Below are 144179 nucleotides of genomic sequence, written 5' to 3' on the forward strand. Positions count from 1 at the left end.
GGCTACCAGGTGACCCTGCTTCAGTCTGGACCTGTATTAAAATAGAGCTATACTTGCCGTTCTTCCACCACGGGATCTAGTGCTGTAGCCCCACTCTGCTCCTGGCATCACAGGAAATCAGGGGACCACTGCAGCCAATCAGAGGCTGCAGCATTACCAATTGCTCTCCTGGCATGGGCGCTCACATCCTGAGCACCATGATGCCAGGAGTTCAGGGACGTTGGTTAGGGCAGGTGTCAGCTGTGAGAACCAACCCGCGATCCTCCTCCATGGACATCCTGAATGCACAGGATGTAACTGCACACCCTGTGGTGGTAAGGGGTTAATGTTTTAGATCTGATCATATGGTTCTAATGTTCTGTGGAGGGGGTTTGTATTTGCATACAGGTACAAGAAAACATAAGTGAACCATTTGGAATTCTGCATTGATTGCTAATCTGGTCATCTAGGCCAGATCCAGACAAAATTATAATGAAGGCTAAAAAAACGGACCAAGGAGAGCCGGCAGAACCTAAGGCAAGTACATGCAAAGATCTGACCTACTGGTCTGCTGGATAGCATATCCCATACGGTCATCAGGATACGCTGGTGACATTTATTTTAGTCGCTGTAAAACAAGTGTCAGCGCTGGCCGCGCCCCTCCGTCCAGATGCAAGAACGCTGTGCGTAGTCGCATGTGAACAGTTCACAAATAGGAGGAGCGTGGCTAGTGGATAGGCATGCACACCCATTAGCCCCGTCACATCTGCACTCAAAGCCGCAGTAAACAATTGATGTGCTGAGGATTTATAATCTGCTGTATAGGTCAGTTCCATGGGTGCCGCACGGAATCTTTCTGCACCGCGTGGATGAGCTTTCTTTACATCCCATCCACATGAATGTTCAGATGGCGGAATTCACCATAAAAACACATGAAAACCCTTGACATTCTGCTGTGGTTTGTAGCACTGGTTTAACCCCATCAATGAGCAAAATCCACATCAGGAATTTCAAAGCAAAAACAAGTATTTCCATGTCAAGCAGTGGCATGCCACTGCTTGACGTGGCAATGCGATTCTTCGCATCGGGGTTCCACATGTGGATTTTGCCCATTACCAGGGTTAAGTCTGCGGCAGAATGCTGTGGGTGGAGGCACAATTGAAGCGGAAAATCCACAGTGAATGCGGCCATCTCAGCATACCCTAAATAGTGCAGATTTTCCATGCAAAAATGCCTCCATTTCTACCCCATGTGAACATATGCGCTGAGGCTGGCTTCACATGGGCGAGAAAATCGCGTTGAGACGCACAAATCTTGCTCAACTATGAACCCCATTCTTTTGAATGGGGTCATACACACGAGTGAAGTTCGCGACATGTTCTATCTTTGTGCGTGCTCTTTGTTGCATCGCATATTCCATGCCGGTGGCAGCATCGCATCACGTGTTAGTTGCACACAACGTGACTCGAGGTCTCCCCATTGAAAACAATAGGGGACACTAATACCCATGGCAGAGGATCGCTTCTTCCCTGAGGTAATGCAGGGCGGTTTTCTTACAAAAACGCTTTGCATCCGTAGGGAATTCACATGTTGGGGAGCGCAATATTGGGCTATGACTCACGGTCCAATATTGTACTCGCCTGTGTGAAGGTAACCATGGAAAGGGTCTAGTCCTGGAGTTCATGGAGAGAATACAGCCAGAGATAGAGACTGGGGAATTACAAGGAGAACACCTTTAACAAAGTCTTCTAAAGAGAACATCTACCAGAGCCAGTGTGGTGGGAATCTAGAACATCTAAGTGTGAGTACCTGCATATCAAGAATGGTCATAGAAGAAAAATGTACAGCAGAGAGTTAATAGAGAGGGGAGGAAAGGAAGAAATCAAGATTATGTTGATGTGGGAGTAGGGGAGAGCAACAGTAGCAGACAGTCTTTCTAGTTCCCACTTACTAAGTCCATAGTGAATGATGCACGTAACATCTGTCATCTAAACAGGGTCACTGATGTGGTTGATGTAACTGTGGAAATAAGATGAAGATTCTTTGCTTAATAAAGTTTGGAAATGTTTTCATCTAAAGTCATTCAACTCTACAGGAGAACCAAGACTACTACCCCCATTTTTTTTTATCTAGTTCTCCAAATTTTATATTTATTATTTCTGCCCGAAATGAGTCCCTACCCCTATACGGACTAGCATCATGACAAATCCCCGTCTTACCCTATCCAACTCTGTGGATAGCAGTTTTCAACAACCACCTATTTTTATTTCATTGTTACCATTCTATTTATTATTTTTACCACTGGCTGTAGTTTGGCCCAACAGACCACCATTTTTGCTATCTCCCAGGAGGAGCAGTAGAGGCACCGTAACTACCATCTCATTTCTGCCCCACTGCTTAAACTCCTCGTAGTTCTGCATCACTGCAGACAATGTCTTTTCACTGGGTTGATTCTTGAAACTTAACTTTTATTTCTTTAGATAAAATTATAAACTCCAAAGACAAACAAACCTAACACAGCGTATCTATACAAGTGAGTAAAATCCCCACCACCCCTATCTGGATTCTGTAGTCCCTGAGTATCCAAGGGGGTAATATTCCCCAGAACCGGATAGAAACACCCAAAAATGTGTTATGGTTTCTTAGATTAGATTCCTATCCTTTTAATGGTTCAACAGGATGGAAGTTTATTTAGAAAAGCGTGCAGCCAAGTGCCGCAGGTTTTTAAGCAGCGCTTTACCAGCAGAAATCTTGCGGTTTTTCGCTGCGGCCAAACCGCAAGATTTCTGGTGGGATACCGCCATGTGAGAACCCAGCCTGAAAGGTTAAGAATGTTTCACAAAGAGATGGAAAAATACACTCTAATAGGACAATGGACAAACTACAAATAGCTAAACTCTTTCGCCATTGGTTAGACCTGGACCACATGTGTCAAACTCAACCAGCTATCATTCCTTTTCTTCCACCTGTACGACTGCTCCTAGACTCATGGACAGAGGTTATAATAGACGCTATAATATAGTTATAACCTCTGCCCATGACCCAAGGAGCAGTCGTACCATGCACAGGTGGAAGAAATGATATTCGGCCTTTGGGGTCATGAGTTTGACACTCCTGGTTAAGACCAAATAGTTACATTATACTGGACAAGCAAGACTTAGATCCTAAAATTGCAATATAGAGAGAATATTTTTAGAGGGAAGAGCTGTGCACCATCACAGCAGAGAGGAACAGCCGGTCTGACGTGATGTGTAGGATGCTGAAGGTTCCCACAGACAGTTCATCAGATGTTCTCAATCATTCTGCTGTAAGGAGGAGGATGCATCCTCTAGAGCAGGGGTCCCCAACCGCCGGGCCGCGGACCGGGGCCGGGCCGTTGGGTGTTTAGCGCCGGTCCGCGGCACCGCCGGGAACTTTTACTCTAAACACAAGGCCCGCGGGCCGAATCCGGCCCGCTGCCTTGTGCTATGTGGCCCGCGGCGTGCCGACGCCGCTGACCACCGAAGCGATTACCAGCGAGGGCGCCGCAGCTCCCCGCTGGTAATCGCGCTGATGCCGGCGAACACTGACGTCTGTGCAGCCAGGATACTCTTCCCCGAGTCCCCTGCTCATTAGTTCCGCAGGAGAGGACTCGGGGAGTAAGCGTTCCGGGCTGACGTCAGGGCAAGCAGACAGAGAGCGACAACAGGGAGGAGGTAAGTATATGGGTTGGGGGGCTGCCTATTACGGGGGGGGGGGGGGCTGCCTATTACAGGGGAAGGGGCTGCCAATTACTGGGAGGGCTGGTTATTACTGGGGGCTACTTATTACAGGGGAAGGGGCTGCCTATTACTGGGGGGGGGGGGGGGGGCTGGTTATTACTGGGGGCTACTTATTACAGGGGAAGGGGCTGCCTATTACTGGGGGGCTGGTTATTACTGGGGGGTGGGGGCTACTTATTACAGGGGAAGGGGCTGCCTATTACCGGGGGGGCTACTTACTACTGGGGGACCTGCTTATTACAGGGGGGTTGCTTACTGGGGGGGGGGGGGGGTGCTTATTACTGGGGGGAGGGCTACTTATTACAGGGGAAGGGGCTGCCGATTACTGGGGGGGGCTGCCTATTACGGGGGGGCTGCCTATTACTGGGGGGGGACCTGCTTATTACTGGAGGGGTTGCTTACTGGGGGGGCTGCTTATTACAGGGGAAGGGGCTGCCTATTACTGGGGGGGGGGGGTGCCTATTACTGGCTGGGGGGACCTGCTTATTACTGGGGGGAACCTGCTTATTACTGGGGGGGGGGCTGCTTATTACTGGGGGGGGGGTGTTCTTATTACAGGGGAATGGGGTTGCTTATTACTGGGGGGGCTGGTTATTACTGGGGGGGGACCTGCTTATTACTGGGGGGGGGGGATTGCTTACTGGGGGGGCTGCTTATTACTGGGGTGGGCTGGGGGCTACTTATTACAGGGGAAGGGGCTGCTTATTACTGGGGAGGCTGCCTATTACTGGGGAGGCTGCCTATTACTGGGGGGGGGGGCTGCCGCCTAGTACTTGGGGGGGGGGGGCTGCCTATTACTTGGGGGGGGGGCGCTGCCTATTACTGGGGGTGGGGCGCTGCCTATTACTGGGGGGGGGGACCTGCTTATTACTGGGGGGGGACCTGCTTATTACTGGGGGGGGACCTGCTTATTACTGGGGGGGGGACCTGCTTATTACTGGGGGGGGGACCTGCTTTTTACTGGGAGGGGACCTGCTTATTACTGGGGGGGGGACCTGCTTATTACAGGGGGAGGGGCTGCTAATTACTGAGAGGTGGGGGCTGTCTATTACTGAGGGGTGGAGGCTGTCTATTACTGGGGGGGGAGATAAATTATATGCTGCCCTATGTGTGTGCTGGGGGGGGGGGGGAGATTATACACTGCCCTATGTGTGTACTGCCAGGACATTCTAATGTCATAACTAAATAAGAATGCACTAAACTCCAACCCCCTTCATAACCCCGCCCCCTATAACCAAAACCCCGCCCATGTCCCGCCCAACCCTGCCGGGCCTTGTAAAAATGGTCTTGCTTGAAGCCGGTCCCTGGTGCCAAAAAGGTTGGGGACCACTGCTCTAGAGCCAACTAGTTAGATGCATATAAAGCTCTCTTGTGTCCACCACCATGATGATCGGGGAAGGTCACCGCTATCTGATTGGTCTGCCAAGGGGATGAAGAAAAGTTAACTTTGTGTAGTTGAGTAAATGCTGCAGGGGGTTATTTAGAGAGAGATTGGCAAATGTTATAAATATTTGTTATGCAAATGCTGGTTTATTAGGAGAATTGTGTCCTAATTATTTGAAAATAATTAGGAGCAGTAATGATGACTAATGGTAACCATATAAAGCCGGCTTCACAAGACCGGATTTTTACTGTGGAATCCACGGTCGGTGTCCACACAGAGGATCCATCAGCAGATAGCATGCTTTGAAAGGTATCTAAACTCGCTTTTTCTTTCACACTTGCAGAAACAATTTGCGTATTCCGCAAGCGGAGGAAAAATCGCAGCGTGCTTTATTTTGCTGCCGACGGCCTCCATTAAAGTCAATGGAAGCCGTTCGACCCACATCCCGTCCGCAGTTGACATTACGGATAGGCTGCGTGTATTTGTGTCATCGCCTAGCGATGGCGTGGGGGAAAACAAATATTGAGGAAAAAAAAATCTGTACTGCACATGACCGATAGCGGATTTCACTGCTGGCTGTGGTTGTGCCTTGCTGCAGTAGTGGAGTCAGCAGGACATAGGAGAGGTTCCTGCAAGGGTGGATGTGGTCCGAGCCAGGAGAGAAGCTCTGGAAGCCTGCAGTAAGAGAGGGCAGGGTAAAGCCCTGGGACCTAGGAGAGGTTCCTGCAAGGGTGGGTGTGGTCCGAGCCAGGAGAGAAGCTCTGGAAGCCTGCAGTAAGAGAGGGCAGGGTACAGCTCTGGGACCTAGGAGAGGTTCCTGCAAGGGTGGATGTGGTCCTAGCCAGGAGAGAAGCTCTGGAAGCCTGCAGAAAGAGAGGGCAGGGTAAAGCCTTGGAACCTAGGAGAGGTTCCTGCAAGGTTGGATGTGGTCCTAGCCAGGAGAGAAGCTCTGGAAGCCTGGAGTAAGAGAGGGCAGGGTAAAGCCTTGGAACCTAGGAGAGGTTCCTGCAAGGTTGGATGTGGTCCTAGCCAGGAGAGAAGCTCTGGAAGCCTGGAGTAAGAGAGGGCAGGGTAAAGCCCTGGGACCTAGGAGAGGTTCCTGCAAGGTTGGATGTGGTCCGAGCCAGGAGAGAAGCTCTGGAAGCCTGCAGTAAGAGGGGGCAGGGTACAGCCCTGGGACCTCCTGGTAGGATATTTAGAGACTTTGAGTAGCTAACAGTTATCTAAATTGTTCTCCCCAGCACCACTCCTCTCGTGGCACTGGAGGTCACTTCAATAAGGCCATGTTGTAATGCAGTAGAGTAACTGGTTGGAGGCAGCTCTATACTAGGAAAGGCCTTTGGATTGATGGAGGTCCCGGGATTGGGCTCTTACTGATCAAATTGTGATGGCATATTGTTAGTCTTGTTGGAAAAACTCTTCAGCTGTATTGGACATTTTCTTTTACACTTTTGACCTACACAAATAAAACCTGTACTATAAAGTAAAAAAAATCTCTCATGGGTGCCTTCAGGCAATTTGGTATTAAAACATAATATTTAGAGATGAGCGAGCATACTCGTTAAGGGACAATACTTGAGGGAGTATAGTCCTTTTCGCATACCTGCCTACTCGTCAGAAAAGATTCGGGTATGGGGGGGGATCTCTCTCCCCTCCCCATCCCCCCCGCTTACTTCCACAACCCACCGCTCACCCCTGCCGGCACCTGAATCTTTTCTGACGAGCAGGCAGGTACTCGAAAAGGACGATACTCGCTCGAGTATTGTCCCTTAACGAGTATGCTCGCTCATCTCTAATAATATTTAGTAAGAAATGTATAAAAATTCCTGTTTGTCCCACATAAAATAATGCAACATATTTAGGCCTCATGCACATGGGGCAAATTGAGCAGCGGATCCCGCGCTTTCCAACAGGCATGGGAGATCCGCTACTTAATGTGCCCATAGATGTGTGTAGATTCCTCTCTCCATGCACACAAGCGGATTTTATTTGCGACCACTACGTGCCAAAAATAAAATCGCAGCATGTTCTATTTTAGATCGGATACGCAGGGACTGCTTCTATTGAAGTCAATGGAAGCCGTCCATGCCACGGCATTTTCTTAATGAGCATTGCAGAAGTGTCGCGGATCCTCGTGATCGCCTAGGCGACGGCGCGGGGAAATCTCTACTGCCTATGTGCATTTAGCCTCAAAGTTTATATCTGCCTAGCGTTTATGTCTATGACATGCTCATATCTTCAAGACGATCAAAAGTGAAAAGACCCCCAAATCTCTGAAATAATGTAGCTATCTATATGTGTTGTACTTCCTGGGGGGTGACTATATTGGAGGCACACACTTCCTTCCTGTATTGTCTGCATAGACATTATAACAGAGTTTAAGCGTTCTAAAGCAGCTGTAATGAATGGGAAGTAACGGACAGAAAAGTGTCCATAACCTCATAGAGTTTGGAGTTTACAGCCCCCCACCCCTGAGGCCAGGGAGTGGAGGTTACTGTTGGATGAAGCAATCCGGTTCTGAGGCCTAATGTAAACAGAGCTAAATGGAGAAGAGTTAAAATAAGAAGTGTCTGTCTAAAAAGATGTGTTTTCTGGCATGCTTAAAACTGGATATTAGTGATTAACCTGATTACCCAGGATAGCACATTCCAGAGAACTGGTGCAGCTCAGGAAAACACTTGGAGATGGGTGGTGTTGATTATTTATTAATTCCTACTCGCAAATGTGGCAGAACTGCTTATGGCAAGGCATTTGATTGCCTGAGAATTACCAAGTGCACGTGCAACACATGCATGACACGTAGTAATCATACGCTCGTGTGAGCCCGACTAAGGGTCTCTAAACAAATTTTCACGTAGTCCAGAAAATGAGTTATGTTTGGAAAGCTTATGCCGAGGGGCTAAATCATGTATGCAAATTTGTTTTGCAGCTGTATAATGCACAATTTAATTATGGGTACGAGGAGGGCTGAGCTGAACATTTGCACCCGGGCCCCAGAGCCTTTAGTTATGCTCCTGTCTGAGACCATAAGCAGAATGGAGAGCATGGGTAGGATGGTAGACAGACGTGAGAGAAGATATATAGTGTGGTGAAGCGCTGTGGAGAGCTTTATGTATGAGAGTGAGGGCTCTTTCCCACGAGCGTATATGGGCCCGCCATTTTCATAGCCGGCCTATATACACTGTGATCTGATGCATTGGATTCCAATCTTTACTTGAAATAATAAGAAGTTGTCTCACCTTCTTAGCTGTTTGCGGTGCTTGTAGTCTGTGCATGCAGAGAAAATCATACTCACGTCCGTTCTGCCAGTCGGTCCTATGGCTTGTTCAAATGATAGTGGATACATGGGAATACGGACACATCAGATGATTTTTCTTTGCTTTATTCTTTCATTATGCTCGTACAATCAGGTACATGATACAAACAAGAACGCGTTTCGGCGCAATGCCTTGTTTATTGGAGGTGAACAAGGCATTGCGCCGAAACGCGTTCTTGTTTGTATCATGTACCTGATTGTACGAGCATAAGGAAAGAATAAAGCAAAGAAAAATCATCTGATGTGTCCGTATTCCCATGTATCCACTATCATTGGATTCCAATGCATCAGATCACATGGCCGTATTCCTGAGACGTAAAAGCGCCCAGCCAGGCCAATTTAGCGCCATACATTTTTACGTCAGGCTCAAAAAATAGTCCTGGAACTATCTTTTGGGCCAGAATACGTGTACAGCTGCATGGGCTCCTATGAGAGCCCATGGCAGCGGCCGGAGGGAGTTTAGCAGTGTGGCTGCTAAACTCCCTCCCTCTACTCTCCTCCCTGCTCGTTCTTTGCAATGGGAGGGGGTGGGACGAGGCAGAGCTAAGTGCCATTCCGCCTCCTCCCATTGTTGGCTCCGGACAAGGGGCAGGACATGGGTGAAGCTAAGCTTCCGCCCTCTCACCACCCCTTGTTCATAGCCATCAATGGGAGGAGGCTGGATGGCACTTAGCTCCGCCCCCACCCCTCCCATTGCAAGGAACACCCCAGATGATAGCGTATTTTGGCCGGCCATGAAAACGCTGGCCGATATACACTCGTGGGAAAGAGTCCTGAGGAGTATAAATTGTATTCTATAGTGGATGCGCAACCAGTGTAGTGAGTGGCACAGGGTGGAGGCATCGATGCAGTGACTGGCACAGGGTCAAAGCATCGGTGCAGTGACTGGCACAGGGTAGAGGCATCGGTGCAGTGACTGGCACAGGGTAGAGGCATCGGTGCAGTGACTGGCACAGGGTAGAGGCATCGGTGCAGTGACTGGCACAGGGTAGAGGCATCGGTGCAGTGACTGGCACAGGGTAGAGGCATCGGTGCACTGACTGGCACAGGGTAGAGGCATCGGTGCACTGACTGGCACAGGGTAGAGGCATCGGTGCACTGAATGGCACAGGTTGGAAGCATGGGTGTATTGACTGGCACACGTTGGAAGCCTCGGTGTAGTGACTGGCACAAGGTGGAGGCACTGGAGCAGTGACTAGCACAGGGTGAAAGCATCGATGTAGTGACTGGCACAGGATGGAGGCATTGGCGTAGTGACTGGCACAGGGTAGAGGAATTAGTATAATGCTTTGGCAGAAATAAACGTTTGGCTGCTGTGTTTCACATAGATTGGAGATGGGAGAGTTTAGTGAGGATAAGACTTATTAGAAGTAAGTTGCAGGTGACACGCTTGTGCAAGAATATATGGAGTAAAGGAAAGATGTGTGAAACATAACCCCAAAACAAGGGGCATGCTGCCTAGTAGCTCAAAGATATGGAAATATCAAGATTACATTAATTAAGTAGATGAAAAGACAAGAAGTTCCACTGTTGAAAGATTCAGTTTCAGGCAGATAAGAAGACATGATTTTAGGTCGATTTCACACCTGCGCTGGGGATCCCGCTTTCCTGTTCTGTTTGGGGAGCAGGAAAGGGAAATCCCCGCAGCCGAACGGTTAATCTCTGGACGGAACTGATCAGCAACGGGCAGACCTCATTGACTATAACGAGGTCCAACTACTTTCCAGCTTTGGGACGCATGCAGTGCTTTTTCTTCCAGTTTTTTCAGTCGCATGGTCCATGCCTTGTGTGCAAATACAGGCTGCGGATAGAGCAGTCCGCAATATGAGGAGTAATGTGAATTGAGCCAAGTGCGAGAGAAGCCAGAGCATCATTTTCAAAGTTAACCCCATTAAGAAAAGTCATTTCTGACGTCTACATCAACTCTAAAAACTCTTCTATCAGATGTAAATAAAATCATAGGAAGTCTACTTGTGGCCTTATATACGATAGAAGTATGTGGACACCTGTGCAGGACACTAATGACTTTATTGGACTTCCCATTCCAAAACTATGGGAAATATTTTTGGGTTGGACTTCTCTTTTGAAGCTCTAAGAGCCTCCATTCTTCTAGCGAGGCTTTCTACAAGATCTTGGAGTATTGTCAGTAGTCATTTACTAAATGTAACCGATGGCCACATTTGAGGCCCTTTGTTGTGGCAGGTCAGAGATGGGATTTGTTATGTAATGTGACAGGATGAGACTGGAGTTATGGACATGTCTGATATTTTGACTACACGTCTAGATGTGGTCAGGATCTTCAGGTAGGGCAGGAATATCTAGTAACATCTGCTAGTCCTTCACCCAGAACAAAGGAAGACAATTAGAGAAAGCAGAACTAATTATAGTTTCTCTCCACTTTGTGCAGCTTCCCAATCTATACAATTATTGCTTCTTCCATAGCTTGCTGCAGGCATCCTTCTACGTTTCACCTTCCATGCCAGAGATGATGTTGGTTTGCATTACTAGTCTCATCATTTAGTACTTGTGACATAGTGCTGTAGATGCTATCTGTACAGGATTTACCTGGCAGGAGCCTGTAGGCACATACTTTTCTGGTAATGTTCCAATGAGCCAGCTGACTCTACATACGACACCCCAGCTTTTATTGATAGGGACCTCTTGTGCCTAATAGTTAATACTGCCCAGGATGTCATAATGCCAATGGAGAGGTTCCTTCAAATGATCACTTTTGAGCCTGCAACATCCACAGAATTTAAGTTTACATCCTGTTGCATTAATTACCGGCAGCCAGGATGAAAATTTACATCCTGTTGCGTTATGCGGCTAATAATAGCTGCGTCTGCAATTGAAAATGAGGTTTTGCACCCCAAAATGGATACCCCTGTTTGTCCTGTGTTCAGAAACATACCCGTACGGGCACTAATCTTATGTCTGTATGCACAACAGGGCCCAAAAAGAAAGGAGCAGCCGGTGGCTTTCAGAACAGAAAGTTTGATTGTAGGCGATTTAGGCCCCATTTGTAAATTCCACAAATGACCCCATTTTGAAAACTAGACCCCTTTAATTAATTCATCTAGGGGTTACAGCATATTTTGACCCCACAGTTTTTGAATGAATCTAAGCAAAGCAAAAGGAAAAAATACGATTTTCATTTTTTTGGCAATTATGTCATTTTAAAAACATTTTTTTGTACAGCACTCCTATGACTTGCACCCCAAAGTGGATCCCCCTGCTTGTCCTGTGTTCAGAAACATACCCATTGTGGCCCCAGTCTGCTTACTGGGCACATGGCTAGGCCTATAATGGAGAGAACACCCTTGTCTTTCAGGGCACAACTGAATAAATTCCAGGCCCCATTGCACACTAGTAGAGCCATCTAGGTGCCAAAATGATACACTGTCCCCCACAAGTGATCCCATTTTGAAATCTAGACCCCTTAGCCCATTTACATATGTGTGTACTGAGCATTCGGACCCCACAGTTTTTTGCAAACGTTATTATAAAGCAAGTGAAAAATATATAAAATGTTATTTTTTTTCCACAAATGTCACTTTCATGAGTTTTCTTTGCAGGAAAAACTGGACTCACCCCAAATTTTATAGCACTAGTTGTGTCCAGCAATACCCCCACTGTAGCTCCAATGTGTTTACTGGACACATGGCTAGGCCTATAATAGAAGCAACACCCATTGTCTTTCAGGGCACAACGGAATTAATTACAGGCCCCATGGCACACTCGTGCAGAAAAAAAAAATGACTTCCTAAAAAGAATCCCCCATCCCCCTTTTTGGCATTCCCTAAATCTTAGATAAACTTAATAATGTAAAACTGTGTATGTCTCAAAACAGCGGTAATTACGGAAGCCTGGTTTAGATGGACACATGGCACAATAAAACCGGGTATCCCTCCTCCTCCCATGCTTGCTTCAAACCCCACACTTTTTGGGGGGGATTTCTTGACCTCAGTGGCAGGGATGGGGTGTAAAAAGTGGCGCTCTGTGAGCCTTTGCACCTCGTCAGACTCATAAGGTTGCTGAGGTGCGGGGGTCTCAAAGGCGCTTACAGAGCTGCTCCTGGGACTGCAGGAAAGTGACCGTTCCCGGGGCTTCTGCACGCAGGCATTAGAAGTATCAATGTGAATAAGGTAGATCGCCACCTGCTTATACCAGGCCCGGGTCTTTAGCTTCACCAGGTGTGGTTGGAGCACCTGGTCGGACAGGTCTACACCCACCAGAAAGTTGTAGCCTGTGAGGCAAACATGTTTATTTTGCCCATGGCAGCCCCCCTCCCTCTTACTGCCACGGAGGTATCTGTGTGCACAGTCTACAGCATATAGACATCCTTCTTGTCATGCCACTTGACTGCAAGCAGCGGGTCACTTGGAGGCACGTATGACACTCTTTTTCAGCCACCTAAACACCAGGGATTGTAGAAATCCCACTTTCCCCTTATTGTCCCATAGGCCCCTGTATGTGCAACATGGAGAGATTTGGATAGTGGGACACTCGCGTAGTAATTGTCCGTGTATACATGGTGCCCCTTCTTGTCAACTGACAGGTTTTTCTCAGGGTGTGTGTGTGTATATATATATATATGTGTGTGTGTATGTATATATGTTTTTTTTTAAGGATTCGGTCAGCAGGGAGATGAGGGGCCTCCATTTATACAATATGTGGTACACAGGTTCATCTCTTGGGGGTGTTTAACGGAGAAATGGAGGAAACACAAGCATACCACTAGTAGACCAGTACGAGCGGATGGAGGATTTTTTTAAATAAACCTATTAACAATACGATTCCCCAAAATTTGAGGAACACTTGTGGGGGTCTATAGTCTGGAATAGACAGAGGTGCATGCGCAGGTCAGCGGAGGGGCCCGGGACTGAAGACATGGCTGGAGGCCTCAATTACGAAGTCTCATCTCCCCTCACCAACCAGAGCCGAAACGTTAACTTTTCCGTGATTGTTGTCATCCATTGGATACTGTAGGTCACATGACCGCTCGCCAAGGCCTCCGCTCACATTTCGCCGGCGGGTACATGCACAGAAGCCGGGAAAGGCCTGTGGAAGATGATTGCGTCAGGGGACATGGAGGAGCCGCGCACAGTAAGGCGGTTCCTCTCCCCTCACTGCTTGGTTTATAATACACTTTAACGTGATCGTCGCTGTTTGTTAGATAACGGACTGCGGCCCCCGGTGACGGCTCCACGGGCACACATGGCACGGGCACAGAGCTGCCCACGTTACACAAGGAGCTTCACATGACACACAGCTCCACCAGTTACAGAGAGAGCTCCAGCACAATATGCAGTTCTACATACGACACGCAACATGACGCGCAAGGTTCCTCACGCACACACAATGCGCACGGTTACACACACACGCACGACGCGCAGTTCTACATACGACATGCAACATGACACACACGGTTCTAACAGTTACATATACCGCTGTTACACAGCGCTCCCCACACTACACATAGCACACAGCGCTCCCCACACTACACATAGCACACAGAGCTCCCCACACTACACATAGCACACAGAGCTCCCCACACTACACATAGCACACAGCGCTCCCCACACTACACATAGCACACAGAGCTCCCCACACGTTGCACTCCATCACTCAGAGCTCCCCACACGTTGCACTCCATCACCCGCCGCTCCCGAGGACATTTCCACCCCAACAAGCACAGCCGCAGAGTGCAGCAGCCGGCTCCATCCTCACAGTCCAGCGCGGACTCCTCCCACACACGTGACCGGTCACATGGTCATGACATCATCAAAGGTCCTGTAGCCTCTCGGATCCTCATCTCTTCCATTCGCCGCCTCCAGTTCCATGTTACTTCCTGCTGCCCCGGGGGCATATTAACACATTCTGCCGCAGTTCTACAGCGCGGCCGATTCAGCCAATCAGCTGGCTGGAATCGGCACCACGTGACACAGCGGCGTGCCCGCGCATTGCCGTGCACGATGAGCTGTGCCCGCGCGTCACGTGGGCTGTGACGTCACCGGGCCTTGCATTTGCCCGCGGATTTTGAACAGTATTGATCTACGGAGGAAGCAAGCTGATGGTTGGAGCCTTTTCCCCAATTTACAAGAGATGGGAGAGTAAGATTTGTGCTCTACGTGTGGTGAGTACCCACCTGAGATTTGTGCGCTGTGCGCTACGCTGTGCGCTACGTGTGGAGACGCGGTTACCTGAGATTTGTGCGCCGTGCGCTACGCTGTGCGCTACGTGTGGAGACGCGGTTACCTGAGATTTGTGCGCCGTGCGCTACGCTGTGCGCTACGTGTGGAGACGCGGTTACCTGAGATTTGTGCGCCGTGCGCTACGCTGTGCGCTACGTGTGGAGACGCGGTTACCTGAGATTTGTGCGCCGTGCGCTACGTGTGGAGACGCGGTTACCTGAGATTTGTGCGCTACGCTGTGCGCTACGTGTGGAGACGCGTTTACCTGAGATTAATGCGCCGTGCGCTACGCTGTGCGCTACGTGTGGAGACGCGGTTACCTGAGATTTGTGCGCCGTGCGCTACGCTGTGCGCTACGTGTGGAGACGCGGTTACCTGAGATTAATGCGCCGTGCGCTACGCTGTGCGCTACGTGTGGAGATGCGGTTACCTGAGATTAATGCGCCGTGCGCTACGCTGTGCGCTACGTGTGGAGACGCGGTTACCTGAGATTTGTGCGCTACGCTGTGCGCTACGTGTGGAGACGCGGTTACCTGAGATTAATGCGCTGTGCGCTACGCTGTGCGCTACGTGTGGAGACGCGGTCACCTGAGATTTGTGCGCCGTGCGCTACGCTGTGCGCTACGTGTGGAGACGCGGTTACCTGAGATTTGTGCGCCGTGCGCTACGCTGTGCGCTACATGTGGAGACGCGGTTACCTGAGATTTGTGCGCTGTGCGCTACGCTGTGCGCTACGTGTGGAGACGCGGTCACCTGAGATTTGTGCGCCGTGCGCTACGTGTGGAGACGCGGTCACCTGAGATTTGTGCGCTACGCTGTGCGCTACGTGTGGAGACGCGGTTACCTGAGATTTGTGCGCTGTGCGCTACGCTGTGCGCTACGTGTGGAGACGCGGTTACCTGAGATTTGTGCGCTGTGCGCTACGCTGTGCGCTACGTGTGGAGACGCGGTTACCTGAGATTTGTGCGCTGTGCGCTACGTGTGGAGACAACACCCAAGATTTGTGCGCTACGTGTGGTGAGTACGTCATCTGAGATTTGCGCGACGCCACCTGGCGCAACCTGTCTTTTTTTGCAGATTTGTGTGCCTTATTGCAAAATTACGTGTGGAGAGGATCCTGACGTTTGGATGCGTTTCGAGAAGAATTTCGCTTCGCTCGGACCCCACCTGACATCACTCAGCGAGGTAAGCTGCTGCATCTGCCCAAATTTTCATCGCGTGCATCTGCTCATATGCGCATATTTGGCGCATATTTGCAGGTTTTCGCTTGCATCTGCTGATATGCGCATATTTGGCGCATATTTGCAGGTTTTCGCTTGCATCTGCTGATATGCGCATACTTGGCGCATATTTGCAGGTTTTCGCTTGCATCTGCTGATATGTGCATATTTGCTGGTTTTTGCTTGCATGTGGTGATATGCTCTCCGTTTTCCACAGGACGACTCGTGTGGAGAGGAACCTGACATTTGGCTGCGTTTTGTACAACGTACGGAACCGGAGATTGGCGTTTTAGGTGCTGATCTCACATTTGCCCCCCGCCTTTTGGAGAGGACGACTCTTCTGGAGAGGAATTTCGCTTCGCTAGGACACCACCTGACGTCACTCGGCAAGGTAAGCTGCTGCATCTGCCAAATTTTTCATTGCTTGCATCTGCTCATATGTACATGCATGCCTGTATGCGTACACGCATGCCTGTATGCGTACACGCATGCCTGTATGCGTACACGCATGCCTGTATGCGTACATGCATGCATGCCTGTATGCGTACATGCATGCCTGTATGCGTACATGCATGCATGCCTGTATGCGTACATGCATGCCTGTATGCGTACATGCATGCATGCCTGTATGCGTACATGCATGCCTGTATGCGTACATGCATGCATGCCTGTATGCGTACATGCACGCATGCCTGTATGCGTACATGCACGCATGCCTGTATGCGTACATGCACGCATGCCTGTATGCGTACATGCACGCATGCCTGTATGCGTACATGCATGCATGCCTGTATGCGTACATGCATGCATGCCTGTATGCGTACATGCATGCCTGTATGCGTAATGCATGCATGCCTGTATGCGTACATGCGTGCGTGCCTGTATGCGTACATGCGTGCGTGCCTGTGTGCGTACATGCGTATATGCCTGTATGCATGCCTGTATGCGTACATGCATGCATGCCTGTATGCGTACATGCATGCCTGTATGCGTACATGCATGCCTGTATGCGTACATGCATGCATGCCTGTATGCGTACATGCATGCATGCCTGTATGCGTACATGCATGCATGCCTGTATGCGTACATGCATGCATGCCTGTATGCGTACATGCATGCCTGTATGCGTACATGCATGCCTGTATGCGTACATGCATGCGTAATGCATGCATGCCTGTATGCGTACATGCCTATATGCGTGCATGCCTGTATGCGTATATGCGTGCATGTATGCGTACATGCGTGCGTGCCTGTGTGCGTGCCTGTATGCGTGCGTGCCTGTATGCGTACATGTCTGTATGCGTACATGTCTGTATGCGTAGATGCGTGCGTGCCTGTATGCGTACATGCGTGCATGCCTGTGTGCGTGCCTGTATGCGTACATGCCTGTATGCGTGCGTGCGTGCCTGTATGCGTACATGCATGTATGCTCACCCACTTACTCAGCCACCCCCTCTCTCTCACACACACACACTTGCTGTGTTAAATTCGTCTTATTGGCCGAAAGACATTACATTAGATTTGAGCATTTAATTCCTTTTTTTAGCACTCGTACAGGTTCCATCCCAATACTGCACCTAATCTGCACTAACTGAACAAACCTTCGGAGAACCATACCAATTGTCCAAATACGATGTCTATCTATTAAAGTAGGAGTGAAGAAAAGCAGGGACAGTGCAATAACTATGAAAACCCACGGAATTAAGCCAATTGCAGGCAGGGTCAATTTTTTTTCTCTTCCTCGTTATAGGTCAGCTGATACGTTTTGGTCAGAATACTGCACTGTGGTAACCGTTTCCGCTGCTCGCAACCACAGAGTTGAATCACCAGAGAGCCAGAAGTTCCCAGATGTTGGCTCAGGAGGACGCTTAAAAGCTGGAAATGGCCCATCACCTGCTATGGAAGTACATCAGGATCTGATGGAGCAGTACGATGAGGATTGTCAGGTTGCATGTGATGCTGCTCACTGTCCCTCGTTAGTCGGTTCACAGTTTATACACTAAGCTATTTATCCCCTTAGAGAACAAGCCTGTTTGCGCCTCAGTGACAGACCGAAAATTTGGAACTTTACATGTGTCACTTGACATATCATAAGTCCGTAAAGGTTTTGCATATCCAAGTGACTGACATTGTTTTCTTCCCCTTGTTGTACTTCTGTTAGGTAGTAAAAAAGGACTGTTAAAAGTTGTGTATATTTATTAAAATTGCTACTTTGCACAATTTTGAATTTTCATTTTTTCACATTGTCAAATGTCATAAAATAAGTGCAAACATACTGTACAAATCTGTGCGAACATATAGATTTCCATCTGTTCACTTTATTCTGGATGCACGGTTTAAAACTTTTGTAAATTTATTTTTTCCATTTAGGAGACGTACAAATTTAACATTTCTTTTCGGAATTTAGAGGAACACTTAGGCCTCATGTCCACGGGGAAAATCAGGCCCGCTCCGGATTCTCCATGTAGAATCTGCAGCGGGTCCCTCCTGCCCCGCGGACATGAGCGCTGAAAATAGGAATAAATCAGAATTAACTTACCTCTCACACGCTCCGGATACTTCCTTCGCTGCGGCGTCATCTTCTCTCGTCGCGGACGGATCTTCTTTCTTCGGCTCGGCGGATGTGCATGATGACGTCGGTGACGTGCCCCGCACATGCGCCATGCCGAAGCAAAATGATCCGGCCGCGAATGAGAGAAGATGGCGCCGCGGCGAAGAGAAGAACCGGAGCGTGTGAGTAAAATCTGATTTTTGTGTCCCGCGGATCCGGACGGCTTCCATAGGCTTCAATAGAAGCCCGCGGGAGCCGTCCCCGCGGGAGACCCGCATGAAAATGGAGCATGGTCCAGATTTTTTTCATGCTCCATTTTTTTTTTAAATCACTTTTATTGACGATCCGTGGGTATTTATCTACCCCGCGGGTGGTCAATGCATCCCTACGGGGTGCGGATCCGCGCGCGGGAGAAGAGTTAAAATCCGCTGCAGATTTTAATTCTTATTTTGCCCGTGGACATGAGCCCTTAGTTTTCCTACACCAATCCAAGTTTGCAAAGGCTGCTAGGTGTCATAATTAAGGATGAGCGAGTATACTCGCTAAGGCACTACTCGTTCAAGTAATGTGCCTTAGACAAGTATCTCCCTGCTCGTCCTTAAAGATTCGGGGTCCGCTGCGGCTGACAGGTGAGTCGCAGGGGAGAGAGAGATCTCCCCTCCGTTCCTCCCCGCTCTCCCCCGCGGCGGCCCCCAAATCTTTAAGGACGAGCAGGGAGATACTCGTTTAAGGCACATTACTCGAACGAGTAGTGCCTTACCGAGTATACTCGCTCATCCTTAGTCATAATGATAGATACTTACAAATTACCACATTTTAAAAACTGCACCCCTTAATGTATTCTCTGAGAGGGTCAGGAGTATTTTGACCCCACATTTATTTTTAGGAATTAATGCAATTTAGGAGACCAAATAATATTTAATTTTTAGAAAACATGTCCTTTTCAAGACCTTTTTTTTTCTATATTGCACATCAAAAGGATTGAACCTCCGAAATGGATACCCCTGTTTTGTCTCGTGTTCACAAGTATACACAGCGTGGCCCTAATGTTATGTCTGTATGCACCACTGGGCCCAAAAAGAAAGGAGTAGTCAGTGGCTTTCTGAAGAGACTGTTACAATCGTGTGAGCAGATAAAGCAGAGGGCCCACACGATCGTGACTAAAGGAGTGGTAGTCTAGTAGTATACATGCACACAGGGAACACAGGAGAGTCACACAGAATCCAGGCAACCAAGCCTGTGATACAGGGAGGATGACAGTGGCCCTACCTAAGCGGGGACATCAGCCGAGTAAGAGGGCGGCCCAGCGATCTTAAGAACTGGGCCATAGCAGATCCGAGGAGCCACACCACAGAACAGGAGTCATACACATGCCACATAACAGACACCGCCAACTGCATCAGGAGCAGGACAGGGCACACCGCCAACTGCATCAGGAGCAGGACAGGGCACGCCGCCAACTGCATCAGGAGCAGGACAGGGCACGCCGCCAACTGCATCAGGAGCAGGACAGGGCACGCCGCCAACTGCATCAGGAGCAGGACAGGGCACGCCGCCAACTGCATCAGGAGCAGGACAGGGCACGCCGCCAACTGCATCAGGACAGGGCACACCGCCAACTGCATCAGGAGCAGGACAGGGCACACCGCCAACTGCAACGTATAGTGAAAACACGACAGACTCCACCCAATTCAGATTTTATAATTTATTGCTAGTGTGGATGTTACAACAAGGTTCATTCCGTGATATAGACCAAAGGCCGCTGTGTTTGTGGGTCTTTTCTGTTTAATGCATTGCAGTAAAATATTGCGCAGTTTTTCAGGATCCTGCGTCATAATTCTTTTAAAGAAAAAGCGTATCTAAAAAAAGGGAGTCACTGGGAAAAAAACAGTTCATAAAAAGAAGGGTTTCAAGATTGCTGAACGTTGAGGGTCTCTTCACTGTCTGCCAGCCTTCCCGTTCTCAAGGACGTCAGATCTGCAGTAAATGACGAGAAAACAGCAGGTTAACAGTCACATCCCACCAGTATTACTGATTCCTAGATCCGCTCAACCCACTTACAATGACCACTACTCCCCCAACCTGGACAGAAGAATTAGACATACATACATACAGGCATGCACGCATGTATACACACAGGCATGCACGCACGCACGTATACACACAGGCAGGCATGCACGCACGCACGCACGTATACACACAGGCAGGCATGCACGCACGCACGTATACACACAGGCATGCACGCCCGCACGTATACACACAGGCATGCACGCCCGCACGTATACATACAGGCATGCACGCCCGCACACACGCATGCGTGCACGCACGTATGCACGCATACACACACGCACGTATACACGCACGCATGCACGCACACACGCACGTATACACGCATACACGCACATATACACGCATACAGGCACGCACGCACGCAGGCACGCACGCACGCATACAGACACGCACGTACGCGTACAGGCACGCATACAGGCATGCACGCATACAGGCACGTACGCATACAGGCACGCACGTACGCATACAGGCACGCACGTACGCATACAGGCACGCACGCATATACGCATACAGACACGCACGCATATACGCATACAGACATGTACGCATACAGGCACGCACACAGGCACGCACACAGGCATGCACGCATACAGGCACGCACGCATATACGCATACAGGCATGCACGCATGTACGCATACAGGCATGCATACAGGCATATACGCATACACGCATGTACGCACACAGGCACGCACGCATGTACGCATACAGGCACGCATGCATGTACGCATACAGGCATGCGTGTACGCATACAGGCATGCGTGTACGCATACAGGCATGCATGTACATATGAGCAGATGCAAGCAATGAAAAATTTGGCAGATGCAGCAGCTTACCTTGCCGAGTGACGTCAGGTGGTGTCCTAGCGAAGCGAAATTCCTCTCCAGAAGAGTCGTCCTCTCCCAAAGGCGGGGGGCAAATGTGAGATCAGCACCTAAAACGCCAATCTCCGGTTCCGTACGTTGTACAAAACGCAGCCAAATGTCAGGTTCCTCTCCACACGAGTCGTCCTGTGGAAAACGGAGAGCATATCACCACATGCAAGCGAAAACCTGCAAATATGCACATATCAGGTGATGCAGGAGAAAACCTGCAAATATGCACCAAGTATGCGCATATCAGCAGATGCAAGCGAAAACCTGCAAATATGCGCCAAGTATGCGCATATCAGCAGATGCAAGCGAAAACCTGCAAATATGCGCCAAATATGCGCATATGAGCAGATGCACGCGATGAAAATTTGGGCAGATGCAGCAGCTTACCTCGCTGAGTGATGTCAGGTGGGGTCCGAGCGAAGCGAAATTCTTCTCGAAACGCATCCAAACGTCAGGATCCTCTCCACACGTAATTTTGCAATAAGGCGCACAAATCTGCAAAAAAAGACAGGTTGCGCCAGGTGGCGTCGCGCAAATCTCAGATGACGTACTCACCACACGTAGCGCACAAATCTTGGGTGTTGTCTCCACACGTAGCGCACAGCGCACAAATCTCAGGTAACCGCGTCTCCACACGTAGCGCACAGCGTAGCGCACAGCGCATTAATCTCAGGTAACCGCGTCTCCACACGTAGCGCACAGCGTAGCGCACGGCGCACAAATCTCAGGTGACCGCGTCTCCACACGTAGCGCACAGCGTAGCGCACGGCGCATTAATCTCAGGTAACCGCGTCTCCACACGTAGCGCACAGCGTAGCGCACGGCGCATTAATCTCAGGTAACCGCATCTCCACACGTAGCGCACAGCGTAGCGCACGGCGCATTAATCTCAGGTAACCGCGTCTCCACACGTAGCGCACAGCGTAGCGCACGGCGCATTAATCTCAGGTAAACGCGTCTCCACACGTAGCGCACAGATCTCAGGTAACCGCGTCTCCACACGTAGCGCACAGCGTAGCGCACGGCGCACAAATCTCAGGTAACCGCGTCTCCACACGTAGCGCACAGCGTAGCGCACAGCGCATTAATCTCAGGTAACCGCGTCTCCACACGTAGCGCACAGCGTAGCGCACAAATCTCAGGTAACCGCGTCTCCACACGTAGCGCACGGCGCACAAATCTCAGGTAACCGCGTCTCCACACGTAGCGCACAGCGTAGCGCACGGCGCACAAATCTCAGGTAACCGCGTCTCCACACGTAGCGCACAGCGTAGCGCACGGCGCATTAATCTCAGGTAAACGCGTCTCCACACGTAGCGCACAGCGTAGCGCACAAATCTCAGGTAACCGCGTCTCCACACGTAGCGCACGGCGCACAAATCTCAGGTAACCGCGTCTCCACACGTAGCGCACAGCGTAGCGCACGGCGCACAAATCTCAGGTAACCGCGTCTCCACACGTAGCGCACAGCGTAGCGCACGGCGCACAAATCTCAGGTAACCGCGTCTCCACACGTAGCGCACAGCGTAGCGCACGGCGCACAAATCTCAGGTAACCGCGTCTCCACACGTAGCGCACAGCGTAGCGCACAGCGCACAAATCTCAGGTGGGTACTCACCACACGTAGAGCACAAATCTTACTCTCCCATCTCTTGTAAATTGGGGAAAAGGCTCCAACCATCAGCTTGCTTCCTCCGTAGATCAATACTGTTCAAAATCCGCGGGCAAATGCAAGGCCCGGTGACGTCACAGCCCACGTGACGCGCGGGCACAGCTCATCGTGCACGGCAATGCGCGGGCACGCCGCTGTGTCACGTGGTGCCGATTCCAGCCAGCTGATTGGCTGAATCGGCCGCGCTGTAGAACTGCGGCAGAATGTGTTAATATGCGCCCCGGGGACCCGCACCCCCCGGACCGGGACCAGCGCCGGGGCGGAGCCGGTGTGTCGCCGATAGATGGGGCTCCCCGCATCCTACAAGTTGTCTCTCTAGGACCCCCATCCCCCGCAGTGGGGGCACGCCGCGCTCGTCCAGCTGGAGACAGTTGGAGGACCGATGTGATTGGCGGAGCAGCTGCTCTTCTTGGGCTCCTTATTGCCTCTACTGATCATTCCAGCTCGCAGGGGGTTAATCTGGCTGTCTAGGACCCCGGTTCATGCCTCGGCTGCGGACTCCACGCTTCTCGGGTCAGATCGCTGTCTAATTGCTCCCAATGAGAATCTCCGCGTCCGTTGAATGACCGCCGCGCCGTAAACCAGGATAGGATGGAACTGGAAAACATTGTGGCGAATACGGTGCTGCTAAAAGCCCGAGAAGGTAAGAAAAGTCTGCAGAATCCGTATTTATTGCGTCGTTATCTGTAATTAGCGCTAATTTGTTACTTTTTGATTGTTTGTTGTTTTTTACGGTGATAATCGTATCCGAAAAAACGTAAAAAATAATCCCGAAGATGTACGAGCGAGCGGGATCCTGGGGCTGCTGCTACACCGCCGTATTCATGTGCGCAAAACACAGAATAGAAGCCATTGGTTTCAATGGGCTCGCTCACATTTACGTATTCTGCGGTGCGTTTTGGTTGCGCAAATAAAAATGGAACATGTTCAATTTTAATGTATATTTGTGCACCAAAGGTCCTTATAGAAGCCAATGGGGGCGGGGCACGAAACGTGAAATGCGCAAGGAGATGCGTGAAAATTCGCTAAATTGTGCCGGTAAAAGAATACGTCTGGAAGTAATTAGCCATTTAAATCTCAGCGACCTACGGCGATGTGCGCACGGAAAAGCATCGCTCATTCCTCAACTACGCAGCGCTCAGGCGTGTACGAATACGCGTACGCCGGCGTAAAAATAGTAATATCCATATGAAAAGCCGTAAAAAGCAAAAAAAAAAATCCCCAATGATGTAGAATAGAGTATAAAGGGGATGTCCGGGCACAGGGCAGCTTCCCTTTAATAGTCCTACAAGTTATCCCCAATCCACAGGATAAGGGATGACCTGCTGATCGGTGGGGGTCTCGCCGCTGAGCCCCTCGGCCAATCCAGGGAACGGGACTCCCGTGTCCCGCTGTGCTGTCACTTCCCGCAGTGACGTCACTCTGGCGGAGCGTGCGCGGTCAGCGCTCCATTCATTTCAATGGGAGCGCCGAGTGCTCCGAGCACTGCACGCTATCTAAAAGCGCTTCCACCGCCCATGAGCAGAAATCAATTGCGATTCTCCGCTCATAGGGTAAAAAATCGCAGCATGTCTATTTTTAGGCGGATTCCGTGCGGATGGCCTCCATTGAAGTCAGTGGAAGCCGTCCGACGTGTGGCCCTTCTATAATCATCATTGCAGAAATGTCGTGGAATTCGCGTCCTCGCCTAGCGACGGCATAATCCGTACTGCGCAGGTGCATCGGTCGGCACAGCCGCAGTGCAGAATTTGAAGAATCCGGTATGCGGGGTCACCGGCCGGGCACAGGGTCGGATTCTGCTGTGGGATGCCCCATAGGGGATCCGACCCGGTCGTGTGCAGGCGGCCATATTGCTAGTGAATGGTGCGCCTGCGCGACCAGCGTTGCATTCAGTCCTCTCCTCATTGTGGGGGTGCAGTAACCCCGCAGTGAGGAAGACAGGGGACCCCTGTTCTTGAAATTGGCAGTGGGACTTCCCTCATCGATCAGCCTATCCCCTCTCCCATGGATGAGGGATAACGTGCTCTTTGGGTACAACCCCTATAAAATAACAAGTAGAGCTATAGTTGCCTCTCTTCCGCCGCGGGGATCTAGAGAGAGAGAGAGAGAGAGAGAGAGAGAGAAAAAAGGTTTGGGTCCTTAAGGGGTTAACATAATTTGATATTAATAGTCCGTCTGTACTTTATTATTAGTCTGTGTTCGCGACTGCGTTGGAGCTTGACAGGAAGAATAGTCTCTGTAGCGCCGTACCACGGAACCGCAGAGACCCTTAGGCTGGGTTCACACAGCGCCGAATCCTGATGTAAATCTCGCGGTTTTGCCGCAGCGAAAAACCGTGAGATTTCCTCCGGGAAAGCGCTGCTTCAAAACCCGCGGCACTAAGCCACAGGTTTTGGATCGGCATGGCTGCATGCTTTTCCGACGCTCCCATAGAGAGGAACCCAACCATATAGTGGCGTCATATAGTGTTCTTCTTACAGAGTCCTACTCCGGTAGAGAATAGTGCGGTCATACTAATGGGACGTGACACCATTAGTTATCGAGGTATGATAGGGGGCCCTAGAAGTCCTCTTGCCACCCTGCACAACGCGGAGCTGTCCTACGGCATCGCCATGTGCAGGCGGCTTTTCTTACTACTCTTCATTCTGGTGATTCATTCTAATAAAAGGTGATGCAACCTGATATTAGTGATGACGAGGTGAGCCTGCTCTCTGTAGTGCTCCAACATGCGGAACTGCAACTCCCATGGAAGTCTGAAAGATGGAGTCTCACCGCTGTCCCTAGTTTTGGTCCCCGCTGCCCCTGGAATGTAGTAGCTTGGACTCAAGTGGACGGACTGCGATATACTGTTTCCGAAACTCCCATAGAAGTGAATGAGGGTTACATGAGCGGCGTAATACAGCGAGCTACGTTGGAGCTGCAGAAATGTCTGGGCTCCATGTACTCCGCTGCCTATATAACGCACATTCACTTCTATGGGAGTAACACAGATGGTGTAGTGACGTCTGCTTGGCTTTTTCCATAATTTCATGCGGATTTCCGCAGCTGATGCACTGCGGGTTATCTTAAAGTTTTTTTTTTTTCCCTTTGCTTTTAACCTTCAAATCCGCAGCGGATCCGCAAATGCGTTTAAATGTATCTGCGGATGCACTGTGGATCCTAAGCTCCCATAGAGATGAATGGAGCCAGATTTGCGGTAAAATGGAGCGTGCTGCGATTTATTATCCGCGCGTGGCATCCGCAAATCATTTACAATCAAATCCGAAGGACTTAAGTACAGTGCGGATGCCCAATGCTTCTCTCTGGGCGGCTGGAGCTGCGGATGACCCGCGCACACTTAATAAATAAAATCTGCCCGTTTGACATTGGGCCTTTGTCTCCACCAGCCTCGGACACTGTATTCAGACGCGTCCCTTCGGGGGGCAGTGAGGACCATCATTGGTGGGACCTGCATCCATCAGACTTTCGTGGCATATACTTTGGATATGCAATGAATGTCTCGGGTTGCCATACCCCTGTAACCTCTTAAGGACCGGGCTGTTTTAGCCCTAAAGAACCAGACACTTTTTAGGGATTTTAACCATGTTGTGGTTTAACTGCCCAATATTTTTTTTCCCTTCAGTCATCAAAATTATTTTTGCAGTGTCCCCCCCCCCCCCCCCCCCCCCCCGTGACACATAGGGTGATTTCATTTTTTAATTTTTTTACCTCACTGACTTTTTTTCATTTTATTGGGGGTAAAAAGCTTTACAAAAAATTTAAATCAAAATTTCAAGACCATTGGGGTGGACATTCGCGTGTTTTGTTTTTTTTTTGTTGTTTTTTTTTTTTTTACACTTTTCCACTGTAGCTGGGGCATCCATAGGAGCCCCAGTTACAGGAAAAAACATCTCCTATAGTGACAATACCATAGTCACTGGCAGAACTAATCGGGGTCTCCTACGACGATGCAGCTCTGCTGTAGCAGGGGATCCCGGCTGTCACATGACTGCTGGCTTGCATAGTGGAAGTTATACTCCCACTTGCACTTTTTAGTAGATAGCGCTGATTGAGTTAGAAGGTGTTAAAAAACACTCTTGCCTTCACCTTTAGGGTCTCAGCTGTGACTTAACAGCTGACAATCAGACCTGCTTCTGATTGCAGAAACAAGGGCTTTAATTCTTCCACCAACCCCCTGCTGTACTTTTACCCTCGGTTGGTATTAAAGCCTAGGATCAAGCGCTGTAAATTTACAGTGCTTGATCCTTGATTGGTTAAACCACTTTAACACATCATATTGGAAGACCCAATGCTTTTCTATATGACAGATGCCTGACAAACCACATTGATAATTGGGTCTGTCTGTTTCCAACATGATGCCTTTTGTTTTAGTGGGGCAAGGATGCCTTTGTGCCATAATGGGACATATGAAAAAAGCTGATCTTTGTAAAATCCTGGCACTGTACACTGTAACTTGTTCAACCCCTTAGCACCCTAGGTACATGTGTGCGGGATTAATATAGCACAGGCTTGGAAGCTCTAGCTTAGGCCGGTTTCACACGGGCGAAAAATACCGCAATTTTTTAATTTTTTTTTTTTTGTGATGCGACAGCCCTACAAATCGCATGTATGTGAAGCCCAGGCTTTTTCAATGGGTTCCTTCACATTAGTGATGATTTGAAAGCCTGCAACATTGCGAGGGGAAAAAAAAATAGTTGGTTGCTAAATATTTTGTAGGCCATGTTTTTCTATGGATACTTCCTTTCTGTTGCTTCGCATCTCATGAAAACGTAATGCAATTTTTACAGTAGGAAATGCTACTGTAAAAGCCCTAAAATAAGCCCTATCTGCATAGAAAAGCAAATGCATCAACTAACAGCGGCTGTTCACTCTGACGCATCTTCTTTGCAGGTCCCTGGCACTTGCGTTCAGTTTTCTCTCAGCTCTTTCTGGTCAGGGATTCAAACTCCCCCCCACTAGGAAGCGCTGGCTTTGATTGGCTGAGCCGCGCCACTCAAGAACCAATCAGAGCCAGCGTTTGATGAACCAACCACAGCCACCCATTGAATAGCAGTGATTGGCAGCCATTTCAGAAAAAAAAAACACAACGCCAGAATGCTTTTTTTTTGGTCACCCATGACTCTAAGAAAAAAATTAATAAAAAGCAATTGAAAAAACATTTGTGCTCTTAAATGGTACTGCAAAAAAACGAGCCCTCACACAGCCCAATTGCCTGGAAAAAAACCTGAAAAACCACATCCCATAGGAAAGCATTGACCATCCACGCTCATTAAGTAGGCACAGATAGTATTTTAAGTCTATTTGCGGATTTCACGCATGGGGAAAAAAAACGCAACATGCTCCTTTTTCGGCCCCCTTCACACGGAAATTCTGCTGCAGGACTTCCCGCACAATTTCCGCCTGTGCTCGCCTGCATGGGGTTGCATTGCAAAACACAATCCTATGCTGCCGGGCATGGGCGGAAAGCGCGATTTTTCTGCGTGGAAACACGTGGAAAACAAATCGCGGCATGTTCTATTTCTGTGTTAAAACTGGGTTAAGAAATCAGTCTTCAGCCGATTTCGTAGCAGAAGGGGGCGCTCCAGCTGTGTCTGCACCAGCTGCAGACAGCCCTTTCCATATACAGTAGCGGTTTATTACCAAATATATCATGTGTTTTACTTCCAGTCATCCTGTGCCCCTCCACTGTGGTAGTTCTATAAATCCCTATCCCGCTCCTGCCGCTATCCTTGGCTGTGCTCTGTGTCAGGGGAAGCCTTTCTGTGTTGCAGACAGCTTCTCCTCTACACAGTGCATATGCTCCCCGCTTGACCCGATTCACTGTGTGTTGGGTGTATAGTGGACCATGTCACAACCCGATGCATCAGATCTGGCGGGGAGCGGGCACGCTGTTTAGTGGAGAAGCTGTCTGCAACACAGAACAGCTTCTCCTGCCAGGGACAGCAGCAGGATGGGGATTTATAGAACACCCGGGGATACATTGGGGCTTAGTAGGACTGAAAGTAATAAACCGGTACTGTATATGGGAAGAGACGTCTGTGCAGGCACGGTTGGATGGAGCTCTGTCTACTGCTATGCAGTGAGGTGAAGACTGCTTTCTCAGTCCCGTCCCGATCTAGCTGAAGAGGGGTTAATGTAAGAAAAATATACCGAATGGGCTCCTGACACATAGTGTATAAAATGCTTAGAATCCCCTATTCAATCCGTATTAAGGAGTAGCCACACTTTTGTTTTTATAATTTGACCTTTTTTGCTTGAAATTCTCTCATTCTGGGGAATGTTGGCATTGGCAGGGGAGCAGCTGGCACGAGGAGGCCTCTGCGTCTTGTCGTAGGCTCATTACAGGTGGAAATTGAAGGTTACGTCTCCGAGCCCAGATAATTGTATATTACAGCTTTAATAACATGTTCACTCAGTTATATGGGAGTTTGAGGATGTAGAAGATTTCCTTGAGGGATGGACCCGGTCGTGTCTGGCGTTCTCCAGACTGGAATGTATGCGGAATATTAAAGGGTTTAGATGAGATTAGGAAAAAAAAAACAAGAAATAGCGCCACTCTTGTTCATAGGCACTGTCTGGTATTGCGGCTACACTGCGGTACTTGTGTTATTGCACCTACATGAATAACCGAGGTGCTAAGAATAATGGGGAATTGATCAATTCACCAAAAGACTGATTGTAGCTTCACTTTCTCGCAACATTTTTCAGTTGCACATAATCGTTATGGAAGTTCAGTCATGTATACAAAAAGTTACTGATACTGCATTGAGTTACAGCTGGTATTATAGTCCACAGCAGCATTCACAATTCTACCGGCTTCAGAGCTGAGATCCATCAACTTTCTTCATTCAGTAATTACTGGTGCAGAAAAACTAAATGAAATGCTGCCATGTAAGGCCGGGTTCACACGGGGCGGAATTGCCGTGGAATTTCCGTGCGGAGAGTCCACACGGCAATTCCGCCCGCGGCTCCTAATCCCGGAATTAGCCAGCAAAGTGCATGACATTTTGCAAAAATCTCACCTGCACGCCGTGGCCAAGCCGCGTGGAAACGGACATGTGGCGCTGAAACATCAGCATGCGATTCTGTCAATTCTTTTTTCATTTCCGCAGCAGCCTCTCTTCTCTTTGTGGGGAGAGATGGCCGCAGCGAAATGCCGACGGCAAAACTTTTATGAAAAGGCCGCGGGTTTTGAAGCTGCGCTTTTCCAGCTTAATTCTCCCGGTTTTTCGGTGGGGACATTCCGCACCTCACTGGTTGTGTCTGTTCCTGAGATCACTAATGCTAAATGTATGTTTGATGTGATCTATATGGTGGCCTCAAAACTCGCAATATTTAGTAGCGCAATACTCAGAGAATAGAGCCCATAGATTTCAATGCATTTGTTCACAGGCACATATTTTTCTTGCATATTTCAGTAATGCAAGAAAGACGCAGGAAGGCAATGGAGATGTGCATGCGCAATACGTTAGATGCGTGAAACGCTACGTAAAGAACTCCTTAAGAGTAATTAGCCATCTCAATTGTAGCATCTTTGTTTGCAACCCGTAAATGAACATGCCTTGCGGGCGCAAAAAGTCCAGTAAAATACGCCAATGCGCGCGCAAAAAAAAAAAAAAGGGCATTGTTCATTCTGCAAATACGCATATGCTTGTGTGAAGGGGGCCGATCGGGGGGCATATTCATCCTAGCATGGAAAACATGGAAAGTGAGATGGGAAGAAGCGGAATACAGGCAGGAACGGGAGGGAGCGGACCATGCTCCGAGCATGCTCAGAGTGCAATGATGAATATGGCCAGTAAGACTGTCCTCGCTGCCCATAGCAACCAGTCAGAGCTCAACTTTCATTTGTGGTAAAGTGATAACTGCGCTGTTATTGGTTGCTACGGGCAGCGGGCTCCCTTTATGAAGTAATGATGAGGCCTCGTTTATCAGACTGTTTAATAGTAAGATTGTCCTTGTTGCCGATAGCAACCACTGTTAAGCAGTTGGTTAAGGCCGGCCTCACAGAAGCGTTGGTGTATTTGCGTGCCTGAGCGCTGCTGTTTTGCGGAATGAATAATGCTTTTTTTGCGCACGCATGAACGCATTTTACAGTACTTTTTGCGCCTGCAAGGCATGTTCATTTGCACGCAGCAAGCAAAGACTCACGGATTGAAAACGCTAATTAGTCTTAATGAGGTCCAGATGTGTTCTTTTTATCTGCAGAATTACGCAGTGTTTCACGCATCTCCTGTTGTATTACGTACGCATTTGCTCACCCCTCATTAACTTCTATGGGGACTTTTGGTGCGCAAATACGCTGAAAAATAGAGCATGTTCCCTTTTTTTTTTTTTTCTGCGTGACCGAAAAATATGGGAAAAATACAGAGATGTGAATTCAATGGGTTCTGTTCTCTGCGTATTGCGTGCACATATGCCTTTTGTGAAGCCGGCCTAAATAAGGCCTCATCACTGCAGTCTAAAAGGGAATCTGTTGCCCATAGCAACCAATCACAGTGCAGCGCTCATTTTACCTCAGCAGTCATTTCTTATACCACTGTGGTAAAATGAAAGCTGGGCTGTGATTGGTTGCTATGGGCAACAAAGACTGCTTTGATGAGAGTGTGGTGCCCATAGCAACCAATCACAGCGCAGCTTTCATTTTACCACATCAGTATAAGAAATGAAACTACGCTGTGGTTGCTATGGGCAACAAAGGGTTTTACTGTTAAACACTAGAGATAAATGAGGCCCCGTATCGCTAGGGAACCTGAAAGAGGACGACTCGTGGCCTGAAATGTCCTCCTGATGTTATGAAGAAGTTCTCTGTAAAGCAGTGTTCCCCAACTGCAGTCCTCAGGGACCCCAACAGGTCATGTTTTCAGGATTTCCTCACAGGTGATGTAATTATGGTCAAGGCCACAAGGGTTCTTACTATAGGATATCCTCAAAACATGACCTGTAGGGGGCGCCGCGGACAGGAAACGCTGGTCTAATGAATGTAGAGGATGTATGGATGACATTCATGTGACGTGGTGAGGGGCGATATGTTGGCTGTAATATATAGTAATTATGTCAGAAGGGGAGCGCCATATCAGGCGTGAAACTTGGACCGATATCGCGCTTGTGAATGTGCAATTCACCCGCGAATGACAGGCTTTTCAGGCAAATACACCTTAAATCGAATTTGTGAGGTTTCGATCCGATAGAGGATTGAAAGTGTTTCCCATCGACTTCAATGGGAGACCTACATCACACGGCATGCGAGGCATTCTGAGGAACGCAAAAAGCTAGTGTGCCACGACTCTTCTTCCTGCACCTCATTGCTGGTGTATATGACTCCATTCGAAAGATCTTTTGCGTTTTTTCTCGGCCGCGTGAAACCGTCCTGAAGGAACAAGGTGATTTGTGCCTGGACTGGATGCCTCATGTATGAGGGGGAACCAGGAAGAAGCCGGGTCAGTCTCCTGGCGGGTGCGGGTTTACTAATACCGGCTTCTGTACTCGGTGAGTGTCTGTGGACCCTTCTGAGGCGGAGTACCGGCCGATGTTGTTAGGGAAGGTCACCAGTGTTTTCCCCTATTTTGTAATGGCGCAGCACTGAGTGTTAAGCAATTTTTGATGACAAACGTCATAACTAGAGATGAGCGAGCGTACTCGGATAAGCACTACTCGCTCGAGTAATTTGCTTTATCCGAGTATCGCTGTGCTCGTCCCTGAAGATTCGGGTGCTGCTGTGGCTGACAGGTGAGTCGCAGCGGGGAGCAGGGGAGAGCGGGCGGGAGAGAGGGAGAGAAAGATCTCCCCGCTCTCCCCTGCAGCTCCCCGCTCCGTGCCGGCACCCGAATCTTCAGGGACGAGCACAGCGATACTCGGATAAAGCAAATTACTCGAGCGAGTAGTGCTTATCCGAGTACGCTCGCTCATCTCTAGTCATAACCCCCTTCGGCCATCACAAAATGTGCGAAAAACTGTTGTTCAAAAAAAGTGGTATACCGCCTCAGAAGGGTCCGCAGACATTCACCTAGCAACAGAAGTCGGTACTAGTAACCCCCCGCGAACCAGGAGACTAATCCTGCTTCTTCTGGGTACCCCTCATAGTAATAGCTCTGTCAGGGCTCTTTCATGGGTTTTGCACACAATTTACCTTTTTGCTATTTTGCTTTTTAGAAAAACTTTCCAGTTTTGAAATGAACAGGCCGGAAAAAAAAAAAAGTCAGCTTTTTTTCTAAAATGGGCGCTTTGATTTACGTACTGCAGGCATCTGAATCATGGCCCTCAAACTAACTTTTGGGGTGCTGTTCAGCCGTTTGTATTAGCACCCCTGATGGTATTTAGAGGGAACATCTTGGCTCAGACAGGCGTATTTCTGAGTGTAATATGCAGATAATAGAACCCCTTCATTCAATGGGTTAATTTACATTTTTGGATTTTGTGTGCGCATTTCGTTCGTGCCAAAAAAATAGACCATATTCTATCTTCTACATATTTGCACCCTCATTGACATAGGAGTCAATGGGGGGGGTGCAAATACAATACTCAAGGAGATATGTGAAACACTACGTTGTTGCATAAGAAAAGGAACACATCTGGAACATTTTAGCCATTACAATCCGTGATGCTTGCAAATGGACATGCCTCGTAGGTGCAAAAAGTAGAGTAAAACATGCCGATTCGCCCAAAAATACATAGTTCAGTGAGCAGATATGCATACGCTCGTGTGAAGGGGCCTTGGGCTGTGTTGCTTTGCAGCAAAAGCCACTTCCAGCTGAAATGTCGGCCACCCGCGGGATCTAGTGGCCACATGATCTCGCCGCCATTATCGGCATCATCTTGCAACCGTTGACTGCCACGGTTGGGTAACGTTTAGGCCACAAGCTTGGTTCTCACAAGGGGCTGAATTTTCGCCCCTCCGCAGCAGTCAGTGGTTGCTAGATGTTGCCGATAATGCTGGCGATATATTGTGTGCCCGCTGGATGTCGCAGGCGGGCGAAGTTTCAGCCGCGAGTGGTTTTTACAATGTGGGGACACAACCGAGGGTGCCCTAACTGCAGCAGAGCCCTATAATGAGACTCCAGCTGCTGTAGAACCTCTTTAATATAAAGCCTTTCTTCTCTTTTTGACCTGAATCTGCTAGTATAAACTTGACACAAAACCTGAAACAAGTTCTGATAGATGACAGTAATCACATTTCGGGACAAAAAAAAAAGTATATGCAAAACTCTGCATTTCCTGTGCTGGTTGGTGAATGACGTAGGTCGGATGGCTTGTGTACTCTACTTTTTCATTTCCATCCCCTCCCACTGTCTGCAGCTGTATCTGATAAACTGTGTATTGGAGCAGGATTTGTATTATTTATATATTATTCTTCTGTTTTTACTACGATTTCAGCCTCATCAACCGTAGAGGGGAGGATAAGCAGCTGCCAGGCACCGCTGCTGCAGCTTATCTCCGAGTTGGATCAGTCCAATTCAAGCTGTTTGGCATTAATCAGAGATTTGTTATGTCAGATGTGTCCCAATTGCCGGCTGAATGTGGGCTAATAACGATTACAGACAAAGCAATAGTTTGTATCTGCTACGGAGCAACTGCTAAAAGGGTTATACGATGTTACCGGAAATGTTGCATTTTGAAGAATAGCTTCTGGATTTTTCAGACTTTACCCACATGACATCAGAAATGCTCAAAATCTAAAGGCTCATTTACACGCAAGATTTATCACTCAAAATTCGTTCAGACGACCGCACACGGGCGAAAATCCATCATTCAGAAGCAGAGAGACAAAGTATCTCTCAACAGACTGCATACTGTTGTCTCGGCGGGAGCTGGGAGATTATATTGTATTCTGCTTGCAGCCCATGTGAGAACAGGACAGCTGTTTACAGAGCCCAGCCCACACGCTGGGTTCTGCAAACAGCTGCCAAAGGCCCTTTTACATGCAAATGAAGATAGTGTTAATGGACATTAGTGCCCATTAACACTTTATGCAAAATGATAGCTGAAACTTTAAATCTTTTGAAAGATTGTCTTTGCGTGTAAACGGGCCTTAAGGCTGGTTTTACAAGGGTGGTGATATACTCATTAAAGAGCACCGGCTGTTATTTGTTCTAATGAAGTCATTTACAGATGAGTGCAGGTATAGGAATAAATGATCGTTCATTCCCATATAGACTCAATTTGTCAACAGACAATCTATTTTTGTGAGGGGGGATATGCTGCCCAAAAGTAAGTATTTTTATTTGTGCGTAAAAGATCCAGTGTGGTTTGCCATCTGTGCTTGGTGTTCTGCTTTCCTGCTCAGTTTGGAGAGCAGGAAAGGGGAATCCCCATGGCCGAATGGCTCCGTCTGTGGATGGAACTTAACAGCGCCAGACGGACCCCCCATTGACTATAATGGGGTCTGTCCACTTTCCGCCTGGCTTTTGTACAGAAAGGGCACTGTACACAACGCTCTTTCTTCTGGAATTTGTAGTCGGATCTGTGACTGAATCTCCGGCCAGGGGGTTCCGATGCAGATGTGAAACTAGTCTAACAGAAATGGGCACCTCCGCATTCATAAAACTTTTAATATCTGAATAACATTGCGCAGGTGATTACACTAACTGCATAAAAAGGCAAGGTACTTAGTGCGGCGGATGGGCCCACGTGCTTTGATCGAAATATGTGCTAACCATCTTCAATTAGTCTGTGGTTCATATAAACACTTGTGCAATTCTATTCAGATAGTAAATGTGTTTGTGTGCTGAGGCATGTGTTTCTGTTACTGTAAGGCTGGGTTTACATGGGGCGTATTCCCGTCGGAAATCTTGCGGTTTGGCTGCAGCAAAAAACGCAAGATTTCCGCCGAGAGAACCGCCGCGGCGGCTTTGAAGCGGCCCGGCTGCTTGCTTTTCCATAGAGGAGAGCGCGGCCGCGACGAAAATAAACAAAAAAACCAGAAAGTAAATAGACATGCTGCATCTTCTGAAACCGCGGATTTACGGCATCGGATTGGCCGTCCCGTGTGGACGAGGTTTCTGAGAAATCTCGTCCACATGGCTGGCTAATCCCGAGATTAGCGGGCGGATTTGCCGCGGCCAAATGCCGCGCGGCAGATCCGCCCTGTGTGAACCCAGCCTATTTGTTGCAGCCATGGCTTGCACGCACCTTCACATTTAATTTATTTTTTTTTTTTTATACAAAATAGATCCAATCAACCGACAAACGAGAGTTGGTTTATTCAGCGACTGATTGCACTTCTATTCAGATGGACCGGTAATCGGGCAAACGAACATTCATGCCTGATCATTGGCTCATGTAAAAGGATTTTAACACTAATTACAGGGGAGCTGGAATCTATAGTCCTGCATTAAAGGGGTGTTTGCATGTCCTACATTTACGGCCTTTCCATAGTATAGGATACACCATGAATGTATGACACAGGCGGGTCCCACCTCTTGAGTCCGGCTTCTATCTCCCAGATAAGAGGTCCTCCAACCCTATTCCTGCCCACCTTCATGGCCATCAGGGACCAGGATCTACGGAAGCGGACGCATTGGCAGTTCTACGATGTTGTCGGAACTTTTTAATTCCTATGGGAGTTATGGGAGTAGTGTATCACAAGGTGCTCGGATGTTTCCGTGAAGTCATCTCTCACAGGCAGGATGTGAGTGTCAGGATGGGCTAAGGCTCTCTTCAGACTTCAGTTGGACTTTTCTGTCATGGGCTCCTTCTAAAGTTTTGGAAAATAGAGTGCAGCAAGCTATTTCTTCTAGTAAAGTGGCAGAAACTCGATGGAACCCATGATGATCAAAGGATTGTCAGGCGCTGCTGGTTTCTGCCATAACGGAACGGAGGAATGGAAATCAGAACTAAGCCTTAGGCCACTCTCACACATGCGCTAGGCAAAACATTTTAGCGCACCCCATCATTGTGATGGGTGATGAGGTGCACTAAACGTGCAAAAATAGAGCAGACCACGCTCGAAAATTAAGTGGATGTCTACGAGGTCCCATTGAAATCAATGGAAGCGTCATACTGCAGTGTTCAAAACTGATGTGCGAGAGCGGCCTTAGGGTTCTTTTACATGGGCTGACCATCGGGCGCTGAAGTCGTTCCAGCGATGATCGTTCCGGCCGCCCACCTCCATGTACAATAAACGGGCCGTCATTCATAGGTGGACAGCCTATTTACAGCCGATCGTCGTTTGATTTTTATGCCTGCAGAAACTGAAGCGAATTATCATTCTTCATTCAATTGTTGCCAACATTTACACCGAATGGTAATCTCTCAGCTTTCCACGATCCACCAAGAATCTAAACATTGAGCGGTCCGTGTGAAAGAGCCCTCAGATGGAAATGCCTGTTTATGGAGGCTCTTCAGGACTTGTGGTGGCCATACACATTAGCTGAACCTGCAGATTATGGGGGGGGGGGGGGGGGGGGGGGGGGGTCGGCTGACCATCTAATCTGTATTGGGGTATTCTGCCTTTTCCCCCACTGCAGGTTATCAGATGAAAGAAGGACCTTCCATGTTGGTTTTCAACTTGCCAAGGGTGCATATGTATGGAGGGGAGGGAGTACCTGATATGGGGGAGGGAGTACCTGGTCATTCGATCAATAGTTATCTAAAGTGTTTGGCCACCTTTAGGACAGGCCATCAATGTTTGGTGTGCGCCTGACCTCTGGGACCATATATGACACTAAGGACCCTTTTACACAAAGTGCCCAACAGTCGTTCCTGTAGTGACCATTCCTGTGCTTTTACACAACCATGCACAGGCAGTCATTGATGGAGGATTGACTGCCTATTTGCACGGGCCGATCGTCGCCCAGTTTTTATACATGCAGAAACTGAAGATCAGCAAACAAATCATCGTCCATCGTTCAGTCAAGGCATGCATCTACACTGAATGGTGATCATTCAGGTTATTGCTGGATTGCGGAAAGCTGAATGATTATTAACATCTGTAAAAGGGCCTTAAGGCAATCCTTTACCCCATGTCTTCCACTGTTTATTTACATAGGCACTGCAGTCAGTCCCATGCAGAGGTGCCCCACAGCTACATCACTGTGCCTAAGGATAGACCATCCATGTTAAAGGCACTGTTTTTTTTTTCCAGAAACAGCACCACCCCTGTCCACAGCTTGTGTCTGGTATTACAGCTTGGCTCCATTGATGAGCTGCAATACCAAACGGGTGTGGGGCTGTTTGGTGAAGAAAGTAGCAATGTTTTTGTTTATTCTGGATAAACACTTTAAAGTCTGTAACCTATTTGATGAAAGTTGGAGTCTCCCTTATACTCTCTCCTGTTGGCCGTCTGTTTCTTCTAAGGCAAAGAGTGAAAGTTGGTGAATTTTGAAGCAGGTTTTATGACCCCACACATCTAAAGTCCAGAGGGTTGTCGTCTTGTCTATACTTTGTGTTACTATTGAGTGGTTGGCAGTGAAAGGGCTTTCTGACATTGGAACCACCTCGTATGTGTGTTCAGCTATGATCCGGCTTCCATAGTCTTCCGACTTCTTCTTTCCTTGATGTACACCAGTGTTCCTCCAGTCCTCAAGGACCCCCATCAGGCCATGTTTGCAGGATATCCTGTAGTAAGAATACCTGTGGCAGTGTCACCAGAGCTCTCATTAAGGCCTCATGTCCATGGAGAATCCGTAGCGGGTCCCTCCTGCCCCGCGGACATGAGCGCTGAAAAGGAGAATTAACTTACCCGCAGCGGACCGGGCAGGTCTTCTCTTCTTCACGACTGGATCTTCTTTCTTCGGCCGGCGGATGTACTCGGCACGCCGGCAGTGTGCCGCGCGCATGCGTCGGGCCGAAGCAAGAAGATCCGGCCGTGAAGAAGAGAAGACCTGCCCGGTCCGCTGCGGGTAAGTTATTCTTATTTTAGGTCTCCCGGACGGCTTCCATAGGCTTCAATAGAAGCCTGCGGGAGCTGTCCCCGCGGGAGACCCGCACAAAAGTGGAGCATGTCACGTTTTTTTTTTTTTCATGCTCCATTTTTTTTAAATTTATTTATTTTTTATTCACTTTTATTGACCATCCGCGGGTATTAATCTACCCGCGGGTGGTCGGATCCGCATGCGGGTGATCCGCTGCGGATTTAAAATCTTATTTTGCCCGTGGACATGAGGCCTAAGGCCGGCTTCACGCGACCGGATTCCTATTGCGGAATCCACGATCAGCGCCTGCAGCAGATCACACGCATTGAAAGGCTTGTACTTTCGCTTTTTCCTTCACACTTAGGAATGCAAATTGCATATTCCACGAGCGAAGAAAAATCGCAGTATGCTCTATTTTGCCAGAGAATACACACGGGCGGCCTCCATTGATGTCAGCAGAGGCCATCCAACCTGCAGCCCATACGCAATTAACATTGGGCTGCAGGTACCCGCTTGATGACCGTCGGACAGCCGCCAGAGTCATTTGCAATACAGTGATAGCCGGTACGCAGGGTCGCCGGTCGGGCTCACAGCTGGGATCTGGTGCAGACCTCCTAAATACGGAATCCGGTCCGTCCGTGTGAGCCCGCCCTTATTTATTTACAGCATTAGGCCGGGCTCGGACGGTCGTAATTCGCTGTATGTGGCACGCAGCATCTACGCTATCACATTGCATACTTGATGTGTGCCGCCAATCGCCATGCACTGCCCTGCATAATACGCACCAAGATAGAAGCTGTAACGATTTATCTTGGGTATTTCGGCCAGCCCATGGGAGATCGGGGCAACGTCTTAATCATACAAAACCCGTGTGCATAGTACGCTGTGAGCCGGGCTTGGGGGCATGGCTGCCCGTTGATGAACTAAAAGGCCCAGAATGATATGCAATGGAGGTCCAGGGTAATATCGGCATTTTCCCGCTGGCACATACCGGTAGCTATATTACTACTCTGTGGTACAGATCCATATTCCGCAGGGTAAGGGATAAGTGCCGGATCAGTGGGCTTTAGGACCGCCACCATTCCCAAGAACGGGATCCCATGTCACCCTGAAGAAATGGCGCGGCAGCATACTATTGTCGAGCATGCATACTATTTTTTATTTATTTCAATAGGACTGCCGGTCTAGTATGTAATTGATGGGGTCTGCAGTTCAGGGCAATCAAAACACGTCGGGGAATTTGGGGAAATATGTCCTATGGGGATTTCCCCTTAGTCTGAGCCTACAGCAGCTTCAAAGACCGTCCCATTGGAGGACTCAGTACATTAATTCTTTATACCGACAGTCCATTGATGTAATTGGGCACTGTGTAGTGCTTCATTTCTCCTGCAGGGGTGCCGCACTAAAACTCAACACTTGCTGTTGTAATCCATCACATACTATGGCCTCTTTCACACGAGCGTGTGCGTTTTTACATTCTCTCGTCCATGCTGTAAAATCGCATGAATGGGCGATTTTCCGCTATCGCGACCAGAGATAATGAGTGTTTCCTCATCCATTCACACAACTTTGAGTGTCGTTTTTAGCAAAAACATCGCACCCTGGAAAACCCTCGCTTGGCATAAATCCTCAGGATGCCTTCAAATGCCTACATAGAGGCACCTGTAAGCTTTTCGCAGCATTGGACGCTGCTAAAAGGCCTCCCCCCCCCCCCCCCTTTTTTTTTTTCAAGCTCTCATATGAGTCTATGGGAGCCGCCACCGTATATCAGTCAGAAGCTAGATCTACAACTATCTTTTTAGCCATCGTAGAAGCGTCTGTGCGTATTTAGGTTGCGTATATTCCATTTTTTACGGTGCAACGTTTTTACACGCTGCATATTCGCCCGTGGGAACAAATCCATTGGAAACCAATGCTGCAGATGGTCGCGTATATTGGTTGGGCGTAAAAACGCGACGGGTGTGCGCTAGCGTGAATAAAGCCTGATGGCTGTGTGTCATGCACTATTTAGCTTAAAGGGATTGTTCAACTTCCTGCTGTTTTCAGACAGCTCCGTACATTTCTCAGTGGCCCATGTTGGTGAATGGGACTCGGCCTGCAGTACCAGACTTGGCCACTGTGCAATGTACGGAGCTGTCTCAAAACAGCTAGAAGTAGGACAGCCCCTTTAATGTTGTATGTGGGGAGGGAAAAAAAAAACTATCCAGTTTGGAGCCGGAGGTGTCAGTTGACAACAAGAGGTCCACGTGCCACAGTGCCGGAAATGGAGGCGCTGATACTGCTGGACATAATCTGGATCAGGAATTTTTTTTTTCCCACCTTCCCTGATAACCCCTTCAACTTTTCCATTGTTTGGGTTCTCCAGCTTCAAAATATGGTGACCATACCCATCAGCTGACCATCTAATCTGTATTGGGGTATTCTGCCTTTTCCCCCACTGCAGGTTATCAGATGAAAGAAGGACCTTCCATGTTGGTTTTCAACTTGCCAAGGGTGCATATGTATGGAGGGGAGGGAGTACCTGATATGGGGGAGGGAGTACCTGATATGGGGGAGGGAGTACCTGGTCATTCGATCAATAGTTATCTAAAGTGTTTGGCCACCTTTAGGACAGGCCATCAATGTTTGGTGTGCGCCTGACCTCTGGGACCATATATGACACTAAGGACCCTTTTACACAAAGTGCCCAACAGTCGTTCCTGTAGTGACCATTCCTGTGCTTTTACACAACCATGCACAGGCAGTCATTGATGGAGGATTGACTGCCTATTTGCACGGGCCGATCGTCGCCCAGTTTTTATACATGCAGAAACTGAAGATCAGCAAACAAATCATCGTCCATCGTTCAGTCAAGGCATGCATCTACACTGAATGGTGATCATTCAGGTTATTGCTGGATTGCGGAAAGCTGAATGATTATTAACATCTGTAAAAGGGCCTTAAGGCAATCCTTTACCCCATGTCTTCCACTGTTTATTTACATAGGCACTGCAGTCAGTCCCATGCAGAGGTGCCCCACAGCTACATCACTGTGCCTAAGGATAGACCATCCATGTTAAAGGCACTGTTTTTTTTTTCCAGAAACAGCACCACCCCTGTCCACAGCTTGTGTCTGGTATTACAGCTTGGCTCCATTGATGAGCTGCAATACCAAACGGGTGTGGGGCTGTTTGGTGAAGAAAGTAGCAATGTTTTTGTTTATTCTGGATAAACACTTTAAAGTCTGTAACCTATTTGATGAAAGTTGGAGTCTCCCTTATACTCTCTCCTGTTGGCCGTCTGTTTCTTCTAAGGCAAAGAGTGAAAGTTAGTGAATTTTGAAGCAGGTTTTATGACCCCACACATCTAAAGTCCAGAGGGTTGTCGTCTTGTCTGTACTTTGTGTTACTATTGAGTGGTTGGCAGTGAAAGGGCTTTCTGACATTGGAACCACCTCGTATGTGTGTTCAGCTATGATCCGGCTTCCATAGTCTTCCGACTTCTTCTTTCCTTGATGTACACCAGTGTTCCTCCAGTCCTCAAGGACCCCCATCAGGCCATGTTTGCAGGATATCCTGTAGTAAGAATACCTGTGGCAGTGTCACCAGAGCTCTCATTAAGGCCTCATGTCCATGGAGAATCCGTAGCGGGTCCCTCCTGCCCCGCGGACATGAGCGCTGAAAAGGAGAATTAACTTACCCGCAGCGGACCGGGCAGGTCTTCTCTTCTTCACGACTGGATCTTCTTTCTTCGGCCGGCGGATGTACTCGGCACGCCGGCAGTGTGCCGCGCGCATGTGCCGGGCCGAAGCAAGAAGATCCGGCCGTGAAGAAGAGAAGACCTGCCCGGTCTGCTGCGGGTAAGTTATTCTTATTTTAGGTCTCCCGGACGGCTTCCATAGGCTTCAATAGAAGCCTGCGGGAGCTGTCCCCGCGGGAGACCCGCACAAAAATGGAGCATGTCACCTTTTTTTTTTCATGCTCCATTTTTTTTATTTTTTATTTTATTCCCTTTTATTGACCATCCGCGGCTATTTATTTACCTGCGGGGGGTCAATGCATCCCTATGGGTTGCGGATCCGTATGCGGGTGATCCGCTGCGGATTTAAAATCTTATTTTGCCCGTGGACATGAGGCCTAAGGCCGGCTTCACGCGACCGGATTCCTATTGCGGAATCCACGATCAGCGCCTGCAGCAGATCACACGCATTGAAAGGCTTGTACTTTCGCTTTTTCCTTCACACTTAGGAATGCAAATTGCATATTCCACGAGCGAAGAAAAATCGCAGTATGCTCTATTTTGCCAGAGAATACACACGGGCGGCCTCCATTGATGTCAGCAGAGGCCATCCAACCTGCAGCCCATACGCAATTAACATTGGGCTGCAGGTACCCGCTAGATGACCGTCGGACAGCCGCCAGAGTCATTTGCAATACAGTGATAGCCGGTACGCAGGGTCGCCGGCCGGGCTCACAGCTGGGATCTGGTGCAGACCTCCTAAATACGGAATCCGGTCCGTCCGTGTGAGCCCGCCCTTATTTATTTACAGCATTAGGCCGGGCCCGGACGGTCGTAATTCGCTGTATGTGGCACGCAGCATCTACGCTATCACATTGCATACTTGATGTTTGCCGCCAATTGCCATGCACTGCCCTGCATAATACGCACCAAGATAGAAGCTGTAACGATTTATCTTGGGTATTTCGGCCAGCCCATGGGAGATCGGGGCAACGTCTTAATCATACAAAACCCGTGTGCATAGTACGCTGTGAGCCGGGCTTGGGGGCATGGCTGCCCGTTGGTGAACTAAAAGGCCCAGAATGATATGCAATGGAGGTCCAGGGTAATATCGGCATTTTCCCGCTGGCACATACCAGTAGCTATATTACTACTCTGTGGTACAGATCCATATTCCGCAGGGTAAGGGATAAGTGCCGGATCAGTGGGCTTTGGGACCGCCACCATTCCCAAGAACGGGATCCCATGTCACCCTGAAGAAATGGCGCGGCAGCATACTATTGTCGAGCATGCATACTATTTTTTATTTATTTCAATAGGACTGCCGGTCTAGTATGTAATTGATGGGGTCTGCAGTTCAGGGCAATCAAAACACGTCGGGGAATTTTGGGAAATATGTCCTATGGGGATTCCCCCTTAGTCTGAGCCTACAGCAGCTTCAAAGACCGTCCCATTGGAGGACTCAGTACATTAATTCTTTATACTGACCCCATTGATGTAATTGGGCACTGTGTAGTGCTTCATTTCTCCTGCAGGGGTGCCGCACTAAAACTCAACACTTGCTGTTGTAATCCATCACATACTATGGCCTCTTTCACACGAGCGTGTGCGTTTTTACATTCTCTCGTCCATGCTGTAAAATCGCATGAATGGGCGATTTTCCGCTATCGCGGCCAGAGATAATGAGTGTTTTCTCATCCATTCACACAACTTTGAGTGTCGTTTTTAGCAAAAACATCGCACCCTGGAAAACCCTCGCTTGGCATAAATCCTCGGGATGCCTTCAAATGCCTACATAGAGGCACCTGTAAGCTTTTCGCAGCATTGGACGCTGCTAATAGGCCCCCCCCCCCCCTTTTTTTTTTCAAGCTCTCATATGAGTCTATGGGAGCCGCCACCGTATATCAGTCAGAAGCTAGATCTACAACTATCTTTTTAGCCATCGTATAAGCGTCTGTGCGTATTTAGGCTGCATATATTCCATTTTTTACGGTGCAATGTTTTTACACGCTGCATATTCGCCCGTGGGAACAAATCCATTGGAAACCAATGCTGCAGATGGTCGCTTATGTTGGTTGGGCGTAGCTTATGCGCTAGTGTGAATAAAGCCTACGGCTAATGGCTGTGTGTCACACACTATTTAGCTTAAAGGGATTGTTCAACTTCCTGCTGTTTTCAGACAGCTCCGTACATTTCTCAGTGGCCCATGTTGGTGAATGGGACTCAGCCTGCAGTACCAGACTTGGCCACTGAGTAATGTACGGAGCTGTCTCAAAACAGCTAGAAGTAGGACAGCCCCTTTAATGTTGTATGTGGGGAGGGAAAAAAACACTATCCAGTTTGGATCCGGAGGTGTCAGTTGACAACAAGAGGTCCACGTGCCACAGTGCCGGAAATGGAGGTGCTGATACTGCTGGACATAATCTGGATCAGGAATTCCCCCCCCCCCCCTCCCCGGATAACCCCTTCAACTTTTCCATTGTTTGGGTTCTCCAGCTTCAAAATATGGTGGCCATACCCATCATCTAATCACCTGCATATCTGCCTGAGATGTAACTGCATGCTGAGTTTTTCAGCTACAGCTCCTTTTTAGGTGCTTGTTTTTGTTTTAGTTTTTTTTTTTGGGGACAAAAACATGTATTTGGATAAGGCCTTGACATACTTGAGGATTCTCTGCTTGTGGCGCTTTAGTTTGAGTATTTTGGCTCGGTCTGGTAAGGTCATTGCTGGCCCCCTTTTAGAAATGCTGGGTTTTTTTTCTTCTCCTTATCTCTTCCTCTGTAAGCCAAGGCATTACCGATCAATTACTAGTCCAGGGAGGCATGAAGTTTCCATTCATTAAGCCAAGAGCCCGTTCACAAGGGCCTGCATTAAACCCACCGCAGTACCTCAGCCTGCTGTATGTGTGCGGGCGACATCCGTTGTGCCCAGTCACCCCATAGAGTTCAGCCCTAGTCCTTGGTTTGGTTGTCGCATCGGATTGATGTAGATGGAGGATTATATAAACTCATTAGGGCTATGCTAATTTTGTCTTTCTGCCCTTTCAAGTTAGCATCAACTCCCCCTATGAATAGCGCACGGTTTCCTTTGATCTCCGTCATACATCTAATTAGAGCGGGTTTCTAATGAATGTCATTGTTTTTAAAAATCATATTTTTCCCAAGATAATTTGGTTTGGAAGCCTCAAAAAAATAAAGCTTTAGAACTTTGATTTTCAAGCTTTTTTTTTTAATTTTTTTTTTTTATATAAAATATAATTTTAATGCAGGGTTTTATACATCTTTTTAAACTGATTGCAATAAAAATGTATGTGTTGCGAAAGTATTCACCCCTTGGTGTTCATATCATTTTTTTTTGGCATTACAATCTGGAAATAAAATGGATTTTTGCAGGGGATGTTTATATTGTTTTGACTTAGGCCGACTGTCCACGGGCGATGCGGTATCGCGCAGCGAAGCTCTGCCGTGGGAGTAGGAGCCGCTGTCGAACCTCCGACGGTCAGCCCTATCTATTAGATAGGCTGACCGCGGAGAATCGGGGCAATTCGCAGCATGCAATGATTCTCTGCTCGTGGACAGCAATGCTATGGGAAGCGTCGGCCAGCGTGACGGGGCCTTACACAACATGTCAACCACTTTGAGTCACAATCAAAAAAATATTTTGCACCTACAAACAATAATGAAGACAGAAAATGTGAGAACTCTATTATTCAGCCACTTTGTGGAGCCGCCTTTTGCTGCCATCACAGATACAAGTCTTTCGGGGACGTCTCTATTAGTTTAGCACATCTAGACGCTTCACTAGGTTTTTCCCTAGTCTTCCAGGATGGACTGCTCCAACTCCTTCAGGTTAGATGGTTGTGTTGGTGTCCAGCGGTCTTCAGGTCGTGTCTCAGGTTCTTAACTGGGCTGAGGTCTGGGCTGTGACGAGGACATTCCTAGATGTTTCCATGTTTCCTCTTAGACCTCTCTAGTGTAGCTCTAACAGTATTTTAGGCTCATTGTCCTACTGAAAGATGACCCTCCATCCCATTCCCACATCTCGGGCAGACCGAAACGGGTTTTCCTCAAGAACTGCCCCATATTTACTGCTATCTATCCTTCAGTCCTAGCCGTTTTCCATCTGCACACTATGATGCTGCCACCACCGAGCTTCACCGTGGGAATGGTGTTCTTGGGTTGATGGAAAGTGTTGGGTTTGCACCTCACATGTCCCCAAATTGTCAACCCCCCCCCCCCCCAAATATTGTTGTGTCCTTATAGCTAAAATAGGTCATGTTCTAAGGGGTTAAACAACTTCTTTTCGTGGCTGCTCTTCCATAAAGCCCCCAACTCTGAAGAGTGTAGGCTTTTAGTGGTCTCTATGGACAGATGTGGATCTTTGGAGTTCCTTCAGAGTTATCGTTTGTGTCTTTGCTGCATCTCTATTTAAGGGGTTGTCCAAGTTTTTTTTCCAAAAAACAGGTTCCTCTTGCAACATAAGTCATGTACTCCCCTCCCATGCAGCTGCATGGTCCTGCCCGCCCGCTGTTTGTTTACAGGCGGCAGTCTATCTGTGTAGGAGAAGTCACCGGCTGCTGCAGCCAATCACAGCCCGGTGATCGAACGCTAAGCACCTTTCAGAACCCATCCGGTGGACGGGCCGCTCAGCTCTGACTCCTCCTGTATTTCTGCTCTCGGTCTTCCTATAAGCCCCCCATCCTGCAAAAGGGATCTGTCAACCTTTAAGCAGGGAAAGGGCTGAGGAGGACCTGAGCGCCGCAGCGTTGGCCGACTCTAAGCCGAGCGGACCCACCGGAAGGTCTCGGGATTGTTTGCACACAGCCCGTGAGGCAGAAGAATAAAGATTTCTCCATAATGGACGCCCTGCCAGAAGAAGTGACGGTTTGATGCCCCTCCGCGTCTGAGCGCTGATCTGACAGCGCTAATAGGAGGGGTAATTTCCCCTTTAAGGGTTTCTATTTATTTAACAATTTTTTTCATTCTTTGTAGCGGTTTGGACTGTTTCATCAGGTCCATTACATGCAATCTAAATTAAAATCCATTTTTCATTCCAGACTGTAATGGAAGAAAACAGGAAAAACACCAGGGGGTGAAAACTTCTGCAAAACACTCTTAATCTATCATCTCTGTGCCCGCTGATCGCCGTGTGTTTTCTTCATGCACTAATCAGTATACAATAAGATCTCTAGGGCTCCTTTCTGTTTTTCCCTCTTGGCTCGCTCCGTCCTCGTAGCTTTTGCCCTGTGTGGTTTTGCTGTTCTCTGGTGGGCTGTATAGTGGGTTCTGTACCATCTGGCGGCACATCTCGCTGCCAAATGAAATCTGATTTCACCCAGCAGTTTATCTCTCTCAAATCACTTGTCCCGTCTCCATCTAATCTCATCGGTCCGCATTAAAATCTGCTTATTTCTACTTTTGCTGATTTTAGGAGTTTTGTCTTCGAGTAGAAAATTTTTTATAAATGTGGTTTTTGTTTGTTTCCCCCCCCCCCCTCTCCATGACCCCAAAACTGAATCTGCTGCCTTTTGGGCTGTCTCACACGAGCGCGTTGTTATAGCGTATTCCACGCCCGGAATATGCTGTACCAATCTCCCATAGGCGACCTTGATGCCGCTTACAAAAAGTACAGTGAAAACCATGTGCAAGAAATCGCAGCATGTTCTATGGTGAGTATCGCGCAAGAGAGTGAATGGCGAATGGCGGCACGCAGAAGCTCACAATATGATTTGTGTACTTGCTGTGCACGTCTCCAATAGGCGGCACCCAGCAAACTACAGTCCTCTGAGCTCGGCCATTGTTTGCAAAGAGTTGGTGGATGTTCTTCTTGGAACACCATGTTGAGCTAAAATCAGGCAGAAATATGAGAAATTAGCCCAGAATTTCAAAGGAACAGAATTTGATTTTAGTTTCTTCACATCGAAAACTCAAAATTTCCAGTATAGCCATAAGTTAAAAAGGCGCTGTCATGTCAGCAGAGCTCTGCGGTCGTGGCCGGCTGACTCCAATGTTGTGGAGGTGGTTGTTTGCCTTTAGTCAGCCCCTGTTTTCCTGTAGGGCTGTGCTTAGATTCCGCTCCCCACTGAGTACTGTGTGTGACTTCTACCCTAACTAATAAGACCCCGGCATTGTGCATGGGTCCAATCAGGTGCAGAACAGTTTCCTCTGTGTCTCTCCATGCCTGATATCAGGTTGACTGGACAGCCCCTAAGAGGTTACAAGTTATTCGATATCCACAGAATAGGGGATGGTTTGCTGATCGGTGGGGTCTCACTGCTGAGACCCCCGATAATCTTGAACAGGGATGCTGTGTTCTGTTCCTATGGGGCTGAGGAGATGGGCAAGTGGCACCCACACAAGCATTGAAATGAATGGACCGCCAAATCAGAATTTGCATGCTTAGCTGGCGCTCCATTGTAATGTCACTGCAGGGGAGAAGCGCCCCCAGCATTGACGGGGGGAAAAGCGGGAGACGGGACTCCCGTTCTCGAGATCGGAGCTTTGAGGTCCCCTGTGGATAGGGATTAACTTCTAATCTTGGTACAATCCTTTTTAAAGGGTTTTTCAACTTGGGGTTCTACTGCTGGGACCCCCTAAGGATCATGAGAACAGTACTCCGAGTCTCCATAGTGAATGGAGCCATGGGGATTCATGCACACCTTTCCTTTAGGGAGCACCACTATCAAGATCCCTGATGGTCCCAGTGGTTGTACCCCTAGTGATCTCACACTTAAAGTAACCCTCTGGTTTCTGGAGAAAATTTTCTTCCAAGGACCGGAAGGGGCAGTAGGTATATTACCTACAGTTGTTGTTCTCTGCGATCCCTCCGATTCGCCGCTTCCAAGTTATGTTTCAGCTGTCTAAGATGGTCGATGAAACTTCAGACTACCGAATCCCCACAGTGCATGGTAGCATTAGACTACTTTTACCCCACACCTGCTCGGTTTGGCTCAAGCTGCTCACGTGATCAGCTGTGGCGAGTCGGAAAGCAGTACACAATAGACATTGGGTAGTTCGAAAATTGCTGAAGCCATCTAAGACAGCCAGAAGTGGAATCTAGAACCAGCCGGTCGGAGGGGCAGCAAAGCACAATTGCAGGTAATATAGCCTCTATCTGCTCCTGTCCCACAACTGGAGGGTTCGATTTAATGTGTCTAGTGGGAAAACCCCTTTAAGGGTTTCTTAAAGCTTTGTTTTCATACTGTAGTAACCGCATCCATTCAAAACCCAGTCCACCTGTGGAAGTCGATGATCGCAAGATCCTTCCGAGGTTTGGAACGTGTGTAGTTACTGCAGCATGGAAACCCAACCTAACCTGTATATGATCCAGTTCTTTTCCTCAATGGGGAGTATGGTCTTATTGAATCGTTAAGTCATTGTTTTAGTTTTAGGTTGACTCTTAACCATCCTACACACTTTCACTTTTCATGTTCTCATCTTTTTTAAGCCTTGCACCTACTCTTGTGGTGTTAAAGTAATGTAGTGAAGTCACGTAGGCCGACCACAGGAGTGATGATGGAGAGAATGACATTGAAAATGGCCTTGGCAAGTTCTGCAAAGTTTCCTCTCCTGTCATTGGCCGTGGCAAGACTGGGGGCACGTAAGAAGCCATGTAGGCTTTTAAACTGGTTGAAGGGGTTGTCCAAGGTGTAGGTCTTCCCTGGTAAATTAACGAAGAGGAATATACTGCAGCCTGTACATAAATAATGGGGCGAGCACCAGCGAGGGACACGGCAGGAGAGGGGAGTAGATGCCCGTTGGTTATTTTACTGCGTGGGAAAGGCGTTTTGGGGAAAACCTAAAACTCCAACAGCCCATATAAATTCCTTGTCTTAAAGATCTCATATATAAAGGAAGGTTCTAACCATTAAAACATTAGGCCGCTTCCATGCGGGCAACCAAACTGCGCGATGTGACAGTGCTACAAGTTACATCTATGTAGGGTCCATGCTTTCCTTTGGGCTCTTTCACATGAGCGATGTTTTGTAGCCTGCGACACTGCAAGATTTTTTTATTTTTTTTTTGTACCCCATGTTTGCCTACGGATCCTTTCTTTCTGTGCATCGCACGAAAACATGGTCTTCATGCGATGCAACTTTTACAGTTGGAAATCCTACTAGAAAAGCCCTAAAATAAGCCGTAGCTGGAGAAAAAGAAGAGAAAAAAAGGATCACCTAAGAGGCGCTGTTCGGTCCCTGCTGCGCGTCTGTTTGAAGTTCCCCTGGCAGAGCTACCTGGTGAGGCGTTTCAAAATCTCCGCCTCCAGGAGAGGCTCCATCTGATTGGTTCTCAAGCACTGTGGTTCAACCAATCACAGCCAACGCTTCCTGAAGGTGGGGATTTTGAATCTGCAAACCAGGAAGCTGTGTCGGAGAACTTCAAGTAAGTCGGCCTTCAGGTTAGGCTCAGGCCAATTCATAAATCCCACCTCCACAACACGATGGCTCTGATTTGGTTCTCGGGCGAGGCTCAGCCGATCAAAGCAGCGCTTGATGTACCAATGCGATGGCTATGATTGGCTGAGCAGCGGTCGAAGAACCAGTCAATGCAGCGCCCAATGAACCAATCACAGCCATTGCTTTCTTGTGGTGGGATTTATGAATCCCTTAACCAGGAAGCGATCTTCTGTGGGTGGCCGAGGACTGCAAACAGAGCGTTGGAGCTCTGGAAAGCCCTGGGAGAGACCTGGACCGAGCCTGCTAGGTAATGTATCCTTTTTTTTAAAAATTGTTTTATTTTTATGTAATGGAGCTAGGGCTTATTTTCAGGATAGGTCTTATATTTCAAGTCTCCTTAAACTCTCAAAAATCGGGGTAGGTCTTATTTTCAGGGGCAGCGGGATAAAAGCCTGTTGACTATATTCTATGTAAGAGATATGCAGCAAGCATACGCCCGTGTGAGTGAGCTCTTAGGCGATAAGGTGACAATTTTCAACTATCTCTAAGAAATGCGAAGGGTGTGTGTTTTTTTTTTTTTGTTTGTTTTTTCTTATATGGGCGACTCCCCCCCCCCCCCCCCCCCCCCATACGATTTTCTCTGCGTTGCGTGATGCATAGGGGAAAAAAAAAACATTGTTTTTAGTGGAGGTGTTTACAGGTATGATTTTTCTCTCGTAGCGCTGCGAGAAGAAGTGATGCAAAAGAAAATTTACGGCATTTCCTATTTTCGGCTGATATGGAAGCTAAAAAAAAAAAAGACTCGCGGTGTGCTCCGATGTAGATCTGAGTTTCATGCGGGGGCGATGCGATGTTCCTCCAATATGGAGTAATACTTGCGTGATTTTTCACACGAGAAAATAGCATCTGTTACAAGCGTGATATGGTTTCCGGCGCCGCTATAGCGCTCTGATGACACTGGCCCACGTAAATGCACCTTCGCTCTGATGTTTTTGATTCTCCAGCTGGTAGAAGTGAAATCTTGAAAGCTTCTTATGTTTGATTCTCGGGGTTTATCTGAAGGGTCTTTATATAATGTAACAGCTGGGATTTCATCTAGAATCCTCCGCTCATGGTAATAAGGGGGATGGGTTCTGATTGGACGCAGGATAACATGTGGCTCGTGACCATCTATTGAAGCCAAATGGGTGACTGTATAATGTAAGCGTATATAAGGTGTCTTATATGATTGTGGGTTGGGCAGCCCGCTCTGGTGGTCGCCGTATGATTCCAAAAGGCACAGAATGAAAAGTTTTACTGAAAGGCAAAGATTTGGATAAAAATGATCACTTTGACACTGCAGATGTACTAATGGTTGGCCAGATCAGCCCAAATATCAGTCTTTGTTGGCCACCTTAAAGGGATTGTCCAGTTGTAAACTACTGATGAACAACTGCATGTTTGCACGGCCGATTCGGTGTTTGGTTTTTAGGCATGCATAAATTCAACGACGATCGTTTATATTCTCCCCAATTTGCAGGAATCTGAACTATTTGTTGGCCAGTGTAGAAGGGCCCTAAGTGGGAAGATCAGACCTAAAGTTATTCAGACCAGATCCCAAAATTAACTCCAGACCCAACCCCTAAGCTCATTGGGACATCAGGCCAGACCCAACCCCTAAGCTCATTGGGACATCAGGCCAGACCCAACCTCTAAGCTCATTGGGACATCAGGCCAGACCCAACCTCTAAGCTCATTGGGACATCAGGCCAGACCCAACCTCTAAGCTCATTGGGACATCAGGCCAGACCCAACCTCTAAGCTCATTGGGACATCAGGCCAGACCCAACCTCTAAGCTCATTGGGACATCAGGCCAGACCCAACCTCTAAGCTCATTGGGACATCAGGCCAGACCCAACCTCTAAGCTCATTGGGACATCAGGCCAGACCCAACCTCTAAGCTCATTGGGACATCAGGCCAGACCCAACCTCTAAGCTCATTGGGACATCAGGCCAGACCCAACCTCTAAGCTCATTGGGACATCAGGCCAGACCCAACCTCTAAGCTCATTGGGACATCAGGCCAGACCCAACCCTCTAAGCTCATTGGGACATCAGGCCAGACCCAACCCCCTAAGCTCATTGGGACATCAGGCCAGACCCAACCCCTAAGCTCATTGGGACATCAGGCCAGACCCAACCCCTAAGCTCATTGGGACATCAGGCCAGACCCAACCCCTAAGCTCCAGGCCAGACCGAAATAAGAGGCGCTCCTCTTCACTTCCAAGCATCGCCGCACACAACATCCTGACGCTGATCGGTGTCGGGACTTTTTGTATAAAGCCCTGGTAGTAGTTCCACTTTTGACGGCATATATGTGGGGTCCCGACAGCTTGCATCCTGATTCGGACTGCAGTTTGTTAACACGACGCCCATTACGTTGCCATTCCATTGATCTTCAATGGGACTGCTGATGATAGCCGAGTGTCTGTACTTGCCCATTTCCATCAGCCCCATTGAAGTGAATGGAGCTGCTCTGTGCATGTGTTGCCTCCATTATGTCTCCATGTCACTGCGGAGGCTAAGGTGGCACAGGACTGCCGTTCCTGAGATTGGTAGACCTCCACTAATCAGACTTGTATCACCTATCCTATGGACAGGTGATAAGTCAATTTTGGAAATACCTCTTTAATTTTGACGGTTTATTAATAGTCAGTAAAGGGATTGTCCCACGTTTTAAACTTCTCTCTCTTACACAGGAAACCCTGCTTTACTACAAGCATGTGGGGTCCTGTGTCTCCCCTGTATGATTATATTGACAGCCAAACATGCATTCCATTCATCTCTATGGGACTGCCAGAGATGGTCGAGTACAGTGCCGTCTACGTCCGTAGGAGGTATAGACCAGCGGATGTCTCCATGAGACCCCTGCCCACAATGGTACAGTATAGGTAGTCTGCATTTCCTGGCTTTGAGCTGCAAAACCTATATGAGGTGAGCAGCAGGAGAACATATACAGGGTGTAAGGGTCCATTTAGACTAGCCGATTTATCGCTCGAATGCGTGAATGATATTGGAGTTCACTCTCGTAGCCTGGTTATACAGGCAGACACATGGTTGGCTCGTTCAAATGAGAAATCGTTCTCATTCACTTACACAGGGAATGTGAATGACTGAATGATCTGTATTTAAACCGAACGATGACTTTTATGCCTGCATAAAATGAATGAAACGTGAATGACTCTCGTTCTTCATTCGGTCGTGTAGACTGATTATCGTTCACTTTCGCTCATTTGAAAGTTTTTGGTTTTTTTTGACCGGTCGTTCAGTCTTAAAGAGCCTTTTAAAGAGCAGCTGTCATGTAGATGCTTTTTATAAACCCGTCAGTAGCGGTCAGAGAAAACCGCATGCTAGTCAGAAGCACCGTCCGCCGCAGATGTGCAACCGTCCTAATTCTGCACCATTCTACTGGAATCGCCCTCTATATTATAGAAGATTTCTGATCATCGCTGGGAGTAACTTACACGTATTGTCTGGTGATATTTATATTTTGTGGTCTTAAACTGCATTCTAAAACAGCCGAAAGTGAACATTTCCTTTAAAGGAAGGGGGGGGGGGGGGGGTGCAATTCTACAAGAAGTTGCAGAAAAACTCTTGTTTCCCCTTCTCCAGTCCACAGCCTACATTGCGGTGAATCGTCCTGTGTTGTGGCCTCTATTACACGTTGTGGTGTATCCTCCGGCCTTTGTCAGCCATGCTCTGACCTCTATTACACACTGCGGTCCATCGCCCCACCCCGGGGCCTGCGCCGTGTTATTATGTATTGTGGGCTCCGTCTCCGCTCTGCTGTGTTATGTCCTGCTCCTCGCAGCGCTGCTGACTTTGGCACGTCCCCAGTTACGTGCCGTGAGCTTTGACTCCATTCCAGAAGGAAACATTTGTGCTATGATAACACAATCAGACTTTTTACCCGCTGTTGAATTACATTTCGTTATTTAATATTTACTTTCGATAGAGCAATTAAATAAAAATAAACAATGTAGCAGCGAGCTGTGCCAAGGTTACCAAGAAAGGTGCCATGAGCATACAAAGCCCTGGACCGCTGCCCTTCCCTTTTACATTACCCGGTATGCATTGAGATGGTAAACTTTTTTGCCTTAGCTGTAAGTTGCAATGGAAGATGGGACACTTAACCCTTCCCAATCCACTGTCTGATGTCTATAGACATTCTGATTGAAAGCTGTACAGCTCTGATGTTAGAAGATGTCCGGCAGGGTATTCTTACTGTATATTACTGGCCGCTCTGTTGTTGGGGGCCTCTCCAGCATGTTCCATACCGCAGTACTGGCTCTAGCCAGCAGATGGCGCCATTGTATAATGGCAGAAAGAGAAAGCCCCCTAGGAAACCCTGAATTCAAAATTGGATTGCAAAGGGTTAATAAAGTTTATAGGTAATAAGAGAACTATGACTACTATTCTATCCTACTTCCAACATTACTGCCCGATAATAGTCGCTAAGTGACTAAATGGGTCCTTATTGTTTGTCTGCTTTTACAAACAATGATTTCTTCACTTGTTGTCCAGCCTCGCAACTGCTGAACAAATTGGTGGGGGCGCTTACACGGGCAAATATATCGTCCATCGGCTAATTACGTGATGTGAGTTTCTTTAGCAGTCCCGTATTTGTAGTTTCAACCCCTCCTCAACTCGCGCTCATTGGTTGCAGAGTCCCCTATACGCACAAGTGAGAGGAGTCTTCAAGCAAACGCTCGCCACTGCGGGGCTACGGCACCAAGTGTTCTGCCGAAGGGCTAACCGGCAAGAGATCGCAGCAGCAAGTGGATCTTCAAAAAACATCTGAAGACCAGCTCTTCAGTCCAGGATCACTCATATTTGTGTTTTGGGGAACCACAGAGCGTTGTGTGGGGAAGCAAAAAAAAGTTGGGAGCCAGTCAATGTTCCTAGATAGAATGGCGCACGACTAAGAAGCACGTACCTCGCTGTAAAGTTGTTGGCTAGTCGTTAAAAGACAATGATTACCTGTTGACACCAGAATATAATCAACCAGTGCACTGGCATAACTATAGGGGATGCGGTTGCACCCGGGCCCAGGAGCCTTAGGGGGCCCATAAAGTCTCTCTTCTCCTTGTAGGGAGCCCTGGACTATGACTAAAGCATTATAGTTGAGGGCCCCGTTACAGGTTTTGCATCGGGGCCCAGGAGCTTCAAGTTACGCCTCTAAACCAGTGACTATTTTTAGGTGAGCTGAAACGAAGGGACTAGGGAATGAATTCTCATTTCGTTATCCAGTTGGTAGCCACATTTACACGGAACTACTGTTGCTTGCATTTGCCACATTGATGGACTTCGGGTGATGGTTGTCCTGGGTAAAGCCACCTTAAGTCTACTATGTGTTCACATTATGCCCACCTTCTGTGCCAGTGCTTGAGAAACAATAAGGGGAGAGGCTTTGCTCACAAGGTCCATTGGTTGGGAGGTGGCTTGCTGTACAGAAACCTTTCCCCCATTGCTTTGTCTACGGTGGAGACCAAGAAAGCTACTATGTGGCTGAAAGTGTGACCCAAAATTTTAAAAATATCTTGGGCAATCCTTTTTAGGGCTTAGTCTTATTTCAGTCCTACGGTTCAGTCGTGGAATTATTCTTCTCAGTATTGGGGCTTAGATCACTGCAGCAGACTGCTTTAGCTTCATCAGAATATTTGATTATCCAAGTCCAGTTTGGACTTTGATCCCGGGAGCCATGAGACTGGAACCTAAATTTTTTTGTTGCCTTCCATTGATATCTATGACTATTCTTGTTCATAGGCACTAAAGCTACGGTAGTAACACCATCTTCCTAGTGTTGTAACCGTCTCCTATAGTCCATCCTTGACCAAGCCGTATTAACTACTGATCCACTTAGTGGTACAGTTGTGCATTGAAGGTCCTAGGGATTCCAACAACTTCTGATACAAGCTTGATCCACTCCATTTTTGGCCTTTTCGGGTGGAGATCATATTTTGCATAGAGGAGTAAGGAGACTTGAGGTCCCCATGTGCTCAATTCAATTTCATTTATGGACCCATGGCCGGGTTCCGCCTCAAATGCTTAAAACTGCATTGAGATAGAACCATAGGCTTTAATGGATAATAAGGAGACCACTTTGGTAAAGCCTATGGTTAAATCCTGGGTTCTTGGTACCACTTTCGGCATTTGAAATTGAAACCCCAAGACTGAAATCGGTACGGATGCAGTAAGCAATAAGAATGGGGTCTTAGATCTTTTGGCCCGTGGTTATCCTTTTCTTGGCCAAATGATTATTTATTATGGAGCAAGGAGGGAAGAGAGCATAACAGATACTAAATGTAGTAGATCTAGTCTCTGGTGGTGCCGATACTATCAGAGACGAGATACATTCAACCAGTAAGCTGAAGAGTGGTAGTCAGAGGGTGTATGCCATCAACATCTCAGCAGTATTCCTCAGCAGATGGGTTAAGCTGCAGTACCGTGGGGGAAAGTTTAGGTAGTTGTGGAAAAAAATGCTATAAAGTAAGAATGCTTTCCAAAATATTGTTAATAGTTTATTTTTGGCAATTGGCACAATGCAAAATGAATGAACAAAAAAATCTAAATCAAATCATTTTTTGGTGTGACCACCCTTTACTTTCAAAACCGCGTCCCTTCTTCTACATACACTTGTACACAGTTTTTGCAGGAACTCAGCAGGGAGGTTGTTCCAAACTTTTTGGAGAGCATGAAATAGAAGCCCTCCCCTGAAAATAAGCCTTAGCTACACTACATAGAAAAAAAATGTACTCACCTCGCAGGTAGTGTCCCCGTCCCTCTTGCTGCTCACCGGCAGGCCTTCGTGTCTGCTTCAGCACTGAAACACCATTCTCTTCCTCACTTTGGTTGAATACCCCGCCTCCAGCTTGAGCCAATCACAGCCATTCAATGAATGTTATCATTGATTTGGCTCAGGAGTGCCCTGGCTCAGCCAATCACAACATTCTCTTCCTGGAGACGGGGGTATTTAACCCACGTTACCAGGAAGAGAATGGTATTTCTATGCTGAAGCTGACACTAAAGGTTGCCGGAGCGCCTGAAGAGCCGCGAGAGGGACGGGGATGCCACCTGCGAGGTCGAGTGGGCCCGCAGCAAAACTGGAAGCAGCCAGCGAAACTGGAGGTTAAATCCTGGCTAGAAAAACTGGGGAAGACCACGAAAGTAGAGGTTTGACTGTATACTTAGAAGAGTTGATGCTATTTTGAAGGCAAAGGATTCTCACACCAAATATTGATTTGATTTAGATTTCTACTTTGTTTATTCACTTTACATTTTGTTAGTTGCCGAAAACAAACTATTAACACTTCTTTTTTTTGAAAGCTTCCTTGCTTTGAGGCATATTTCCACACCTGCCTAAAACTCTGTATTTTGGACACTAGTCCTATCATTCCCTTTTCAATAGTATCTGCAATAATTCATTAATTTTTTTTGAGTGGAGTTGAACAATATTTGGTCAACATGTTCTCGTTGAGGTTGTAGGACTTTCGTGAAGATCAAGACAATGTGCTTTTTCTTGTAACTACTCTACTCAAGCCATACCCTTAACAATACATTTGAGATCATGGACATTTGGCTCGAACATTTTCAGGCATCTCCGGTAGAGGTCAGAACTGTCCCGGAACCAAGAGGGTTATTGACACCTCCAAAGGAAAGAACATGGAGTTGAGCTGAGATGACAACCATTACCTTGCACTTGACTGAATGCAGTGGCCCACATAGCTTGGTTTTTGAGGAGACCTCTTCACAGACCAACTTGCGTGCAAGTGTTACTCTTTCGGAACTAATAAAATTGGTATCATGTTCTGACGTTAAACATACAATGTAGAGGTTTCGTCCTCCTCCTCACAAAGTAATTCTTCTCTACGGATTATTATTCCTAATTTCAGACTGCGAATTCCACTCTACTTTCGTCACAAGTCTATATTCAGCATGTTTCCTCAAGATAACTCTGATCACTGTTGAGCTTTGCCAAATCTTCATGGTCTTAATTTCCCGGGATGTGCTTGTTACGGAGTGTACTGCTAGGTCTGTTTTAGGCAACAGGGTCCAGGGGCAGGACATTGGGCAGTTTATACAGAGCCATAACCTTTTGGGATTAGAAACTTCAAGTTTTCGACTTTGTTGGTAGAGCCCGAGTCTGTTATTACTGATGCGGCCAAAATCAAAGAGGTTTTGTGCCAGATCAGATGAGTATAATAAAACTAGGGATTAAATGCCTCGCTCTACCTTTACGACTTCACTGTATAAATCTATACAAGTAGTAGCTTAGCAAAAGGTTAGCTGGATGAACAACACATGATTGGGGGGCAAGCTGATGGAAGAGGGAAGCCAATGTTACATGATGGCTAACGGGAACAGAGGATTCATGAAGATATTAGCAGTGGTTTGCAGTGTTGCCTTGCAGCGCTGTAGTCCTGAGTTCACATCTGACCAAGGGCAACATCTGCATGGAGTTTGCATCTTCTCAATGGGTTTCCTTCAAGTACCCCAGTTTCCCTCCCAGAAAACCCTTGTAAATACAGATTAAATTGACTTGATTCTGCGTAAGAAATTATCACTAGTTGTCAATAGCCGATAATAGATGGTCTAAAGGGCATGACCCACCTATAAGGAGAAAATGTGCATAGTCAACAACTACTTTTAAAGGGGTTGTCCAGTTGTAAACTACTGCTGGCTTATGGATCAGCAGGGGTCTGTCGCCTAGGATCCCCTGATCAACTGTTTGCCAGGCTGGTGCCCTAGTGTACTGAACTTATTTCTGCAGGAAGCAGATGGCTCTGTTCTCACTGTAGTGGACAGGCTTGGTATTGCAGGCCAAGTTTCCAATAAAAAGATTTAGAACTTGGCCTGTAGTTCCAAGTTGGGCCACTGCAGAAAGAATGGAGCTATCTGATTCTTGCAGATACCAGGTCTGTGTATGAGCTCATCGGCCCAAAAAACTGCTGATCGGTGGGGATCCCTGACAACGGATCTCGGTCAATCTGCTATTGATGGCCTATCCTGAAGATAGGCCATTGATAGGTACAACTGGACAATCCCTTTAGGCATGGAAAATGTCATTATTTTTGCAAATTACTGTATATACTCGAGTACTATCCGACCCAAGTATAAGCCAAGTCAATAAGTGTTACCACGAAAAACTGATAAAACTTATTGACTCGAGTATACACCGAGCTATACTCCCGTATGTACTAGGTAAAAAAAAACAAAACTCAATACTTTCCTCCCAGCCGGCGTCTGTGTCCCGACGCAATGCTCTCCCCGACGGTGCGGAAAGCTGCTTTAGACTTCTCCCTGCTCGGTTTTCAATTCCCCCGCTGTCAGCGCTATGTAACTAAGCGCTGTGATTGGATGGCGCTTGATAAGCCAATCACAGCCATTCAGTGATGTCATTCACTGAATGACTGAATAATCGAGCACCGGCTGTGATTGGCCAGCGCTCGATCCAGTCACAGCGCTTAGTTACACAGCGCTGACGCCAGGGGAATTGAGAATAAAGCAGGGAGACGACAGTGGGGAGAAGTCTGAAGCAGCTTGTCGCACTGCCGGGGACACAAGACGCCAGCTGAGAGGTGAGTATTGCATTTTTTTTTTTTATTTTTTACCTCACTCACGCATAAGGCCAGGGAGGCTTTTTCAGCACTTTTTTTTGTGTTGAAAAACTTGACTTATACTTGAGTATATACGATAGTTACCCTCAGGAAGGATATTTGCAAGGGGAAGTAGCACCTTCCAAGAGCTGCGTCAAAGGCATCTCAACCAGTACTCTACTCTATACTGATGAAGAGCAAGGATGTTTAAAAGGTGCAAGATACAGAGGTGTGCCTCTGGTTTGGAAGATTCCCTTACATGTAAACTACCTATATATGGCACTAGAGAGACTGTGTTCTTCTTTCCGTAGAACTAATTTACATACTCTTTCCAGAGAGCATTACCTGTAGGGCTTTCCTACACCACCTAGCCCTCTGCAAGATTCAGTACCTTCCAAAAATGTGTTTGTTTTTTTTTTTTTTTTTTTTGTAAAATTCTCGTGTAGATTTTCTTTAAGCTCCTAAAATCCTACGTTCATGTTAATCTTATGTTTAAAAGAACACTAAACCCAGAGATGAATAATAAAAGTAGGAGATTAAATTGGCCAAGTCTGCTTTTTTTTTTCCTTCCTGCATGTTCTTGAATCAGTCTTGTAAAAATCTTCCAGATAAGACCCAGAGAAAACCTCTTTATCCGTGAAGACAACCTCTGTTGGGCGCATGGAGGTCATCGATAAAAGTTGCCCGTTCGGCCCTCCCCTCTAGGAGTGGTACAGAGATGCTTTGTAAGACTTTTTCTTCCGTTTTGGTGAACTTGCATGGACGGCCATGAAGTTGACCAGGCTTCTCCTGGCAAAATCGGTTTTGTGCTAGAAGCTGCGTCGACTGCAGTATGAAAGGGGGCATCATACTAAAGATATTTATTGCCTATCCAAAAGTGATCACAAAAACGGTGCATCCAGAGTCCCCCGAGTGACCGCGCTGGACTTTAGCAAAGAAAGAATATCGGGCGCTTCAGTGTCTAACGGCCACAACATTGATCAGCACTCCACTGTTTTCACAGAGGTGATAATCGCTCCTTGAAGGGGGTGGAGTGTCGGTGATCGTTTCCATTCAGAGTAAATAGGCAGTTCATAGACGAGTGACTGCCTGTTCACACTCCTATGAACAACTTGGTTTTTCAGGCAATCTGAGATTCCAACAAATGAGCGATTCTTGCTCCGTTGTCCTGTTGGGACCCTTATTTACATGGCACAACAGTCGCTCGTAATCGCTCTTTTGAGCGATTTACTTGGGCGAGTATTGTCCCATGCAAATGGACCCTTACATCTAAACACGGCTAATAAATAATTCCCTAGTTACTGCACCCAACAAGTCTTAATGGTACTTGCCGATAGTCAGTCCAGTGCTGGGGAGGTCCTTCTTCCTTGTCTTATGGCTTCCCTGATCACTACAAAATAAATAGAAGTACAAGAATGGTATCCACTGTGTTTTTTGTATTATGCCCCATGTGGCACAGAGTGTTAAGGCAGCAATATGCAGTCCTAAGCTCTTGCTTACAACGTAAAGGGTGTGAGTTCCATCCCGGCATGGTTAAATCCCCACATGGTTCAGGTAGTTGACTCAGCCCTCCATCCTTCTGAGTTTGGTAAAATGAGTACCCAGCTTGGTGGGAGGTAATAAATAAATTACCTGAAAGCGCTGCGGATTAGTTGGCGCTATACAAACAATAACAGGGTTACCTTTGAATTGTGTATTAGACATAGCCAACCTGTGGCATTATCTCTGCTGTACCTTTAAGTGTTTTTACCACCATAGACCCTTATGGTTTAGTGTAGGGCTATACCCTACACATCTGATAAGTGGAGGGGCCAACGTCTGGGATAGATGGAAACGGAATGAAGAGTTGGCCACACATACATTAGTGTCTCTCTCCATTCAGACGAGCGGCAGATATGCCATAAATTAGTGGGGGTACTTCTGTAAGGCTGGAAACGAGTATTTAGAGCTAAAGTTGAAGTAGACTCAAAAGAGATGGGGAAATAAAAAGGAAGGACTTCTGCTCCCTGCTGGATCCATTTCGGACTTTGGCACAAAAAAAAAAACTGCATCAAAACTGCATGTCTGTCTCCAGTCTAGGGGTTTGTCCAGACTTTGGTGCGCGGTGGATTTTGATGCTGTTTTTGACATTAACCGCAGCAGAGTTTACCCTTTCCGTAATAGGGGTGACTTCTGCTGTGGATCTGTGTCAAAACCCTCATCAGAATGGGCACCGTTGGTGCAGTTTTTGATGCAAAATTTAATGCATATTTTGGTGCACGTTTTCCACCATGGAAACCCTAAAGGAAATGCTGAAGAATTTTTAGCCCCTTATATTGGAGCGCTATTTAACCTGTTAACTCAAAAACAGTGATGCCCATTATCTAACTTTTATCTTATTTTGCCTTTGCAGGTGGAGGTGGCAAAAGGAAAGGAAGGAGTAAAAAATGGAAGGAAATCCTAAAGTTTCCACATATTAGCCAGTGTGAGGAATTACGCAAACAGCTGGGTAAGTGTATTCGCTGTGCTCCCTTGTGTAGTAATAGAGAGCTTTCTGGGACTTCATCAAAGATGGACCTGCACTGATCAGTAGTTATGTTACGGCACTCTGCCCCCCCCCCCCCCCTCCCCCCCGAGCGCCAGGTGGGGTGCCCTGAACTTCCTGCACCCCACTGTCCCTGCCTACTTGCCTCGGCCCTGGCTAACTCCAGGCGGACAACTGGGCGGCGGTCCCTGCTCTGGCTAGGGACCTGGCGACTACCTAGATGGAACTACTAATGGGGGACAGAGTGCCGACAGAAGAGGCAGGTGGAACAAACCAACAAACTTACAAAGCAGAGAAAGGCTGGAGATGGAGCTCACAGGCAAACTGACAGGATACTGACGAGCAACTAGAGCAGACTGAGACAGACCTGACTAGAGGCTAGCAGAACCAATAACTGGCAGTGAGCTCAGGTCATTGCCAGCCTTTTAACTTAAATCCTCCGCCCAGGGGTGGAGAGTGGGAGGAGCCAACTCTCCGACTATTGCATATGGAAGGTGGAGGAGAGCGGGCGGCACCCTACGGGTGGACGCGCCCACGCCGCTGCACGCTGGCTGCTCCACGCCGCCGGGAGAGCCCCGACAGCAGAGCTCCGGGACGCCGGAGCCGACATCGGAGCGCCGCGCGCCGGCCGCAGGACCCAGCGCCACCCTGCATGGTAACAAGTTAAGTCCAGGAAAACCCCTTTTCAACCTCTTAGGGGCTTTCACTATTTAGTACAGTGTTCCCCAACTCCAGTCCTCAGGGACTGCCAACAGGTCATGTTTTCAGGATTTCCTCAGTGTTGCACATGTGATGTAATTATTGTCAGTGCCTCAGACATTGCCACAGGTGTTCTTACCATAGGATATCCTGAAAACATGACCTGTTGGTGGTCCCTGAGGACTGGAGTTGGGGACCCCTGCTTTAGTACATAGCGCTCATTGAGTGCTGTATACTAGGGAAAGGAGAAGGCAGAAGTGGTTAAAAACTCCTTCTCCCTCCTCCTCTGGCTTATCAGCTGTGACTAACAGCTGACAACCCGACCTGCTTCTGATTGATTGCAGGAGCAAAAGCTTTAATCCCGTGCCGTATTTTTACTATCGGGACGGATTAATGCCCAGGACCAAGTGCCGTAAATTTACTGTGCTTGGTCCTTAATGGGTTAAGACAGTCCTGGCTAGAGTAGTGGCGGTCCTAGTTTTTTCCTATATTGAGAACCGTACAGTACCTGGTGTAAAGACTACACTTCCCAAACTGCAAATCACCAGAGGAAGCGCTCTACAAATTTTGAACCCACTGGAAATTCTGGAAGATTTCAGCTCTGAAGTCTGCAGAATAGTGCAGCACTGAACTATACTTGTCTTGTACTAAGCCTGAGTTACCACCTGTATTAATCAAAACTAGTCAACGTTCCACGTAGTTTAATTCAATATGAGCACTGTAAAACTGCACATAAAAAGCAGCCATATCCTTCAAACGTTGCCATGTTACTAACTCCTCCATCAAAACGCTCAGATCATGTTAGTGATGGGATGCCTTCATAAATGGCGTAAATACGGTGAATTTTCGCAGTGGATTTTTGTGTGGAAATTTCTCTGCATCTACAGTACATGCCACGTGGGGAAAACTTCAAAAATCTCGCCCACATGGAGTGGAAACTTTCCACATAGAATGAGCTTCGTATTTTTGATGCTGCCGATTCTCAATCTATTTATGCTGCTAATTTTTTGCTGTGAATTTCAGCCTTTGTAATTTAAGGGCAAATCCACTACAAAGATTTTTACCTTGCAGAAAGCAAAAGGGCATCCTTCGAATCTAGAGGGAAGAGTGTTTTTCCACCAATATAGGTGATTCTTTACTGTAAGAGCAGTGAGACTATGGAACTGCTCTACCGGAGGACGTGGTGATGGCAAATTCGATCAGAAAGTTTAAGAGGGGCCTGGACGCCTTTTTGGCTATTAAAATATTACATGTTCTAGTCACTAATAACTTCAGTCGGGTCGGTTTATTCAGATTGCCAGACTTTGAGTCAGGGAGGAATTTTTTTCCCCCCTTAAATGAGGAAAATTTGCTTCTACCTCATTGGTTTCTTGGGGTTTTTTTTGGCCTTCCTCTGGATCAACATTGGGGGGGTAATAGTCTGAACTAGATAGACATATGTCTTTTTTCAGCCTAAGCTACTTTATTACTATGTTATGGATAGGGGGGTTGCTATTGGTCAAACAGGTCTAATACTGGAGTTGAGGGGGTATGATAAAAGTCTTGGATCCACGTTCTCTTCGGCTTCAGTGATGCTTACTCGTATTCTGATGGAAACTGATCAAGCAGATCTCTGTAGGCTTTGGAAATCCTTGGGTCTTTGCTTTGGGCTCCCGAGAGACTCTCTGATCATCTTTGTGGTCCTGGGAATCTGTAACCCAAATGTTTTTGATTATGTTATTTCCCCTCTTACTACAGTTCAAAGCTCTTATTAGACGTTCCCTTGTGTTTTGCGCTGGCATGAAGCCCAGGTTCTATAGATAGATGACTTTTTCTTATTAAATACGGTTCAAAAACTAATTCTTTACGGTTCTATTTCTAGACTCGAAAACTATTTGTCTGCTACTTCCATTCCCTGATTTGAAGAGCCCCCTAACAAATGTTATTTGTTACTTTTGCTAGCTCCCCCCCCCCCCCCCCACCTTCTTGTGTCTTTTTTTTGGGCCGTGGTCAGATGGATTTAGATAATCAAGACCAGCTACATTGACGTAAATATAGAGAAGGTACATGTGGTCTATATTAAGTGTTTCCGATAATAAAATCTATTTGTGATATCACGGAGGGTTCCCGAATCTTTTAATCCACGTGAAAGGGGTGGAACAGGAAGTGAAAAAATGGCGGCGACCCTCTCGTAAAATGTAGCTAGGATGGACTTATAGGACCTGAGGGAGAGACGGGGCAGAGTCACAGGCAGGGGACAGAGCCTAGGGGTGTACACCTCTTGGATAAATGCTGGCTGACCCCACTGATGTCAGCCATGTATGTAGTTGTGTATGGCAGCCTCCTGACTCTTCCCGATGGTGTATGTCAGGGGAAAGAAGGATTGGGTGTCTTGGGTTTTAATATGCCCTGTCCTTTAATCCCCTGTGACATAAGCATCAAACTTTTTGAAAGACCCCATACTATACCATATCAAAGGAGGCTTTCATCAAAATCATCAAATCAAGATTAGCCCTGATCCTTGTGGGTGGGCCTAATAGGCTGTAGGATATTGGGGATCGGGGTTGTGATGATTTGTGGGGGGAGGTATATTATATTGAAGCTGTTATAAGGGGGTGAGGACAATATATATAGGCTGTGATGGGGTATGTGCATAGTACATGGGGCTGGGAGGAGTGAAACTTCATAATTCATGTGTATATCACTAAATTTATACCCTATTCCTTTACGTAAGGGAATCGCTACACAGCAAATCCTTGATTGTCACATTCAATTCTGATAATCGGTATATATTAAAGTTACTCTCCAAGCCTGGACCAGCAAAAATGGCGGCAACACTTCTCTGACTACTCAGTGAGCATCACTGGCCATTCAAAGCAGCGTGTAGTGCCTCAGACTAATGATGTATACTAATGCACAGTGAGCATCAGTTAGAGAAGCGGAGTGGCCATCTTTGTTTTTCCAGGACTGGAGGGTTGCTTTAAGGAATTGCTGTGTATGATATTTCCTTATGTACGGTATTTTTAGTTTTAGTGCGAAAGGAGAGATAAGGAAAAAAAAAGAAATTTCATTTTTTGGGCAAATTGTCTAGCTATAAGGTAGTGGCACAAAATAGACATGATCTACCAATCTGGCAACAATTGTGTTCAAGACCAGTTCTTTGACGCACTGGCATTGGGAATACACATAGACTTTGGCATACTGAAAGGGTTTTTTTGTTTGTTTTTTTTAAATCCCTTCATTATGTATTTAAAGGGGTTGTCCCGCGCCGAAACGGGTTTTTTTTTTTTCAATAGCCCCCCCGTTCGGCGCGAGACAAACCCGATGCAGGAGTTTTAAAAAAAAAAACGGATAGTACTTACCCGAATCCCCGCGCTCCGGTGACTTCTTACTTACCTTGCGAAGATGGCCGCCGGGATCTTCACCCTCGGTGGACCGCAGGTCTTCTGTGCGGTCCATTGCCGATTCCAGCCTCCTGATTGGCTGGAATCGGCGCACGTGACGGGGCGGAGCTACGAGGAGCAGCTCTCTGGCACGAGCGGCCCCATTCAGAAGGGAGAAGACTGGACTGCGCAAGCGCGTCTAATCGGGCGATTAGACGCTGAAAATTAGACGGCACCATGGAGACGAGGACGCCAGCAACGGAACAGGTAAGTGAATAACTTCTGTATGGCTCATAATTAATGCACAATGTATATTACAAAGTGCATTAATATGGCCATACAGAAGTGTATACCCCAACTTTGTTTCGCGGGACAACCCCTTTAATCTAAATTAAAATAGTATAGCCTTAACTAATGCTGGGCTGATGCATCATGGGATTGATTGAAAGTGAAAGTTAAAAAATCTCACCATCAAGATGGTGTCTGATAAGAATCAGACAGGGGGCTGCACTGCAAGAGATACTAGTATGGAATACACAGAGGAGGTCTCCAGGCTGTCACATGCAATCGGGTGTGTGGGGGAGCGGGCCAAGCAGGGAGAAATTTGTGTTTTCACCACAGTTGCCCTTTATGTAAACTGTTATCTACTGTACATCAGATTTTCCAATAAAATAGTGTTTTCTTCCACTTGACAACCATGTCCTCATGCTCGGAAACTCATAAAGTCACCTGAAAGGTTCATCTTAGGACTTGTGTTTTATTTATGGCCAGTACTGAAAAGTCAGAGCAGTGCAACACTATAAACCAGCGTTTCTCAACTGCACTCCTCAAGTAACATCAACAGATCAGGTTTTAGGATTTTCTTAGTATTGCACAGGTGATTATTGTCAGTGCCTCTTAATATTGCCAAAGGATATCCTTTGCTCCTACCCTATTGTTTTTGGTTTTTTTGGGGGGGGGGCTTGCTCTGGATCAATAGTAATAGTCTGAACTAGATGGGCATATGTCTTGTTTTTGGCCTAACCTACTTTTATTACTATGTTATGGATAGTGGGGTAGCTATTGGCCAAACAGGTCTAATCCTGGAGTTGAGGGGGTATGATAAAAGTTTTGCATCCCCGTTGTCTTCGGCTTCAGCGATGCTTACTTGTATTCTAATGAAAACTGGTTAAGGAGATCTCTGTAGGCTTTGGGCTCCCGAGAAACTAGGTGACTTGATGCTATGAAAGCTGATACTGGCATGGATATCGCACAACTGAAGCAGTGCAAAACCGAAAAACATGGAGGGAGCTCGCCTTTAGGGTCGTGAACGACTAAACAGCCAACAACACGAACGGGACTTGAGGACTGGAGTTGAGGAGCGCTGCTCTAAAGAGCTCAGTAAGTCACTAGGTCACTCCGTAGTCCATGCTTAATTCATAATTTGGCTGTCAGTTGTCTGGGCAATGTAGCGGACATGGAGTCATGTTCTAGAAGTCTGGTAACGGAAGGGGTTTGAGCTCCATAGAACCCTTTCCTTCTGGAAATCAGTAGAGGTAATGCTACATTTGCACCCACAATATATTGCATTGGTTGTTTTTTTTCCCCTTCTTCCTTACTGTGGATCTACAGATTACATACCATCTTAAAAACTAGTGTTTCTAATGAACTTTTTGACTTTTTTTTTAAATTATGCATTTCAGACAGGGACTATACCAGTATTTGTGAAAAGCAGCCAATAGGACGCCTACTTTTTCGCCAATTCTGTGAAACAAGGAGACATCTTTGGAAAATTATCCTCTTCCTGGATGCAGTGGTAAGGAGGCCCAATTCATGGTCCGTTCGTAGAGATGGCCTTAGGAAACTATTATGGGTAGACTTTCCACCCAGTATTAGTGTGATTCAAAAACAAAGGTGCAAAAGTTAAAGCTGACTTCTTCATACATGAAGCCAAAATGACACGGAAAGACAGGAGAACTCTTCAAGTTTTTACTGCACCTTTATGGATGTATGATATGGGTAAAGGTTAGTGGCACGGCAGATGGGAAACCTGTAGATACGTCCCAGCATATCCTCTTCTTCATTGGTCTAACTGCAGTGGAGGTGCCTTGTTTTAGGTCGTCCAGTGGCCCCCACATTGAACATCAGTAAGGTGCAGTAAAAACCTGAAGAGTTCCTGTTCTTGCTTTCCTTTTGCACCATTCTTTTTGCTTCCCCCTGTACGTACGTTGTGTGGACCTGGAGCTTCATGCTGTGTATCCCTAAATGTTGTAGGCAATGTAAACAGCATCTGAATGGCAACCTAGTCAAAGTTTTTGCCCTAGTTGGTAAGACGTATTTGCAGTCTTATTTCCAATAGGGAAAACTTGAGGTTTTACTACAGTTGCGTTACAACTCACAGTTAAGTAGAAATCGTTGTGTAGCACTAGCCTTATGGCCTTTTTAAAAAGTCTGCGAATCTTCCGATTTCTCGTTTTCGACGAGCGAAGAAGCTGGGGACCTCACCGACTTGTGCCGCCTACTTGAGAATTGTGCAGTTCTCATTCACTGATCATTCACCGTTTCACATTCCTGAACCATCAGTGTTTAAACTGCCCAACAAGTGGCCGAGCCGGCGCTGATTTTTATTGAATGACGAGCAGGAACCTCACAAATTTTTAATTTTTTTTTTTCTATTTCTCAAGTCAAATTATGAATTGTCCTCCGATGAGAAGAGGCAAGCGACAGGAGAGCAGATCATTAATAAATTCCTTACCTCAAAGGTAAGTCATCACATACTTTCTTCAATATATAGAAATATTAAAGGGGTTACCATAGTAGAAAACTTTCATGCTATTCCACCGGTCTCAGCCTGTCTGAAAATAAGCCATACTAGTCTAACCTGCTGCTCCTGAAGGTGGATTAGGGGTGGGTGATCACCTCAACCTTAAATTCACCAGTGCCACTCTACAATAGGTTGCACAGACTAGCTGAGGAGGCAAGTATGGCCTATTTTATGTCGCTCCACCACAGTGGGTGTGAATAAAGTTTACCTCCCTGGTGTAATCCCCTTTTAAAATTCAACAGGCTAAACCTCAAAAGCCAATAAGTCCGATGCGCCTTGAAATTTTCCTCCTACATTCGTGGATTCCTTTCTGAAAAAAGTGTGTTGATGATCTTGCTTCCTGGCCCATAAGAGGATCACATTGGCTCCCCTTATAGAAAGCGGTCTCATAAAGTCAACGACACTTATGTTTTTGTCTTAAAAGGGGAGTTTCATATTTGTATGGTTGGGGGACCATTAGTGTGCCCTTCAGCGATCCTCATGATAATGTGGCCCATGAGGATTTGGAGAATCATTGAATTCAAAGTTAGGGGTTTTTTTTCATGAAATTCTGTTAAAATTTTGCTCCAACGCTCTGGAAATTCACTGAGCTCCCGCCCTCTCTCTGCCTCCTCTCCACCCCATCTCCGCCTCTTGGCACTATTTGAAATGAAAGGAGGCAGCGGCAGAGCCAAGTCAATAGACTTGGCTCCGCCCAGCCTCCTCCCATTGCAAATAGTGCCGAGGGGCGGAGAGTGGGCGGGAGCTCAGTGCACTGCTCCCGACTCTTCCAGTCTCCTCCCTCTGCAGAGAGGGACGCCATATATCAGCCGGTCGTGAATACCCGGCCGATATACGGTCGTCTGAATAAGCCCTCAAGCTTATACATTTGTCAAATAAGCCTAACTTGCAACTGGAATTGAATCATATTTATTGCAACTCTGATAGCCTATATTGTGGCAGTGTAGCCACTGCAGTGACTAGTCTGGGCTATTAGAGGGTGATAAATAAAGTATCAGAAGGGTTCTCTGATGTAGAGCTGCCTCAGTATGTTCCACCTGAAAGGCCTAGTTAAAAAGAGGTGGTATGTTTCCAGCCTACCTTCTGAGCTCTTGGGTTAATGGCTCCCATCTGTACCTGAAGTGACAGGCCACGCACAACAGGGAAATAGACGCCTCCTGAGCTGAGAGATCATTCATGACAAAGGACTGACAGTATGAGACTTGATATGTTGAGGTGATGCTTAAGGTGATATGCTTGCTAGAGAGGACATTGGTAAATGTTTAGTTAGAGACCAGATGGCCAGGTTTTGTTTTGAGATCTATATAATGTTGGCTGTGGGAACTGGGCTCCACCAACCTGCAGTCCGGTGTACAGACAGGAGTCAGTCAATATTTTGGCTGTGGATCAAAACTTTGTACATTGTTGTACAGAGAAAGCAAATGTAACTGTCAATATTCGATGTCAAGGCCCTAAAGAAGAGGTGGGCTTGTGACCTTTTTATTCTGTATTCTCTTTGCTTCTGGGGAACCGTTCCCAGATAAGCAGATGGCATTTGGAAATCTAATAAGCGAAGGTCGTAGAGACTCCGATCTCCTTTACTTTTTAGCTGAACTCCCTTTCATGTGACTGTGGCCTACTTTCTCGGTGCCATATGGAGTGTGGGGGATTGCAGAGTTAAAACAAATTCATCATCTGTTTATATTTCAGGTCATATTAGTCTTAGATCTGAATGCCCGTGTGGGATAAGTAGATTTCGGGAAACATTTGTCAGAAGGGTTTTTTTTATTATTATGTAAGGTTTTGAGATGACTTTCGCTTCCTTTTTCTGTTACCACTTTGTCCTCAATAAAGCGATTTGTACTTCATAAAAATATACATCGAAATTCCTTTAATTCAACTTTTAATAATCCGCCAACTCTGATAAGCCGGCATTGCGTCACACTCTGATGGGAGGGTCAGAATTTGGCGCACACAGCTGGCCAGCACATCGTATTTCCAAGATGGGTAACCCACAGCACTCCACAGAATGCACGTTAGTGCAGAGGTATTTCTTATAATGCAAAGCTACTAATGGGACCATGGACCTCCAGTCCCTGTGTGGTATCCAGAATAACAAAGGTAGTAACATTAAATGGTGAATTTAAAAAGAATCAACTTTTATTGCTCCATGATGTAAAAAACAGGCAACGTCTCGACTATAGGAAGTCTTTCTCAAGCCTTGGGAAAGACTTCCTATAGTCGAAACGTTGCCTGTTTTTTACATCATGGAGCAATAAAAGTTGATTCTTTTTAAATTCACCATTTGATACTGCTACTAGCTTTGTTCAGCTGGCCAGAACATGTCGGTATTTCCATTTAATTTTCTACAACTACAAGAAGCTTCCTGTCCGCAGGGGCCAGTGTTCCTGTAGAATGATTACAACACCCAGTGGAATCTGCGCCACGATGAATTGTTGCGGCTCTGAACTCCAAAGGACGGCTGAGGTGTCTCTAATAAAGTGGCGAATCTGAGCATTTAGGTCTTCACGGTTAGATCAGGATCAGTAGAATAGTAGAACGACATTTGGATACCTGCTGTCAGGTCCATGGTCCAACAGAACCAAAAAGAACTAAAGGTGGAACGCAAAGCTGGTTTAGCAAAACATGTCTAGTTTTACTTCTGTCCACACTTGGGTGAATTTTGATGCCTGAAAGTGGAACTTTCAAGCCATCAAGCTTAGAAGGGTTTGAGATTGGCTTCTCTCCTAATCTTTGTGTAGGGATGTGACAACGTCTCCTTGTATTACTAATTCCACCCCTAATTTTATATGAAAGGGCCCTTTTACACGGGCCGCAAAATCGTTCAGATTCCCACAATCGGCGACAATCTGAAGATTACCGTTCATTCTAAGGGCTCATGCCCACGACCAGGTCGGATTCTGACTGCGAAATCAGATCCGGCGCCCCACAAAGACTCCATACTCTCACCTCCAGATCTGCCATGAATGCCTCGGCTGGCGAGCCGGTACGCAGGCACAGTGCAGGGCATGACGCATCGGCGCTGGGCTGGGCCGCGGATTCTTGCGGTACTTCCGCAGTGCCCACTGTGCGGAATATTGCAGGACGGACTGTTTCCATTGACTGCAATAGAAGCAGTCCATGCGTTTTTTGTTTTTTTTTCCCCTGCACAGAATGGAACATGCTGCGATTCTTCCCTGCAAGTGGAAAATTGCAGTCGATTTCCGCTCGTGGGAAGGGAAGAATCTTTTAACCTAACATGTCTATGGACGGTCATTGCTGCGGAATTTGCGGCAGGCGTCTGGCCGTGAATTCCGCAGCGATAATCCGTCTGGCCCTTAAGGTTTGCACGACTGAACGACTAACAATAAATTCGTTTGTCGTTCAGTTTTGGCATGCATAAAATACCAATGGGATCGTGTAAACAGGTAGTCCTTCATCTGTGAACGACTGCCTGTTTATTGTGAATGGAGGCAGGCTGGCCAGAATGATTCCCGTCTCACTCAGATTCCATTCACTAGTGATGGACGTTCTTGTGTAAAAGCACAGGAACAATCATTGTAGCCAAAGATTGCTGTATAGACCTGCAACTAATGAAAGTCAATGGTTACCGTGACCTGACAATCTTCAAAAAACCAGCAAGTTGGGTCGTAGTTGGGACAACTTGCGAGTTGCAACGCGACTGCATTGACTTCCATTAGTTTGCACTTTCACAGAGCTATAATGCAATTTTTGGCCACGCAATCCCCAAAGTTGCCTTAACCCCGTATAGCCTTAGCCTTGACGTGTATTCATGGTCATGTAACTAGTCATAAGTATGGGCTGCATGGTTCACGACCTGCCGTGTTTCCTCTTCACTATGTTTGGGTTGGTTTCTCAGCTACCTCAGACATCCTTAAAACATCTCGAGAGCAGTAATTTTACTCAAATGATACCTCCGTGGTGAAATTGCTTCAATGGACCCTTCAAGCTTCCCAACACAAAGACTCTTTCTTCAGTCTGTGGAATGTGATGTTTATTTGAGACGGTCACTAACTCTTGTAATATCCTCTTCCGATCAACCCTCACCTATGACGTCTTTACCCTTCCAGTCTTGCGATTATGTGCCAGAAATCCCTGATTCACAAATGGAAGAATGTATATTGAACTTTGAAAAGAACCCCAGCAAGGAGATCTTCAGCAGTTGTATCAGGTGAGTGTATTTGTTCAAAAGGGTAAGGCTCTCTTCAGCTTTTGATTTCTTTGTACATCTGAGGTTTCCAACGGAAGGATTTATGACAGAAATCACAGATGTGTATATATATTTAGTACCCATAAAGGCTAAATAAAACCGAAAAACCTATCACTTGCTGTTCTGCATAGGGATAGAGCCGGTTGAAGTGGGAGCTGCATGTGTTAAACTTGCTGCTGTCACTTCAGCACATGCAGAACAGTGGCGGACAAGCACACAGAGGAGAAGGGTGATTTGTCAGTCACTCTCCTGTCTCTGTAAGGCCTCCTGTCCACGGGGTGCCACACGCGCATTACGTATTTCAGATTCGCCAGTGGGTATTGGGCCTTAAGGTATCTTTATATTGGCCGACAGTTGCCTGAATAAACACTCAGACGAGCTATTACAAGTGACTGTCGACCCCCCCCCCCCATACACACTGCCCCGGCAGAGCACAGAGTGAGAAGTCATTCAGTAGCCGTCAACCTCGCACAAACTGATGCCAGTTGTGCCATTCTTATGGAAGATCCGGGGCAAAACGCAGGCATACGAATTGCATTTTCCTTGAGCTGAAGAAAAATAGCTGCATGCTGTATTTTGCTGCGGACTCCGTGTGGACAGCCTCAATTGAAGTCAGTGTGAGCCCGGCCTAAACAGGAGTAGTTAAATGTGTACTATGGAGGCAGGTGGCTGGAAGGGATCTTCGTCCCGCTCCGCCTCCATCCTCTGACAGGCCATCGCTCCTGTGTGAAGGCACCAGAGCGGATAGTCCCTGGGACAGCTTTCAGTTATCCCTTGTAAAGGTTCCTTAAGACTTCAGATGGTAATGTGGACCTTTGACCATGTATGTTATCACCCTCCCTATTCACCAGAGAGCAGACTTCCTCCCTGATGGTCTCATTTAAGGGGTCTTTTTTCAAAAAACCTGCGATTAGATAAGCACTTGCTCATCTAAACACTCCTTTATGCCAAAGACTCTTTATTGACTCTATAAGCCTGTTATACAATGTTTAATTAGTGAAAAAGTAGAGTAAAAGACAAGCGTTCTTTTCATCTGTAACAACCCCGACTATAAAATGTAACCGTAAACTCCATAAAAACATCCCCAGAATAGCTATTTTCGGTTCACCTCGCCGGCCAAAACCTGGAATAAAAGGAAACAAACTTATTTGTGCTACAAAACAGTACCAATAAAAAGTACAAGTCATCCCACAAAAAACAAACCCTTGTACAGCGACGTAAGCGGAAAATGCTGTATAAAGCTTTTCAAGTGTAGCAACACTGAAGAAATTCCGTAGTAAAAAGAAGTGTTTTACTGCGCAAAAGTATCAAAATGCACCAAAAGCGATTATAAATTTGGTATCCTCGTAATCCTAACGACCCGTAGATGGAGGCTAGCAATTATTCCACACTTGAAAAGATAAATCATACAATACAATGATGATATTTTAAATATTTTTTATCTTAGGGGTGATGCAAAAAATATCTGCAAAGTTATTCAATACCTGATATGTACCGTAAAATACACCCTATAAAAACTACCACAAAAGGTTCCACAAAGCAGACTGTTTTGTACAGCGAAACTAAATTAACCCCTTCATTCTGCAGCCTTTTTTTTTTTTTGTTACTGGAGGGAAGGGTCATCAGAACACCAGTTGGGGCATTTAAAGGGTTAAAAGGCATGATCCGTGTTCTCTTCGATGGCTGGCCGACACCTGCTGTGTATGGAACAGGCTTTGCTCCCAAGCTCACACCATACATGTACAGCACACAAGTTGGGAAGGGGTTAACTTTTAAAAAGTTCTTACAGCTGGAACACAGAGGAGAACATATTCTATTGGTCTTTAACGTTTCAGGGACATAACTCATTTTAGACTCGTTGTTGGGGCTGCTAAGTCATGCGACAACTGCATTAACTTGAGACCTAAATTATAACCTCAGTGAACCGCCATACAGGTTTTTACGGCGGTCACTGCGGCGCTTTAGGTAGGTCCGTCGTGTTCATATGTGATCGCAGGGGGCCAATGGAATCTTATCGGAGCTGGAGGCCTCGTTTAAAGGGGTTTCCCATTACTTAAAATTCCTCTGTACTTCCTAGTTGCTGCTTGACCTGGACATGTGATTGCTGCAGCCAATCACTGGTCATAAAAGGTCACTGTTGTGATCAGTGATTGGCTGCAGCAGTCACATGTTCTGGTCAGCAGCAACCAGGAAGACCAGAGTGGCTGTGGAGGAATTTTAGGTAATGGGGAACCCATTAAGGCGAAGCATGCCAACCTCAGCAACAGGGTCTGCTTGCTGATCGGTGGAAAGTGTAGTGTGCTGTAACAGTAATGCAACAAAGCACGGACAAAAAAGTGCTAAAAATAATGTTAAATCAAGTTTATTTAAAAAAACAAAACATAAAAAGAACACTTATGCCACAAAATCCCTTTATCACAGAAAAAAAATACATATTACAAAAATATTAAAAACCTATTGCCACGTTTGTAATTGCCTGTACTATAATCATATTAACCATTAAATATATAGATTTTGTATTTTAATAACTTTTTTTTATTCTTTTGGTTCATTACAATTATATTATTTATACTGCACAGTAATCGTAATCTTAAAAGAATGCCAAAATTGCTGTTTTTGCGCCTGAAAAAAAAATCTCTGTGGGTTGGGCAAGTGCAATAAAACCTACCAGCTGCAGTTACCCAAAAAGGGTACCAATGGAAACTAGAAACTTCTTCAACTCCTCCCGCAAAAATCAATAGATCATGTAGCCTCATTGGCTGTGGATCTTGGAATGTGGCGATGCAAATACAAATTGTTGTTTTTTCTTTCTTTCCTTATTTTTGTAAAGCGTTTTTATGGTTGAAAAATAGTAACCCTTTAAACAAACTATATAGTCGTATTGACCCGCAGATAAAAAAAGGTAACCTTACATTTGTATCACACGGTGAATACTGTAACAGAAAACCGAAAAAGACTGGTGGAATTTTGTTTTTCCATCCTTTCCAAAAATAAAATGTATTAAAAGTTAAGCAGTAATAATATGTGTACTGTTAAAAGATGGAACTCATCCCGCAAACAACAAGGCCTCATGTGTCGACTGAATGATAAAAAGGTTAGGGCTCTTGGAATATAAATTTAATAACGAAAAAAAACTGCCTGACCGTTAAGGTACAAAATGGATTGGTCATTAAGGGGTTAAACTTTTTATAGAATAATTTTTAAAAAGTGACATTTTCAGGTGAGGTTTTCCGATTTTAAAGTGACTGTTAAGGCAGTTAAAGGGGTGTTGCCATCGAAGACTTGTAATGCATATCAACACAATACACCATGAAGGTCTGGTAGATGCGGGTCCCTTATGCTAGACCTGCACTGGTCTCTAGTTCTGCCCCTGGCTGGGCTGTAAGTGGTGCCTAGGAGTGGAGGGAGTTATGAAAACAACTGGGCGGGCTGTATATGTGGTGCCTAGGGGTGGAGAGAGTTATGGAAACAACTGGCCAGGCTGCAAGTGGTGCCTAGGTGTGGAGAGAGTTATGGAAACAACTGGGCGGGCTGTATATGTGGTGCCTAGGTGTAGACAGAGTTTTGAAAACAACTGGGCGGGCTGTATATGTGGTGCCATGGGGTGGAGGGAGTTATGGAAACAACTGGCCGGGCTGCAAGTGGTGCCTGGGGGTGGAGGGAGTTATGGAAACAACTGGCCAGGATGTATATGTGGTGCCTAAGGGTAGACGGAGTTATGGAAATAACTGGCCGGGCTGTATATGTGGTGCCTAAGGGTAGACGGAGTTATGGAAATAACTGGCCGGGCTGTATATGTGGTGCCTAGGGGTAGAGGGAGTTATGGAAACAACTGGCCGGGCTGTATATGTGGTGCCTAGGGGTAGAGGGAGTTATGGAAACAACTGGCCGGGCTGTATATGTGGTGCCTAGGGGTAGAGGGAGTTATGGAAACAACTGGCCGGGCTGTATATGTGGTGCCTAGGGGTAGAGGGAGTTATGGAAACAACTGGCCGGGCTGTATATGTGGTGCCTAGGGGTAGAGGGAGTTATGGAAACAACTGGCCGGGCTGTATATGTGGTGCCTAGGGGTAGAGGGAGTTATGGAAACAACTGGCCGGGCTGTATATGTGGTGCCTAGGGGTAGAGGGAGTTATGGAAACAACTGGCCGGGCTGTATATGTGGTGCCTAGGGGTAGAGGGAGTTATGGAAACAACTGGCCGGGCTGTATATGTGGTGCCTAGGGGTAGAGGGAGTTATGGAAACAACTGGCGGGGCTGTATATGTGGTGCCTAGGGGTAGAGGGAGTTATGGAAACAACTGGCCGGGCTGTATATGTGGTGCCTAGGGGTAGAGGGAGTTATGGAAACAACTGGCCGGGCTGTATATGTGGTGCCTAGGGGTAGAGGGAGTTATGGAAACAACTGGCCGGGCTGTATATGTGATGCCTAGGGGTAGAGGGAGTTATGGAAACAACTGGCCGGGCTGTATATGTGATGCCTAGGGGTAGAGGGAGTTATGGAAACAACTGGCCGGGCTGTATATGTGATGTCTAGGGGTAGAGGGAGTTATGGAAACAACTGGCCGGGCTGTATATGTGATGCCTAGGGGTAGAGGGAGTTATGGAAACAACTGGCCGGACTGTATATGTGGTGCCTAGGGGTGGGGGGAGTTATGGAAACAACTGGCCGGGCTGTATATGTGATGTCTAGGGGTAGAGGGAGTTATGGAAACAACTGGCCGGACTGTATATGTGGTGCCTAGGGGTGGGGGGAGTTATGGAAACAACTGGCCGGGCTGTATATGTGATGTCTAGGGGTAGAGGGAGTTATGGAAACAACTGGCCGGACTGTATATGTGGTGCCTAGGGGTGGGGGGAGTTATGGAAACAAATGGCCGGGCTGTATATGTGGTGCCTAGGGGTGGGCTGGCTGTCTTATGCTGTATGACTCGCAGCCACTGCGCTCAGACAGCCGGGGGCAGAACTAGAGATTGGGGCATGTCTCAACGACTGGAATACCCCTTTTGCTATGTAGTGACTGTAGATGAGTGAGTGTTTCTTCTTCTTCAGCCTCCTCCATGAGTTCCTGCGGGGTGCTCCTTTCAGAGAGTACCAGGAAAGTATGTACTTTGACCGCTTTCTGCAGTGGAAAAGTCTTGAAAGGTAAGATATTATTTAGTTCTCACCAGCTCAGATTTACTTGGGGTTATACTGTCTGGGAAACTGACTAGTTTCAGTTTGTGTTATGCTGTTACATGCACTACCACAGAAACTGCCTACAGGGGGACACAGACACTCCTACCACAGTTACTGATGATCACACAGCTATAATAGAGGAGATCACAGCTCATCTTCCTGAATGTATACTTATGGGCTGTAGCTTATTTAGGGGACTATAGAAGGGAACGATAATTAAACTGTCTCTCCAGCAAGCAGAAATAGTATGGCCTCTAGGTAATGATGTGCTGATGATGCTGTTTTTTTTTTACTTTTAAATCATTCCCATGATGCATCAAGATGGTGCCTGATGAGCAGCACACAGGAGGCTGCACTGCATGGAAGTGGCTGCGATATACAGAGGAGACCTATAGAGTGTGACCGACAATTGGGTGAAGGGAGCAGGGATGGAAATGTGTTTTAACCAGAGAGGCCCTTTAAAAAAAAAAATTTTCTCTTTTTCTTCTGTTTGCTTGAACCAAACATTCCTTTTTTTTTTTTTTATATAAGTCTTAGGAAGTCTTAGTTATATAGGAAGAACCGCTAGGAGTTCTGGAAGGCCTTCCTGTAGCTGTAGAATTCACTTCTGGATTTGGCTTGTTTGACAAAAGCCTTTCCAGCAGCAAGTGCTTTTTGGGTGGAGGAGGGCAGCAGCGGACGCACATGGCTTCCCTGCCGAGGGATTATTCCTTATCTGTTAGGGCCTGCACAGTCCACGGGGGCCACACAGCGACTGTAATAAGACTATCTCTTGCAGTTCCGTGATATATATGTGTGTTTCTGCTTCCTGTTCTCCAGACAAGCCGTCACAAAGGATACTTTCAGGCAGTACCGGGTGCTGGGAAAAGGAGGCTTCGGGGAGGTAAGCTGCTACTTACTATGGAAGATTGTGGTGATCTCTCCTGCACTCCACTAATGTTACATCTCGCTGTATCAGCACCATATTGCCTCTTCTTATGCCCGCTGCGTAATAGGCATCAGACTTACGGGCATTTGATCGGGATCGGCCGTTTGCCTAGACAGTCACCTGATCATTGCATTGTGTAAAGGTACCTGTGGTCAGCTGACAAATACTTGTTTGTTGGATGATCTCTTCATTTACGCGGCACCCAAAATTACTCCATATCTGCAGCACACCACCCTGTGTAAATATGGGATGTGCTGTTGGCAATGATGGAAGTCTACGGTGGAGCAGAGGTCCTATTACTGATCGGACCGCCTCCATAAAGTCCGCTTTGGTCTGCGTGATGAAAGTTTAAAGCAGTGTCGATCATATCGATCGGCGCTCATCTGCTGGCTTGAATTTAGCCCTAGAAGGCCCTTATATTCCCTCCGTCCCACGCTGCTCTATAGAATGCTTTCTATACTGCCTCTACCCCATTTATGTATTTCTATGCTCTTTCCCCCATTACACTCCACATAGCACTTTCTCTACAGACACAGAAAGTTTCCACACTTTTTCACTATTCCATATAGTTTTTCTATACTCTCTGCTCCATAGGTGTCTATATAGTACTTCCCATGCTGCTTTTGTACTGCACTTTTTCATATAATGCATCTTGTTGGCTCTTCCCTATACAGCCCCATATTGTATTCTCTTTACTGCCTTTACCTCATCCCACTCCACATAGTATTATGTATACTGTTCCTGCCCCGTAGCATTCCATATAGAACGGTCTATGTTTCTGCCACATTCTAAATAGTCTTTTCAATACTGTCTCTACTCCATATAGTACTCTTTACTTTCTCTGTCGGACTATCTACAGAGGGTGGACAAAAATATGGAAACCCCAAAGCTGTAATCTGCTTCTTTTTCATCACAACCCTACACAATGCTCGTCTGTCACCCAACACACATATCCGTCCACTGGTGTTTGTCGGATGCGGTTTTTCCAGTTTTGCTGTTGGCAGTCATAATTTTGGATACTGTGCCTGGTTAGACAGCAAAAACTTCTGCTACCTTTTAGAGAGGCGCCCATCATACAGGCAAGAACAGTTTGACCGTGTTGGAATTCCATCAGCTCTGCCATGATTCCCTCACAACTGCGCAGAACGCTGTCATGAAGACTAATAACGCTTATCACGTGTTGACGCCGTTATACAAATCATTACATCAAGAACAGCACTGCCTACTAACTCCACTGCAGTACACATGTATGGGTCTTGGACCGTTAGGACGGATCCGCATGGGATTTTAATCATTAGCACTGAGCGTCCCTTTTCATATAGTTACAATATACTGGTAGTATTCTGAAGTATGACTTATAAGCCGATGTAACCCAAAGCCTTCATTTTGGACGGTGTTTCCATATTTTTGTCCACCCCTGTATATATTGCCTTTGTTGCATACTCCTTGCTCTGCGCTCTTTTTCCTGGATTATGTTCTGGTTCACTGGTTGCTTCTTCAGCTACACCTTTTATATATCCTGTATCATGTAGTTCTACCCTCTGTCCCCAGGTGTGTGCGTGCCAGGTCCGTGCCACCGGGAAGATGTATGCATGTAAAAAGCTAGAGAAGAAGAGGATCAAGAAGAGGAAAGGGGAATCGATGGCTTTAAATGAGAAGCAGATCCTGGAAAAAGTGAACAGCCGCTTCGTGGTACTGACCGGTTGAAGTATATTCCTGTAGTTTGGGTTGGCAGACCCTCCTGACCTGCTTTAGGATCTCTCGTTGGCCTTCAGAATAGGACTATACATTCTTCCATTGTCTTACTGCAATCGCTTGCAGCAGGACACAACGTGATCAGTCCGATCCATTTAAAAAGAGGAGTGTGACACATTTTAACATCTATATATCCGAGCCACATGACCTGGATCTACTGAAATAAATCTACATCAGCGTTTCCCAAACTCCGGTCCTCGTGACCCCCAACAGGTCAGGATTCCCATCACACAGGTGATTGTTGTCAGTGCCTCAGACATTGCCACAGGCGTTCTCTTTATAGGATATCCTGAAAACATGACCTGTCGGGGATCGTGAGGACCGGAGTTTGGGAAACTCATCTAGATCCTCCTAAAACTGCGTGGCCTATATGGGCACTTAGAATTATTTACCTGCATGTTTCAGTTTTTTCCACTCAAGTTGTTGATGGTCAACCGCTCCCTTTATAGTATAAAAAAAACAAAAAGTTCCCCTTGACCTGACCTGATCTCTTTCGGCAGGTAAGCTTGGCTTATGCATATGAAACTAAAGACGCTTTATGTCTGGTGCTCACCATCATGAATGGCGGAGACCTCAAATTCCACATCTACAACATGGGCAATCCTGGTTTCGAGGAAGAGCGTGTGGTCTTCTATGCTGCTGAAATCTGTTGTGGACTAGACCACTTGCACCAGGAGGGCATAGTGTACAGGTAAGAGCTGGAGGGGGACCCACCGATCATAGAAAGGAGCTAAGGTCCATATATACAAAATTATAGGCTGGCACCACTTGATAACCATTCAAGACCATTCCATCCCTGTTTGGGGTTATACTACATCTTCACGGCATATATATATATATTCCCTATTTTGCTCTAACAATGAACCCATAAGGCCATCGCCTGTAATGGCTTTCTATTTCAGAGAAGTAGTTCTTACTCCAGCTGGTTGGGGCCATACAGAATGACGTTATGACCACCAGGCCACACGTCGTGTACTCCTCCTCTATATTATCTAAAGCTTCTCATATGTTCTCTTTCATTTTTAGGGATTTGAAACCAGAAAACATTCTCTTAGATGATGATGGTAAGTAACACCATAATACAAGTATAAGAGATCTATGATATATAGTGGACAGATCACCCGTGTACACTCATTGTCAAAAAAAATAGGCACCTAGAAGGAGCTGTCAGAGCAAAAGGTGAACTTATTGTGGAGAACTGACCTCTTGTAGGGAGGCTCTAGTACCCTGTTGTACCTCCATCTAGCTTGGATACAAGATGTGATACGGGCGGCATGGAGGCTCTAGTACCCTGTTGTACCTCCATCTAGCTTGGATAGCAGATGTGATACGGGCGGCATGGAGGCTCTAGTACCCTGTTGTACCACCTCTAGCTTGGATAGAAGATGTGATACGGGCAGGCATGGAGGCTCTAGTACCCTGTTGTACCACCTCTAGCTTGGATAGAAGATGTGATATGGGCAGGCATGGAGGCTCTAGTACCCTGTTGTACAGGCTCTAGCTTGGATAGAGGATGTAATACAGGGGAAATGGAGGCTCTAGTACCCTGTTGTACCGCCTCTAGCTTGGATACAAGATGTCATACAGCGGCATGGAGGCTCTAGTACTCTGTTGGTTCTCCTCTAGCTTGGATACAAGATGTGATACGGGTGAGCATGCAGGCACTTAGTTGATGCCACTATCCAGCTTCTCGTATTCCAATATTGCGCCCCCTCTCAAACTGGTCACTGGACTAAACTGTTCAGTTGCATTGTAGAGGCGTCTAGTGGCCAACAAGCTCTACACAAGCAGAAGAAGAGGTCACTACACACAAGGAGCCTCCGAGAGCCTTTTATAGGCCAAGGGGTCACTTTTGGGGTTTCCGGTGACAAGACCGGTCATTTAATCACCACAACTCTAATAACTTGGATATAATAATAATCTTTATTTGTATAGCGCCAACATATTCCGCAGCACTTACATAGACAATAGGGGTGAGGGTCCTGCTCCAACGAGCTTACATACTACGAATAGTGGGGTGATATCTGCCTGAGATGTAACTGTGTGCCGAGTTTTACAGTAAAACGACAACGTCAAGGTTTTTTTCTTGACTCTGTACTTTTCTTAACCCAGATCTATGTAAACCTTCCCATAGTCGGTGTAACAAGGAGCCCTCGCAGGGAATGTGGATTCCTAGGAGAGGGAGCAGGTTGAACCTGGAAGTACATCCTTGAGTATTCAGGCTTTTATTATGAATGACCTATTCTCAAGGTGGATCATCAATAGTTGATCCACCAGGATCCCCAGTCAGCTGATCTTTTAGCCCACTGCTATTGCAAAGGGGCCCGAACGTCCATATCAGTAGTCACATCTTGGAGTATAGTAGACTTCTTCATTCCCATTGAAATCCATGGAATGAGGCCCCTATTACACTTTCAGCTCTGACTGCAATAAGGCATCAGAAGTGTAAAGGAATTAATCGCTCCCGCTAATTTCAATGGGAGTGAAGCTGTCTGTTACACTTCTAGGCCGGACCACGGATGTCAACGTCTGGCCCCTCTGGCAGTGGCAGACCCTGCTGATCAACTATGATGACTTTGAGGAAAGGTCATCAATAGTGAAAAGTCCGGAATACTCTGTTAATCTGAGCCTAGAAGAGCTTTTTCTTAACGCCGTAGGATCATCAAATTGATAGCATTTCCCATATTGACCCGCATCCGTATAGGAGCTGTAGGTAGAGTTCTCTCATTTTGGGCTCCATGCAGTAAACTCCAGATGATCTGGTTGTTCGTTAATGATTACGGCTCCGGACATGTCACGCATCACGTGTATACTGCAGGTTTATGAGGCTGCTGTGACTAATCACTCCTCATCTGACGCCGTTCAGTGATGAATACATCTTCTGTCCTGAGCCTCGTCCACAGGATATAGGAGGGCATAAAGCTGATATACATGACTGATAAAGGCGCTAATTTCACCCGGGCATCACTAAAGAACCTTCGGGGAGGCTTGTGCCTGCTTTCATGTAACGCCAGAACTGCAGGCACTTTACAGTCTTGTTGTAGTGAATAGAAGAGTCTTATGACGGACTAGGAGATATATAACGGGCTGCGACCCCTTCCTTCTAGCGATTGGAGGGGGTCACCGGTACGACTCCCTTCTAGCGGTTGGAGGGGGTCACCGCTGCGACCCCCTTCCTTCTAGCGATTGGAGGGGGTCACCAGGCACGGACCGCCACATGCCACGTTTGTAATGCTTTTTGCGCCTCGCTTGATGGACTCTCCTAGAAAGTGTCCAGAACAAGAAGCGTGGCTAAGAATTGTCTTAAAGAGCACTAGATTTATTTATAGCGTTCTTTATTTTATCCTCTTAGTGTCCAACCTGATTGGTACCTTAAGGCTGCATTCACATGAACGTATATCAGTTTTCACGCCGAGCCGATATACGTCGTCCTCCTCTGCGGGGGGGTTGGGTTGGGGGGGGGATGGAAGAGCCAGGAGCAGGAACTGAGCTCCCGCCCCTCTCTGCCTCCTCTCCGCCCCTCTGCACTTTTTGCAATGAAAGGAGGTTGGATGGGGGCGGGGCTAGGTTCCCCTCTCTGCCGCCTCTCCCCATTGCAAATAGTGCAGAGGGGTGGAGAGGAGGCAGAGAGGGGGCGGGAGCTCAGTTCCTGCTCCTGGCTCTTCCACAACCCCCCCCCCCCCTGCAGATGAGGAGGACGTATATCGGCTCGGCGTGAAAACCAAGCCGATATACGTTCGTGTGAATGCAGCCTAATGACCAAACTAATTTCTTAGGTTTTTTTTTATTATTGTTTTGAAAGTGCCAGAACATTTTAGATCTTGGCTACATAGCTATATTAGGGCTTGTTATTTGCGGGGCATTTAATGGCACCACTTTGGGGTAAAAATATGGGGGTTTAAGAAAAAACAACAAAAAATAACAGGACTTAATCCAAAAAACAATAGTGAAATTTGTTTTATTGGCGTTTACCGTATGGTTAAAAAAACCGCATGACTATGTCATTCTCTTGATCAGCACGATGATGACGATACCAAGTTTGTGGTGTTCTTGTGTTAATGTGTTACTGATTTTGCAGATGTCCCAGAACATTTTTTTATTTTTTCCCAAGGAACATTGCATGGATTTTTATTGGTACTGTTTTAGGTTACGACAAACTCTTTGCTTTTTTAATTCCACTTTTTAGGAGGTAGGGGTAGCAAAAAAAACAGCAATTGCGGAATATTTTGGCTTTTTTTAACGTTTTTGTTACAGCATTCACAACTTTTTCTCTTCATTCTGGTGGTAATACAATTACAACTAGAACAAATTTATGTAGTTTTTTTTTTTTTTTTTTTTTTTTTTTTAAATTCTGCTTTCACTTAACTTTTTTTTTTTAATAAATCAAAAATTAAACTTACATCGCCACATTCCATAATTTATTTTTTTATTTTAATTTTCTACCTACGGAATGCTGTAAGGTCTTTTTTTATTTTTGTGTTAAGACTGGTACTTTTAATTATACCATTTTGGGGTACATGTGACTTTCTGACTGCTTTTATGGCATCTTTTTGCACATTGAGGTAAAATGGCAATTCTTATTCATATTTTTTTTTTTTTTTTTACTTATTTAAAATGTTTTGTGGGAGATATTTTTTCTTTTTAGATTTATTCAGCTTTCTTATGATACAATTTTGTAGTCCCTCAAAGGAACTTGAAGATGCAACTGATTGCTAGCATAGTACACTGCATTACTTCTATAATGCGGTATACTATGCATAGATTGTCAGTCATTTAAAACCTGAAAATCATCTTTAAAGTGATGGTGTATGATCGTGGAAGTCTGCTTGTTGAGCCCTCAACAGACCGCTAGAACAAGGAGGCAGAAGCGCTTTCCTGAGATCTGAGCCCCTACAGCTTTGATCTAGTCCTGTGGGCCTTCTTTGAGCCCTTCATCACTCTGCATAGTTTTCCTAGACGAGCCAAAGACAGATGGCACAGCTCTTGGACACTTTTTTGTCCCAGCGATCTCTTACAGACTCTGCGCTCGGCCCTCACTGGTATGTCTATATTGCACTATTGACTTTGCCAATCTTTAACCCCTTACTGACGGCCCAATAGTGTTTTTATGTCCTGCCGTTGCAGGACGTGTATGGAGGGAGATAGCGCCGCTATCTCCCTTCATACAGTGCGGGCGACAGCTGTTTATTACAGCTGACGCCCGCGGGCAATAGCTACAATCGGCCGTGGCCGATCGCGACTATTAACCCTTTAAATACCGCTGTCAGAATTCCTCGAACGATGTTCAGGGGCCCCGTACGCCCCCACCCCCCTTTCCCCCGCGGTATCATGGCAGCCGGGGGCCTTCTAAAAGGCCCCAGGGCTGCCTGAGGGGAGACTGCCTATCAAGCCATGACTGCCTGTCAAAAAGCAGTATGACGTAATGCTATAGCATTACGTCATACTACAGGAGCGATCAAAGCATCGCTGTTTGTGGTCCTCTAGGAGGACTAAAAGAAAGTGTAAAAATAAGAACAAAAAAGTTTTACTAATTATAAAAAAAAAAAATTTAAGTTAAAAAAAAAAACCCTTTTGCCATATTTGCAATAAAACAAACCAAAACATTAAACCAAAAAATACGTGTTTGGTATCGCTGCGTCTGTAAAAGTCCGATCTATCAAATTAATGCATTATTTTACCCGCACTGTGACAGTGGTATGAAAAAAAAAATAAAGAACCACAGTAATGCACTTTTCCAAGAAAAAATGTAATAAAAAGCAATCAAAAAGTCAATTGTTTCAAGAAATAGTACCAACGGAAACGACAGGACACACCACACAAACTGAGCCTGTGCACAACTATGTCGATGATAAAAATATAAATATCTTTAAAAAAAAATGCAAGCAGTACAGCAAAAAAAAAACAAAAACTCTACAAGTTGGGTATCTTAGTCATCATACTGACCGATAGAATAAAGTTATCATGTCATTTTTGTTGCAGTTTGTGCGCCGTAGAAACAAGACACACCGAAAGATGGCGGAATGTCGTATTTTTTTTCCCATTTCTCTCCACTTAGAATTTTTTTTTATGTTTTTCAGTACATTATATGCTATAATAAATGGTACCATTGACAACTACAACTTGTCCCGCAAAAAACAAGCCCTCATACAGCGACGTTGATGGATAAATAAAGGAGTTACTATTTTTTTAAAGGGAGGAAGAAAAAACAAAAATGGGGGAAAAAAAGCTAAGGGGTTAAATGCGACCTAACTTTTAAGTGACTTGGGAAGGGGCGGATTTGGACACATACGCCATCTTGTGGTGGACTATTAGAATTACTGGAATAAATTTTGATAGAGAATGTAACTTTATGTCAGATTATTATATCAGCCTCTAGTGTTACTTAAAGGGGTTGTCCGAGTTATAGTTCATGGGTTCAAGCCCTTCTGCACACAGTAACATAACAAATAAGCATATACTGCTGTGTCCCCCTGTCCTGCCCCGGGTCTCTCCTATTTATGGGACACCACAGGCACTGCAGCTGCTGCTTAGAACACTGATCCTAATACATTTTCCCCTAAGGACCCTCTTACGCGGAAGGATTGTCATTGGATTGTGGGAATCTGACCAATAATCGTTCAGTGTAGCACTGCCAGCGACTGAACCGCGAATCGTCATTTATTTGCTTTTCATTCGGGCATTAAAATCAAACGACGATTGGCCCGTGTAAACAGGCAGTCGTTATGTATGAACCACTGCCTGTTTACTGTGGATGGAGGCGGGTGGAAGTAATCTGCATAATACTGGATACATTCACTATTCTGTTACTGATTACTCAGTATAACATAGATGCTTGCGCATCCACAACTCTGCTGCATGCATATACACACACCTCATACACCTCTCATACAGCTCTGCTACATACATACACATCTACAGCTGGCATGTTAAGCATTGATTTTATTAGCACTAATCCCTACATACAAGTTTAGCCATACATGACCCCTCCAGCTGCTCCTGGTCACATGGTTATGGCATCATCTATGGTCCAGCTGCTACTGGAAACCCTTTGATCTTTGCAGTTGTCTATTCCTGTGAGTACAGAGGAGGATCTGCACCTTGGGGAAGGGGGGATATGTGAGTAATCTCCAGTGTTATCTACTGGAGGGTATCAGGGAGGACTGTGCAGCTGCGGTATGTATGGCTGCTGAGGTCTTCCCTGTTTCAGTACACTGCTTAATCATTAAAGAAGCAATCAGGGATCTCTGGGTCTGTCAGACCCCCCTGTCTCTGGATAAGCAGGTGCTTTTCAGCAAGATTTGATCTTAAAACTGTGTCCTCTAGTCACAAATACGGTAAACCTCTGTAGAAGTGCGCAGAACTTTTATAAACGGTGATAACTTGAATACAGGATGTTTACGCAAAGAGCAGTCGTCGGCTGTGAATGCAGCCAGTATTTAATGGGTTTTGCTTTGTATGTGGAGTCTGTAATCGGGGGACACTGCTTACGTTGGGGTCAGCCCATGTCTGTAATTTTATAGTGAAACCCTTCATCAACTCAGCGGAGCGGACAGGAATCTCATTCATAGTTCTCTTCTGTGACGTCAGTCTTTATAGGGCGTTGAGTCACTGTAAGTAAATGGGCCGGCGCGTTCCGGGAAAGCGAATAAATCTATATCATTAATGCCCGATAGGAAACGAGATGCATCCTCTGCGAAACTCCTATTGTCCACTGTAGCGATTGTTCCCGCGGCTTCTCTAGAGCTGCACTTGTCTTCTCAGGTTCTCCACGAGGACATGACCTTCTCGCAGCGTGCCAGTACCTCACTGGTCCACACAATCGTTCTTGCCTTTGGCTTTGTTTTGTAAAGACCATTTGCTATACTCACACAGCTAGGGAGGACTGATGGGGTAATGATCATAGGGGTGCATCGCAGTTCAGGGATGGGAACAGGTTAATGAATGAGTCGCTGAAATACAAAACTTTATGCTCCTCGGCATACAGGGACTTGTATGTTATGGGGGACGGAGCAAATTAAAGATCAGCAGAGGAAGGAAGATGGGTTCTCTTAGGCCAGATGGAGAAGCTGGAGAGTATAGTCATACCTTGAAGCATCCTTGTCCAAAATGTGAAGACAATAAAGTGCTGTATGACATGGATACTGATTTACATCAACATGTCGGGGTCTTTTACATACAGTATATTATGCTCTGGAGTATTTAAATGGACTCAGTCAGCAGATTGCAAATATAAAACTGCGGGCGGCGCTACTTAGTAAATGTATGTCTATTCTTGGGGTCCTCAGCAATTGGAAAACGCACTTTGGTGGAGATTAAAGGGGTTTTACCATGACTTAAAATTGCTGCACAACCACATTTTCCTTCCTGGTTGCTGCTGCAGCCAATCAGCCTTCTATAGCCAGTGATTGGCTGCAGCAGTCACATGTCCTGGTCAGCAGCAACCAGAATAGAAAAAGTGATCGTGAAGTAATTTTAAGTAGTTGGAAAATACTTTTAAGGGGCCTTTTACACTGAACCACTATCACAGCATTGTGTGAGACTGAAGACTAATCGTTCATCGTAATCGCTGCCCGCGACTGGGCGACGAATGATTATTTGTTCGTTTATCGTTCTTCGTCAAGTTTAGTTAGTCTTAAAAATCAAACGTCAATTGGCCCGGAAGAATAAGCAATCATTTTATCTACAAGCGACTGCCTGTTTACGGTGTATGGAGGTGAGCAGCCGAAAGATCTCCGTCCCGTTTCGCCTCGATTCGTGTGTGAAAGCTCAGGTGCGATAATTATTGGGTCGCCTGTCGGGCGCTCAGGGACATGAAGACGCAGGAAGCTCCTATTATACCAAGAGACTTATTTCTTAGGCCAGATTTACATGAACAGATTCACGCAGTGTTTTGCGCACGCAGTACACTGTGAATAGAACCCATTGATGTCAACGACCGTGTATTTTGCACGTGCATTTCGTTCGTGCAAAAAAATCTGCAGCGTGCTCTATTTTATTGCGCATTCGCACACAAAAATAGCATATATTGAACTAATTAATTTAATTGGTTACTTGCCCATCTCAATGACTGGAAGCATAGTGGCGTGTTTTTCTGCACGCACAAATGCAAAAAGTACAGTAAAATATTCGCCTACGCAAAAATCCATGCCAGCTATGAGCTAGAGTAGATTTCTGGAGTAAACTTATTGATAGGGGTGTCTGCCCAGGGTAGCCACGGTCTCTCCAGGCAAACTACACCCTCCTTTTCTGGAAAGTGGCATCGCTGTCAAAGAGTCAAAAAATTTTGGTGCAGTCCAAGGTTGCGCCAAATTGTTTGTCTTTTGTACACCACGTCTAACCCTTCTCTGGAAGTGGGATTTTGAGGGACATTTACACCCTGCTCTCCCCTGCCCTAACTAGCGCTGTCTGCATTTCTGCATCTGCAAATCTACTGCCGAATCCCTCCTAACTAGAGATGAGCGAGTATACTCGCTAAGGCACATTACTCGAGCGAGTAGTGCCTTAGCCGAGTATCTCCTCGCTCGTCCCTAAAGATTCGGGGGCCGGCGCGGGTGACAGGTGAGTTGCAGGGGGGAGAGAGATCTCCCCTCCGTTCCTCGCCGCTCTCCCCCGCTGGCCCCCGAATCTTTAGGGACGAGCGAGGAGATACTCGGCTAAGGCACTACTCGCTCGAGTAATGTGCCTTAGCGAGTATACTCGCTCATCTCTACTCCTAACCTCATTAGAAGTTGCAGCTATAATTACCTAATGGATCATATTAGCAGAAACACTTGGGATTTATTGCCGATTCTTCTCCCCCTTTCTCCCACAGGTCACATTCGAATCTCTGATTTGGGGTTAGCAATTAAAATTCCAGATGGTGAAAGTATCCGAGGAAGAGTAGGAACTGTGGGTTACATGGGTAAGTGTCTCCCCAACTGTTGCATCGCCTACGGCCGATAAGCCGGTGACTGACAGGCTTACCCCTCTATCTGTCGCAGCTCCAGAAGTCATTAAGAATGAGAGATATACCTTTAGCCCAGATTGGTGGGGGCTGGGCTGCATCATATACGAGATGATCGAGGGACAATCTCCGTTCCGGGCCAGGAAGGAACGGGTAAAAAGGGAAGAGGTGGAAAAACGAGTTCAAGAAGAACAAGAGTCGTATTCTGATAAGTTCACAGAAGACGCAAAGTCTATATGTAAGATGGTAAGTAATTCACCTGTGTAGGGTAGCTATACTGCCCCTACAGGCTTTTAAAGGTAACTGCACTAACACAGGCTCACTAATCGGACATACGCTAGTGCAATGGATTTCAGACCGCCACAGAAACCAATAGACCACCTACTTAAAGAGGTTGGTCACTTTTAGGGGAGTCTTCAGAAATATGTGTGGGTTCATGTTACGTACTAATGTGTCCCGATGTCCTTAGTAGTCTGGTTTTCAAGCCACGTCCTCGTGTTCGGTTGGCTTCTTGTCCCAACCCCTTAAGTTGCGCCCAATGATCAGAGATATTCAGTAGTTAATTTAGACTTGTCCTGACGGGCCTTTTTCAAAAACAAATTTTTAAAGGCAACATTCCCATCTGTGTCGGATGCTCTAAGCTTCCCGCACAGATCTGTCATAATGTCCTGGATGAAACGGCACAGCATGCTGCGCCACTTCATCCAGGAAAATGCCGGAGGGCATAACTGAAGCCTAGCAATGGATCTGTCCTGTAATGGCATCAAACCGTGACAGACGAAGCCATTGACTAAGGCTACAGATCTGCACATGGATGTAGCCCTTTTTAATGGTCACATCCACTTATGGAAATCCCGATGCAGATATGGTGCAGAATCTGTGTCAACAAAACAACATTATTTTTTTTTCTGCATATGGATTTGAAATCCGCATGTGAAACTTGAAAGCGGCTTTGCTGTGGGTTCTGCAGCTAAATTCCACCATGTGAACATACCCCAACAGTGCTTGGGGCACCTTTTCTCTCTTTACTTACTCCTCCTTAAAATTTCTGAACACATTTAAAAACTCTGGGCGTTATTTATTAACCCACTTATACTAGGATTCTGCTGTCTAAGGTTCACAATTTTGGCGCAAGTGCAAAAAATTGCAACTTTTGAAGGTTTGCACCAGCCTCACCGCTTTTTTTTTTTTTTTTTTTTTAAGTGTGGAACTTTACGCCTGGGGGCATGGCTGCTCATGGCCCATTGTATTTACTCTAATTTACCCTAGACACTGGTGTAAACTATAGCTGCAATCTACATTGGCTCGTAGCTTCAGACTTGGTGCACGAACAGCCCAAAAGGTAAAAAAAATGTATTAACCTGTCAAGGACCAATTAACGGCGCTTGGTTCTGGGCTTTAATCCCGCCAGAAATACGGCGCGAGAGTAAAGCCTCTGCTCCTGCAATCAAGCAGGAGCAGGTCAGGTTCACAGCTAAAAACCAGGAGGAGAAGGGGAAGCTGTTTTTAACCGCTTCTATCTTTTCCTTTCCCCGGTACATAGCACTCAATGAGCGCTATGTACTACAAGTGGAAGTGTTTCTTCCACTACATAAGCCGGTGATCACGTGACCGCTGGGATCCCCTGGCACAGCAGAGCTGCAGTGTCCTATAAGACCCTAATCAGCTCTATTAGTGACTATCCTAGAAGACCCTAATCATCTCTATTAGTGACTATCCTAGAAGACCCTAATCAGCTCTATTAGTGACTATTGTGACTACAAGGGAATGTTTTCCCTGTAACTGAGGCTCCTATAGATGCAGCTTCTATGGATGTTCCAGCTGCAGTGGAAAAGTGTGAAATAAAAAAAAAAACACGTGAATGACCCACAAAAGGTCTTATATGATGTCATGGAGGACATAGATAGTAAAAAAAAAAAAAAAAAGTTACATAAGAAAAAATGACAGAATAAAATTTAAAATATACATAAAAAAGAAAATGATGCAAAACCGTCACCGTATGCGCCCTGTAATCCAAAACCATACAGATTATATAACAAAATGAGGAACCCGTTCCAATACTTTATTTTAGCATAAATATACTAGTTTTTAAAAAAAAACTATTTGAACGATATATAAAAAAAAAAAAATCGCCCTACATGTCACAGAGGAAAAAAATGCAGCAAAAATAATTTTGGTAGCTAAAGGAAAAAAATAGGGCAATAAATCCACCACATGGGTAAAATCCCTAAAAAGTGTCTGGTCCTTAGGGTACAAAACAGCCTGGTCCTTAAAGGGTTAAGAGGTTTTACCCACGTCACACATTTGGCGCACTTCATGGCAGAGCCATCTTTTCATATGAAACACTGGTTTAAGTAAAGATGCCCCTTTGTACCCTCTTGTCCATAAGGTGCCCCCTACACAGTCTAACACTATCGGTCTGTAGGGGCACATCCCTTGCACTAGTGCACTGCAGATTAAGACTGGCGTATGAAGGCCGCTGTGTCCACCATGGGGATTTGGAGCTCAGTGTCCAAAAAAATCCGCGCTCCAGCTAAGTCCCAATTTGCTGTTCTTCTCAGCTACTAGCCAAAGACCCAAAGCAGCGGCTGGGGTGTAACGACCAGGGTGCCAGCCAAGTGAAGCAGCAGCCATTTCTCAGGAACATCAACTTCAAGAGGCTGGAAGCTGGAATTCTGAAGCCGTCCTTTGTGCCAGATGTAAGTAGCTTGTATGACCTGTAGATTCCCATTCCAAACTATTGGACATCCCCAAACACAGATCCTGGTAGTTCAGAAAAGTATGGATGCAGTCACTTAGTCAGATGTCAGTGCAATGTCCCATCCTGATGGTCCAGCAGGCTACTTGGTCAAGTGCCGGATCATCGGAAGTTTACTGTTTAAGTTGTATGTGATATTGGAGTCTGAACTGTCCCCTTTCCCCCCTGCTTAGCCCCGAGCTGTGTATTGTAAGGATGTGCTGGACATCGAGCAGTTTTCAACGGTCAAAGGGGTCAACTTGGATAAAACGGACAATGATTTCTATGCCAAGTTTGCCACCGGCTGTGTGCCGATCCCCTGGCAGAATGAGGTAAGTGGTTTTCACATTGTTTGTTCAAAAACTGAAACCACACTTTAAAGGATCGTCCAACAATTCAGCAAAATGGGTGCTATCCTCGTAGCCTTCGAGAAACCCTTCCTAGGATGGTGTAATACATCTTTAGACCAGCAGAGCTTAACACCGCATTGTTTGTTGGCTAACCACAACGATCACTGTGGCATGGGGCCCTTCCGCCTTTCTTCTCCGGTCTAGCAACCTGACTGCTTGGACATCGGCCATTTTTGTTGAATTCCGGGACAACCCCTTTAAGTCCCGGACATTCTTCTCTTTTGTCACAGACCGAACCTTGTAACTGGTGTCACTGACCAGATGCAACGTACTGCCATCACCCACAGTGCAAGAGACATCCAGGACTCTTCTGAAGTGCATGGGCACCATAAGACTGTCCTTGTTGCCCATAGCCCCCAATCACAGCTGTAGTTTCATTTCTTAATCTGCTCTGGCAAAATAAAAGCTGCTCTGTGATTGGCTGTCATGGGCCACAAAATACAGACTTAGAGTTCATTCACTTAAGCATGAAAGGGCAGCATATTACACAGTGAATAGAACCTATTGATTAAATGGGATTCCGCAGCAAATACCGCCCATAGCATGCTATGGAAAAGCGCTTCTTCCAGCACACAAGCAGAAATCAATTGTGGCATGCTCTGTTAGTGCAGTGTCCACACAATGGAGCCATCTGACCCACGGCCCATCCACAATTAACATTGTGGGCAGGTCGTGGATTCCGGGTCATCGCCTGGCAATGGTGCGGGAAAATCTGTACTGTGCATGTGCGCCAGCTGACCATAAGGGTAACTTTTTGGATCCAAAACGATTGCATCTGAGCTTCATATCTTTGTAGGGGTTAAAGCTCTGCATCCCTGTATACAGGCGGTTAAAGGGGTTTTCCAAACAAATAGTATTGATGATCAACTAATGACCTATCCTGATCAGCTGGGTCAGTCGCTCGACACCCTGACTGATCGGTTGTTCCGGCTGTTACCGTCAAAACACACGGGATACGAAGTGGAAGCGGATGCTCTGACCCCTGTGTAGTGGCCGGCGCTGGTAACTGCAGGCACAGCTCTCATTGAATCTAATGGGGACTGCACCTGGGATTATTACCAGCGGCAGCTACTATACAGGAGTCCCAGCGATCAACTTCCACTCCACACCCTCTGTATTTCGACGGAAGATCAGCTGACTGCCGGGGTCTGGAGCAGTGGACCCGAGCTGATCAACTATTGATCACAGGTCATGAGTATTTGCCAGGGAAACCCCTTTTAAAGGGCATATCCCAAGATTACCTTCTCCCCTTTCCTGTGGCTAGGGAATAAACGCCTGAACGGTGGGATTCTGACTGCTGAGACCCCCACCAGTCAGGAGAACACCCCCTGTGCCCCTCCTTATATGTAGGGTGACTTTTCAGCGTGTGCAGTGCTGTTCCATTTAACTCTGAGACTGTCCGATGGTCAGTGCTGTATTCGGCCTCTCTTCAGCATTCCCATAGAGATGAATGGAGCGGCAGCACGCACAATGCACTGCTGTCTGGTAACCGGAACTAACAGAGCTCTTGATTTAGCTTTAGATGTGAATAGAGAAGTAAAAAAAGATCATAAACACAAAATGATATTACCTGATGTAATTAGAAGTCATTAACCCCTTAATGACATGGCCTTTTTTGGGCTTAAGGACGCAACGATTTTTTACGGATTTTCTTCTCCATTTATCATATATCGACGCGGCCGTATAAGGGCTTGTTTTTTGCGTGGCGAACTGTAGTTTTTATCGGTGCCACTTTTGGGTACATAGACTATATTGTAAAACTTAATTTTTTTTTTTTATGATAACAGGGAGAGAAATCGCATCAATTCTGCCATAGATTTTTTTTTTTTTTTTTTTACAGCGTTAATCATGCAGCATAAATGACACAATCCATTTTTTCTGCGGGTCGGTACGGTTACAACGATACCAAAATTCTTACCTTTTTGGGGGGGGGGGGTTCCACTTTTCTGCAATAAAAACCCTTTTTTTGGCAATTTTTTCTTTTTTTTCTAAATCACTGCATTCAAAGTCCTGTAACTTTTTTATCGATGGATCTCTATGAGGGCTTATTTTTGCGAGACAAGCTGTAGTTTTTATTGGTACCATTTTGGGGTACATACGGCTTTTTTGATCACTTTTATTGCGTTTTTAGCATTTTGCCGCCGTTTTTTAGGGTTTTTTAAATGTTTTTTTTTCCGTGCACAGTCAAAAGCATGTGCAGCCTATTGTACGCGATGTTACAGACGCGACATTACCAAATATGTGGGGTTTTAATTTTTTTTTACCTTTTTTTTATATGCGAATATGAGAAAAAGCATAAAAGGGGTATTCTTTTAGTTTTCTCTTTCTTTTTTTTTTTATTCATTTTTTTTTGTCTTTTTTTTTTTTTTTTTACACACTTTGTGTCCCCCTGGGGAACTTACAACACTGCCCTGATGATCTCTGTGATAATGCATGGATTACTGCCCTGCTATGCCTTATCGCTTACAGCGATCTCAGGCACTGGCAACACAGGACGCCAGTGTCTAGCATCCTGTTGCCATGGCAACAGGCCAGGCTCTCTGCGATTATATCGCGAGAGCCCGGCAACTTCACAGAGGGAGCGCGCTCCCTCTGTGAACCCTTCCCATGCCGCGATCTACATAGATTGTTGCAGCGGGACGCCGGCTGTGACTGACAGCTGCCTCCCACTGTGGGATAGCGCGAGATCATATGTGATCTCGCGCTATCCCCAGGACGTAAGATTACGGCCTATTGCGGGAAGTACCTTGCTGCCAGGACGTAAACTTACGCCCTGGAGCGGGAAGGGGTTAAAGATGGCAACAATGTTTTGGGCATACAATTGTTTAATTTTGCATAGCTAAGAGGGCGTCTGGTCCCCCATTCAGGACCTTGTACAGCATATTAATCGGAGCAGAAATGGACAGCCTTTTGATTTAAATGAGAAAGGTGTAATGCTGTGTTTCCCCTGTGGGGGTGCTGCAGGGGAATTAAACACTTACGACTTGGATACTTCACTGATTAGAGCTGATCACATGCACATTTATGCAGATTGGATTGACCGATGTGTTTCTCTATAGATGATTGAAACGGAATGCTTCAAGGACCTCAACGACTTCGGACCAAATGGGACTCGCTCTCCGGATCTTGACTGGAGGCAGCTTCCCGAACCGCCAAAACGTAGTCTGCTCCAAAGGATCTTCCGAAGACATGTGAGTATAACCCATATCTAAACGGTTTGAACTAATTAAAGTAGGACTTAATCATTGTGTAATGAAAAATGACACTGTTATAACTCTCTGTATTGCAGCTCTAAGCTGCATTTACATTTCTGCAAGCGTCGGAACTCAAATCTCCCTGTATTCCCTGCTCTCTTAAAGGGGTATTCCCATCTAAGGCTTGGAAGTCTGATAGATGCTAGTCCCACCCCCATTGCCCCTGGCCCGGCTTTATGTAGTGGTCGAGATTTACATAAAAACCTGAATGGGCTTCGCTACGTGGTTTCCATAACTCCCATAGAAGTCAATTAGAGAAATAGCTGAGTGGACTTCACTCTGCAGTTTCCATAACTGTTAAGTCCTGGATACCGCATTCAGCCAGGCCAGGGGGCTGTGGATATGCCATGAAAGTCTAATGAGAATACCCCCTTAAAGGAGATGGGCCATTAGACTTTCTTAATACTAAATGGGGTGTATGGTAAAAATATGCAATTTCACCATTTTGGAGGGTTTTGCTTTTACAGTATTCAGTGTGGTAAAAATGGCATCTTAATTCTATGAGTTAGTTCGATTACGGCGATACCAACATTTTTAGTGTTTTTTGGTTTTTTTGTCTTGTTTTTGTTATTTCAAATTTTTTTTTTCTTTTTCCCCATCTTTTTGATCCCAAAACTTTATTTTTTTCTGCTATAGGATTGTACGGGCTTGTTTATTGCAGGGTGACCTGTAGCTTTTATTGATTCCATTTTGGGGAACCTACAACTTTTTAATCGCTTTTTATTCAATTTCTTGACATTACATTTGTTTCCTGTGTCTGCTGTGCAGGAATAATAATGGGATATTTTAACAATGTTTTTGGGGGGTTTTTAGCAACAACTGGAAAAGTTTTTTTTTTTTTTTTTTTTTTTTTTTATTAATACAAATCTTTTTAGCCCCACAGGGTACTTGAATTTGTGATTTTGTTTTATTGTATATGCTGCAATACTTCAGTATTGCCTTGTACTGTATTTTAACAGGCAAACCTTTTATGGAGGTCCTGGAGACCTTCACAAGGCCCCAGGCTGCCATGACACCCAAACAGCCGCCTGCAATCTCACTGCGGGCCAGCTATTCCGGTATGTTTAAAGGCGGTTCTCAGAATTGACAGCGACATTTAGGCCTTGTTCACACGGACTACTAAATCTCCCTAAAGAAACATTGCTTTGTTTTGTAGCCTGAAAGAACCCATTGGAAACCATCGGCCTCACATACATGCGTTTTGTAGCGAGATTTTGTAGCCTGTGTGAACGAGGCCTTAAATACAGGGTTATTACAAATGATCTTTCTGATATGAACCCCTCTTAAATCATGTGTAATGAAACTCCGATACAGAAATTTGATATCAGTGGAAGCAAAAACTCAAAAACTTTTTTGCATTTATCAAAACTAACAGTAAGATCCCCTTGTTGCCCATGGCAACCAATCACAGCGCAGCTTTCATTCCTCAAGCTGCTGTCTTACTATAAGACCGTTTTGCTAAATTAGGCCCAGAAAGGTTTATTCTGCCATAGTCCTCGCTCGGGGGATATGAGAAAAAATGGCCGCCGAGAAAGACAGGAGAGCATTTTGTGTCCTTGATTTTCACGTCTACCAGTCTGTTAGTGTGCAACATCATGTTCAAACAAAGTTCGGTGAAGCTCCTCCCGGCAGGCGCACAGTTTGTAAGTGATACTCCAATTTTAAGGAAAAGGTTCCATTTCTTAGTGAAAATCATCCGTCCGTCCACCAGTAAGGCTGGAAACGTGTGACACTTGACCGGACCTGCTCCACTAAGTCCCCAGAAATCCACCGTCGGAGCGAGCAGACAATTGGGCGCCCCGCAGCCGACTGTATGGAAGATTCTGCGCAAATGTTTGTGATATCTCTACCGATTGCAGTTGTAACCGGCACTGAAACCGGACGACGAAGCGCGGCGACGATCTTCCTGTGTGACTATGCAAACTGTAAGGGAAAGCAATGGTTTCATAGAGTCTGTAGTGATGAAGTCGCCGTCCACCTATCGGGCAAAGAACGTAATCTTAGAGTCCCACCTGTCTATGTGTAGCATACGTGTGACTCCACCAAGGTGAACATGTTTTGCGCTATAGGTGAGTGGACTGACCCTTCTTTTTCCATGAGGAAATGATCCCAGGGATTTCTTACCTAGACGCTACAGATATGGCTTCTGCCGTGAGCGGGAACAGGAAATCCCAGGTTCTATCTTCCAACAGCACAGGAAACCCCCCTCCATTATCACAATGATATGAGAAGTGAGCTCAATAGGCAACAACTAAACACATGGATTGGCCGTGCAGGCGGTGACGATGGTGAACCTCTTCCTTGGCCTCCACGTTCCCCGGACCTTATACCTTGTGATTTTTATCTCTGGGTAGTGTTAGAGTCTACATGCCCCCCTGACCACCCACCATGCATGATCTGTGAGGACGCATCACGTCAGTCGTGATCCACTAGAACATGTATGGCAGAAACTTGTCTACAGGCTCCATGTGTGTCCAGTGACAAAGGTAACCGATGGGGAAACATTTTTGATGTTGCGCAACAAAACTTTGTGGGTTTGTTTCCATTGATATCCAATGTACGTATCGGAGGGCCATTACACGTTATGGGTGTTTCATGTCAAGAAGATCAATGGTAATCCAGTAATTAACAGTCGTGATTGGAGTTCTCTAATCGCGCCTGGATGTTGGCTGTCAAAGACAGCTCCTGGGTATGTAATGGGATCAGGTTCCAGGTCCGCTGCATACAGTGATACCCGATATATATATTACAGTGCATGTTGGGAGGTGAAGGCCATAAAAATGAAAACTTATTACCATTTTTGAGAATTGGTGGCCAATTTTTTTTTTTGTTCTAATATATCTGTAATTTCTTCTCCCAGCCGGCTGACTATGGTATCACCCAAAATGACTCCTCCCTTTCCAACGCCAACACCACAAACCACCACTTCCAAAGCAGGACGGCAACTGCCAACGTGTCATCTTGACGGAATATGTACCATCCTGTACCCACCTGGTTTTATAAAGAAGCCATCCAACAAGCCTCTTTCCTCTGTCCAACCCGTTTTTTCTCAGGTTTCGCCTCGGACTCTGTGCAAAACTTTTTACAGAAAAAGTATAAAAATATATATTTTAGGTCTTTGAGACCAAACAGACTCATGGGAAATTTATATTACTGCTTCTGGCAGTGGTGAGATCTCAGACATTTTTTCATTCTAGGCAGATTACTGCTGATGAACTGTTTTCTGCTAAGCTCATGGAAATATACAAGCTGTGTTTTATTGTTTTTATTATTTTTTTATGTTCTGTATCTTTTTTTTTTATTATTGACTTTGTAATGCATTGTATAGGAAAACGGGATGAGTGGGAAGCCATTTTGTTTCATCCTGCCATATTCTCCCAACAGGAAGAACTGTTCACCAATCACATGTGCTCAGATAGTAATAGGAAGATATTTCATTATGTAACATGTATTCTTTTCAGTTGCCTCTTTGCTAGTGGTCATTATTGCAAAGTCAGATTGTCAACCTGTCTGTCAAACACAGTGGAGGCTGCTATTTACTAAGCTTAAAGGGGTAGTCGGAGATATCAAAGAATTTGAGTGAGGACAGGAAATGTTTTAAAGTGCAACAAAATAAGGTATATTCACCGCCTTTAACCCTTGCCGCTTGCTCCAGTCCCCCCCAACCAGGCTTTGTTTACAGGACTGCAGTGGTGATGTGCCCATATATACACAAGCAAACTCTGCAGCCAATCACTGGCCTCAGCAGTCTCATCCTGTATGCCTCCAACGCCGGTGATTGGCTGCAGCAGTCATATGTTTAACGGCATGTCACCGCTATGGGAAGGACTGGAGCGACTGTGAATTGAACTCTTTTAATGCTGAGATTACCTGGGACAAGAATGTTTGACCTATACCAAGCATAAGTCATCAATAGCTGATCAGCAGGAGGCAGACCACCACTTATGAGCTGTAGATGAGTGCTGCGACTATTCGCTGCACATCAGGCACAGCGCCGGATATTTTCTAGTGGCTGGTTGTGTCTGGTAGGCTAGGTCAGGCCCATTCATAGAACCGAGCTTTTGGAAGGCCAGGGGATGAACGAACGTGACCCCATTGGGGTGAGAAGAGGCCACGCCACCGCTCACCTGAGCACCTCAGCCCCTTTCTGAGCTAAGTCGAAGAAAACGGAGAAACCGTGTCCTGCTTGTCAAAGAGGTGGATCCAGTGGATCATTGAAGAGCTTTAACCCTTGGCAATCAAATTTTGGATTCAGGGTTTCCTAGGGGGCTCTTTCTGCTATTATATAATGGCGCCATCTGCTGGCTAGAGCCAGTACTGCGGTATGGGACATGCTGGAGAGGCCCCCGACAACAGAGCGGCCAGTAATCTACAGTAAGAATACCCTGCCGGACATCTTCTGACATCGGAGCTGTACAGCCTTCAGTCGTCAGACAGTGAATTGGAAAGGGTTATTAAAGCAGGCTACATGTTTCAGAGTCGAAATGACTCCTTCCTTGTTTTTCTATCGGCTCCGCGCTTCCTGCTCTTCTGCTTTGCTCGTGATTCACATGGCGGACTCCATCACTCTGGCGAGGGAGGCTGCAGCTTACAGGCTTATTTAGTGTTGCGGCGTGGACAACCTATCCTGGTGATAGTAACGGTTATTGTGCAGCTGTTCCTCGATTCGCCCCCCCTATGCCATGGAGTGCTGGTTCTCAGTTTGTGCCCACCCCAGGTATAAGTCATTACTATCCTTGTCACAGATAACTTCTTGAAATTAAAAGAAAGACAAAAAAATTGAAACAAAACGTACCATTTGGTGTGTCTCCCCCTCCAGTGCTAGAGACTGTGAAGCAAAAAGTTCCAGAGAAAGGGGAGGGGCCTATAGGCAAATATTTAGCCTTTTCTGCATTGTAGCCCAGATAAGGAAAGCCCTTACCCTTTTATCTAAGCTTGTCCCCAGCTTTCTCTGGCCTGTTCTTCCTGTTTAAGGCTCCCTTCACACGAGCATGTGTGTTTTTGCGGAATGACCAATGCTTTTTTGCGCACTCATCGGCATATTTTACTGGACTTTTTTGCGCCTACAAGACATGTTCATTTTCTTGCGGCGAAAAAAGACTCACCAATTGACATGGCTAATTAGTCTGAGTTCCAGATGTGTTCTATTTCCGGCGCAATTACACAGGGTTTCACGCATCCTCTAGCACATTTGCGCATCCTCTTGCCTTCTATGGGGACTTTGCTGGGGTTTTTTGCCCGTGTGAAGGGGGCCGAAAGGAATTTTCCCACAACCTTAAAATTGCTTCATAACAACTCTGTCCTTCCAGGTTGCTGCTGACATGTGACTGCTGCAGCCAATCACTGGTTACAGCAGGGACCTACTCTAGCCACTGATTGGATGGAACAATCACATGACCTAGTCAGCAGCAATCAGGAAGGACAGAGTGGTTATGGAGCAATTTTAAGTCTCCAGAATACCCCTTTAAGGAACGGTCAGAATGTCTTTCAGGCTGTCAGATTGATATGTTTTGTATTGTTGTTCTGTTATCGTTTCCACCACTTATTGCTCCTTTTTAAATCATAGACACCTTAGAAGTTTTTATCTGTATTTTCTGGGTGCGCCCCATTGTGAGTGTGTGACAGGTGACCAATCATTGGACGGACACATTGGAATCCATTTTGTTTTTATTCTATTGTTATTCAGACAGAAAGGAATATTGGAAAAGTGTTCAAATAGCTAATGTTATTATATAACTTCTGTATCTATTCTGCGTCCACTTTGCCAGTTTTGTGGTTTTTTTTAAAGTAAGTTTTTATTATAAAGTTGTATCTGCAGAAAATAATTGCATGTATCCAGCATCAGTCCATGTTGGGGGTGGAGGGGGAGGGGAGAATCTTCTGCCAAAACCAAGGGTCCATCCCATCAGAGGAAGAAAACCAAGGATGAATTTTGGGAAATGATGAATATTTACTCCCATAGACCTGTAAGAACGGTGTCGAGGCATAAAACACAGCAGATTTGTATAGTGTAAGTATACAAGTGATTATGCAGTATTAGGCACTTTGTATCTAAATGGGTTCAAATTACTGTGTACGATTAACGTCCTAATATATCTTTCCTGTGGTCAGAGCTCAAAATCCTTTATACAGCCAGCTCAATGATACAATTTTGGGCTACCTGGAGATACCACTAGGGGGAGCTTCGTATTGTTCATTCACTGAACACCATAGTAAAACTGTAAGCAGTAAGCTCCCCCTAGTGGTGGTTGCAGGCACCCAGAATTTTATCATTTAAAGGGTTTAGTTAGAAAATCACCTTTAAAACTTAGAGCCACATCGCTTAATACAATAAAACAAACGGATCCTTCACCGCCTTGGCAATCCACACTCTATGGTTTACTCAGTCTCTCACAGCAGACGTCAGGTGAGCACCGCGTCACCATTCTGAACATCCATGGTGCCCAGGATGTCTGCTTTGATGTGAATGGGCTGTGGCAGTTGGCGGTCACTTGACTTCTGCTAACGGAAACCAAGATTGCTGGGGATGAGGAGTGTGAGTACCGTTTGGTCCAAGTGATGTGGCTCTAAAATTTTAATATCCTCATACTCTTGCCTCCAGGACTTCTCTAGAGCAGCACCGGTCCTCTGGAACGCACTCCCGAAAAACATCTGGACAGGGAGGCATACCAAACCTCTTGATCCAATCCCTCAGCCCCCACCCACCCCGTTCTGTTTCCTAATAATTAAATACCGTATGTAACTTCCATACTGTTTTGTGCTTCCCCGTGCCTCCTCTCCTGCGTGTGAACCAACCCCACCCCGCCTCTCTTCAAATAAGTGTATACCACATGGAACTGTCTTGTTGGTGTTCCCCCGAGCTTTGAAAGCACTGCGGAATAAGTTGGCGCTATACAAATTTTATTATCATATTATTAAAAGTGATTATTAGGATTGGCCGGAGAAAATCAGAGCTAAAGGGGTTGTGTCAAGATGAACAGCACCGCCCAGAATGAACAGCTGATCATCCCAGATCCTACTCCCCAGCAATAACTTGATTTTGCTAGGGGGAACCCATGGCCAGCTGCACCTTTCGCCTGTAGTATTGTATTTCACATGAATGACAGTTTCGTAATACCAAATCGGCAGAAGGCCAACCAGAATCTGAACAGCAGCTCTCTCCATTTTGGGTCATGGAAAGGGGTCCTCTGTGGGGAACCCTACTATGACACTCATATGATCAGGGAATGGCATCTTGGCACAAACACTATAAGAAATGAGTCAACACAGAATGTTGGGCCTAAAAATGACATGAGGATAAAAAGTGGACATTCAAATGTCCTCTCTCAATAGTCATGTGAGGCTCTGGTCATGCGATAGACCCATAAAAAGGAGAAGGCATATATTGGCAGTATGTGTGTTCATATGCTAATGTTACATGCAAATTTTGACACATTCATCCTGGGTTTGACATTAATCCATACCAAAAAATGTCTTTCTCGTCCGTATCATTGGGGGACCCAGCCAGACCATGGGATATAGCCACTGCCACTAGGAGGCGACGCTAAGCAAAAGTGTTAGCTCCTCCCACCAGGCTATATCCCCCCTGCAGGCACTCAGCTAATTAGTTTTTAGCTTAGTGTCTGCAAGGAGGCAGACATGTCAGGTCCAGGAGGACTTTATGGTGGGAATACGGGGAGTCGGGGCTTTTCCCTGGCTTTCCTGTCCTCCCGGGGAGGGCGCATGCAGGTCCGCCACACTGCGGTGCCCTACCCAGCGAAGAAAAAGTGGCACGACCCTGCCTGTGTGCATTGGCGTCGTCGCCCGCCAGCAATGGGGTTCCCCCCTCTGGAGCAGCGCCCCTCTCAGACGGCGAGCGCAGGGGGTAACACTGCTGGAGCGCGGAAGGGGGGAAGGAGCGTACCTGGGTGGAACGGAGCGGCACCTCAAACCCCCTCTAAGTCTGCGGTTAGCTGCCAGGACCCCCTTCAGAGGACCCCCACCATATTGGAATTCTTCAGGTTTTTTGTCCCTTTCACTCCTTCTCTACCTCACCCAAGCATGTGTATATGCCCCCCTTCCTCCGTCCCCCCCCTTCTGTACATTAGGGGATTGGGGGCTGGGTTCTTACCGGCAAGGCTGGGAGGGTGAGGATGCTGCTGCTAGCCATTGGAGTCTGGCAGCGGGAGGTGGCGGTACACGCTCCCGCGGCTGGTCTGCACACTACAGTCTGCACAGTGAGCTGCGGCTCCACGGGGATGCATTTGTGTGAGGCACACGGACACTTCTGGTGACGCGGCGGGACTTCCGGGGCAGGCCGCGCGGGACATTTAGGGAGGTGGCCAGCAGGGAAGATGGCCGCTCACAGTAACAGGACAGCAGTTCCCCAGCTCTTTCAGGATCTGCTCCCCAGTGAGTCGCCCACTGTTTGCCTTTGGCATTTACTACAGCGCAGCGTTGCTTCAAAGCTGCAAGCACCTTCTGGCAGTGCGGTTTTTTCAGCAGCAGCATCAGTCGGCAGCACCTGTCGTCCACATCAGCAGTCTCCTGCAGCAACAGCTTCCAGCATCTGTACCACTGAGAAGGCTGCCGGGACCCAGAAGCTCCAGCTGGGCCAGGACAGCCGCAGGACGGGGTAAGCCCTGCCAAGGCAGCTCTCCCCTGTGTTTGTTCCCCCCTGCGGGTACTTGCTTGCAGCAGTACACGGAGACACCCCACCTCCCCTTGCGGTTATCTATAGGTGTGGATTGCGTTATGTCTGACCCCAGACCAGAAGGTTCCAGTCAGGCTATGGGGAGGGCAAAGTATTATGCGTGCACGTTGTGCAGCGCTAAGTTCCCCAGCGGTCAGGCGGAATCCCGCTGTGTAGCCTGTAACCCAGTGCGATCGGCTCCAGGGACCCCGGTGCCCCCCCGCCGCCCCTGTAGAGCAGGTAACCGAGCCTGAAAGGGCTAGATCCCTGGCCGCAGCAGTGTCAGGACTAGCCAGCTCGTCGGCAGCAATATTGTGCCGTTTGGGATCCGATTCGGAGGTGTCCTCCCTGCAGCGTTTGCGGGAAAGGTCACACAAGAGGCGGAGATCCCGCAGCTCTGAAAGGGTTTCCCACAGGTCTCGTCGGTCCAGAAGGTCGTCCAGATCCTCTAGGTCGCGCCACTCTACAGAGTCGTTTCTCGCTCCTCATGGTTCCAGGGAAGCATCCCGGATGTATCATAGGTCCAGGGAAGCTTCTAAGCAGTCTCGGCATACAGGGAAGCCGGTTAGGTCTCAGCCTGACCCCTCACGTGCCTCATGCTCCTCAGCCTCTCAAGCTGCAGACCAAGATCAGCCCCCGCACGATTTTTTAGGGGGTAGTAGTGATCTGGAGGAGGAGGAAGGGTCCGCTGTGTCATCACTGGCAGACCTAGATGATGAACAGGTGTCCAGGCTGGCCACTTTAGTGGACAGCTTGGTGGTAGCAGTTAAGGACACACTGCAGGTAGCCGAGACCCCAGTCGAGGTACCACAAGCTACCGTATCATTCAAACGGCAGAAACGCATTCGCCAAACATTTCCTTTCCATCAGGATTTTGAAGAAGTCCTGGGGAAAGAATGGGAGAGTCTGGACAAACGTTTCAGGCAGCCAGATAAATCCTGGGGCATTGTGTATCCTTTTTCAGAGGATCTAGTCAGAAACTGGTCGGTGCCTCCGGTGGTGGACCCGCCAGTATCACGCTTATCAAAGAGCACGGCGTTACCTGCAGCCGAGGTTGCGGTTCTAACCGACGCGCAGGACAGGAAACTTGATGCATTGGCGAAGACAACTTTTCAGGCGGCAGGCACCGCCTTGCGACCAACTTTCGCTTCCGCCTGGGTGAGCAAGGCGTCGGTGGCATGAGCAAAACAGCTGCGCAAAGATATTTTGGCAGGCGCCCCGCCCAGTGAACTGTTGGACGCCACTGAAAATATCATTCAGGACGGAAAATTCGTCTGCGCAGCGAGTTTGGATACAGCCACATTTGTTGCACGCGCATCGGCAGCGTCCGTGGCTACACGAAGGACGCTATGGCTGAAAAACTGGTCAGCAGATGCATCATCTAAAGCAGTTCTTACGAAACTGCCCTTTTGAGGGCAAGAGATTGTTCGTCCCAAAGCTCGACGATCTAATTCCGGATGCTACGGGCGGGAAGAGTTCGTCACTCCCGCAGTGGGCTGGAAGATCAAGAAGGGCGCCATCTAGGAAGAATTCCTTTTTTCGTTCCTTTCGGCAGGTTACATCCCGGCCCACAACAGGACAGTGGACACAGTCAAAGAGGCCCCCCCAGCGGAGCAGAGGAAGAATCCTTCCTTTAAGACCAGGCCAGCCTGGCAAGCTCGCTCCAAGGCACCTAGGGGCGCAAGGACAGAAGTATCAGCATGAGGGGCTGCCCCCACCCACTATTCACAGGGTGGGGGGGCAGGCTCTTCCGGTTCCAGGAGGTATGGTTAGCCCGCGTGACCAACGCCTGGGTACAGGAGGTCGTCTCACGATGGTACGCCATCGAATTTGGAACATGTCCACGGGAGCATTTTATCAGGTCCAGGATACCGAAGGACCCAGGGAAGGCAATGCAGCTGCGCCAGGCAATAGGACAACTATTGGCGCAAGGTGTGGTGGTGCCGGTGCTATTCTGTCAGCGCGGAAGGGGTTTTTATTCGAATCTCTTCATAGTCCCCAAGAAGGATGGCAGGGTCAGACCAGTCCTCGACCTACGAAGGCTAAATCGTTACGTCAAAGCAAGACATTTCAGGATGGAGTCCCTCAAGTCGGTAATAGCGTCTATGGAATCGGGGGAGTTCCTGGCGTCAGTGGATATCAGGGATGCGTACCTGCATATTCCAATTCGCAACTCTCACCAGCAGTTTTTACGTTTCGAGGTCCAGGGGAGCCATTACCAATTTGTGGCGTTGCCGTTCGGGCTCTCGACATCCCCGAGAGTCTTTACAAAGGTGCTGGCAGCGGTAATGGCACTACTCCATGCGAGGGGGGTGATAGCCATCCCTTACCTGGACGGCATACTGGTGAAGGTTCCAGACCAGGAAGGCAATCTAGAGAGTCTGAGAATCACGCTTCAGACTTTGGAGGAATTCGGTTGGGTCATAAACCACAAGAAATCCTATCTAGTACCATCTCAACAGTTGGAATTTCTGGGGATGGTGTTCAACACCAAGAAGCACCAGATTCGCCTGCCGCAAGCGAAAGCAGTAACACTGGTCAACAAGGTGCGTCCGCTACTTCAGGGGAGGCAAACGACCATCAGGTATTGCGTGAGAGTACTGGGCATGATGGTAGCCTCCTTCGAGGCCATACCATTCGCACAGTTTCATTCCAGGGAGTTCCAGCATTTCATCCTGGCACACTGGAACAAGTCACAGTGGACATTAGACCAGCGAGTCTCCATAACACCAAAGGTTCGCCTTGCCCTGAGACGGTGGACAAGTCTCAGGAGAATCCAGGGGGGTCGGTCACTGTTTCCGGGACAGTGGAGGATACTGACCAGTTGTTACGGCTGGGGCGGAACCTTGGAGGGACACTCCACCCAGGGAAGGTGGTCACAAGATGAGGCAAGGCTACCGATAAACGTCCTGGAGCTGCGAGCCATCCGGCAAGCACTACAGTACTTCCAGCCACAACTCAACAGGAAGGATGTGAAAGTCCAGACAGACAATGCTACGGCAGTGACTTACGTCAACCGGCAGGGGGCCACAAGAAGTGTGAGAGCAATGACGGAAGTATCCGGCATACTCAGCTGGGCGGAGAAACATCTGCAGTCCATATCGGCAGTTCACATCCCAGGCGTAGAAAACTGGGTAGCAGATTTTCTCAGTCAAAAGACAGTGGCCCCCGGCGAGTGGCAGCTGCATCCGGAGGTCTTTCAAGTGATATGTCAGCGCTGGGGCACTCCGGATGTGGATATGATGGCTTCCAGACTATTACAGGGTTCTCCCGTTCGTGGCACGTTCAAGAGATCCTCAGGCGGTAGCAGTAGATGCCCTACTGATCTCGTGGGCAGGGTTCAAACTACCATACGTGTTTCCTCCTCTTCCGCTCATTCCGAGGATACTGAAGAAGATCAAGAGGGAAGGAGGACCAGCAATCCTGGTGGCTCCGGATTGGCCGAGGCGAGCATGGTATCCAGACATAATCGAGATGTTGGCCGACGCTCCGTGGCCACTCCCAGAACGGGAGGACTTACTATCACAAGGACCAATCTTCCCCCCCGAATTCAAGATTGCTTCGTTTGACGGCCTGGCCGTTGAAACCGCGATATTAAAGAAACGGGGATTCTCGGAAGCAGTTATCCGAACTATGGTCCAAGCCAGGAAGCCGACATCATCAAAAATGTATTATCGCGTATGGAAACGCTTCTTCAGTTGGTGTGAAGACCGCCATATATACCCCATGCGTTTTTCATTAGCAAATATTCTAGCGTTTCTACAGGCTGGACTAGAATTAGGGCTCAAGCTAGGTTCATTAAGAGGACAAGTATCGGCTCTGTCAGTGCTCTTCCAGAGACCAATCGCTAGTAGGTTGGCGGTGCGGACTTTTCTTCAAGGGGTTGCACATACTTCACCCCCGTTCAGATCACCTACTCCGGCATGGGACCTGAATTTGGTGCTGGATGCTTTGCTATCATACCCTTTTGAGCCACTCAGGGAGGTACCCCTGAGACTGCTATGCTGGAAAGTGGTCTTTTTGGTGGCGATCACATCAATACGGAGGGTATCCGAATTAGCGGCACTATCGGTCGAACCCCCCTTCCTGACTTTCCACCAAGACAAGGTGGTGCTGAGACCAGTTCCGGGTTTCCTACCAAAGGTAGTATCAGCATTTCACCTTTACGAAGATATTGTACTTCCATCTTTTTGCCTGGCACCGGGACATGCGAGGGAGAGAGCGCTGCACTGACTGGTCCTTGCCACATAAATTTGCAAGGCCCTCACTAAATCCAAAGACTTCCGGAAGACAGAGACGCTGTTCGTAATCCCGGAGGGGCCGCGTAAGGGTTCTGCGGCCTCAAGGTGACCATCTCGAGGTGGATTCGGTCTCTAGTGACAGAGGCTTATTGAGCCAAGGGGAGGTCACCACCATTCCGTATAATGCCCCGCTCTACAAGGGCGGTGGGGGCTTCCTGGGCGGTTTAACATGGAGCCTCAGCATTGCAGGTATGCAAGGCAGCCACTTGGACGTCCCTGCATACATTTGCAAAATTTTATAGGGTCCATACATATGCATCAGCGGACACTGCCCTGGGTAGAAAGGTTCTACAGGCAGCAGCCCCCTGACTGCTGGGGACCTTTTTTTCCTGGGAATTTTCCACACTTATTTCCGGAACTGCTTTTGTACGTCCCATGGTCTGGCTGGGTCCCCCAATGATACGGACGAGAAACGGATATTTTTGGTATAACTTACCGTAAAATCTTTTTCTCATCACGTTCATTGGGGGACACAGCACCCTCCCAAGGATTAACTTCGTTATAGCAGGGCAGAGCCCTTTGGTCTCGGGTCACAGATGACGAGATATATATCCGGAAGACTGGTATGTCTTTCCTTGGTTTACGTTAAAATGTAAATAATTTTTTGTGTACTCCCACTGGCTGTTCCTACTGCTTGCATACAAACTAATTAGCTGAGTGCCTGCAGGGGGGATATAGCCTGGTGGGAGGAGCTAACACTTTTGCTTAGTGTCGCCTCCTAGTGGCAGTAGCTATATCCCATGGTCTGGCTGTGTCCCCCAATGAACGTGACGAGAAAGAGATTTTACGGTAAGTTATACCAAAAATATCCGTATTTCATGTATATAGTTTTATTAAGGTGTGTTTTTTAAAAAGTTGAAATCTATATGGTCTTATTTACACCAAGCAAAGTTGGTGCACTGCCCTCCGTCAGCCTATGGGGATTTATGTTGAAATTGACTATACTAGTTTCTTGCTTTTACGGCTGATTTAAGGAGTTCCTACATGGTCCCTTCTAAATTTACATTCAGAGGGGCGTGGGGTTAGGCAATAACTTCTCTATCGTATAGCCACAGCTCCTCCACCATGGACACAACCTCACATTGGACGATTCTGACTTTCCGAATAGCCTTTGCTGACAAGTTCACTTGTATTATAGGCTGAATTCTCACGTAAGCCGCCTTGTTCTCACACCTCACAATAGCTCAATCTTCGGATTAGCTATTTCACTCAATCAATGGAAGTTTAGTTTTAGCTATTTTTACACTGTTTAGAAGGTTTTTAAGAAACAACTTGTACTGTCCAGAAGCGTAAGTACACTGATTAAGGTGTTTGGCCACATGCTGGCTTTCTACACTCAATTTCACAGTAGTGCGTCATAAAGCCTAACTACACGTAACTTTAATTTTCTGGTTTTTTTTCCTTTTGGCTTAGAGCTGGGTAAAAGAGCAAGGAAAAGTAAAAATTAAGTCGACCTTATGGAATTACTTAAAAAAAAAAAAAAAAAAAATCGGGACCATATTTTAACTAATGTAAAATTTAATTTTTTTTTTACAGTTTTGACTTTTTGGTTTTAATTGTGTCATTTAGTTTATATCTACTGTTTATGTCTTATTGAGCATGCTAAGTAAAACATCCATAGTGCAGGGAGGAAAAAAAGCGAACCCTTGAATTTAATAGCTTGTTGATCCCCCTTTAGCAGCAATCTTTCACCAAATGTTTCCTGTAGCTGCAAATGTTGAGGAGGCCCTTTGGACCATTCCTCCCTGCAAATGTGTTTTAGCTCATCATTATTTCTGGGATGCTTTGCATGCACAGCCCTCTACAGGTCAATTGTATTGAGATGCTTTAACATAAGGTCAGGACTTTGGCTGGGAAATCTGCTCCGCGTGTCAACCTCCACATTGTGTGGATGAAGTTTTGAAAATCTCATCCATTTTGCAATAGCTGTATATTCTGCGTGAAATTAAGGCCCTTCTGGACGGGACGAATGTTAGGCAAACAATGCCCGACACTCGTACCTGCACAGGAGCTAGTATCGTTGGCTCTTAGCGGAAAGGCTGCAGCAGATTTCTCTCCTCTCGCTCCCCCGCCCCTCTTCATTGAGTTAACATAGCGACTGTTTAGTACTGAATGGCCACTAGTTACACTGAACGATGAGTGATCAATTCATCCTCCATCGTTGATGCAGCATAAACTATGGACGATGAGCTGATCGCTCAGTGTAAATAGCGGCCGTTCAGTACTGAACGTCCGCTATGTTAACTCCAATGGAGAGGGGTGGGGGAGCGCGAGGAGAGAAATCTCCTGCTGCATCCCCACTGGCTGCTCTGTGAGTGAGCCAGCTATACTAGCTCCCATGCAGGAGCATGGGAGCGAGGACATGCAGGGACGAGTGTCAGGCATTGTTGCCTGACATTCGTCCCATGTAAATGGAACTTAATCGACTCCAACTCATCAACATATAGGGCATTCTATGGATTTGAACATCAACAGTGAACGTTTTATCACGTGTGAATCCAAGGCTGTTATACAGATGTATTCTTCATCTTGATTGTCTTTGTGCTCTTTGTTATTCCAGAGTGCTTTTTGCTAGTTATGCAAGCCCATAATAGGCTATTGACTGCCAGGCTACACAAATACTGTGCGGCGCATTAAATAGCTCTGAAGCGCTGAATACATCTGTACCATAGTCATTAACATCATCCCGTACATTATTTTTTTTTCTCCTTTTTGTGTGGTCTCAGTGCAAAATTGACAATGAAATCAACCATGTCTAAGCGTGGCCTTCTACTTCTCTCTTTTGTATCTGTGTCTGTATTCGGCCTTAACAGGACCCCCATTCCCAGAGAGAGGAATTAGGGTGGTTTCATATCTGCTTTGGAACCTTCTGGTCGGAAGTTCCACTGTTGATCCGGCTCAAAATAGAAGAAAAATCAGCACATGGAGCGCTTCTTCTTTTGCTCATCTGCTGGGCCTTTAGACAGAAGCAGAGCGGATCCAATTATGGTCAATGGGGTCCGTTCCGCACTGTTCGCTTCCATCCTAAGACAGAGCCGTTTGCCGCTGGGGATTCCCCTTTCCTGATTCCCGAACGAAGTCCTGGGCACACATATGAAACCAACCTAACAGGCAACATACCTACAACTGGAGAAAGTTCAGGACTACCTGAACTGATGTACAGCCAGGTCTTTCAAAAAATGTGTTAAAAGCTACAAAAGCATTGCTAAAGTTTTTGCATCAAGGCATGGTTGACCCAAATCAATATTTCTTGAGTAGAACGGATTGGTCAGTAACCCAGCGTTGTGTGCCTTTAACTCCTTAAGGACCCGGCACTTCTGGTGGATTTTACTGCCCTATTTTTTTTTTTTCCTTCAGCTGCCAAAATTATTTAACATTTATAGTTTTGTTTTAGCGTAAATTTACTAATTAAAAAAAGTACAAGAATGGGTTCCTCATCTTGTTTTGGACATTTTTAATATATAATATGTATAGTTTTGTATTACAGGATGTACACAAGAACTGTTTTGGTTGGCATCAGCTTCCGGGCATTTTTTTTTCTTTTTTTTTTATATAAACATCTATGACCCCAATGACGTCATATAAGACCTCTGGTGGTTATTCACGTGGTTTTTTTTTTTGTTTGTTTGTTTTTACTTCACACTTTCCCACTGTAGCTGGGGCATCCATAGAAGCCCCAGTTACAGGGGAAAACATCCCATGTAGTGACAGTAGTCACTAACAGAGCTGATCAGGGTCTGCTAGGACCATGCAGCTCTGCTGTAACGGGGCTCCGGGCGGTCATGTGATCATGGAAACACTTCCACTACTTAGCACTCAATGATTGCTATGTACTATGTACCCAAGAAAGAAGAATGAAGAAGTAGTTAAAAACTGCTTCTCCCTTCTCCTCTGGGTTCTCAGCTGTGACTAAAAGCTGAGCACCTGACCTGCTCCTGTTTGATTGTAGGAGCAAAGGCTTTAATCGCAAGCCGTATTTTTTGTTACCGGCTGGGATCAAAGCCTAGGACCGAGCGCTGTAAATTTACTGCACTTGGTCCTTAAGAGACTAGGCAATGCAATTATGGAATCCCACTTCCAATCTCATCTCCTTAGTTGACACGCCTTTTGCCAGTTATCGCATCGTAAAAGTCATTAACACAAAGGTACACTGATTTTATTTTTTTTTCTATTGCTTCGCTGTGGAAGATTACTTAATGTGCTTAATAAGACATGAGCAGTACTTGTGGGATTAGTTAGGATGACTTTCTATAAGGCCGGCTTCAGCTGAACATATTGTAACGCGTCTATAACAGATCCGTATTACGGACGTGTTATAGGGATGTAATATCATCTCGGTCATTTGCCCAGTAGAAAATAAAATATATGAGCAGCATTACCCAATAGAAAAGAATAGCAATACCCTAAGAAAGGCAAATACGCACAAGATAGGTCATGCTGCGTTTTCAGAATCCGGCAATGTGAATAGATACATAATTACACTAGTTTCTTATTACGATTCACTCGCAAATAGGAACCTAATTCTTTTGAATGGCTCATACAAATGAGTGATTTTTTTTTTTTTCCTGCATGGGATTGCGATGCAGGAAACAAACTGCAGGATGTTCTATCCTGCTGCGTGATGTCGCATCACAGCGCCAGTTCTTTTCATTGAACGCAATAGTAGAAACGCCACGATCCTCCTGCAGCGGCAGCGGATTTCTTTTACCCTGAAGTGATGCGAGGCTGTTCTAAAATGAAACCGCTCCCATCCTCGGGGAATTCACATGGTGGGGAGCGCGATATGGGGCGGAACTCGCAACCCCATATCACTCTCACTCATGTGAAGTTAGCCTAAGGTTGAATGCACATGGGCAAATTGGCATTGCACAATTCGGAGCAGGCGACCTTCTTTGGATTCTGCGGCAAATGCTGCCCATAGCATGGAATGCAAAAAAGTTTCTTCATGCACACAAGCAGAATGTAATTGCGGTTTCCGCTCGTGGCTGAAAGATTGCAGCATGTTCTATTTTCCTGCGGATTCCGTATGGACTGCTTCCATTGAAATTAATGGAAGACGGACGGGCCACGGGAAAAGTGGAAGTTTAAAAAAATAAATTTGTACCGTGCATGTCCGACAGCGAGCCGTGCGGAATATCTGCAGTACAAAAAAGAAGAGAATACAGGTACGTGTGGATGCTGGCTGGGCACGGGGTCGCATTCCGCTGCAGAATCCAACCCACCTGAGTACATGCAGCCTTAGGGCTTATTCACACGAGCGTATATCGGCCGCCGTTTTCACGGCCGGCCAATATACGCTACCGTCTAATGCATTAGATCACACAGGCGTATTCCTGCGGCACTCTTAGTCCGGGCAGAAAAGATAGAACTATCTTCCTAACCAGACTAAGACTAAGGCCGCTGCCATAGACTCCTATGGGAGCCAATGACAGCGGCCGGAGAAGGGAGGTGGGAGGGAGTTAAGCAGTGTGACTACTAAACTCCCTTACTCTTCTCTCCTTGCTACTGTTTGCAATGGGAGGGGGCAGGGTGGAGCTGAGCTCCACCCCTCCCATTGCAAATAGCAGCAAGGGGCGGAGAGGGGGTGGGAGCTCAGCACTGAGAGCCAGCAAGGGAGAGACGGCCCTGCCCGACGGCATGTACGCCACGCCTGTGCATCAAGTAGTAGCCTATATAGGCCGGCCGTGAAAACGGTGGCCGATATATGCTCATGTGAATAAGCCCTTAGGCTGCTCTTACACAACAACTTTCTCCAATAGAGCTCCTCTGATTGTAGCTGACGCCTCCGCTTGTCATGCTGTTTGACACCTGGACTCGTCAATTCAGTCGCAATCGGCATTACTCAAAATGTGGCTGCTATTGCGTACAAATCACAGTTGATTATTAAGAATGCAGAAATGCAGATGATCCAAAGAGTTAACTTAGACATAGTCTTCAACCCTACATCTTATGCTGCACCAATGCAAGGGCCGTGTATGTAGTGCCAGGAGGGGAACCGTTTTGGTCATGCAGAAATTGTTTTAGAAAAAGTATTCCTGCTTTAGGCCTCATGTCCACGGGAAAAATCGGGCCCACGCGGATTTGTGCTGCGGATGCACTATAATTGTCTTATTTTTCATTCGGGAGATCAATTGAGAGATGTGCTCTTTGAACTCCCCCGCACACGTGATCCGCACTAAGATGGTGCATGTCGCAGTTTTTTACACGCACATGAAAATTTTAAAATCACTTTAAAATACCCCCCGCAGCTATTATATAACCGCGCGTGGTCAATGCATTCCTATGGGAAATTTTACATGCGGGTCACAAGATATATTTTCCGCATAGACATGAGCCCTTAGTCTGACGGCATGCACTGCTGCTTTAGCATGAATTGGGCTCCCTAATGTCGGAAAAGATATAGTGATTGTCCGATGCAACTGATGTACCTTTTCTGCAGTTTAAGGAAACCTGTCTTGTCCTATGAGCACCATATACTGTGTTTACAGGCTCCGCTTCTGCACCCCCTGCACTAAGGGTGTACTTTGTGTGCATACCAGGGGCCGGGCTAGTATAAAGTAGAGATGACCTCTAGAGATGAGCGAGCGTACTCGGAAAAGCACTACTCGCAATTTGCTTTATCCGAGTATCGCTGTGCTCGTCCCTGAAGATTCGGGTGCCGGCACGGAGCGGGGAGCTGCAGGGGAGAGCGGGGAGGAACGGAGGGGAGATCTTTCTCTCCCTCTCTCCCGCCCGCTCTGCCCTGCTCCCCGCTGCGACTCACCTGTCAGCCGCAGCGGCACCCGAATCTTCAGGGACGAGCACAGCGATACTCGGATAAAGCAAATTACTCGAGCGAGTAGTGCTTTTCCGAGTACGCTCGCTCATCTCTAATGACCTCTCAATGCACCGAGCAGCGGCTTCCTGGGCCGCAGGTCCTTTATAAAGAATACACCCCCGGACTCCACAGCACCTGCCCACCGTAGTTTATGGGTTAGAGCGCTGCGGAATAAGTTGGCGCTATACAAATAAAGATTATTATTATGGTGCTCGTATGACATAATAGGTACCCTTTAATATGATTTCTAATAACCCCTGACCTGTGCTGTTATTTGGCACTAGGTTTGGAAGAAAAATTGATCAGCCTCCCACCCCCCCTTCGCACACACCAAAACAATTAATGGCCAGCTGTATTAAAAAGCAATTCCAGTCATTACTTTATACAATCATGAGTGAACATCCTCATAACCTTTAAAAAGAATTTTAATCTTATGTGCTCTTTAATATAGATGTCATGTACTCCTGTCCGGGGCCGGCTTTATTTACATTACCCCCTCCTTGCTCTTCTATTGTGTATGAGTCCAGTGAACCATCTGCATCGCTCTTTGTCAATGACTGATATCAGACATGATTGGGCTGGTGCTGTGAATGTGCCAAGTGGGCTCTCTTCACCACTCTATCAATCTAAGAAGGGGTCATACAGGCTCTTTAGAATCAGTGTGTGGATGAAATTTTGAAAATCTCATCCATTTTGCGATATCTGTATATTCTGCATGGAACTTAATCTGCTCCAACTCATCAACATATATGGCATGCTGTGGCTGTGAATATCAGCAGTGATGTTTTTGTCACGTGTGAATGCGGGGCTGTTATACAGATGTATTCTTCGTCTTGATTGTCTTTGTGCTCTTTGTTATTCCAGAGTGCTTTTGCTAGTTATGCAAGCCCATTATAGGCTATTGACTGTGCGGCGCATTAATGCCTCTGGAGCGCTGAATACATCTGTACCCCGGTCATTAACAGCATCCGGGACATTATTTTTTTTTTCTCCTTTTTGTGTGGTTTTAATGGAAAATTGACAATGAAATCAACCATGTCTAAGCGTGGCCTTCTGCTTCTCTCTTTTGTATCTGCGTCTGTATGCGGTGGTTTCATATCAGCGTTGGAACCTTAGGTCATGTCCAAAAGCTGGGGACCCAAGCAAACTCCATTATAGTTTATGGGGTCCATTTGGTGCTGTTTGGTTTGGTCCTGAGACGGAGACCTTTGGCTGCGGGGATTCCCCTTTCCTGCTCCCCGAATGAAGCAGGAAAGCGGAACTCCGGGCGCAGGTGTGAAACTACCCTTTGAATCAAGAATTGCGCCAAAACTGTGTATATGAGTCTGTCAGGGTGCACGCACACAGGCATGCTTTCCATCAGATTTCAGGGCCAATTTTTCAATCTGAAATAGGTGGAAGTGCACACGGTATATGTCACGAGTTACACATGAGAATTTCAGGCACAACTGGTTTCTTGCCCATGTGCATGTACCCCTAGGCCTCTTTCAGACAGACAGTAATTAACAAAAAAAAAAAGCATGCAATTTTTCAGGCTTTTATCTTTTCATGAGAGTTTTTAATTTAAAAAACAATGTTTTTATGTAAGTTGCATTTTTTGGTGGGGTTTATTTTAGTCACGTTTTTTTTCTAATAGAGAAACCTATGGGAAAATACCTGACCCAGATAATACTGCAATTTTAGAATAAAAAAATAATAGACCCAAAACTGTCACAGTTTTGACACAGTAGGGCAGTAGTAAAATGACAAATGTGCCCCCCCCCCACCTTTTTTTTTTTATTATTATAAATCAACTGTGGTGCCAGCCTTAGGCCTCCTGCACACGGGCGGAAATTCCGCAGCGGGATTCCCTGCAGAATTTCCCCCCCGTACACACCTGCATATGATTGCATTACAATACGTAATTCTATACAGACGGCCGCGATTTGTCTGCGTGAAATCACGTGCGGAAAACAAATCGCAGCATGCTCTATTTTTGTGCGGGTCTCGCAGAGGCCCACACAGAAATGTCACTCCCCGGCCGCTGGCTCCGGTCTGCGCTGGCACATGAAAGATCCGGGGCCGCGGGAGCAGGTGAGTGCCGCGCTGCTCTCTGCAGGGGCTCGGGTCGGGTCCTGCTGTGAGAATTCTCGCAGTGGTATCTGGCCCAGCTGTCTGCAGGCGGCCTTAGGCTAGTTTCATGGCATTTTTATATATATAATTTTTTTTTTTTTTTTTTGTTAGAACAATCAAGTGTTACATTAATTTGCAACCGCCCACAGTACATTTAGATTGCTGCTGCCTGGGCTCTGTGCAGCAGCAATGTACATTTTTCTGTCTTGCTGCCAGTAAGCGATTGGGTATTTTGCATGCTGTGGGGGTCTGCAATCAGGCTATTACTAACAGCCAATGAGGTCCTGCTGACGGTATCCAAACTACGAACTGTTACTGTTAATAATGATATCATCGGGACCTGAACCAATCACAGCGTGGGCAGTAAAGTAACAAACTTTCATGGCTTATGAGCACTGTAACAGCATGTCCCTTGCATTGACCGGACAGTGGGGGGGAAAGAGTCTGTGTGAGATGGGAGGAGAGAGGAGCATACTGTGTAAAACACATATTATCCTCTTCTATTACAATCACCTATAGGGCTCTTTCCTACGAGCATATATTGGCCAGCGGTTTCACTGCCAGTCGATATCTGCTATCATCTGGGCCGTAGAAGTTTGTGAGCGGGCGCACAAATCTACCGTTTATGCACCAGTTCACACGGCATGGGCCCAGCCCATACACGCCGAGATCATCATGCCATCGCCCCTTTCCCCTGCCTCCCTCTCACTGGCTCACCTCTGTTCCCCTCCCCGCTCGTTCTTTGCAATGGGAGGGGGCGTGATGGGGTGGAGCTATGCACCGCCCCATCCCACCTCCTCCCATTGATGGCTATTGACAAGGGGCAGAGAGGCGGTAGGAGCTTAGCTCCACTCCCGCCCCTTTCCCGCAGCCAGCAATAGGAGGCGGGTCGGGGTGGCTCTTAGCTCCACCCCTCGCAAAGAGCGAGCGGGAAGGATAGCAGAGGGAGTTAAGCAGCCACGCTGCTAAACTCCCTCCCACCTCCGACCGCTGCCATGGGCTCCCGTAGGAGCCCATGCAGCGGCCGACGTATTTCGGCCCAAAAGATAGTTCTAGGACTATCTTTTGGGCCTGACGTAAAAACACCCGGCGCTATATTGGCTGACCAGACCCGTTTACGTCTCAGGAATACGGCCATGTGATCTGATACATTGGAATCCAATATCGGCCGGCCAATATATGCTCGTGGAAAAGAGCCAGTACTACGTAGCATAGGAGATCGTATAGTGTAGGGTTTATTTTTAATAATTTATGCCAAAAAATTTTATTTATACGGGTCCATTCAAACATAGCAGATGCGGATCCGGACCGTTTGTGTGGAGTTTCACAAGGTACTCAACTGATTTTCACCTTGTCAAAAGTAGGGGTGAATTGCGGATCCACAAAATTTGCATTAAAACCAGCAGCAGTGGCTTAATGGGAAATTGACTCAGTAGAAAATCTACACCAATTCTGCCATATGTGAATGTAACCTTACATTAATTTATTACATCCCTGAATTTAATCCTCAATGTCATGTATATCAATTAAAAATTATAAATTCAATATGAAAGGGAATATCATCAACATCTCAAAAACTAATGTTTAAATTTGCAAGTCTCCTAAACTGCTTAAAAGCGGGCAAAATTTTTCACGTGCTTCCAAAATAAAGTGGGAATACATATTGTACATTTTTATTAGATATATATCTACATATGTGACAGTGCAGTTCAAAAAAACACGTAATTTTTTTACATTTTCCTCAATTTTGGTGTTTTTAATAAATGCGCAAATCATATCAGTCTATTATTACCACCTAAATAAAAGTACAATATGTGATGAAAATACAATGGCAGGCTTCCTTGGATGTGTAAAACCTTTTCATAGTTACTCTCCATTAAAGTGACCCATGCCAAATTTCCAACATTTGGTCTGGTCATTAAGGCATAAAACCGTCTTGGTGAACTATAACCCCAATTTTGATAACCTCTCTGGGTATTGTTTAGTTTAGAAAAAGGCTACAAAGGCTCCTGTGGAGGGGCTGAAACGTTGCGCCTTCCTTGCTAAGTGTATGGAGGAGTAAAGACTTGGAATTTATTTCCTCTGCTGCCGGATCTTCATTCTTATTCTGGCTGTGATGAGTGGATAAAGGATCCATCCACTTCTGGTGTGCAGACAGGAGCTCCAGCCGCCATTGGGCTATATTATAGTGTGCTGCTGGCACCTTCTTTTTCTCCCTGGGGAATTGAACACTTGTTGCCAAGTTACCTCACAGATTACAGCTGGGATCTCAGGATCAAGATACATTGTGATCAACTTAAGTGTTTATGCACTTTCTAAAAACTTTTGACATGGTATAAGGACGTGTCAAAAGTTATGATCATTGGGAGTCCAGCTGTTGAGACACCAATCGGTTACTAGAACAAGTCAACTGTCCCTGTCAGCGATCGCAGGGGGTCCAATGGCTGAAACCCCTACTGATCAAAACTTTTGACATGTCCTTATAATATGTCAAAGTTTTAGAAAGCAGTTACACTTTAAAGAGAATCTGTTGCATCCCCTAAGCTGCCTAGGCTGTGAGCAATGCTGTATAGTGACAGACACGCTGAAATAAGTAACTGACCACTGAAATTAATTGGTTCACTGGTTTTACAAATCTTGCTTTTGAAGCTTTGCAGGGCGGAACCGGAGATAAGTTCAGTGAAGCTCATCATTATTCGTATATGCATACTCCGCCAAACCTCCTCCACATGCTGATTGGCAGGTCCCTCTGTATACACTAACACAGAAGGACCAGTCAGGAGTGTGCATATATGAATATGGAGTTGTCTCCAGTATGGCCCTGCAAAGTTTGAAAAGTAAGATTACCAATTACAGTTGGAACAAAAATTATTCAACCACCATTGCAAATTAGGTTTCTTTGTCCATTTAACAAACTTGCAAAACTTTCAGCTGCCTGCTCACAAAAAAAATAATCTGGTAGTAGCCAGTGATGGCTTCCTCTTTCTGCCATGTCCAGGTAGTGTAGCCAGTGTTTCTTTATCTTTGAACTTGTGAATTATGCTTCCAACTGTATCTCCAGGAATATTCAGCGCCTTTGCTATTTTCTTGTATCCTTTTCCTTGTTTAGACGACTCCTTTGACTTGGTCAACAAATTTCTAGCCAGTCCAGGGATTTGCTATGATGTTTGATTGTGTGTTACAAATATGGCTGTTTTATCTCAAGCACACCTGATGCAACTATTGAAGCCCTTGATTAGTTGCATCAGGTATTCTTGAGATAACACCTGACTTTCACATGTGTGCTCTTTTGAGGGATTCTATTCAGGGGGTTGACTAATTCCAGTCTGTAGTCATTAAGGGGTGTTCACACATGCAGTTGTTTTTTTTAAAGTCATTGAAGCCAGGAATGGATCCCAAAAAAAGAGAAGTCATTTATGTCCTTTATTCTTTTTCTCCTTTTATGACCTTCAAAAACGATATAGAATAACCTGCACACATGAATGCACTCTTAAGGCTGCGTCTACACCGAGGCTGATTTGCAGCAGAATGCTTGCAGCTTGCAGTGAAACACATGCTTTCAACCCTGTACCATTTGGTGTGAATTTTGAAGTGGGTTTTAGGGCTTATTTACACAAGCGTATATCGGCCGGCATTTTCACGGGCGGCCGATATACGATTCCATCTGAGCATTGCTCCCCCTTCCCTCCCACTCACCGGATTTCTGCTTCTCTCCTCCACTCCAAGCGGTTTGCAATGAAAGTGGGCGGGATGGGGGTGGAGCTAAGCTCCCTCCCCTCCCTTTGTCCAGAGCCAGCAATGGGAGTGGGCGGGACAGAGCAGAGCTTAGCTCTGCCCCCGCCACGCCCCTCCCATTGCAAACGTCGGAGTGGAGGAGAGAGGCAGAGAGCCTGTGGGGGGGGGAGGGAAGGGGAGCACTGCTCAGATGGAAGCGTATATTGGCCAGCCGTGAAAATGACAGCCGATATACGCTTGTGTAAATAAGCCCTTATTGTGTATTTATGCGCGAAATTCACCTCTTCATTGAGAAAACAAATTGACATGCGGTGCAGAATTTCATTTTCACACGGGTTTTGTGCAGATTTCCTCAGCTTGTAGAAAAGAGTTGAAAAATCCCATCCACACTGCTGCTACTGTAAATGCTGTGGAAATTCCATGGCAAATCCGCCCTAAGGTGGCGTTTTGTGTTGAATTTGGAATAGTCACTTGTAAAGACCCATTAACATGCAACAATTATCACTCAAAATTTATTCAAACAATGGCATATATGAGTGATCTTTATTGCATGTAAAAACTGCCATCGTTTACTCTTTGGCTGAACGATGATTTTAAGGTGAGCCTAAAATCCATCGTTCAGACAGAGAGATAACAGGGACCGCACAATGTGTTCTGCACTTAAGTTGGAGATAACATTGTATTCTGCTGACAGCCTGTGCGAGAACAGTGGAGCTGTGTGCTGTGCTCCCGGAGACCCTTTAGCACTTTATCAGCTTTATTTGCATGTAAAAGGACATTAGTGTCCATTAATACTTTATGCAAAAACTGTCAATCTTTCAATTGTTTGAAAGATAGGCTTTTAGACTAGCAAAATTACAGACAATTTAAATGTAATATTTACAGCTGAAAGTTTTATCAATTTTTTTATAGCTCAGTACAACTAATATATAACAAGAACAATTGATTTACAGTTGCAATCAAAATTATTTAACCTCTTCCCCCCCCCCCCCCCCCCCCCCAGCTTAGGGGACCTGACAGGTTCCCTCCTAATGTTGAAGAGTCTTCTATTTTAAAGATGTTGGCCACTTTGGACAATTTCTTTTAAAAGCCCTTTTAAAGTTGTGCTTTAAACAATGCTTTACTTGCAATTTGCCTCAACTTAATTTTGATATGTGTGCAGTTATTTGGACCAGTTATATCATATATCAATCACCATTGGGGTTCTCTCTTTTTGTTGAGTCTCTTTGTGGTCAATGACTAACGGGGACACGAATCCATAAAACATGCTTCTTTCCTTGACTTGTCTTCTATAGCAGTCGGAATATGGAAAGGTATGGGTGCCAGCATTCACATAGCTCTGCAGGCAGATGGTGTACAGGAACGCTGTCAGGTGAAGGATACATACAAGTCCAAAAATGACCACGACGATCAATGTTTGAGGCTCCCATAGTTCAGGGTTTACAACATCTTCCATCTGCAGAAGGGTAACGTTTCCTCTGGCCCCATGATTGACAGATGGGAAATTCATGTTGCTGATCAAGCTCAGAACTCAAAATTCATCGCGTTAATGATGCGTCCTAGGAGACAAGGAATTATAAAGAGGTTACTCAGGACTACAAAAACATGTCTTTCTTCCAGAAAGAACATCACACCTGTCCATGTTTTTCTATCCCTGGACAAACCCTTCAAGTGTTCATAAAGTAGCTCAAGCATTAGATATAATGTTGTCCATGAACATTTGACAGGCATGTGTGTAAAATTGCCAAATATACTTAGGAAATTCTGTGTTAGTAGCAAAGGGTAGTGGTAGTGGGGTCACATGTTTAGGAATTCCTTATGGTAGTCTTTCGGAGTTATGGAAAAAGTTGAGTGCACTTTAGATGGTCTGGCATCCGAGGGTAGAGTCAATCATACATAATTTGAGTTAAATGACACTAGCATTTTATTCTTGTACCTGTTTGCTCACTGTATGATGGTATTTATATTGTGTGGCACTGCTATTTAGTGTCTTTACAGTATATTCTGCATGGAAGTGTTGGTGCCATATATTGGCCAAATCTTATTTTGGCACCATGCTTCATAGCACTTATTCTTACAGTGCCTAAATTATTACTATACCAAACCATATTTAGGTGACCACCATTCGAATACATCAGGGCCAACCCAGTCAAGAGGTTAAATGGTTCTTAGAAGGCTGGAAAATCGTAAATAGGTTTTTAGAGTTTAATTTTATATACCGTGTTTCCTGAAAATAAGACACCCCCTGAAAATAAGCGCCCCCCCCCCCGAAATTTGCAGAAGTCCCAAATATAAGGCACCCCCCAATAGTAAGGCATAGTAAAGTGTGCAGGCAAGTCAAGAGGCCTGTCCCCTGCTGCCATCCCCGTTGTCTCCTACCTCCAGATGTATATGGTAGGTAGATCTGCAGACAGTCTGCTGTTATCCTGTCCCTGCTGTGCTGTACGAGTGTGCTGTTGTGAGCTCCCCTTGCCGGCTGGAAAAGTCCATACTGTACGTTCTGTTCCTGCTGTACATGTCTGCTGTGATGAGCTCGCCCTGGTGGCCGGAAGCTGCAATACCATCCCTGCTTACAAGTGGTACAGGAACTTCTGTCTGCAGACAGGTAAGTTACTTTACAGCCCTTATTTTTTTATGGCTCTGTGTGTGAGTCAGGCAACCTGTGTGATTCTTAAGGCTGGGTTCTCACAGAGCGTATTTCCAGTGGAAATCTCGCAGTTTGGCCACAGCGATAAACAGCGAGATTTCCGCCGGGAAAGCGCTGCTTCAAAACCCACGGCACTCAGCCGCTTGTTTTGAAGCGACCTGGCTGCACGCCTTTCCGTTTCTGTGGCCAGTGAATCTGCATCACAACACCGGCTTCTCACAGCTTTGCTGTGACAGATTTGCTGTCCCATGTGGACGAGATTTCTGAGAAATTTCGTCCACAAAGCTGGCCAATTGAGGGATTAGCGGCCACAGACGGATTTGCCGCGGCGAAATAAGACACCCCCTGAATATAAGACGTAGCGCAAATTTGGGAGCAAAAATTAATATAAGACGCGTCTTATTTTCGGGGAAACAGGGTAGTTTTGGGCCTCTAACCTATATAAAATCAATATACTCATTGTGGCACCAAAGTTCTTAAACCTGTCATGTGGACTCCTAATGTAGTAGCCCTTGTGACAGGTTTACAGGACGTCACTGATGATGTCCCTATTGGGCATCCCATTGGCTGCAGCAGTCACGTGAGTGAATAATCGCTTTGGACTAAGTAAATAAAAGCACCGGAGGACGGGGAGGTTAATATTGGTACTTTTTCTTTTTAAATATGACTCCTCCCTTAAAATGAGAAAAAAATGACTGTAGAAACTGGGATAAGGTTCTCCAGTAATGGATGCTGCATATCCCAGATTGGACTTAAGGAAGGTGAGGATACCCTGGCTGGCTCTGGTCCTCTTCTGGTCAGGGACAAAATGATTGCTGTGTATAAATTTAACTTGATTTACTATACCTCCTCTAGCTTGCTTTGGCTTTTGGCTTTATTCCCCCCCCCCCCCCCCCCCAACATATTTCCCACAGTGCTTAATAATATAGGCACAGTTATGCACATGTTTTGGGATGGCAACATCTTGCAGGACTACCGGCAGCACCACGAATAGTCCATCCCAAGGCTTACCTTTTTAACCTTGTGGATGATATTCTGGGGAATGTGGCAACCTGCACCCTGTACAAACCTATTTGCATAGAAATTTTTTTTTACTCCAGTGGAAGCATCCTAAAAGGCTGCCTGGATCCAGGTGGTCAATGGTGTAGCACATATCTGGCCCGTGGCTGACCTGACTAAATTTGTTAAAACTTGGGGTCGTTGGACAAATTGCCCTCTGACCACGTTGGAGATCTCTCCTTAGCTTTGATATGTAGGAGCCCCCTGCTTTGTAAAGCTCTGCATTGTCTTGTCAGTCGCGCTGTGTGGTTCTATTGTGTGTTTTGCTTTTACCCTTGTTCATCCTGGTTTCCCCGATTTGGGAATCCTTTCCCACAAATGTTATAGTTTTAATAAAAAGGAAAAACAAAACAATGGATTTGATCAAAACAGGTTAATACATGACAACATACAAAATGCCAATATATTGTGCCAGAAACTGCGCAAATTCTTTTATCATCTTGTATTGCTGTGGTAATGTTTTGATGCTGTAAATATACATGTGTTCCTCTTTAATAAACATTCCTTCAAAAAGAATTTGACTCCCCACTGCCATCAGTGTGGCACGACTTAGAAAACCCCTTTAAGGACAGGTTCACATCAACACTGGAACCTCCTATTGAAGATTGTTGTATGCAGCGCTTTTTCTTCCGGTACAAATCTGGGCAGACCCCATTATAGTCAATGGGGTCCGTTCGGTGCTATTAGGTTCCATCATATGACAAATCTGTTCAGCCAGAGGAATCCCCTTTCCTGCTCCTCCCGAACAGAGCAGGAAACCGGAATCCCTGCCTCAGATATGAAAGCAGCCTTAAGGTCCATTTACATGGAGCGATGATCGCTCAAAAATCGCTAAAAAGTGATTGAGTAATCATCGTGTCTAAACGTGCGGCCATCATGCACTGCTAGCTGATCGTTAAATTCAGACTAACCTAAAAATCATCGTTCAACCTTGTTAGGAGTTCTCCACGGGTAGTGCTGATAGCACTGTTTCCCGTTGGAGAACACCGGAACTGAAAGCAGATAGGAGCCCTCGGACTATTAACTGCTTTCAGCAAGCTTCATTTGCACACTAAATAGCTATTAAGTAGCTACTTAAAGGGGTTGTCCCGCAAATTAAAGTAAAGCTAAACACTTCTGTATGGCCATATACATGCACTTTGTAATATACATTGTGCATGAAATATGTGCCATACAGAAGTTATATACTTACCTACAGGGGGTCCCCCCCCCCCTGTGTTGGCATCCCCATTGCCATGGCGCTGACCAAAGTCCTCTTCTCCTCGCTGGAACCGTTGCGCTTGCACAGAGACGAATCTTCTCCAGGATGGTCCGTGCGCACGAGCTGCGTCCTGACTCCTCCCTCGGTCGTCCTCTTCTCCGCGTCATCGTGTTGCTCCGCCTCCGCCACATGGTGCCGATCAGCCAATGAGGTGGCTGGAATCGGCAATGGAGCGCACACTGCAGAAGAACACCCACGGTGCACCGTGGGAGAAGACCAGCGGCACCATCTTCAAAAAGAAGATTCTGCCACTGAAGAACAGCTGTCCGAGGTAAGTGGATGCCAGAAAAGAATTTACTGTGCATTTTCTGCCCTTTGGTCGCTAGGGCCAAAGGGCAGAAAATTTTTTTTTTCATTTTGCCGCGGGACAACCCCTTTAATAGTTTATGCAAAATGATCGCTTAAAGCTGTCACTCCAACTGTCGTTTGAGCGATCATCGCTCTGTGTAAATGGGCCTGTAGGCTTATGTGCATACTGTAACTATAATTATTGCTCTGTGCAAGCACTGTGTATGGATCACTAATTCTTCACTCTAAAGTAGTCTACAGGGTCTTTCTGCACCTCTGTATGGTTCCAAAGAGGTTTTTTTCTTCCCCCTATCAAATTTGTATAGGCTAAAAAAAAAAAAAGATGGCTTGCTCCACTGGATGCCATATTTGCCCTAGAAGCATTGTCTGTGTGATCCCATCGATCATGGACACGGATTGTATCTGTTTATGCTGCTGTCTGTTCTTTTCCATTTTGTGCTCTGTGCAGCCCCCTGCAGCGTCCTTCAATACACTTATTCTAAACACAGCATCCCTAAGGAGCGATTCAATTAGCCGCTGCTATCTTTTGTGTGATAACAGCACTAGGAGCACAAATGTAGCAGTGGTTGCAGCAAGATCCAGGATGCTTTACAAATGTGAAAGCAACAAGCTGGTTCTTATACAGTATGAGAGAAAACGAATTAAGGCCTCATGTCCACGGGGAAAATCAGGCCCGCTACGGATTCTCCATGGAGAATCCGCAGTGGGTCCCTCCTGCCCCGCGGGCATGAGGGCTGAAAATAGAATATACTTACCTGCTGCGGGCCGTGCGTGTCTTCCCTTCTTCCCGGCCGGATCTTCTTTCTTCGGCTCGGCGGATGTGCTCGGCATGCCGGCTGCGTGACGCGCGCATGCGCCGGGCACATTCGCCGGGCCGAAGCAAGAAGATCCGGCCTGGAAGAAGGAAAGACACGCACGGCCCGCAGCAGGTGAGTATATTCTGATTTTAGGTATCCTGCGGATCCGGACGGCTTCCATAGGCTTCAATAGAAGCCTGTGGGAGACCCGCACCAAATGGAGCATGGTCTGGATTTTTTCCTGCACGCGGATCCGCGTCTGCAGGGAAAAATGATATCCGCAGGTATTTAACTACCCGTGGGTGTCTAATGCATCCCTATGGGGCGCGGATCACGCAGCGGATTTTAATTCATAATTTGTAAGTGGACATGAGGCCTTAGACTTGAACGGAGCAGCTATGGTAGTAAAAGAATTGGCCAAGCATGTTTTGTGGCTGCAATACCCCTTTAAGTTCCTCTGCCACCTCGTCTGGCACGCACCCCTCCATCCATCAATCTTCTTCCGATGTCAGTTTGGTGAGGTATCCACTGATATCTTATCAGAATGTTCTACATAGATGAAAACACCATTAGAAATTCATTGGAACCTCTTACTGTTCCAGTGATCCTATCACATTGTGTTCGCTCAAATACTTTGGGTTTGCTAGAGAAACATTTAAAAAAAAAAAAAGGTCGCTCTATAACTCCCTTAGACTACACTGACTATTTTTAATCCTATTCCAAGCAGCCTGAGATCTGATTTACAACCTATCCGGTATAGTGAAGATCCATAGCTTGCTTTGATCTTATTCTATTAACTATAGAATATGAACAAAAAGGAACTCACGCCCATTAATAATAAGAGAAGAATTCTTGAGCCATAGGTTTTCACAATATTCTCACAGAAACCAGAGAGTCAACCATTGCTGACCTCAACCAGAGATTAGATGTCTTCTGTACAGGCTTTTAAGACAAAAAGATCCAAATTTGCCCCCGACACAACTATGAAACGTGTTGGATTTACAGGTGGCATCAATGTAACACCCAGCAGGGTCCTTCCAGATACAGACCTCTCGGTCAGTATCCAGCAGGGATTCCTTAATGGGTCCTTTCTTAGCCCATACATAAAGAACAAATGAGAATATCCCGTAGAGGTGGCATAAGGTTCAGGAGGAAGCTTCAGGGGACATTTATCATAACCTTGACAGAATCAGATGACTACTTGCTGTCAGATCCGCCAAGTTTAGCAATGAATATCTCTTCATATGAAAGAGACTTGTTATTTGTATAGCACTTTCAGGTAATTTATTCATTACTCATTTTACCGACCACGGAAGGATGGAAGGCTGAGTCAACCTTAAGCTCGCTGCTTGAACCATGTAGGGGTTGAACTCGCAACCTTTAGGTCGTGAGCAAGATTTTAGGACTGCTGCTCTAAGTGCCTTTAGAGCTCTTACAGTGTCACAAAGATGTCCAAGTCTGTATCACAGTCCGGAATACTCAGCAACACAATGTTCTTCTACCCAAGTATTGTGTGACCAAACCGCACCGTTCGAAACCTATAAGCTAATTCAGACGCCTGCACCATAGATCCTTGTAAACTACTTTACGTTGCAAAACCGGAATTAACAGTATGGCCACTTTAAGTAACTGTAACGCTACTCAGCTGCCAAGTAAAGACGTGAAACATTGCAGCAAATCATAAACAACTGTAACTCTTCTGTATGCTGGAACAAACCCACACTGGGTGGAAGTGGCTCCAGCAGTAGGTAGTATACGTGCTTCCTTTATATTTTTCACTCCTTGTGAAAAAAAAAGACACTACAGAAAAAAATGCTGTTTACTTTAAAAAAAAAAAAAAACGGGTTTACTTACTATTCAAAATGACATTTTTCTAGTGCAAAATTGCTGCAGAAAACGGTCCTACGTGCACCACATTTATTATATGTTTTAAGACCCTTTCGGACAGTTTTTCAGAGATGTCTAAAAAAAGGTGTTTGTGCCACAATTTTGGTGCGATTTAGGCCAATTTTCTATGCCAACTAGTAGGTGGTCTAAACAGACTCGACAGGTTTATCACAAAATGATAGTTTACACGGTCTAACTTTTAGACAGTGTTAGTAAATGTGCCCGCATTTGTAGAGCTACCCTCTCAGTATGCAAATCTGGTGCAAACAGACCCTAAACAGATGCTGTTATTGCAGGCAAAAGTGAATTTGTGAAGAACGAGCCTAAAAGCGGTTGAATATTTATTAAAAAATGCTGTTTGTGGATTTTTTATTTTAAATTAAATATGCAGACAGCGCTAAGATAATGAAGGCAGCAAGTTTCTCTGGATTACAAATGGATTGCTCCATTTTTTTTTTTAAGGCCTCATGTCCACGGGGAAAATCAGATCCGCTGCAGATTCTACATGTAGAATCTGCAGCGGGTCCCTCCTGCCCCGCGGACATGAGCGCCGAAAATAGAAATTTAAAAGCATTTACCTTTCCGTAGCGGGCGGCGAAGGTCAGCTGTTCCTCACGGCCGGATCTTCATTTTCGGCCGGCGGATGAATTCCTGACGCCGGCGGCACGTCGCCGGCACGTCGTCGACGTGCCGCGCGCATGCCCCGGGCACATCCGCCGAGCCGAAGCAAGGGAGATGCGGCCGTGAGGAAGAGCAGAGCTTCGCGGTCCGCTGCGGGTGAGTAAATGCTTTTAATTCCTATTTTAGGTCTCCGGCAGATCCGGACGGCTTCCATAGGCTTCAATAGAAGCCCGCGGGAGCCGTCCCCGCGGGAGACCCGCATGAAAATGGAGCATGGTCCAGATTTTTTCATGCTCCATTTTTTTTAAAATGCCTTTTATTGACGATCCGCGGGTATTTATCTACCCCGCGGGTGGTCAATGCATCCCTATGGGGTGCGGATCCGCATGCAGGAAATCCGCTGCGGATCCTAAATCCTATTTTCCCCGTGGACATGAGCCCTAAGGGTATGAATATTTTTGCAAGGCACTGCACATATCCATCCAATTAGCCAGGCATCACCAGGCAAATAACGTGACAATTTGGGGTTATTCTGCAACGTGAGGAATGTTCTCCTGCAGCCAGATGATTTCTGAGAAATCGAAGGAGATAATTAAGTGCGGCTGCTGTACACAGATAACAACGCTTTGTTTGGGTTTCTGTGTACTTTGAGGAGGCGAGGGGGATTATGGTCAGTCACTTTAGTAGCTACCAGCTTCCAATCTGCATAAGGTAATATTGTCCTCAAACAAATGAATTTGTCCCACATTACTGCCAAACAGGATATACATTTATAAACCTATAAAAGAACTGCAACTCGTACACTAAAAGATATTCACAGCAACCACTTGCATAAAGAAGGGAAAAAAATAATTAAACGGGCTTTCCCTATAGCTGGGTATCCGGTTATTAGTGTTCAGGAGGGATACATTCAGGGCCTTGTCTGTGTGCATAGTATTAGGCTGCCCATACACATTAGACAGCTGTTCCGCCAACAGCCATCCTGCCTTAAATCTGTATACGTTTATGTCGGGTCTAGCTAATATGAATAAAAAAATCCCTGCTCGGTCCTTTTGAGGTAGAGGTAGGCCATCAAGAAGAGGGAGATCACCACAGAGACCCCAACAGTCTAGATGTAACAGCTCAAGGGCTACATTGCGTCAGCCACGGCCTATGGGATGCACACACCGGTGCATGCTCAGTGTCATTTTGGTGTTATATGCTCATGTTAGCATCTCTCTGCCGGTATGTGGTTGGGTTGGTCAGATGGGAGTTGTGTGTCCCAGCCGGCCAATCAGAGCACATCTGTGTGCATTTATTCCGGCTCCTCCTCATGGAGTACGCTGGTTATACTTCTTGTCTGAAATTGTTCCTGGTCTAGTTGATGGCTCCAGTTCTAGTCGATGGCTCCAGTCCTGCTTTACTCTCAGTAATACCGACTTGGAGATCTTTCTGAGTATTCCGGACTGTGATACAATGTTCTTCAACCCAAGTATTGTGTGACCTGCCCAAGCCGTTTCAAACTTATGAGCCAATTCAGGCGCCTGTACTATAGATCCCTACAAACTACTTTTAAATTGCAAACAGGAATTAATAGTATGGCCGCTTTAAGTGACTAACGCTATTCAGCTGTCAAGTAAACATTGTTATGATTGGCTGCAATGTGTGTTTCATGTCTTAACTCTCCTGCATGGTGGAACAAAACCACTCTCTGCATGTAAGTAGTAAACGTCCATCCTTTATATTTTTCATTCCGTGTGTGTTCACTTCTGACTTTGGCTAAAAAAAAATGCTTTAAAAAATTGCTGTTTCTTTAAAAAAAAAAACAAAAAAAACCCAACCCCCTCCCCAAAACACTGTAGGGTTTATTTACTGTTCAAAATACAAGTTTTCTGGCACAAATTGCTCCAGAAAACTGAAATAAAGCCTGTCCGAAAGTACCTTGAAACATATTATAAATGTGACCCAAGCATGTAAGACAACCTCTTCTAATGGAGGTGTGAAAGATCTCCTCATGGGCAGAGACCAGAACCTTGTATCTATCTGTCTACAGTTCACATTCAGAGATCCCTCAATGTTGTTGCAAACCGGTGAAGTCTGGGTTACTTAGCTTTGGAAAAATAGTGCCAAGTTGGAGAGATTCTGTTCACTGTATCAGGATGACAAAGCTTAGGCCGTGGATGCTTTGTCTATTCCATAGAGGTTCAGACGGGCCTGTATACTTCCTCCAGTTTCCTTGATACTGACGATATTGATGAAAATCAGGCAAAACCAGGCCACTCTAATAGCCATCACACCATTCTTTCTGAAGAGGTTGTGGTTTTCCTATCTCCTTCAGTGTAAAACCTAGTGTCTCAAGGCAGTTCTGCAAAGGTCTGAAGAAATCCAGCCTTTAAACTACATCATAAAGCCCTCAAGATTGCAATAAAGAACTCAGTCACAGTCCACATTAGATTGACTAATGAAGCCATGAAGATCCGTTTAATTCTTGTGTAGGCTCTTTAGCCTACACCAGAATTAAACGGCTCTTCATGGCTTAGTGTTCTGAAAGAGGTGTAGACAACTCTAATCCCTCACTTTATAATATTCTGGATTTGTTTCTGGATGACATAGAAAAAACGTCTTAGCAGATCTTCTGACTTAGTAGATGTGCTTTGTCCATATACTTAGGCAAAACCATCTCCCAGAATCCATTAGTATTAAGTTTCCTAATGGGCCTTGAGTATTAAAGCAGCAGAAATGCAGGGCTAAGCTCTCGCTCACGACCTGAAGATTGTCAGTTCAATCCCCGCACGATTTAGGTAGCCGGCTCAAGGTTGACTCATTTTTCCGACCTCGGAAGGATGGAAGGCTAAGTACCCAGCCTGCTGGGGGTTAAAAGATAACTTAGGAAGACAATCACAAACCATCCCACAAAAACAGTCTGCTGAGGAGTCAGTCATGACTCAGTGCTTGCACCAGGGGAATTTACTTTACATCTAAAGGGCTCTGTTAGACTAAGATCTGTCAATTCTTTGGAGATACAGTGAGTCTGGAAAGTCTTCAGACCCTTTCACTTTTTTTTTATACTTTTATGTTGCTGCCTTGTGCAAATTAAAAAAAAAAAAATCAAAGTTTTCCCTGTCATTCTGCTTTCAATACCCCATAATGGCACAGAATGTTAGAACAAAGCTTTCTGTTTTCCAATAATTTGCCTTGACATAAGTATTCAGACCCTTTGGTATGACACTTGAAATTTAGCTCTGTCGGCCCCTCATTTCTCTGAATAATCCTTGAGATGTTTCTACACCTTGATTGGGGTCACCTGTGGTAAATTCAGTTGATCGGATATAATGGTAAAAGACACACCACTGTCTATTTGAGGTTTGATAGCTCACAATGCATATCAGAGCCAAAACCAAGATACGAGGAGGAAAAGCTGCCAATAGAGCTCAGAGACAGGATTGTGTGGAGGCTAAGATCTGGACAAGACAACAGAAAAAAATTCTGCTGCACTGAAAGTTCCCAAGAGTACAGCAGCTTCCATAATTCTGAAATGGAAGAAGTTTGGAACAACCAGACCAATCAAACTAAGTAATTGGGAAAGAAGGGGCTTGGTAAGAGAGGTGACCAAGAACCCAATGGTCGCTCTGAGCTCCAAAGATTGTGTTCAGATGGAATAAACTTCCAGAAAGTCAACCAACACTGCAGCACTTTACCATACAGGTCAGTTTGGTGGAGTGGCCAGAAAGAAGCCTCTCCTCAGTAAAAGCAACCACTTTCTCCTGGAGTTTGCCAAAAAGCACCTAAAGAACTCTAACTGTGAAAAGCAAGATTCTCTGGTCTGATGAAGCCAAGACTGAACTTTTTGTCCTCAATTCTAGCGTTATGTCTGAAGGAAACCAGGCGCTGCTCATCACCTGCCAAATACCATCCCAACAATGAAGCCTGGTGGTGGCAGCATCATGCTGTGGAGGTGTTACCCAGGACTGGGCTTTACACTTCATTCCAGTTAACCAAATACATGATCTCTCACAGAGGCCATTGAAAAATCTCTTTTGCCTCAGATTCTGAATTTGAAAAGAAGGAGAAGGTACTACAGTTAAATACTAAAAAATACGCAACTCATAAAAAAAGAAAATATCAGTTTACGAGGAATCTACAAAAATTTAGACAGAATAAGGCCTATCGAGAATTAAGGAGAGGTTACAAATTGGAAACAGAGGTAAGTTCTTTGGAATGGGAAATCAATCGTAGAACCTCCTTCCCCACCCCACAGGGGTAGAGGTAGAATCTATAATCGATCAGGAGGAAGGGGAAGGAATGGCCCTACAAACATTTTATTAAGACCTCCCATTTCCCAACACCTCCTATGGGAGAGGACAGAATAGTCCCAGTTGTGGTTAATGATAGTGATACAGTGACTGTACCATGTGATACTGATCCAGCCTTAAATGATCGGATGAGGAGACAAAAGCCTTCAGATTATTAATCTTTCGGATAGAGGGATGGCACAAATTTTTCAGATAGTGCGACAGGAAACCATGTGCCGATTTGAATCTTGACATCTCTGATTTACTGCATCATAGAATTTTAGAAGATCTGTGGGAAGGCGGCCAAAAAAATATTGGAGGTGGTCTTTTTACGAATCTCAGGCACAAGAGTACCAGATACAGACCACCTTCTGACTATCCTTATATAGATTTCTTCGAGCAAAAAGTGATAAAGGAACTTAAGACATTGTCTGCGAAGGAAATTCCATTGTACATCTCCTGTAGTGAACTTGAGAGTTTAGGATCACTTGAAACTTAACACAGTCTTATCATCAAACCTTTTGATCCCATTCCCTACACATGTTAACACAGGAATCTCGGTTTAAAACAACTAAGTTATTGTAGTGTCTCACTGAAGATCTATCCGATCATTTCTTGACTTTGCTTAACCCCTTAGTGACGGAGCTTTTTTGCTTTTTTCCATTTTCGTTTTTTCCTCCTCCCTTTTAAAAAATCGTAGCTCCTTTATTTCTCCATCGACGTCTCTGTATAAGGACTTGTTTTTTGCGGGATGAGTTGTCTTTTTCAATGGTACTATTTATTGTACCATGTAATATCCTGAAAAACTTTTAAAAAACTTCTAAGCGAAGAGAAATGTAAAAAAAAATTGACATTCCACCATCTTTCAGTGCGTCCTGTTTCTACGGCACACAGACTGCAACAAAAATGACCGGATAACTTTATTCTATGGGTCAGTCAGTACGATGACTACGATACCAAACCTATATATATATTTTTTTTTTTTTGCTGTAATACTTGTATTTTTTTTTTTTTTTTTTTTTTTTAAGATATTTAATTTTTTCAAATTTTGTGTCCATTTTCTGCACACAATAACTTTTTTATTTTTCTGTCGACATAGTTGTGCAAGGGCTCATTTTGTGCGGTATGTCCTGTCATTTCTAATAGTACATACAATTGAATTTTTGATCGCTTTTTATCACATTTTTTCTCAGAGATAGGGTGACCAAAAAAGTGCATTTCAGACGTTTTTTTTTTTTTTCGGACCACGTTCACCGTGCGGGGTAAATAATACATTACTTGGATATACTTTTACGGACGCTGTGATACCAAACACATTTTTGTTTTATTATCTTGATTCTTTTATTGCAAATATGGCAAAAGGTTTTTTTTTTTTTTTTAACTTATTACTTTTTTTTTTTATAATTACTAAAACTTTATTCATTTTATTTTTATACTTTCTTTTAGTCCTCCTAGGACTCCTAGGACCACAACCAGCGATGTTTTGATCGCTCCTGCAGTATGACGTAATGCTATAGCATTACATCATACTGTTTTTTTGACAGGCAGTCTATCAAGCCACCCCATGGGGATGGCTTGATAGGCAGTCTGGTAAGGCAGCCCTGGGGCCTTTCAGAAGGCTCCCGGCTGCCATGACACCTGCACGGCTTCCCCGATCTCACCGTGGAGGGGCCGTTCGGGAGATTAAATGCCACTGTCAGAATTGACAGTGGCATTTAAAGGGTTAATAGCTGCGATCGGCCGATCGCAGCTATTGCCTGCGGGTGTCAGCTGTAATAAACAGCTGACGCCCGCACTGCATGGAGGGAGATAGCGGCGCTATCTCCCTCCATACACGTCCTGCAACAGCAGGACGTGAAAACACTATAGGGCCATCATTAAGCGGTTAAAGATCTTTTGGGTGAAGCCAGGGATAATAGTCTCATTTCCTCCAATGAATATTCATTCAGGATTCCAATAAAGCCACAAATCGACACCTTTTACTGTTTTCCCAAAATTCACGAGGGGCTGTCCTCTCTTAAAGGATGAGCCATTGTCTCAGGTATTGGGAGCCTTATGCAAAACACCAGCATCTATAATCGACAGACTTTTACATTCATATGTAGAGTCACTTGCCTCATATATAAAAGAGACATGATGGATGTACGTGGAGGGTATTACAATTGATGAAGATAATAAACTGGCTAGCTTAGACATGGAAGCCCTTTATAATTCAATCCCTCATATAAAAGGCTGTGAAGCTGCCTCCTACTTTCCACAACAGCAGGGTACACAGTGTAGGGACCACCGTGTGTTTATCATCAAGCTCGTTCTGTTTGATGGGAGGTTCTACCACCATCTCAGGGGGACTGCCAAGGGAACCACTTGTGTCTTTACTTACGCCAATCTCTTTTTGGACTGGTGGGAAGAAAAATGTCTTTCCAGAGGCATCGGAAAGGTGGACAGGAAGTCTACTAATATGGCTGAGGAATACTGATGACATCCTTGTTTTGTGGATAGGCTCTCAGGACTACTTTAATGAATTTCTCAATCAGCTTAACCATAACACATTGGGTCTACATTTTATGAGAGAAATTCAGGATGGAGCACTCGGTTTTTTAGACCTATCCATTTGTAGAAACGCTGAAGGAAGATTGATAATGACAGTAGATAGAAAGCCAACTGCTAACAACTTTTTGAGTTGGAATAGTTTTTACCCTGCTCCTTTAGAGAAGGGTATTCCAAAAAGGACAATTCTTGAGGCTGAGGAGGAATTACTTGGAAGAAATAGATTTTGAGATGAAAGCACTGGCCCTTAAAAACAGTTATCAACAAAGAGGGGATCCTGAAGATATTAATAAAGCATATAGGTTCACACAAAGTCAAATAAGGAGAATTTGTTGGTTCCTAGAGCCCGTCTCAAGAGTGATGAGGTTATTAGGATCATAGGGACTTATGTAGTACCCCAGAGTTGGGTACTCCGGCACTTTGTGCGACTATAGCCTTACAATCGGGTCCTAATGTGATGAATAAGTGTGAAAAGTTATGTTATTGTTCATATTTCTCCACTGTGTGGTGTGGTATTCTAGCAACACCTTTTTTTTAGGACACCATCTTGCGTCCATGCTCAGCGTTGGTGCTTTGTGCACCTAGCGGATGTAATATATACCCTTTCTGACCCACATCTCACTGACCAAGCTAGGACTCTGCCCCTCATGAGTGTGCACTAATCACTCCAAAACAGTCGTCTGTACATGGTTATCTTTTCCTTATGATGAAGATTCTGCCTTTGGTTAGTAACTCTCAGTCTTCCAATAGGTGGCGCTGCATCTTCTCATTTGCATTGGTACATTTAAAAACATAACTTTTGGTAATGTGCCCGATCTCCAGCATGTTGCTCAGGTGATTAATTAGGGGTGATGTTATCTGCTGTAATTAAGGCGTTAAATAGCTTTGTGTCTTTTGGAAACAGTGGATTAATTTTCAACATAGTGAGGCTGAGAACTTTACAACACACATGCCACCTCCCACACGCTGCTTATAATCTAAAGCGTGTTTTGTCTCGTGTGAGACTTTAGAAGGGGGTTATTTGCATTTATTAACTTGCCTTTTTGTTTTTCTTTGTATAAACTACTTTGCTTTCGTGTAATCCCCATTAAATAAAACGTGCTCCATGATTTGTAATACCGCCCGGTGTGCATCTTCTGCCATGTATGCAGTCCTTGAACAGCTGTTTAAATCCATTTTTTAGACCGCTTACCCACGGCCCAGAAAATGGCGTGAGATTTGTCATATACGCGAACGATTTTTTTTTCACGCATTACGGTACGCAAGTGTGATGCGAGATTTCCCATTGAAGACAATGGGAAACAATTGCTGATCCTGTAATGAAGAGATGCGAGTAGTTTGACACAAAACCATCTCGCATCTGTGAATACCTCGCACGTTGGCGAGCGCGATATCGAGCCGAGGTTCACAGCCCAATATCGTGCTCGCCCGTGTGAAAGTAGCCTAAAATCAGCCATTGTTACTAATCTTTCTTTTGTACCCCAGAATATGGATCTACCTTATTTAAGTCCCATTCCACTCATACAGTCACTACGTCAAAACCAGAACAAAATCTGATTTTGTTGGATCAGATTTGTAGTGCAGCCTCTCGGGGCGAACACGTTACTATTATCTATTATTATAGGTTAAACTCTCGGATTTTGGGGAGCACTTTCTTCGAGTGGACTGTTGTTGCTAGAACCTGATTATTGTGCTGATGGTTAGGACATAAGAAGCATGTTGATTTCACTTTTTTAATAATATTTGGGTGTGGCTTTATTTTACCTATATAGTATAGGGTAACAGTCTAGGGGATTAGTTAATGGTTAACAAAAACTTTGGCCATTCCTGCTCCAAATACTACGAAGGTTTGGTTTTGGCATTCAATGGAGTCGAATGCTTTTGTAGCGTCTAGGAAAGCTGGTGCCTAGTTTGCGTTTGTAGCCTTTCCTATCTGCGCCACTACCTGTACCTTCCGTAAGTATTCCCGAGTGGATTTCCCTGGCATGAAACCTGTTTGGTCCAGGCAGAGGCGTAACGTGAAGCTCCTGGGCCCCAATGCAACACCTGTAACGGGGCCCCCAACTATGATGCCTTATTCATAGTACTCGACTCCCTATATGGAGAAGAAAGGCCTTCTGGGCCCCCTAGGGCTCCTGGGCCCGGGTGCAACCGCATCCCCTGCATCCTGTATAGTTACGCCCCTGGGTCCAGGTGTATTAGGCTAGGATAATGGAATTGAGATGATTAGCTAGCATTTTAGTCAAAAATTTGTAGTCTATATTAAGGAGAGATATAGGCCACAATCGAGGGGATCTTTGTTGGGTTTTAGCAGGAGTATGATTGTAACGTCATAAAATTATAGCGGCAGAGATCTCTTGTCATAGGCTCCGTTGCATTACTGCCCACCCTATTGGCTGCATATATCTTTATATTTAGTATAAACCTCTACTGGTGAGACCTCGAGCGCTGGGGGATTTACCTTTAATAGAACTGTCGGAAGCACTATCCGACATGACTCAAGTGAATGGAGCATCCATAAATGGTCTATGGTCTGAAGTAAGTGGAAACGGAATGTTGCACAGAAAATCATTCCGTTCATCCTGAGAATGGAGCCTAGTATTATAAAGATCACTGTAGAACTGTTGGAATCTCGCCCCAATGGAATCTCTGTCGAATAGGACCTCCCCTCCGTCCGACCTTTTACGTAGTATTAAAGGAGATGCCGAATTCTGATGGACAAGATGGGCAAGCAGACTACTAGATTTATTACCAAATTCATAGCATTTTTGTTTGGCAAAAAAAAGTGGCCCTATGTTTTTATTCTGTAGCAATAGAAGTATTGCCTTAACTGGTTAATGGTTCTGTTAATTTAAAGACAACAATCTATCCTATCAGTACACAATGGAAAAAATACTCCATCATTGTGCTGCTGTTAGGACCAAAAGAAAATGAACTAATGTTAAAAATCATACTACTGTGACTGTTCTAGGGTCCCAAGTGAAGTTGATTGTCAGCTATTACTTTGGATCTACAGAGGCAGGATCATAGAATGCAAAATTCTTTGACAGGCACGATCTATGTGTGAATTAGGGAAGGGGTGACTCCCCTACCAGGTATTAACAGACCCTACTGTCCAGAAGGAAGAAGCAATTAAAGTCAAGTTTGATGGCAGAGAACACTGGATGCTGGTGATCTGTTGGTTGTCCAACAGGTGATTGCTACTCTGCAATGGCAGAGGATCACAGTAAGCTGGAAACACTAGAGAGGAGCTGAGAATCTGCATTGACCCGAAAATTCAAATTAAAAGGGTTATCCAGAGACTATGACCAGCATCTCCACCTCCAGGTCTGATACAAGTTACAGTAGGGAGTCTTTTTCCTCCCTCTTGCTGTTGGTGATGTTATCACATAGCAAAGGCTAAGCCAGTCCCCTTCTAGGTCACAGCAAATGCAGAGCAGAGAAGGGAGCTTATTAAAATGACCTGAACAACCAGTCCCTTTTTAAGATGTCACTGGCAATAAGAGGGAGGAGGAAGACGACTCCATACCCTGTGCTCTGGTATCAGACATGGGCTAGATGTGAAGGTGCTCACAAAGCTGGACTCAAACTGGATTGGGCATTTCCTTCCCTTTATAACCCCTTTAAATTATACCTGTAGCTAGAACTACATAGTCACCTTCTTTGGCACAGGTAACTGGCAATATCCATTTAGAGAAGGGTATTCCAAAAAGGACAATTCTTGAGGCTGAGGAGGAATTACTTGGAAGAAATAGATTTTGAGATGAAAGCACTGGCCCTTAAAAACAGTTATCAACAAAGAGGGGATCCTGAAGATATTAATAAAGCATATAGGTTCACACAAAGTCAAATAAGGAGAATTTGTTGGTTCCTAGAGCCCGTCTCAAGAGTGATGAGGTTATTAGGATCATAGGGACTTATGTAGTACCCCAGAGTTGGGTACTCCGGCACTTTGTGCGACTATAGCCTTACAATCGGCCCCCAACTATGATGCCTTATTCATAGTACTCGACTCCCTATATGGAGAAGAAAGGCCTTCTGGGCCCCCTAGGGCTCCTGGGCCCGGGTGCAACCGCATCCCCTGCATCCTGTATAGTTACGCCCCTGGGTCCAGGTGTATTAGGCTAGGATAATGGAATTGAGATGATTAGCTAGCATTTTAGTCAAAAATTTGTAGTCTATATTAAGGAGAGATATAGGCCACAATCGAGGGGATCTTTGTTGGGTTTTAGCAGGAGTATGATTGTAACGTCATAAAATTATAGCGGCAGAGATCTCTTGTCATAGGCTCCGTTGCATTACTGCCCACCCTATTGGCTGCATATATCTTTATATTTAGTATAAACCTCTACTGGTGAGACCTCGAGCGCTGGGGGATTTACCTTTAATAGAACTGTCGGAAGCACTATCCGACATGACTCAAGTGAATGGAGCATCCATAAATGGTCTATGGTCTGAAGTAAGTGGAAACGGAATGTTGCACAGAAAATCATTCCGTTCATCCTGAGAATGGAGCCTAGTATTATAAAGATCACTGTAGAACTGTTGGAATCTCGCCCCAATGGAATCTCTGTCGAATAGGACCTCCCCTCCGTCCGACCTTTTACGTAGTATTAAAGGAGATGCCGAATTCTGATGGACAAGATGGGCAAGCAGACTACTAGATTTATTACCAAATTCATAGCATTTTTGTTTGGCAAAAAAAAGTGGCCCTATGTTTTTT

General features: G+C 46.1%; 1 protein-coding gene and 1 long non-coding RNA gene across 2 annotated transcripts; one reads left to right on the forward strand and one right to left on the reverse strand.

Annotated features, from left to right (window-relative positions):
- Positions 1 to 20095: 20095 nt before the first annotated feature.
- On the reverse strand, positions 20096 to 21979 carry LOC136610840 (uncharacterized). Its single transcript, XR_010790181.1, has 3 exons — positions 21736 to 21979; positions 21310 to 21483; positions 20096 to 20382 (listed from the first exon to the last, which is right to left on the reverse strand). It is a non-coding gene; the product is annotated as an uncharacterized lncRNA (long non-coding RNA).
- Positions 21980 to 23243: 1264 nt separating this feature from the next.
- LOC136612741 (G protein-coupled receptor kinase 5-like) lies at positions 23244 to 104169 on the forward strand. Its single transcript, XM_066593361.1, has 16 exons — positions 23244 to 23663; positions 63012 to 63107; positions 68887 to 68999; positions 69868 to 69945; positions 74078 to 74178; positions 79269 to 79361; positions 80214 to 80277; positions 81874 to 82014; positions 82578 to 82768; positions 83104 to 83141; positions 91889 to 91978; positions 92058 to 92266; positions 94582 to 94719; positions 94952 to 95089; positions 98227 to 98358; positions 101282 to 104169. The coding sequence occupies exons 1-16, from the start codon at positions 23612 to 23614 to the stop codon at positions 101384 to 101386; spliced, it is 1779 nt and encodes a 592-aa protein (XP_066449458.1). The 5' UTR covers positions 23244 to 23611; the 3' UTR covers positions 101387 to 104169.
- Positions 104170 to 144179: the final 40010 nt, after the last annotated feature.

This window comes from Eleutherodactylus coqui, chromosome 2 (assembly GCF_035609145.1).
Source record: "Eleutherodactylus coqui strain aEleCoq1 chromosome 2, aEleCoq1.hap1, whole genome shotgun sequence".
Taxonomy (NCBI): domain Eukaryota; kingdom Metazoa; phylum Chordata; class Amphibia; order Anura; family Eleutherodactylidae; genus Eleutherodactylus; species Eleutherodactylus coqui.

Bases quoted from the DNA above. Each gene is read 5' to 3' on its own strand.
- LOC136612741 (XM_066593361.1), top strand. From the start codon at position 23,612: ATGGAACTGGAAAACATTGTGGCGAATACGGTGCTGCTAAAAGCCCGA. The intron at 82,769-83,103 runs GTAAGAGCTGGA...TTTCATTTTTAG, and splicing joins CAGGAGGGCATAGTGTACAG to GGATTTGAAACCAGAAAACA. The intron at 98,359-101,281 runs GTGAGTATAACC...TTCTTCTCCCAG, and splicing joins AAAGGATCTTCCGAAGACAT to CCGGCTGACTATGGTATCAC.